The sequence below is a fragment of the Candoia aspera genome, chromosome 3, assembly GCF_035149785.1.
Source record: "Candoia aspera isolate rCanAsp1 chromosome 3, rCanAsp1.hap2, whole genome shotgun sequence".
In the NCBI taxonomy this organism is placed as follows: Eukaryota; Metazoa; Chordata; class Lepidosauria; order Squamata; family Boidae; genus Candoia; species Candoia aspera.
In genome coordinates, this window is record NC_086155.1 from 104881090 (window position 1) to 105022601 (window position 141512).

Consider the following 141512-nt stretch of genomic DNA (forward strand, 5'->3'; position numbering starts at 1 on the left):
ATCAGACAGATCTTCAGTTTGCTTTTCTGGTTTAATGTCCTCATCAGGCAAAAGATCACCATCAGCAAGTCCTTGCTGTTCTCTTGTGGTGGTCAGATCAACTGGAGAGCTAGAATTTAATCTCCCCCAGTTTTGTTCAGCAAAAGAAGCACTTTTGCTAATTATTAATTTCTCTCCCATTATGAACCTGTAGCTCCTCTGGCTTTGTTCATAGCCAACAAAGATGGCTTTCTTTGTTGTGGGGCCTCCTTTCCTTCTCTGCTGTTTTGGAATGTGAACCCATGCAGTGCTACCAAACACTCTAAGATGGCTTACCTTTGGTTTCACACCATAAAACAAATGGAATGGAGTGTCCTGAATCACAGAGTTATACAACCTGTTCTGTACATAAGTGGCAGTAGATATTGCCTCTCCCCAGTACTTAAAACATAATCGAGAATCTTTTAACATGCATTCCATTGCATTTTGCAAGGTTCTGCCCTTTCTTTCAGCAACACCATTTTGCAGAGGGGTGTACGGGTTAGAAAGAATTTGTTCTATCCCCTTTTCCACTAGGAACCTTCTGAATTTGTGAGAAAGGTATTCTCCTCCTCTATCACATTGGAGTGCAGATACAGGCCTAGGGAATTTTCCATTTGCCCATGTCACAAAACTTTTAAATTTCTCAAATGCCTCATCTTTATGTTTTAAGATGTAGATAAATGTGTATCTTGAGAAATCATCAGTGATGGTCATTGCATACCTTGCTTGTCCAAGACTTGGAGCAAAAGGACCAATAATGTCAGAGTGTACAATTTCCAAAGGTCTAGTTGTAACTCTGTCACTGTGCTTACTCACAGGAGCTTTTAGTGTTTTGCATTCTTTGCAAACTACACAGTCTAAGTATTTATCACAGGGTTTTATCTTTAGGTCAGCACACAGCTGTGGCATTTGTGCTATATACTTGAAATTAGCATGACCAAATCTCCTGTGCATCAGGTGTACACATTGGTCATGATATGGTGTGTTGCCAACTGCAGCCTTGCAGCTTGGCTTCCTGGCATTTTGCACAATGTACAAGGAGTCTTTTAACATACCAGTAGCACACAATTTCCCATTTTTTCGTATCTCACAACCATTTTTCTTAAATGTTATGATATACCCTGTTGCAGCCAATTGTGCCACAGATAAAAGGTTTGATTGTAAATTTGGCACATACAACACACCTTTTACAGTTTCTCCTAAGCAGGATAAATACAAGTCACCTTGTCCCATAATTTTGGTCACAGACCCATCAGCCAAAGATACACTTTGTCTTTCAGTTTTAGACAGTGACACAAAAGAGCTTTTACAATTACATAAATGACAACTGGCCCCAGAATCTAACACCCATACATCAGAATTACCCTTCTCAGCAACCTGTGCAATCTGGGTTGTCTGAAGAGCCTTCTTCTGTGTTGCCCTTGTGTTCTTCTGCTCTGTCTTTCTACTCTTGGGTCTCACGGCACAGTCTCTTTGCAAACGTCCAGCTGAACCACAAGTGAAGCATCACTGGCTGGCTAGCGCTGTGGCCTCAGGTTCCTTTCCCTTCTTTTCCCTCATTTTCTGGTCTTGCAGCTTTCCAGAAGAGATGGGGGGGGGATCTTTCCTCTCTCTTCTCCCATTCAGCGAGTAAGCGCTGTGTAACATACGATGGGGTGAGGTCTGCTTCAGGCATAGCCTCCAGGGTACAAATCAGCGTGTCCCACGTTTCACTTAGTGAGGACAGGAGGATATATGATTTTGTGAGAGGTGTAAATTCCATTCCTCTCTCCTGCAACTCAACAAACAGCTGCTGAATATAATGCAGGTGCTCAGGAAGGCTATCTCCTTCTGCAAGGTAGGCTCTGTACAGCTTTTTCATCAGAATAACTTTAATCCCTGCTGTTGCCTTTACATATAAGTCTCTCAAAGCGTCCCAAAGTTGCTTTGCAGACTGCATGCCTTGCACGTGGACTAGCTGATTGTCCTCAACTCCCAAGATAATGGTGGCTCTAGCCCGCTCATCCTGTCTCAGCCATTCAGCACTGGGATTTTGGGGGCTTTGCTCACCAATTTGCAGCCAAAGATTCTCTCTGCGAAGATACATCTCCATCTTCAGGGCCCAATTCAAATAGTTGGTCTCTGATAGGCGCTCCAGAGGCATCGCTGAGGGCTGGGAGGTAGCCATGGCTTCTTCCTTCTTTTGCAAGTCACCTCAGCTGGCTTCTTTGTCCTGTAGACCGGCAGTTGCTGGAAAATCTCCAGGTGGCTCCAAAGAAAATCTTCACAGGTCTTTGCTACCTGCCTTTAAATTGTGCATGAGGTGTGGAGTTGATCTCTCTTTTCTCTCTGGGTTTTACTGGGCTTATTGGGCCCATAACCTGTTGGCAGATGCTGGGAAAGCCTTTAGCCCAGGAGAGGTCAAAAAAGTCACACACCAGGCATTTCTATAAAAATAATTTATTTACAAAAAGCAAAACAAAAGACAAAACATATTTAAAGGACATAGCTCCCCGTTTGGAGCAAGCCTTGCTTGGCTACATTGCCGGCAGAGAAAAAAAAAAGGAAGTGAGAAACAAGTCCGGGCAGGTTTCCTCCCCTAGGTGATTTGCATGAAGCACGTGAGAGGAGACAATCAATTGCAACCTTTTCACCCGGCCAAAATGACTAGGTACAACAGCAGCTTAATCTGTTAGTAGGAAAACCTCAACAGTTTTGTTCTGTGGGAGGTTTTCTGCTGAGAACTCAGTTTTTAAAGAGGGCAGTTGGGTTGCTTGATTTCTGTATGAAAAATGCCTTGATGTAAAATGGAGATATGTAAATGTCTTGGTATATTTCGAAGTGGGGTAAACATTTTTTAAGAATATTTAATTGGATTGACAATGAGGTTTTTATGAATTCATTTCTTTTTAATGATTTGGATTAAGATTTACTGGTTTCTTTTTAAGGTTAGTTTGATTTTTAAGATTTATAAGGTATCTGTAAGGTATAATAATAAGTGTTTGGTTTTAGGTTTCATAAGGTTAAGATTTTTTATTAATTATAAAAGTAGACAATTTATATGTTTTTATAATTTGACTGTTATTATAGTGGGAAGAAGTATATAGAATAGAGTTAGGAAGGGAATAATTAAATAAATGTTTTGTGGGGAGGGAAGCTGGTACACACACACACACACAAACACACATATCATATAAGGGGACGGAGCAATTGTACTTAGTGATTTCCATGTGTACTTTGTTGTTGTTTATTCGTTTAGTCGCTTCCGACTCTTTGTGACTTCATGGACCAGCCCATGCCAGAGCTTCCTGTCGGTCGTCAACACCCCCAGCTCCCCCAGGGACAAATGGAATGATTTATAGAAATAATGTTATCTTGGTTTGATACAGAGTAAGGGATTGATTATGGAAAGTGCTGTATATTCTTGTTGAACGTTGGAAGTCACTTCTTTATGTAATCTTTAAAATTCTTTTTTTTGTATTTCTCACTCTTTTAGGTTTTTTTGTAGGTTTTTTTTTTTGTAGTTTTTATCTTTGCTTTAAACTCAATAAAATTCTTATAAAAAAATTAATTAGCTGCATGAAACAGTTTAAGTATGTACAGTATCCATAGTCCTATAGTGCATTTCTTAAACATTCCTACACTGTCTGTGGAATACTTAGCCATAATCTGAAGTCAAGGTTTGAGGGAGTTGGGAACTACAAGCCAGGCTGATGTAGTTATGCATAATGCTAAATGAACCATGAATGGCGCTTTCTGATTGTTTAGAGAAGCTGAACCAGGCTGGTCAAGCAACAGGCGCATGAACTGGGCCGTTGTCAGACAATGCTGACCGGGAGGGAAAGGTCACTGTTTGGTAACAGCAAAAATAGTTCTGCTAAATCACATAATTACAGGAATGAAATGAAGCCAGACTCAGCCTGCTACTAATTTCCTATTTACCTAAGCCATCGCTGGAGTATAAAGGAGAACAGAGTACTGTACTCAGGGAGCAAAGATGAAAAGAGACAAGGAAGCGGAAAAGCCAGCAAGACAGTTCTTGTATTGTTTTATTCTAATTATGATCTAACCTCTAGGAATTAGCTTTGAATCCTCATTATGCACAGGCAAACAATTTTATCACTGGGCTGTCAACTCTGTCTTGTTTATCTGCCAGCCTGATTCATCACTGATCTGTCAGTGAGGAAACTAAGAGGGTACAGTTGGTTGGCGGTGTAATGGAAGCATAGGTGTGCCATCTTAAACTTTGACATCTGGCCCGCAGCCTTGAAATTCTGTCAGGGATATGGAGGAAGCCTTTCAGTTCTTAAGAAGATGAGCAGATCAAGGATCAGTATTACATTGGAAGCCCCGCCATCTCTGCTAAGATTGCCCAAGGCCTTTTGTTGTCTAAACTGCAGCAAACTGATGATATCACCTCCCAAGACAAGGTCCACTTTCCAAAGCCATCCATTTTGGCTGTTATGGTATATACCAGTGTTTCTCAATCTCAGCAATTTTAAGATATGTGGACTTTTTGTGAAACAAAAACTAACAGGTCTCTTCCTCCTCTCTGGGCCACAAAAATGTCTCCTTTCTAATTTACTCAAATTCCACTGCCCGCAGTACCCACTTCATTCTGCCCAGTGGCAGGGACAGCCCTGCGTGACACTCCTAAGTACAAAGAGAGAGACAAAGAGAAGGAGAAAGGAGTATTTCCAAATGTTTGGGGCTGCTTAGCCTCTGGTGGGTAAGTTCCAAATCCAGAGCCTTATTACAGATGTGGTCATCCCTGTACCAATACCTTCCAAAAGGAAGGCCATTCTACCCATGTTATTCATTTGAAGGACCTTCAATCTTTCTTCACATATTGGGAATTGTTGAGAATATGTTTTGGACACTCTTACAAAATGGCTGCTTTTAGAGGCTTGTACATTCACAAAGCAGCTATCATCGTTGGCACAATCACTTGTAAAGTGTCCATTTATAGAAGGCATACTCATGAGGTTGCTTGGTACAACTTCTGGTCGCTGCCAACTTCCCTCCTTGGCCATTTGATTTGTACTGCTGGATGACATGACACCAGGGGAGGAACAGTAGCAGCAATACGGCTGGTGAAAAGAGTAAACCAGGGCCCCTTTAAATCAAGCTATCTGAGGGTCCTGGTCTGCCGCCTCCTCTACTAGTACTGGTACTTTGGGTGGTATCAGGTAAGCCAGGACCTCTCTGACAGGCTGCTTCAGGGCAGACTTGGTCTATCATCTACCTGTTATCCCTAAAGCACCACCAGGTTAGCTAGATTGGGTAAACCACCAGCCTCATCATCAGTCAAAGTTTGCCTCCTCCCCCAACCCACCTTAGATGGAGTGATTGGTGGATGTTTTTCCTACCAGCAGAGAAATTGAACAATCATTGGACTGTAACTGTTGGATAGTACCATTTCTGGCCTCATTACCAAGCCAGAGTATTGTAGAAACAGAGCAGATTTGTCATGAGTAAGGATGGTGAGCAGGGGGCTCCTTTCCAGACTGTTAAGCGCATGCGTAGCACTGAGGAATTGGTGAGCCATTCCAAGAGGCACAGATTGGGACCGCCTTAACCTGCGGGGTTTATATGGCTGGGTTTTTCCCACGCTTGTTCAGTTTGTTAGGATTACTGTTATGTATTAGCAATAAAACATTAGAGAACAGTTCCCTGTCTCAGAGTGTTTCCTGGGAGTCAGGACAAGATTAGGTCATCATATTTTTATATTATCTAATGGAGTGGAAGAAAAGCAGATTAAACCGGCTGTTTGGATGTGCCTGAGAGAGAGAAGACAAGCTGAAGTTTATCACATCTGGGCTGCAAGAATCCAGTTGACCACTAGACGGCAGCAAGGTGGTAAAGAAACCTTACACAAGCCGTGTAAAAGTTCCTAGTTGTAGTTCACTAGAACTAGGGGTGCAAATGGAAGGATGGCCAAGTTACATTTGGAGAACAGTTTGCTTTGTCAGAGTGTCCTTTTGCCTTTGCTGATACTTTGCATGTATATTTATAAAAAGGAAACATAACAAAGACTTCTAGCAACAAAAGTTTTTCTCTCCCACCAGAACTAAGTATTGCTGATATTGCTCCTAAAACCTTTCCCTGACTGAGCAAATGTGAGGTGCGCAACACTGTCAAGGAACGAACGTGAGGTTCTCAGATGGAACTGATCTGCCTGCTGATGGTGCTGCTTGAACGCAATCCATTTAGCTGCAGGGGCTGCTGTGCCTGGAAAAAACTGGATCTGCCACCCTAGCAGGGGTGGCTGCATGTCTAGGTAAGTCTGTTAAGATTCAGCAGAAGACACTGGAATCTTTCCCTCTGCACTCGTGGTATATAAATCAAGCAGCAGGGAAGTCTGGAATCATGACGAATCTTTTGGCTGGAGAATCTCCTAATTTTAAAGACCCAGGGAAGGAAAGGCTGTGTTTTGGCATGGGGATTGGGGGAAGGATAGTAAACTAAGCAGGCTTTGAGGGGAAAAGGCAGCTGGAATTTAATGTTCTTGGAAGCTAGCCCTGGATCAGGGACTCCCCAGTGAGGGCATTGCTCCCCTGCCTTGAAATAGCACTGAGAAAAATACTGGAATCAGTTGAGCACATTGTTAAACCATTTTCTGGACTATTCCAAGCAGAAACTCAACCGCAAGACAAAACAAATCATGCAGTTTTTTTTTTCTTGGCTTGGAACAAGAGGATAAAGAGTGATTTCATGCTGGATTGTAGCCTTTAGTGGATATGAAGTTGGGCCCAACAAGGGAACAGGGGCTTGGAACTGGTTCTAGCTTTGGGGAGGCTCCACACACTTTGGTCTTATGGGAACTATATACATAAGACCACAAAAGTTACTAACCTGCTAAGGGGAGTAGTAGTATTTATATATCTGTGCTTGCTACATAAGAAGAACAGACTTCTCCTCTATGGCCAGCAGGGAAATCAAGGCCAGTTTTGGCTGCTAGGGTAACTGTGAAATACAAGCCATCCTACTGGATGAGGCAAGTATATTAATACTCCATATCATGCAGACTTCAAAGATTGTCTCCATCCATCACACAAGAGTGGACAGGTTGTTAGGAAGATAAAATCAATGCAGGAGATTCTTTATACTGGGGGTGGGCAGCCTTTTGGTAGCTAAAGGTCACATTAATTGCTTCAAGAAAGCTTAGGATAAACCTGTTATATGGGCAACTTTAAAAATCTGTTAAGCCTATTTTAGGTTTATCGTATAGTTTTTGTATATATGTTTTATATCTTCAAAATAGTGAGAAAATGAAATTTGGCTGTGTAATTATAGTTGCAGCAAGCTTTGAGAGTGCCCCCACCCAGGGCCGCAACTAGGGTCTGTGTCACCCAGGGCAAACATGGATTCCGCGCCCATTTTGGTGCCCCCCAGAGCTCGTTTTGGCACCCCACCAGCGTGGCACCCGGGGCACATGCCCCGATTGTCCCCCCTAGTTGCGGCCCTGCCCCTACCAAAAAAAGGGGGTGGGGTGTCAGAGGCCACATAGGATTTGGGGACTGAACATTTGCTACCCTTGTTGCATTAATCAGCACCACTATTTTTATTTACTATAAACCTCTCTCTCACCTCTTCCAAAAGCACCATCTTATTTGTTCCTCTGGACCAACTACAGGATAACTGTAGATAAATCTCATCAGCCCATATAAGACTGAAGCTCCTTGCTGTAATAGTAAATGGGGGACCCCAGATCATCACCTTGATCTAATATGGCCTGACTGGACCTGATCCCAACTGGCTTAATGCACTTAAGAGAGTAGCAATAGCATGAAAATCTGTGTTGATTTCTTTGATGCCTTCATACATCATGTGTCCTTTTTAATTAAAACCGGAGGATTAAAATTCACAAGTGACATTAATACTGTTAAAGCAAAGTTATTTTCATAAAAAAACAAGGCATGACAGCTGAAGAGCTTTAGACATTAAAAAAAAAAATCAGCTGGCACTATTGATCTCTTCTAAGCCAGAGGAGAATTCTGGGATTAAGTTCAAAAGATCATCATGCTTCTGAATTAGGCTCACACTAAATTCAACCCAAAAAGTCTCCAGAATTAGTTCCAGCCTCCATCTGTATGTGATTTTAAAATGCTGAGCTCCAGAACTGCAATGATTAGCTGCAGGCAAACTGTAGAGTTTATTGAAGGCGATTTTGAAAAGTAATAGTTACCTCTAGGTTGCTCATTCTTTCTCTTTTTATCCTTCAGTGAAAAGGGAAAACCTGATAACTAACCTAGACTTCCAATCCAGAGTGCTCTTAAGCCCCAGTGACTTAAGTTTTGTGGGGCAATCATCTCAGAACTTGCACTAGGAATATGGTCAATGAAAAATATTGTGTATAAAAATAAAGATTAAAAAATGCACCTTGGGACAGAATAATATTAATCTATTACTGCAGGGTGATGGTGCTAAGCAGTGTTGAATCATTTTGGTCCTTATCAGTTCTTGTAGTCGAAGGTAATGTTTCCTTAGAAGTTGTTGTGGCTGATTAAAGAAGCAAGGCCTTGGCTGCACTGGCATCATGATACAGATTTAATATACACTGAATACCCTGAATGAAGTATTAATGGTATGCAAGGTTTGAGATATGAGGTCTTTTGTGAACTTCTGATTTGCCACAATGTCTATCCTGAATCTTTTTTTTCTCATGTCCAATCATTTGCTATCTATCACTGCTCACCTTGCTTTGTTCCTTGTATGTTGCCTCCTTGATTTTAATGCTGTGTGATCAAACATGTTATGTATACTTTTTTTTTTTTGAGTGATGATTATGTGCCATCAAGTTGGCATCAACTCTTATGGACCACATAGATAGACCGTAGACTTTTACAGCATGAAATATCCATTACACAACTCCTTTTCAGGGTAACCAATGTTATGTGAAACACGGAAAATGAGAAAGAGTGAGCTAAATAAAGACATGAAATGAGAAAAGGAAATACAGTTTTACCAACACTTTTACAATATCATTCTATACTTTTCTCTCTTGACAGGCCATCCTTGCTTCCACCATGTCCATATATAACTCTGTACATTAAAAGTTTGTTCTTTAAACTAACCTGGGGGACTTGGCAGGTCTTCAGTTCTTAGCAAAAGCTAACAGGGTTGGGGCCATCTGAATCTCTGGGGGGCTACTGTTCTGCTGCCACTCAGAAGGAATGACTCTGGGGTCCAACAAGTTGCTGTCATGCGCTGCCTACCTCTGAATAACGTTCAGACGCTGGTTTGCAAAGCAGGTTCTGGTTTATTTCAGGTTAGGTACAACGTTGGTAGAAAAAAGCTGAGAGTGACAGGAGCGCGCCGGTGCGGGGTTTAAATACCCCGCGCCGGTCAGCGCCCCCTCGCTCACGGTCACGTCACCCCCCTTTGTCCCATGCGTTGCCCTGCCATTGGTTGAGGGTTTCCGGGATCGCCCATCCTCAGGTTTCCATTCTTCTGCTGATTGCTTTCAGCTGGGCGATCCCCGTTGTATTGCCGCTGATGGCTTGGGTGGCTCCGTGATTCGTTTAGCTATTGTTTGTTAGCCGTTAGTCGTTGTGGGTTGATGGCTACTTAACTTGTGCCCCTTCACTTATTTCCTTGTCATTGTCATGAGTGCCATTGCGCTGATGACTTTAGCTCAACGGCACTCATGACATACTGCCCCCTTTTCGAATAGTGTTCTCCCCCGGTTTTCTTGGTTTTCCCCGTGGAGCTGTCAAAACGCCGCATTTTTTTTTTTTTTTTTTCAAAGTTCCCGCCGGAGTAGTTGTCGCCCCTCCCTTTGCTCCTCCCTCTACCACGTGCCTTCCCAGGGTGTGTCCATGGTGCGCATGCTCGGGTTCTGACCTGGCGTGCGCATGCTCCAACCACACCCTGTTTGTTTGGCTCAGTTCGGCGAGGCGAGAGGCGTGGCTGGTCGGGTGCTGCTCAGCTCCAGGTAGGGCCCTTCTTTTCTTATTTAGAGTGCGTCGCCTTTGTTGTGTCTCCTGGGCGTTGCCCCCAGGTTGCCCTGTTGACTTGCTTGCCACTCCCCCGCGGCCGGGGGGCGGGGGGAGGGTGCTGGCGATCGTTTGTCACCACCCCGTGGGCCCGGGGCGGGGGGAGTGAGTCCCGGGGGGGGGAAGGTCCACCCAAGTCGCGGGCTTGGGGGGGGCCCTTTCCCTTGGGGCACGGGAGGCGGGGGGGGCCTGCGGGGGGGGGTTGGTTTTGCTGACCTTGATTGCGGTTTGTCGGGGTATGCCCGGTGAAATGCTCTGGTCAGGTCAGGCGCGTTAACGTTGTGCGCCGCCACCCATTCCGGGTGGGGGAAGTGTTTCCACCTGACCAGATAGTGTAGAGTTCCTCGTTGCTTGCGGGAGTCGAGGATGTCCCTGATCTCGAAGTGGTGTTGCCCGTCGATCATTAGCGGTGCGGGCTGTGGCGTGCTTGGGTGCCATGGGGAGGTGGTTGCCGGTTTTAGGAGGCTGGTATGGAACACCGGGTGGAGTCTCCGGAGGTTGTGTGGCAGGTCCAGGCGTATTGCTACCGGGTTCACTATTTGCGTGACTCGGAACGGCCCGATGTACTTAGGCCCCAGTTTTTTCGAGGGTTGGGTTGACTTTAGGAACTTGGTGGAGAGATAGGCCATATCCCCCGCCTGGAACGGCGGTTGTTGGCGCCGGTGCTTGTCGGCCTGCTCTTTGTAAGCAGCCTGTGCCTCCTTCAGCGCCGCCGTGATTACTGGCCATGCTTCCGCGATCTTCCGTCCCCAGTCGCTGGCGTCCACCTGGGGTTCCGGGGGTTGAGGTAGCTCCGGTATGGGGACGAAGTCGCGCCCCGAGACTACTTCGAACGGGGTTTTCCCCGTGCTCGTGTGGACGGCGTTGTTGTATGCGACTTCGGCGAACGGGAGCAGTTCAGCCCAGTCGTCTTGGTGGTAGTTCGTATATGATCGTATAAATTGCTCTAAGGTGGCATTAAGAACCTCAGTGGCTCCGTCCGTCTGCGGATGCCAAGCCGTAGATAGGGCCTGTTGGGTCCCCGTCAGCTTCAGGAAGGCCCGCCAGAATTTGGAGGTGAACTGTGTGCCCCTGTCGGTCACCACACGTGCGGGACATCCGTGTAGCCTGTACACGTGGATGAGGAAGAGTTTGGCTAGTTGTTGTGAGGATGGGACCGACGTGCAGGGGATGAAGTGGGCCTGCTTTGAGAAGTAGTCCTTCACCACCCAAATGGCCGTTTTCTTCTGGCTGGGTGGGAGGTCCACTATAAAATCCATAGAGATTTCCTCCCATGGGCGGGAGGGTTCTGCCACCTGTTGCAATAGCCCCGCGGGTTTGCCTGGTGCCCGTTTGGCCCTAGCGCACGTTGGGCAGGACGCCACGTAGGTTTTTACGTCTCGCCTGAGCGCGGGCCACCAGAATTGGCGCCGTGTTAGGTGTAGGGTCTTGAGGAACCCAAAGTGTCCCGCTTGCTTGGCGTCGTGTGACCTATGCAAGATCGCCTGGCGTTGCGAGTCCGGGACGTAGATTCTGCCTTCCCCCCATGCCAGGTCTTGCGCCATCGTTACCTTGTCGGGGTTTGCCAGGAACCAGGGGTCGGTTTTGAGGGCGGCGGCGAGGTCCGTGCGCATTCCCCCTGGTAGTTGCGGTTGGCTTCTTTCCGTCGCCGGTTGTCCCGCCGTCGGCTGCGCCGTAGCGTCGAGCTGCCTCCGTGCGCCGCTTCGGGTGGTCACGGCCATTCCCAGTTGCGAGGCGGATAGGACCGTCCCAATGGTGTCTGGGGCGGGCTCTTCGTCTTGGGGCAGCCGGGAGAGGGCGTCGGCCAGGAAGTTCTTCTTGCCCGGCATGAACTTCAGCTGGAAATCAAAGCGGCTGAAGAATTGGGCCCATCGGACCTGTTTTGGGCTAAGGCGTCTAGGCGTTCGTAGGGCCTCGAGGTTCCGGTGGTCCGTCCAGACCTCGAATGGTTGGGTGGCTCCCTCGAGTAGGTGACGCCATGTCTCTAGTGCCGATTTCACCGCGAAGGCTTCTTTCTCCCAGACGTGCCATCGCCTCTCTGTCTCGGAGAACTTCCTTGACAGGTAGGCGCATGGTTTCAGGAGCCCCGTGGAGTCTTTTTGTAGCAGGATGGCTCCCAGGGAGAAGTCTGAGGCGTCGGCTTGGACCACGAACGGCCGTTCTGGGTCCGGGTGTGCGAGGATTGGCTCCGTCGTGAACAGCGCTTTCAGCTTGTCGAATGCGGTCTGGCACGCGGGAGTCCAATTCAGCACTGTGCCTGGGTTCTTGGCGCGTCGGGTGTCCCCCACCCCTTTGGTTTTGAGGAGGTCCGTTAAGGGGAGGGCTATCTCAGCGAACCCCCGGGCGAAGGACCTGTAGAAATTCGCGAATCCCAGGAAGCTCTGTAGTTGCCGTCTGTTGCGGGGCCGCTCCCAGTTTAGCACCGCTTCGACTTTTGCGGGGTCCATTTCGATGCCGTCCCCGGAGATTCGATACCCCAAATAGTCTAGGCGCTCTTTGTGAAACTCGCACTTTGTAGGCTTTGCATAGAGCTGCGCCCTTCTGAGCTTGTCGAGGACTTGCCTGACTAAGGTTACGTGCTCCTCGTGTGTTTTTGTGTAAATGAGGACGTCGTCGATGTAGACCAGGACCCCTTTAAACAGATGTTCATGCAGTACCTCATTGATGAGCTGCATGAACACCCCAGGGGCCCCCGCGAGTCCGAAGGGCAGTACCTTGTACTGGAAGGCGCCTAGGGGGCAGTTAAACGCCGTCTTCCATTCGTCCCCCTCCCTGATTCGGATGCGATAGTACGCCTTGCGAAGGTCCAATTTGGAAAAGACTTTGCCCGTGGAGAGGTGGGCGAGCATGTCCTTTACCAGGGGTAAGGGGTATTTGTTGGACAGGGAAGCCGCGTTTAGGCCCCGGTAGTCGGTGCAGAGCCGTAGGGTCCCGTCTTTCTTCTCCCGGAATAAGACGGGGGCTCCGACCGGTGAGCATGCTGGCTCTATGAATCCCCTGTCTAGGTTTTTATCGATGAACTCCCGGAGGGTTGCCATCTCCTTCGGGGTCATCGAATAGATCTTTGGTCTAGGTAGGGGGACGTCGGGCAGTAGGTCGATCCGGCAATCCGTCTTGCGGTGGGGGGGTAGTTGGTCTGCCTCTGCCTCTCCGAAGACCTCGGAGAAGTCGGCGTATTGTTCTGGTAGGTCTGCTGTGGTAGCGGCGTTGTCTTGTGTGGTCGCCTCCGCTCGTCCTACCGTGGGGTTGCTTTTGCCAGCTGGTGCTGGTGCTCGATACTCGCCGTCGCCGAATGTGAAGGTGCGGGTCGCCCAGTTGATCCGCGGGTTGTTTTTCGCGAGCCATGGCATCCCCAGGACTGCAATGGGCCGTCCGATGGGCGTGACTACGAACGATGTGCGCTCGGTGTGAGTGCCCATTTGCAGGGTGACCGGCTCGGTTTGTAGCGTGGCTGGTTTCCCTCCCGCTGTAGAGCCGTCCAGCTGGTGGAATGCCAGCGGCGTGGGGAGGGGGAAGCAGCGGAGGTCGAGTTTAGCGACTAGGTCGGGGTGGATGAGGTTTTTTGAGCACCCCGAGTCCACTAGTGCCGCGGCCGTGGTGGCTCCGTTGCCGGCAGAGAGTTGGATTGCTGCCAATATTACGGAGCTTTTGTCGTTTCGTTGAGGTGGTCCGCGTTGCTGTCCCACCGCCTGCCTCGCCACGCGTCTCAGAGCAGGCGGGGAGCATTTCCCGCCGGCTGGCCGGGGTCGGTATTGTCCTCTTCCCCCCAGTACGCGTCCCAGCCCTCTTCCGGTGTCGCTGTGGCCACGGTCATTCGGCGGTGAGGGGGCGGCCCCGGGTTGGGTGGTTTGGGGCTAATTTTCGGGGCGGGCTTGGGCGCGCTGGTCGGCGGTCGGTTGGCGAAGCAATCCGCCGTCTTGTGCCCTAATTTGCCACACCTCCCGCAGGGCTCCCGGTTGAACCTCTTTTTTGGGTATATGGGGCCGGCCATCCCCCCGTGTGGTGCGGGTACCTTTTTCCCGACATAGTTTGTGTCTTCCGTGGTTGTCATAAGGAAGGTGCGGTGCGCGTGTTCGGCTCTCCCCGCGAGGTGGATCCACCCGTGTAACGTTTCTGGGTCGTCGCGGTAGAGGGCCCATTGGAGAACGTCGCGGTTGAGCCCCCTTTTGAAGATTTCCAGCAGGGTGGTCTCAGACCAGTCGCAGACCTTTCCCGCGAGGGCTTTGAACTCCAGGGCGTAGTCAGGGACCGTGCGTGTGCCCTGTTTAAGTCTCTGGAGTGCGCTTTTCGCCCGTACTTTAGCTAGGGGGTCTTCGAAGTAGTTTTTCATCTCTTTGATGAAAGCAGGGAAGGTGGCGAGGGCGGGGGAGCTGGACTCGTACAGTTGGACGTACCAGTCCGCCGCCCTGTCTTGGAGTTTGATCGCCACGGCGGCGATCTTGTCGGCCTCGGAGTCATAGGAGTGTCCGTGCCTCCCCATGAACTCCCTAGCGTTGGTAATGAAAAACGAGAGTTTTGAGGGGGTCCCATCGAAGAAGATGGGGAAGTCCTTTGGGGCCCGGGCGTTTTGTGCGGCCCCGCCTCTCGCTTCCCGGGGTGTGGTGTCGGCCGCCTGTGCCGTCTGCTGGCTCTCCGCTGGCCCGTGTGGGTTCGGTGCTTCGCTCGGGGTGTGGGCTTGTGCGGGGACGTCGTTGGGTGGCGTGGGGGGCATAAGCGCCTGGAGCATGGTCCGGAGTTCCGTCAGCTGAGCCCGCATGGCCGCGAGTTCAGCTCGTGCCTCCTCGTCCACAGCCCGCGCCGCCGCTGGGGCCGGTTCCGTTGGCGCGTCCTCGGGGGTGGGTTGCCGGTGGGGTTCATCGTCCCTCCGCCGCGGGTCCGCTTCCTCCTCCGTCTGATGGGTGTCTCCGTCGTCCTCCTCCGTGTTGAGCACCGTGGGGCTGTCGCTCCACGCCCGTTGCTGGGGTGCGATGTGGGGCGCGGGGTCCTCCGCTGGTTTCGGAAGTCGTGCTGCTCCCTCCCGCGGTCGGGTTGCCTCCGTCGCCATCTCCCCTTGGGGTTGGAGCTGAGGCTCGGGTCGGGTGGGGTGGGCGTCCATGGCTCCGGGAGTCCGCGGTGCCTCTGGCCTCGGTCGGTCCTCCTCTGTCTCTTGCCGCGCGGCTCGCCCTCCTTGCCCGCGCCGTTCCGGCCTCATCTTGCTGGTCTTCTCGCCGTCTACTCCTCCCGCGGCTCGTTGTCGTCCGGTGGGGCTCGGCGAGGCTGAGTTTATGACTCTCAGCTTTATGTCATGCGCTGCCTACCTCTGAATAACGTTCAGACGCTGGTTTGCAAAGCAGGTTCTGGTTTATTTCAGGTTAGGTACAACGTTGGTAGAAAAAAGCTGAGAGTGACAGGAGCGCGCCGGTGCGGGGTTTAAATACCCCGCGCCGGTCAGCGCCCCCTCGCTCACGGTCACGTCACCCCCCTTTGTCCCATGCGTTGCCCTGCCATTGGTTGAGGGTTTCCGGGATCGCCCATCCTCAGGTTTCCATTCTTCTGCTGATTGCTTTCAGCTGGGCGATCCCCGTTGTATTGCCGCTGATGGCTTGGGTGGCTCCGTGATTCGTTTAGCTATTGTTTGTTAGCCGTTAGTCGTTGTGGGTTGATGGCTACTTAACTTGTGCCCCTTCACTTATTTCCTTGTCATTGTCATGAGTGCCATTGCGCTGATGACTTTAGCTCAACGGCACTCATGACAGTTGCATTGTTTAATAGAAGGGACCCAGAGCATACCATCTCTGCTAGATCTGGTGGGGCAGGCAGAAACAATAGGAAAAAGGCAGTCTCACAAGTAACTTGGCCCTAGGCCATAGAAGACTTAGGCGATGACCAGCATCTTGAACTGTACCCAGTGCTGGAATTATCAGGAGTCAACTCAGCATTGTCTCATAAGCGTAAGGGGGTCTTTCTAGTAACCGCATCTCTATTGTGCTTGTGGGATGTCACATGGGTCACCTGATTTCCACTTCCTCCCCCTTCTTGGGTTTGGGGATTAACAATCTCCATTTTTACCTTTTGGCACACCTGCAAGCAGGAGGTGCTGCAGAATGCAGCTCTTGTCCTTTCATCTCGCTTGCATGCAGACATTTCTATTTCCATAAGAATGTATACAAAGAACCAGTGATGAATAGGTGCTTTCTACTGTGAAGCTACTTGTATCTAGATCTACTGAATAAATGTAAACTACCTTTTTTTTCCTCTTCATCTAGCTACTGTGTGAAGACTGAATTCTTTTCTGAAAGTAATTAAGCTTAAAGTGCAAGTTTCTTTTTGGTTCATGTTTCTACTTTGCAAGATTGTTGTTAGCTGCTTTTATTAACCTTTAAAAACTCCATCACCCAGAAGCCTACTGGGAGCCAGTGCAGTTTGTGGAGCATTGGCGTTACATGGCTGTAATGAGAAACACCAAAATCTGACCAGCTGCAACTTCCAAGTGGTCTTCAAGGACAACTCTATCTGAAGCGCGTTACAGTAATCCAAATGGGAGGTGACTAAGGTATGAGTCACCATGAGCAAGGCCTTCCAGTCCAGAAATGCGTGCAATGGGTGCACAAGCCAAACCTGTGCAAAAGCCCCCATGGCCACAGCTGCCACCTGCTCTTTGAGCTGGAGCTGATAGTCTAGAAGGACCCCAAATTGTGCACCAACTCTGACTGGGGAAGTGCACCCCCATACAGAGTTAAAGATGGAAAATCCCTGGAATTGGGGAACCTTAAAACTCACAGCAGTTCTGTCTTGCCAGGGTTGGGCTGAAGCCTGTTCTCCTCTAAAATATTTCCTAAAGTTTATAGAGAGCCAGTTTGGTGTCATGGTAGGCTAGAAACTGGGAGACTAGTTCTAGTCCCGCCTTAGGCACAAAGCCAGCTGGGTGACCTTGGGCCAGTCACTTTATCTCAGTCCTAGGAAGGAGGCAAGGGCAAACCACTTCTGAAAAACCTTGCCAAGGAAACTGCAGGGATCTTTCCAGGCAGTCCCTGAGAATTGGACACGATTGGACAGGTAAAACTAAATAAACTTTATAAATAAATAAGGCCACTCTGCCCCTCTCAAATTTTGCTCATTCTCATGTCTCATACCTTTTCAGCCAGAATTCTGCCCAACACCTTCCCAGGAACACTTAGCCAACTAAACTCCATGTATCCATCTTTCTCATAGGGAACAACAGCAGCATTCTTCCAATTGTCAGATACAGATGCCATCTTTACGTATGTTAAGCAAATCACACAGCCACTCCATTAGCAAACCATATTTGTTTTATAATATTCTTCCAGTTATTCTATTAGCTACTATCTTACTATTTTGCAACATAAACACAATGTTTATGACTTCCTTTTCATTAATGCTTTTTCTTCGCTGCTCACATTTGTAGCATTCTTTTCAGTTTTACTCTTTGGCTTATCACTATTGGTTCCCTGTGGATCTCTGAAATGCGCCTTCCAGCATCCAGTTTCTTCAATTTCCTCCCCAATAATTTCATCAGTTTTATTCGTAATTCCACTCATGCTGCTGGAGGTGCCCATTTAGCCCTCTTTCAAAACTATTTTTTACTTCCATCAAAATTGCTCTGCATGTTTTCTGCCTCTTTTAATGTTAACCATGTTTTGCTCTTATTGGCTTCATTCTTTGCAACTATTTTTTCTATCCATACATGTCCTGTGATTGACCTGCATTTTTAAAATTAACATGGCGAAGAGAGGCTGCTTAGAAAGCTAGCTCTTCCTATTTATTCTTGCAAGTTGTGAGGTAACAAACTTCCCACTCTTGCTCTGAGCCCAATTAGATAATTATTTCCCTTTTTTGCCTTACCAGGTGCCCAATACCTGCTAGATACTTAATCCTCACTAACATGTAACCTTCCCTTCCTGATGCCTAACCTAAGCAACTCTGGGGGTGGGAGGGAAGAGAGAGGTTGAAGGGCTATAAAACTTGCCCAACGAAAGCAACCCCTTTGTGAGTTGAATTCTGGAGGCCGACCTTACTGCTTGGGCTCACTACAGCTGATTGAGGAAGGACCCCCTGGCACTGTGAGTATATTCAGGGATGTTTCTTTAATAAACTTTCTCAAAGTGTGTTGCCATCCTGGCATCTCCTTTGGTGTTCTCATTCTTTGGTGTTCGTCCTGCAAATTTGAAATTAAGCATTGACGGACAAATTAATGGAAGCAATACATATTATACAATATAGTAAAACCTTAATTCTACACCTAGACAATGTATTTGAAGCCAATCAATCCACGCTTCCCCAACAGGGTACCTCCCAGATGTGTGGTGTAGCTCCTAGAATTCCTAGACAATGTCACTGTATCGTCCGTCTGTTTCCTCAAAAGTAACTTTTGAGGCTGTGGGTATTAGATCTGATCTCTGGCAGCTACACCTGCCAGCATTCACACACAGATACAAATATACCTATGTGTCTTCCCTCACACACATAATGTCATGTTCTCATTCTAATGTTTGGTTAACATTGTAACGTTTCACATGTCATTCTCTGTTCCGTGTTCCTTCACCCGGAGTTTTTTTCATTCTTTCGCCCTCCATTGTTTTGAGGGCTTGGAATGCATGTTTGGGTTTGCGCTCCTGTTCAAGGTTACTTTCCCAGGCGCGTCTAACGGCTTTCAGCACCTGGGAGGGGGAGCGTCCTGACGAGCGACGGGGCGGGACCTGCTTACAAGCAATGCTTTTAAGTTTGTATTTGGCGCGCTTTTGCTCATTCTCAGCTTTCTCTGTATTTGCATACTATTCCTTTAATAAATCAGTTATCTTTAAGCCCGAGCTTGTGAGACTGAGTATTTGGGTTTAGGCAATCATTACATAAAGCTGAGAATCATTTTATCCATTTTCCGCTAGCCCCATCCAATCATTGGATAAGAGGGAACGCTAGCGATGACAGAACCTCAACTTCGCGCAAGTGAGGGAAGCGAAGAAGAGCGGGAGGCGGCCAAAAGCCGGCCAGTGCTAACTTCGAGAGCGCAAAGAGCAGCACGTCGGGAGTTGCGAGATATCCAATTGGACGAGCTGCTGATATCCATGCAGGAGAGTCTCAGGAGTGATCATAGAACCGTTATGGAAAGAACACAGGGGAGGGGGTCTCCACAATTGACCTGGGAGCACGAAGTCCCCTTGTCACCGAGGGTGGTGGTAACCAACCAACCCTCGGAGGAGCCAGTCACTCCGGCCCGAATGAGGGCATTAGAAGATAAAATGGAGTTAATAGTGACGATCCTCAAGGATCTACCCAAAGAGGATCTACCCAGAGAGGCAGAGCCCACCCTGGAGGATTGGGAGGAAGAGCCGTCACAGTACCCCAGGCAGAGTACCATGTCGACCCGGGGGAGAAGCAAGACTCGATCAGCCCGTCAAGGGGGGGAGCGAGAGGCAAGACCTCCTAGGGATCGACCACCCATGGGGGCTCGGCGCACGCTGACATTCGCGGCACCGCCACAGCCAGCTGAGCCGGCAAGAACCTTCCCACCATTTGGAGTGAAGTTCGATGGGGATCCCACAACGCTCTCCTTCTTTATTACTAATGCCAAGCACTATATAGAAGATTGGGGTCGAAATTTTCGGTCTGAACATGGCAAGGTCAATTTCATTGCCAACAAGCTGAGAGGAAAGGCAGCGGATTGGTATGTGCAACTATGCCAAGCTGAGGCAACTGAGTTAGAGGACTTCGATGAATTTTTGTGGGCACTTAAAGAGCATTTCGAAGACCCCCTAGCTCAAGAAACGGCCAAAAATGACCTGCGGAAACTCTACCAAGGGTCCCTCTCAGTTGCCAAATATGCGTTGGAGTTTAAAGCTTTGGCAGGAAAAGTGGAAGACTGGTCTGAGCCAACAATCATCGAATTGTTCAAGCAGGGGCTTGAACCCGAAATCCTTCGATGGGCTCTGGGCAGAGATGATCCTAAAACGCTATATGGGTGGATTCAGTTGGCGGGCAGCGCAGAAAATGCCCTACGAACCTATGCCCATACCAAAGAGCTTAGACAAACACGTCTCGCTAGAGGAGCGCGCACATCTGGACTTGCCAGCCGCCCCAAACCAAAAACCTGGGAAGAAGAGAGGGAGCAACGGTTCTCCAAGGGTCAGTGCCTCAGATGTGGGAAAGAAGGACATCGAGCCACGTCGTGCCCAAGACGCCGTCCAGAGGAACGACAGACGAAACCCACGGTAAAGACACCTGCTCCTGCTCCACCGCGAAAACTGAAGGCAGCCCTCGCGGAACTGGACCCCCCAGACCTTCCTTTCGGAGAAGAGGAGGAAGAGTTGCAATTCGACCAGCCGGCGGGAAATGCCTACCACCTGCCCTGAAGGGCGCCCTAGGGCAGGTGGAAGAAACCGGGCGTAACCATGATTCGCTTACTCAAACCCTGCCTGTCGTCAGACCGTTGGCATCCACAACCCATTCCTCCACCTCCCCTCATGATTGACAACCAGCAACACTTCGAGGTGGCATCTATCCTCGACTCCAGACGCCAGCGCTCCGCTTTACAATACCTCGTCCGCTGGAAACATTTCCCTCATCCTGAATGGGTTGCTGCTCCAGACGTGCATTCTCCTCGTCTCGTAGCCCACTTTCACTCTGCCTATCCTGACAAACCGGCTCCCTGATTTCTTTTGGGGGGGCAATATGTCATGTTCTCATTCTAATGTTTGGTTAACATTGTAACGTTTCACATGTCATTCTCTGTTCCGTGTTCCTTCACCCGGAGTTTTTTTCATTCTTTCGCCCTCCATTGTTTTGAGGGCTTGGAATGCATGTTTGGGTTTGCGCTCCTGTTCAAGGTTACTTTCCCAGGCGCGTCTAACGGCTTTCAGCACCTGGGAGGGGGAGCGTCCTGACGAGCGACGGGGCGGGACCTGCTTACAAGCAATGCTTTTAAGTTTGTATTTGGCGCGCTTTTGCTCATTCTCAGCTTTCTCTGTATTTGCATACTATTCCTTTAATAAATCAGTTATCTTTAAGCCCGAGCTTGTGAGACTGAGTATTTGGGTTTAGGCAATCATTACACATAATCCTTCTCTTCCACACAAATATACATACATACTGTATATAAACACAAAACTTTGCTCAAGAATATGGCATTCTTACTGCCATTAAGTGTAGGTATGCAGCTATTTTGAGCAACTTCCCTGGGAGGAAAGCTATGAAGCTCCTACTCATAGGAGGTCAGTATGGAGAGCAATGAGGAATACAGCAATACTTTGTTTCTTGGGGAGGAGAAGGGAAGGGTGTCAAGGAAAACTCTTTCCCTTCCCTTGTGTTCCCAGTGAATGCAGTCTTGCAGAGCTGATCAGTGGGCTACATGGAAATACGCAGGAGGGACATATTCCTTCTCCTGGCTGTCACCCCAGTCAAGTTGCCTGTCTGCCCCTCCACTCCACTCTGCCACCAATTACCATTTCTTACTTCCCATTGCTGCCATATCTCTTAATTCCTCTGACACCTCCCTCTCTTCACCTCTTCCCTGCTTTCCTTGTCTGTTCCTTATCTCTGCTGCCTCATCCTCACAGACTCCCCTCGTGTCTGCAACAAGGTAGCAAACTTCCTTCGAAAAAGCCAGAGCGTCTCCAAATGTAATTCTCAGCAAGGAGCTACAGAGAGATCTCTATTCTCTGTTGGGTGCCCTTGACCAACACATTTTCAGAGGTTTATCCATCACTTTCTAAATCAACACCTAAACAAGCTTGTGTATGACGAAGCCTGGAGAAATTGCTACCTGTAGCATATACACTCATGCAGTTCAGTCTTGGTTAAGATGTTGGACTGATTCAAAAGCTTTGTTTGACTGGAGAGACAAAAGAGTCAATGGGTATAAGATAGAAAACAAAGCCAATTTTAATACCACCTTCAACTTTCCTAATAGTTATTTTCTGGCAACCAGCTGAATGCAGGTCCCACAAACTAATGGAAATTCATGGGCACTGAAGACTGACAAGGGGAACTCCCTCAGATACTGGAGGCCAGGAAATTGTTGGGTTCTGTCAGTTTTTATGCACCTTTGGCAGATAGAGGAATAGGAGCACAAGGAGCCTGATTTAAGCAAAGCATTGTTTAGGAAATGTTTACTGGCTACCATAGCAGCAAACTTGCTTTAATTTAATGGGTACCAGATTTCCATGGCTCACCCAGTGATTAATGCGTTTCTTCACAAAGAATTGTGCTGATTCCTAACCCAAGACCTAAAGCTTCAGTTATGACTATTAATCTTCCTCATGCTGTGTGGCATCCAAAAGGTACACTGATTGAGCCAAGCAAACTGCTTTAATTTTAAGCCCTTAATTTTAATGGCATGTCATTGTCTCTGATTGGCAGCATAATAAGATGACTAAGTCTTTGGAACTGGCATAGGGTTTTGTCTTAATCAGTAGCCCGTGAGTGATCTTGGGCAAACTACTGTTCTTTTAGCCTTTGCCTCTGTCGTATGTCATATGTATACGATGCAATAAACAGTGCTAGCCAGTCTTGTTCAGGCAGCGCTCCTTCAGTTGAGACGAAGGGTGTGTCTTTTTCCCCCCTTTCTGTGAAATATTTCAGGACATGCTATCCCTAGGAGGAGGACCAAATGGCTTAATCTACTAACAGCTCTTCTCTTGTGTCAGTTTCAGCCTGTGTAACACTCAGTTTATTCTCTGTGAAATTGGTCAGGGATTGCAGCTGAAGAAGGGATAGTGTGAAATGGAACGATGGGCAGTCTGTAGAGGAGGTGCCATCAGTACTATTTTCACAGGATGTTTGTACTACTTTTTATCAAGAGCCATTGCTTTGTTCCAAGAGCACTGAAAAAAGTTGAGAAAGACACATTTCTCAGTGTCAGGATAAAAGGCCTATAGTTAAAACATAAGTAGTACATTCAAAGTAGTCACAAAAAGTTATTTGTATTGAGAAAGTGGAGAGAGGGTTATTTCTTCTTTCTCCTAACAGATGGACTCAGGATCATCCAGGGAATTTATTGGCAGCAATGCAGTAAAGACAGACAGTAAAGACTACTTTTTTGGAGAAGACACAATACTAGAGTTCAGTGCCCCTAGAGATTTTGGTAATGACCATGGCCTGCGGTAGATGACTTCAGAGAGTGTTTAAGTTGATTCATGGAAGAGAGATTGAATGTGCTGATGGCTTTATGGAGCATCTCTGTTCGGAGACAATATATCACTAAGCACCCGCTGGTTTCTGAAGAAAAGAAGATGGGAACACTGTTGCCAACCCCAAATGACTAATGGAACTGCCTTTTCAGGACTTGCATAGCTTCCTTGGATACCACCCTTTGAGGATTTTAATCAAAGTAAAGATATATTGCCCCATTTGAAGGTCTACCATTTAAAACAAGGATACAAATTTCTCAAGGTCAAGGTCTGTTTCGAGAGATCTGCTCTTCAATCACAGATACACTAAGTACTTGGAATTCTGTGGTTTCAGTCAGTGCATATATATGTACGTGTATATGTATGAAATCAGTGTGTGGCTAAAAACACATTAGAAACAAACAAAAACAGTATCAATGACCATCTACAGTGGTCACCAAGAACAAACACAATAAACACTCAATAATAACTCAAGCTATCTAACCTCCTGACCCCCTCATGCTCTGGAGCACATCCAGGTCAAAAAGCTGGCAGAGTCAGGACCAATCTAGTCTCAGAGGTATGATGTTCCAGAGGATAGACGCTGTGACAGAAAAGGCACGCTTCCTAGGTCCCATTAGATGACATTCTTTAATTGAGAGGATGTCCCTTCTGTTGGACCTGGTGGGACAGGTAGAAACAAATGGGGAGAGGTGGTCCTGCAATAATCTGGCCCCATGCCATGAAGGGTTTTATAGGTGACCAGCACCTTGAATTCTACCCAGAAGCCCACTGGAAGCCAATACAGCTTGTGGAGCAGATGTACTGTATAGCATGGGAGTACTGAGGTGTGCTCATCACTGCTACATTCTGGGTTCTATTTAGTAAGTCTTATTTAGTTTGGATCGCTGACCTGTAATAAAGAATTTGATTTTAATGTAAATAAAAACCCTGTACACACACATGTCAACCCCAATTGTGAAGTGAATTGACTTTGTGTCAGTACTTCAAAACTGCAAGAAGTGAACAGAGGGAAACAAGAAATTTATAACTGTAAGATAATACAAAGCAGCACATTTCTTCTGGAACAGTTATCATAGCAATGAAACAGAAATTATTTAATATATAAGCACATTTTAGAATAAAGGTTTTGAATTAGGACTTTCAAATTTATGCTATTGTTCAACAATGCAAAGACCAGATTATGTACTTCGAGTGGGTATCTGTGCCTTCACACATGCTTCACACATTGCCCCTGTGCAGAATGTCTCAAAGGATGCTTTGATAGATGAGATCTGCGATGGAAAGCCCACTCCAGCTGCACACATCTAGAAGCATAAATCCTATTTATTCCTCAGTCCCCTAAGGCAGTAGTCCTGGAGCCCCAAAGCAAGCAAATGAAAAAGGGTACATTGTGTAAATGTACAGATACTGTAACTTCTTGAAGAATCCATAATCATCTTTATTGTAGTTGGTTAACATCACACATAATGAGGGAGTAGCAAGCTTACCTTAGGAAGAGGACAAGTGCATTGTTAGTTGAGCATGGGGGTGTAATGCAACTCTGACAAAAGAAGCATGTGCTTGAGCTGATACATTGAATCAAGAGTGCTGTATATGTCTGTTGACTAAACCAAGCAGTTGCTTGCAGAGGTATGGAGGAACCTCTTGGCAGAGAGCTATTAATATAGATACTGCTCTTCTGGAATAACTCTTGAGACAGTTTCCAAAACTTTATATAGAAACAGGATTATTTTTTTTAAATCCTGCACACCCAATACAGTACATGGTTTTGGGGAACAAAGGAAAGACTTTGGTCAGGGCCTCATGCAATTTTGAAGATGCAGGTTGTACCCTGTGCCACATTGTTTACAGTAGCTATATATCTGATAACTGCAGCACCCAGATGCAGAGATTGGAGGCGCACTCCCTACCCAAACATAGATAGCTGGTAGTGAGGACTTGGGGTATGGAGGAAGGCACAAAGGGCATTGATTTGATAAAATTGTCTATAACCAGCCACCAGCTGGGAGACTCCTTGAGATGAGACCAATAGATGGAGCCATTTAATATCTGAACCCGTAGGAATGATACAGTATCACACTTGTAAATGGCACTTTGCAGATAGCAAATGAACGACAGAAGTTCCTGCTGTCATGTGGTCCAATAGTTGAAAGATGATGGAGATCATACTCTCACTGTGGAGAAAATCTTGGTGTACAAGAGCCTCTAGCATATGTAAACATGACAATAGAAGGAAGGTGGCTCATTAGTAGACGCAACCTATATCCCTTGCTGCAGGAGAGGAAGAATGGTAGTGATGGAGATCATCCTGTACTGGAGAACTTCAAGATATCATTAAGATGATGAAAATTTGGTAGACCCAACTCCATCTTTTGAGGGGATGGTGAAATACCTTGAAAAGAAAATGCAGACATAGTCCATTGCCCCTTTTTGTAGGAGACTTCCTTGCAAAATTCCAAAAGTGCTTAGAACCCACAGGTCAATTTGGCATAAAGTTACCATAGAATTCAATATGGGTAAAACTCACAAGACATTAAAGAGAACTACATACCTTGAAAATAAGCTCGGTGGAACATAAAGGGAGGATATAAGTGAACATTGTGGACAAAAGCACCACAGGAAGACAAGTCTGATGCTTATGGCTCTGTTGGGCAGGGTGAAAGGATGGCATCACTATTGGGTAAGAAACTCTCAGCAGCATGGTTGCTCTGTCTGAAAAGCTGGCAATGTTTGATTAAGGCAGAAGTGGGACAATACCCAGCTTTTAATCCCTGTCTGGTGTATTGTCAATCTTAATACATGATAAGCCACTTAGTGGAATCCTAGCCTTGATCTCTGGCATAAATCAGGAAGAGCAGAAAGGAGGATGTCATACAATAACTTTGGATGTCAAAACAGCTATGTGACAAACCATATTCAGCTCTTGTTTAGCAAATTGTGCTGCTTCCAGACCATCTGATGCTAGCCATCTCACACAAAATATAGCAGTTGGGATACTCTTTCCCACAATAGCTGTGTAGTTGACAATATGTAAAAAAGGGATGTAACTTACACCCAAAACTATCTTCTTGCCCTCCTTACCTATGGTCACAGATGTTGCTGACAATGGAAACTTGATTGAGACAGCTCCTGAACAGAATTGGGAGGTATATTTTGAAGTAAACTAAGTATCAGCATTCCTCTTCTCTCACTCTATAAAGATTCTCCACCCAGTGAGAGGTTGATGGCATAATAGCTGACTTAGTCCAATATAATCTTCAACAAGACCGGCAGCACGGGTTTTAGGACTGGAGAAGCAGTAATATCTTGCACCAACTGGTAAAATGGATAATCTGCAGTTTGAGATAGTTATTGAACTTCATTGCCAAGAGATTGTTAGAAAAGTGCAATCCGTTCATTTGTTAGCTCTTGGAGGTTGTCCAAATCATGAAACAGACTCCACAGAAGACTAGAACAAAACTTTATTGAGATGAGCTATGTTAACAGAAATATAGAAAGTCTGCTTGTGTTTTTTCTCTCCTCCCTCTGATATGCCAGTGAGTCAGGGAGGAGCTAGCTTGACTCTCTTCCTAATACCATTTCCTTTCCCAGGGCTTCAGGAATGCTTCTGTGCTTTTTGTTTTTTTAAAAGTTTCTGAGTATTTCCTCACGGTCATCTCCATGGCTCTCTACACAACTATAGGAACAGAGAACTTCAGAAGAAGGTGTGTGCGCGTTGTCTCCAACCTGAGCATACAGATGCAGAAGCTGAATAGATTGAGAATCATTGTCTTTAGGTATACTGTCTTGAACCTTCTGGAGCTGAATATGGCTAAATAGCAATAGCAAAACTCTGAGGGCAAAGGCCTCTGAATATGCAGTCTCACTTTTGACTGAGATGACAATAATCTTCAGATAAGGGAACATAGCATGCAGGGCTAGAGTTTAGATACAAGATCTACTTATGAGGGATGTCCTGAAAGGTGGGGAATGAAAATGACATCACTGAGAGTTGCAGATTATTCTGATAAACAATGACAATTAAATAGAGGAAGATGAGGTGGAGTGGAAGGCCAGTATGTGCAGTGATCTGAACTGTGATAAAGTTGTTGATATGAGGCCGATGGCCATTCGTGGAAGAGGATGAAGGCTGGTCAAAAGATACAGACTGACAAGAATTGAGAGAGAATCCCCAAATCTATTGTGACCCCAAGGAGAAGTAAGTTCTCAGCAATCTCAAGGTGGGAGTGGGAGAAAATCTTTGTTCCAACCATCTAGAGTAAAGTAGCCTAATGGCAGATGTTTCAAAGAAGATATATCATGAACTTTTCCTTTCAGAATCCTGAGGTACAGTCCAGATCTCCACAAAGAGCAGAACAGGCAGAAAAATTGCTGGTTCAAGTATTGGGAAGCCACAGTTTCCCCACCCACTTTTTGCCTTGATCATGTTAAGGCAAGCATCTAAGTTGTCTTGAAGCATACACTGAGTTAATTTTCCCTGGTAGTGTGGCAGAGGTCTGGGGATCTCTTAAGAGGTGAGGCATTTGAGTGATTCAAAGAGAGCTGAGCAAGTCTGGGACACAGTAACAGCATTCTGAATACACTAACATAGTCTGGGATACAGAGGGTTGCTATGATCACTGAAACTACTTTTTGGAAGAATGCTTTGTTGAAAGACTTTGTAGCTGCCCTCAATTTTATCCCTTTGGAAATACAACTCTGACATTCTTCAAATATTCAAAAATCATGCTCTTAAAATATTGCTTCCAGAGTTTTCAGATTTTATGCTTGTAATACTTTCGTAAAAATGGTAGGATTTTATACACACTTTCAACTTCACTACTACACATGCCAAGCCTCAAAATGCATTAAGTTATAAATAAGAATACTTTTTTTCCCAATGATTGGCAATATTATATTTCCACGTTACTTTCCACTCTGCTGAAAACAACCTCATGACAGCCAAATTCCAGTTGATCCAAGGTGTCATGCCATTTGAAGAAACATGACTCCATCTCTAAGATCTGCTGCAACACAGTATGATTATGCAAAAGACAATGCACAGAATCCAAATTTTAAGTAATTTATTTCAGTAAGAAAAATCTATTTTAAGTTCAATAGTTATCTTGAAACAGCTTATGCAAACACAGTTCAAACATACAGGCATGGTAAAGTATTAAAAAAAACTAAGAAAAAAGGACAAAGAACAGCTAAACTGCACATCACTCACAGAGGTCATAGTGCATTTAACCCCCATCAAAATAGTGCTTGAGGTCAACTGGAGGAAAATATACTAAAATGGCTTGTGTGTAGCATAATGTAGACTTTGCATGTTTTCACATATGTGAAGTTCATAATGATGTGAATAACTATAAGTTCTGTTATTATTAAGGGATACAAAAAGACAAGATTTCACTGAAATCCCCCTTTTCCATTTATCTTCCAATAGGTTTATGGTAAAGTAAGCAAATTAATTAGTAATAAAAATATTTTTTTTCAGGGGAAAAAAGATGCCAATTTGTCCACTGCAGAGAGGAAACTCTGGACACATTTTCATCTTGGATAGTCAATGACACCCAGCTGAAGAAACATGCTGACATGCCTGTAGCTTTCTTTCAAGAAAGCTGTAAAAAACCTTAGACTATATTGTACTTTCACAATCTTCACTATGAACAGTCCATTATCCTCGCAAAAGACTTAACTCTTGCTATTTAAGTTGCATTCAATTATAAATCCTCTTGTGCAGTTTTCCTCTACCATACATGTGGAAAATTTAACTCAGAGATCTAATAGTCATGGCCTTCAGAATTTATGTTTTCTTATTCTAGCTGAAAATTTATTTCTCAAAATTCAGGTATTATAAAGCTTAGAAAAAAATATATTAACTCCTCATGAATAACTGGTTTTTAAACAACTGGTTTCCACCTTGTAGTTATAATTTCAAAATGGATTTTAAAAAAAATTAATTCAATGCTTCAGTGAAACTTGCATTTCTAGGGCAAGATCTTACACTGGTGATTATGGTGAGAGAGGAGGGTCTGAAGGAATACTTGAGGCATCCAATGCCTAGTCCTGATGCCTAGCACATACATATTGACACAGACATAAAGGAATTTATCCAAAAATCTGAACCGGCTTCCAAATGTACTGAAATTCCTTGTATAAAATCAATGAACTGAAATTTGTTCAAATTAAGAGTGTTGTTATTGGGTCTACTACAACAGAAAGCTTGACTTTCAAAGCAGAAATGAGCTAAGATTAACTGAGCTTTTCTACTGGCTGAACAATTCCAGTTATTTAATTGGAGTTTCTGCAAAGCCCAATTTACATGAATAGTGGAATGCATAGAAATAATACTTGGTGGACTGCCACCTTGGTCTTTCAAACTGGTAGTTAAGGCACTGGCAAAAATCTTATACAGATATAAAATGCCCATCTCATGATGAGCAGGAAATGTTACAGTCCTCTGAATGAATATTCATTGTTTTTGTCTTGTTTTTAAATGTAAATTTTAAAGTTGGATACAGGCCATTTTTAAATGGGAAAAGAGAGTGACTTGAAATCCCCCAAATTTTGGCAGATATACTTTTAGGGAAAATAAAAATGATTCTTTAGTTCTAATTTTAGTGTCTTCAAGTTTTTGTAGTAGATAATATACCAAATTAGAAAACTAGAACAGATGTAAGAATGCTTAGAACTAAAAAAGAAAAACGTACAAAAATATGAGGAGGAAAGATGCAACTTGAAGAGCCAAACAAGCTTATATTACAAGGAAACCTAATCTGCAACAGATTTGACTGCTCTGACACAAAGGTACAGGAATATGCCACAAAATTAGGAAGAAATCCAAAAAGTTCACTTAACCCTATTTGAAAATAGTGTATGTCTATAGCAATATCTACAGTAAATGTTTTATGATTCAAATATAATTTACATGAACTAGAACAAAGTCATTCATTTTACCGAATGTGTACTGTAAAGCTGCTTCACCCATGTCTTTGTGTGTTGATCATTTGTGTGTGAAGCAGTGCTAAACTGCAATTTCATTACAAAGAAAACCTTCTTGGCTGAGATTTGAGAAGAAAGTAGTCTGATGGTATTATTCAACCAACTTCATGTGAGCTAACTGGCATATTAATATCAAGTTTCCAGAATAACAAGTACTGAAGCCCTCAGAACAAATGACCCCTGCAATTCATTTTATAAAATTATGGGAAATTAATTATTTGTTTTTAGATGAAATATTAAAAATATATTTTAGTTAAATACGTATTTATATACCAAGGATTCAGTGTTTTTGGATATAGTAAAAAATGGAACTCATCTTATTTTAATTATTGTAAAAAAAAAACCCTGATAGTGTTAATATCTATACATCTAGCTCAACTAGTTAGAAGAAACTTGTACTACCAACCAAAATGCTTCATTCACACTCAAAGAGCATTTAGATTTTCTGATACATATCTTTTCTGAATGTTATCTTTTTAAAAAAAAATCTAGTGCAATTAATAGCATGAGCTGTAAAATTTTATATTACTAAGATTTAACTGATGAATGAAGCAAACTGTTAGAAATTAATAGATCTTTTACAAGTGCAAGCTTTAAAACCACCACCATAAAATCTGGAATGGTTCAAGGCTTGTATGATTTTGTCAAATAAACTAAATCCACACAAATAATATACAAAAAGTGCAAAATGTATATGAGTAAGCTGTAAAAGTATAATATCCTTGTTTGCTATTTAAAGAAAAGAGGCCAAGTAAAGCTTTTAAACAGATGTATTTATATTTGAATTAAGCTGACATTTTTACTACTTTTTGCTGCTTATGGTATTTAGTCTATTGGGCAAAACAAGTTTTCAACATGGCTTTGAGCCCATTCATGTGCCCATGTTTGTGTCTGCTCCCTTCCCAGAGCCATTCATTTCTCTTTGAGAAACATTTTGATGTAATGAATTAGCCTTGTAAGTGTTACATAAGTTTCAAAACCTATGTATCTGAGGAAAAATATTTGGTGTGCTATGGCCTGAATCAAATATTGTAAATGTTCAAAAGAACTAATTTAACATGCCAAAACCAACTATAGACACCATGTGAAAAACTGTGGCATGAACTGACCTTGTATCTTTCAAAACTCTATACCTAATTAAGCTATGGCTTGCTGTTGCATCTTTCTACTCAAAACAATAGCGATCAATTGGATAAGCCTATCTACAGAATTCTACAGAATTCTTTTTTCTTCCCCACTTTTTTTTTAAGCAAGTAAGTTCCACAGGATTACATTCCACAAAATTTTCAAAAAGGGGACACTTTTTTTTTTTAACTCTGAAAAGTGGAAAATAAACTGTGCAAACTCTACATAGTAATACTGCTGGCTATGAAGATGTTCCTATGAAACATCCTGTGTCATTTACTGGCAGATGTGTAAACTAAGAGAGTCAAGAACATGCAAGTCTCCTTTTACAACATATACTACTACAAGGTCAGAACTGAACATTAATTCCCCAAATATCCAGAATCGGACAATTTAAATATATTGTGAACTTTTTTGCAGGGAGAAAAAGGACTTTAAAAGTTTATAATTTTAAAATACGTTCCTAAATTTTTCACTGTAGTTTGCTTTTATGTCCACCTTATTATTTCCTTCTGTGGACAGCTGCCATTCTCTGCCTATCCTACTAGCAGGAAAAAGTCTTTTAGAAAACCTATCCTTTAGAAAGTTGAAACAATGACATTCTACCCATTCATGAATTTGAGTTATTCTTTATAACCTCAGTCTACATGTTTTCTTATTAACTGGATTATAGCACTGATGAAGTCTATTTCAACTGAACTTCTTTTCTTTGGATAAAAATTATTACCATCTGAAGGCTCTGAAATTGTCTAATTCAAAGTAAGTATCACACTACCATAATAACACAGACAAATTTTCAGAACATGAGTTTCTTTACAAAAATGTCTCAGATGCTGGTAGGGTTTTTTGTTTTTTTTTGGAAAGTATGTGAAATAGCAACCTTTGTTTTCTTATAGTAAATCAACCCTACTTGTATTTAATCCCATCAATGGCTTATCTTTTTACTGGCAGATTTTTCTGATTATCTAGGAGGTGGACTTTGCGAACTCTACACAAACAAGTTTATGCTACAGAGAGATGGCTTCTGTCTCTTACATAGAAGAAATGAAAAACTCCTAATCCTTGTGCTTCTTAATCTGTAAGAAGGAAACGTAAGATTTTCACCTGCAAAACAATATCTAATAGGCAGTGATAAAGAAATTTTTCAGTGGTAAATGTTCTTGTGGAAAAGTTTACAATGCGTACCTATACTGCTTCTTGGAGAAATGAGGGTGACCTGTCTGAAAATATATTGAGACTAAATTCTCAGTTCTGACCCCTTGATGTATCCCAGAGCTTCCTTGAAAGCAACAACCAAGATCTCTCTCTCTCTCATTCTCTCTCTCTCTCAAAAAAAAGAATATGATATTGGCTGTTGTGCCACTTGCAGAAAAGAAAATCCTCATGTAGTATCAAATTCTGCAGTCAGTGCTTTGTAAAAAGAAAATAAATTTGCATATATTACAGTTGTTACATTCTAAGCTACACTAATTATACCGTGTCCCCAATTAGCTGAGCACAAGAGCTAGTATACAGGGACGCAGATATAAGCTGCATATTTTTCAGGAACACACAGGCTATCCCCTTGCACAAACACCCTTGAAACACTCTTAAGTTTCAGATTTACTCCTTTTTACAACAAGAAAAACTGCAAAAAGCTGGGCTTTTAAATTAAAATGTAACAAAGTAAACACAAACACAAACTACCTACAACCTACTTAACCTAAGCACAGCACCGCCAGAGGTTTCACACATACGCACACACACAAATTTGGTGTTTTTTGTTAGATAACCTTTCATTCTTTAAGGCAGTGGTTTCCACAAGTCAGTTCAGAGAATATTAAGTAGCAGCAAGTCTCATGGTAGTTCATGTCACATTCCATTCCCTGAAATCTTAGTGCTTTTATTCAGAACTTCAGAGGTTCACCATCTTTGTCCTAGCACAGATGTACAGCTGGCATGCCTTCAACCGGACTTCTCAAACTGTGAAAGAGTATTCAAAAATAGTATCTTGGATCAAATTCTGTAGCAACTTGTCACTCAAAAGTCATCAAATTGGCAGGAACCTATAGACAGAATAAATGATTTTGTAAAGAAAATTAGATGTATAACTTATGTTCAAGTTCAGAAATCAAGTCCTAGTTTCCTGTTAGGTAATCCAACAGTGACAAGACTGAGACTTATACGCTACTTCCTATGGCACTAAAACTTGCAGAAATACAACTTCTTTCACAATGGTTTGAGAATTAGGCAGGATCAGTAACTAACCTGCTAGGCTGGGGATAGAGCAATACAGCAAGACACAAGTGTTTTGTGTTTTGTAAGGGATCACTCTATATTCAGCTCTCACTGGTAACTGAAGCATGAGTTCATAATTTTTGCTCTCTCACCTGTTGTCTGTTGCTTTGGCAGGCAGCACTCAAATGCTTGAACCACAGCATTGCATTCATTCTGTTACCAGCTTGAAACTTGTATGAATTCCCTGAATGACAAAATGAGGAAGGAGCTTACTATTACAAATAATTAAAATCACCTCGAACTTTAAATTAAGCAACATTTTTTAAAAAGCTGGTGGATGGAATTCACTCATATGTTTCCACTGACTGAATTTATTGATTATCCTCATTTGAACACTCAAAATCCACTTGACAGAGTCCCCTAACCCTCTGGAGCAGACCTTGTAGGCATATCTTTGTCTTACCATGCAAAGAAAATCCAGCAATAGATACTACCAATATTTTTTAATATACAGATAAAATATGTAACGATATGGCCAATCAAGAACACTCTCTGAGAGAAAGGTGTAGAGTTGTAAACATATGTCTAATATTTCTTCCATGGAATAAGTCAAGAAGACTTATTTTATATAAAATTTTACATGCAGTATAAAGTCATCTCCATCACAAATCATTCACTCATAAGGTAACTTCTCAGTTATCTGCTAAGAAGGCAAAATCCACCTGAGATTCATCTTCCTGGCATATGGAGTTTTTGAGCTGCTGTAATAACGTTCCAGGCCAAAAACTCTAGCACTTCTCCATTTTGACAGTTTGGGTCGGGTGACTTCTAAAAACTAAACACTAAACCTCAACACTGCTTGCATTCCAAATTCCTCTCACTAGTCTCCAGTTCTATGGGGAATGTGGGACAGATTTTTGTTTTCCGAGAAGGTAGTTTGATTAAAATATTCAAATGACTTTCTAGCAACAGATAAACATCTATTAATAGTCAATGCAATTCTTTTTAGTGCTATCTGCAAGAATTAGAGTTAGGGCCCCATTCAAACTATAATTTAAGAAATAGCGAGTTCAACAGTCTATGGAAAATGGACTGAAAAAGTTATGTAGGTATTTGGGATTTATTTTTATTATTTATTTTATTCCATTTGGATACTGCCCAACTTGAACTGACTCTGGATGAATAGTTGAAAATTAATTTGTTCCATGTGGCTATTTTGGTTTTTCTTTGTAGGTGTGTATTTCAACTATTTATAAGACATTTTAAGGGAAAAGGAATTTCCTCTCAAAAGGTTTTCAAGTGTTCAGTCAAGAAAAAGCATTCAATAAATGTAAACACTTGATTAACCTGAATTAGACCAAGTACTCATAATTCTTCTACAAAGATATCTATGGTCTTCAGATCAATTGTTTCTATTAACATTTGCTACATCATAGCTCACTACTACAATTAAAGCCAAAAGGAAGTTAATTTTCTGTTACAGTAATTTAACAACTAATTGATTTAAGAACTAGTCACAGGGAAGAGGTATCCACTAAATGTAACAACTTGATTGTCAAATTTAATTTTGTTTTAGCAACTAATAACAGCCACTGATGTACAATAACAGGGAAGGGGTATCCATTAAATACCAAATGATTTTTCAAGCCACAAATGTATAAAAGTCTGCTCAGCAAATCAGTCCAGACAATATTCACTGTTCCCCTTCAAAATTGGATTCAGTATTATCAGTAAAATAGGTTAATATTGAATTTCATTTTGAAAGGGAGCAGTGAATACCGTCTAGACTGAATTGCTGAACAGACTTCGACCATTTTGAGGGGGTGAAATCTGTTAATGTCTAATTTGGACAAAAGTGAATATTGTAGAGTTTGTTATGTCTAAAGACCATTAAACCAAGAGTTTATTACTATTAATTAATGCTACCGGTAGTGCAACACAGACTAGCCTCCTCGTGGTGCACCCCAGGCAACGTGACTTGTCACGGCTAAATAGTCTACACATCTGGCTGCTGGACCTTACAAGGATTTCCCAGCAAGAAAAAGTAGCATGAACATCGAAAATAAAAACAACAGCTCTTTTCAGAACCAGCTGACAAAGGACATAGGAGATGTCCTGCAAATTGTACAACTCAGCATGGAAGGTATGAGCAGGTCTAAAGCTGACTACTTACTCAGGCTTATGAATGACCGCTCAGTGGATGTAGTCTTACTACAAGAAACTCACTGTGCTGATGAAACTCAACTTAAAAACAGATGTAAACTCCCAGGATATTCTCTGGCTGCAGCTACCTACCATGCAACATACCGCACTGCCACTTATGTAAAAGACAACATAGACCAAGTACAAGATGTGAAAAGTCATACTGAAGCGAATATATTTGTCACACGAATAAAAATCGCCAACACTGAAATCGCCAACTTGTATAAACCACCCGCACAACCATGGGATGATAGAGCACTGTCTAATATACTGCACCCCTCAGTAATCATGGGCGATTTTCATAGCCGAAATACAATGTGGGGATATAGCAACACTAATGAGGATGATGAAATGATAGTGCAGTGGGCAGACACTGCAAATACCTTCTTGGTCCATGACACAAAGGACAAGGGTATGTTCCACTCAGCCAGATGTAGTAGGGATTATGACCCCGATTTATGTTTTGTCTCCAGGGATGCGCACAGTAGACCACTACATTGCAACAAAGGAGTACTCCCAGATTTTCCCCGAAGTCAGCACAGACTTGTGCTGTTAAATGTTGGAATACAGATTCGAATTGTAAGATTGGCCCCTAAGCCTCAATGGAACTTTCAAAAAGCCAAATGGGAAGCATTTACTGCTGAACTCGACCACAACATCCAGTGGACTCCCCCTAAGACAGAAAACTATAACCGATTTGTGGGATTGCTACTCGCTGTAGCTAAGAAGCATATCCCAAGGGACCACAGCAAAATATACATGCCAGGCTGGAGCCAAGAATGCACAGAGTTATAGAATCAATACACAAAAAATCATGAGCGTGAAGTTGCTGAACTCCTCCAGTGTTTAGACTCCGCTAGGAGAGAAAAGTGGCATGCTCTCATGGAGCAAATGAGTTTTCAACATGCCAGCAAAAAGGCTTGGTCCTTGCTTACAAAATTGGGAAATAGCTCCATGAAACAAACCTGAAACACTGGCAATATTGGCCCTAATGATGTAGCAATTAGAATTTTCTTACAAGGAAAACACTTGGAACAAATAAAGAGGGAATTAGCAAAATCAAAAGGGAGAAAAAAGCCAGAGCCAATGAACTAACATCTGAAAGTAATATCTCAGAAGAATTTTCTACAACAGAAATCGCTGAAGCACTGAAAGCGATAAAATTAGGGAAAGTGGCTGGCCTAGATGGAGTATATCCTGAGTTCTTGAAGCACTGCGGGCCACACAATTTTACAATGATATCCAGCGAACAAGGAGACTGCCAACAATCTTTAAAAGAACAAAAATAGTTGCCACCTTGCAACCTGGCAAAGAAGGGAAATCTGCGGAGGATTTCAGACCTATAGTGCTCTTGAGCATCTCTTACAAACAGCTAGAGAGACTTATTTTAAACAGAATTAAACCTCTGGCCGAGGAACACATACCTATAGAACAGGCTGGATTTAGATCAAAAAGCTGCTGCTGTGACCAGGTACTATCACTAACCTCCCACATAGAAAATGGATTCCAATGGAGAAAAAAATCTGTTGCCGTGTTTATTGATCTATCATTGACTTATGACACAGTGTAGAGGGAAGGGATGATCTTAAAATTCTTACATATCGTGCCCTGTAAGAAAACAGCTACCCTACTCAACAACATGCTCTCAAACAGATACACTGAAGTGCATCTGGATGGCCAAACCAGCTGGAAGTATAGGTTAAATGATGGTTTGCCACAAGGTTCTGTGCTGGCCCCACTACTCTTTAATATTTACACATCAGATTTACCAAGTACTGTTGCAAAAAAGTTTATATACGATGACGATATCGCACTGGTTAAACAATCTGAAGACTACAATACCTCTGAAAAAGCCCTTGAAAATGATTTAAAGAAAATTGGTAAGTTTTTTGAAACTTGGAGATTAAAACCCAACATCAACAAAACCGAGGTCGCTTGTTTTCACTTGAACAACGGACAAGCCAATTACACCAAAAGTGGAATTTAGGAATCAGCTGCTGAAGTTCAATCACAACCCTAAGTATTTAGGAGTGACTCCTGATCGGTTCTTAACCTATAGGGAACACCTAAGAAAAACTACAGATAAAATAAAAACCAGGAATAACATTCTAGACAAACTCTCTGGGACTAGCTGGGGATCAAGTGCTACAGTTCTTAGGACATCAGCTCTTGCTTTGGCATATTAGGTGGTTGAGTATTGTAGCCCTGTATGGCTAAACAGTGCTCACACAAAAGCAGTGGACACCCAGCTTAACCACAGGATGAGGCTAATATCAGGAACCATTAAATTGACGCCTTCCGAATGGCTACCAGTATTACCTAACATACCACCTCCACACCTTAGAAGACAACTAGCCTTAAAAATGGAGCGGCAGAAATGCGAGGCAAACCAACTACTACCTATACATGAAGACTGCCATGATCAAATACTTGGACTTAAATCTCGGAACCCGCCATGGAAACTTGGACAGAAATTAGTCAGAGAAGACTTTGACATTGAGACAGCATGGCGCCAGGAGTGGGCAACTTCTAATTCTTTCTTTCTTTCTTTCTTTCTTTCTTTCTTTCTTTCTTTCTTTCTATCTATCTATCTATCTATCTATCTATCTATCTATCTATCTATCTATCTATCTATCTATCTATCTATCTATCTAATTTGTCACCACCCATCTCCTCCAAACGGAGGGACTCTGGGCAGTTTACAGCATAAAACAATAACTATACAATAAAATTCCAATATAAAAATAGACTAAAACAATTTTAAAAACTACCTAATATAATAAAATCCCGATGGCTATGATCTCATTCACTCCTTGCGTAGGAGGGGCACTTCAAGGCACTAGCCAACCACAAGTATGATTATTCTCCTCCCTGCCCCAAGCCTGATGGCAGAGCCAGGTCTTCAATTCCCTCCGGAAGGCTAGGAGCAATGGGGCTAATCTCACCTCCGGAGGCAAGATGTTCCAGAGGGCATGTGCTACTGCAGAGAAGGCCCACCTCCTGGGCCCCACCAGATGGAATTCTCTTGCAGACGGTGTCCGCAGCATGCCCTCTCTGCATGACCGGGTGGGACAGGCTGATGAAGTGGGGATGAGGCGGTCCCTCAGGTAACCCGGTCCCATGCAATGTAGGGCTTTAAAGGTGACACCTTGAATTGGACCCGGAAGCAAACTGGTATCCAGTGCAGCTCACGTAGCGAAGGTGTTATATGCGCCCTTCTAGGGGCGCCAAAAATAGCCCACGCGGCCGCATTCTGGACCAGCTGAAGCTTCCGGATACTCTTCAAGGGTAGCCCCATGTAGACCGCATTACAATAGTCTATATGGGAGATAACAAGGGCATGAGTGACTGTCCAAAGGGCCTCCCGATCCAGGAAAGGGCGTAACTGGTGCACAACATGCAGCTGTGCAAAGGCCCTTCTGGCCATGGCTGCCACCTGCTCTTCGAGCAGGAGCCATGAGTCCACGAGGACCCCCAAGTTATGCACCGGGTCTGTCTGGGGCAGTGCAACCCCATCCAGAACCAAAGATGACAAAGTCCTGGAAACGGCAGAGCCCTTAACCCACAGCCACTCCGTCTTACCAGGGTTCAGCCGAAGCCTGTTGTTCCCCATCCAGACCCCCACAGCCCCCAGACACTCAGAGAGGGTGGTCACAGCATCACTTACTTCACCCGGGATGGAGATATACAATTGAGTATCGACAGCATACTGATGATACCTCATCCCATGGCGCCGGATGATCTCACCCAGCGGTTTCATGTAGATGTTAAATAGGAGAGAGAACTGAACCCTGAGGCACCCCACAAAGGACGGGTCGAGGGTCAGATCTCTCACCCCCTATCACAACCGACTGGGACCGGCCCTGGAGGAAGGAGGTGAACCAGCGCAGCACCATGCTGCCCATCCCCAACTCCCTGAGCCGACCCAAAAGGATACCATGGTCGATAGTATCGAAAGCCGCTGAGAGGTCAAGAAGAGCGAGGATGGATGCACTACCCCCATCCTGCTCCCGCCAAAGATCATCCATAAGTGCGACCAATGCCGTTTCCGTCCCATATCCGGGCCTGGACCCAACCACACGTCACCTCCCGAGCTGCCTTCACCATCCAGGAGGGACATGGGTCTAGATGACAAGTGGTGGCATTTACTCTCCTGAGGATCCTGTCCACTTCCTCGGGTCCAACAGGATCAAACTGTTCCCAGATAACATGGTAAGTACTCTCCAGATCAGTTTAACTTAGTGTCTGATCCAGCACAATGCCCCTATGGCTTTGATCTCCCAAGGAAAAACTGGACAGTGCTTAACTGGATTCATACTGATCATGGCAGGTGCCAATATTAGAAACAAAAATGGGGGCTGGTCGATAATTCTAACTGTGACTGCAGGAATGTCCCGCAAACTTTACACCACATTGCAATGGAATGCCCCCTCAAGAACTACATCATCTTAAGGGCACTGCTGTCCAATGGCTAAACGATCTAGATATTTGGCCATAGGCTTAGCCATTCTAGTAACTGCTCATACGTAACTTAATTCTATTTATAATTTTACTCATTATTCGTATTGCATGTTTTTAAAATAATCTACTGTCCCAATGTTTTATCTTTTATACACATTTTATAGATTGTTCTGTGAACTTTTATGCAATAATGCTGTATTCTGCTATGCCATACGAAATAAATAAATAAAATGCTACTGACCTTTTTCAGAATCTGTGAGTAGGAAAAGATCCGGATGATCTGGATCATCAGCCATCATAACCATCCAACCCACTACTGACACATTTTTACTTGGTGTAGATTTGAACTAGGGGTGGGGGAACATCAATGAAAGGAAAATATGAATGAAAAGGGTACAGCAATTATCTGCATTAAAAACAGTAACTGCAACTAGAAGAGCAGAATTGACCTGCTTTCTTTTGTAATGCAACACAGATTAAGAAAACTCAAAAGGGATATGCTATTTTATATACCCCAGAGTTAATCTGGGACAATTATGGGATTGGAGCTTGATCACCTAAGCAAGTCTTATCAAGGGATATTTCTGTCCATTGTGGAAAAACTTTTTCTTTGAATCTCGTGTGTCCTAAAAGTTGCCATTTTTCTATATACAGAAAGATTGAATTGAATTTATAAGGCTGCTTGTACAGATTCCAGATTTGAAGATTTCAGCAGGGATTACAGCAGGAATTTGGAATTAGTTTTAAAAATTGCTACAAGTTGCTTGCTGCAAAACTCAAGATGAGATTAAAATAGGGGAAACAAATGAACAGCATGTTTAGACAATATGAAGTTTATAGAATGATAGCAGTTCAATGCTGCAGAACATGCAGCATTCACAGCGAAAGGCTGAAAAAAAAACCCTTCTCCTACCACGAACTATCCCTCTCGGCTAAAAGCAAGAATACAGTACATACGTGTTTTCTCTCTGTTGCCTTCAAAGACTTTGCAGCATAGTAGAAAAGCTGTGTTCCACACAAAGCCACCCAGTATTTTGTCCAAGAAGCTACCTATAAGATTAGACAATCGTAAGGTTAATAAATCCAAAACGTATCTGCCATTCAATCTTAATTTTGCCTATACTGTGTATTTAAGTCCTATGCATTTTACACATTAATTGAGCAGTGAGAGACTTTCCGGACATTGTTAGCTATACTCCACAATATATATTGTAATATAAATTGGAACAAGATTCTGTGCTTTAGCCTAGTTTAGTAAAAACAAATACTTAGCATTGATTCAGGATTCTCAAACTGCAGTGTGCGAAGTCACCCCAAGAGCAAATCAGTACAACAAGTAACATTTCTTCCCAATCTAGGATTTGAGGAATGACCAAGAAAACAGAATATGCTGTGGGCCACCAAACCAATGTAGAATTGAAAAACCCTTTCTAAACTGGGTAGCTTCTCATGCTAGTTGCAGCAGTGATACCACTATTTACAGAGACACATATAAGCCTTTATTGCTGAAGAATTTTCATTACAGTCCGTATCATTGACTTATATGTAAGAGGGGCCTGAAGGAAAAAAAATCCTTAATGCATATCCTTGGAATGCCTTTTACCCCATAGAGAAACTTGTCTTCCTATCTGATAAACAGAGGAACAACCAATTATCCCTGGTTGTCATCACTGGATATCTACATCTATTTACTATTCAAAGTTCATCAAACGAAAAGGGGAAATAGCAAGATAATCTTGACCCAAATTTAGATTAAATATAAAAATACATGTTTTGATAACTTCTAAGTGTCTGTATGCAAATAGGCAGTGGTGTTCATCTTCTTATATATGACCTCCTTAGATCTGGCTGGATTAGACAACTTCAAATGTCTAATCTTGCCTTTCAAGGAAATGGTGGTGCGGTAGAGGAAGTGGGTTATCTGTATTGTTTTCAGACAGGTTTCAGGCCCGGGCATGGGACAGAAATACTTGAGTTGTACTATGCTGGTCTTGTTGTTGTTGTTTATTCGTTTAGTCGCTTCCGACTCTTCGTGACTTCATGGACCAGCCCACGCCAGAGCTTCCTGTCGGTCGTCAACACCCCCAGCTCCCCCAGGGACGAGTCCATCACCTCTAGAATATCATCCATCCACCTTGCCCTTGGTCGGCCCCTCTTCCTTTTGCCTTCCACTCTCCCTAGCATCAGCATCTTCTCCAGGGTGTCCTGTCTTCTCATTATGTGGCCAAAGTATTTCAGTTTTGCCTTTAATACCATTCCCTCATGTGGGACCTACAGTAGATGGGTGCACCACACCCTCCCTGGTCTGTTTAGATCTTCTAGCAACATTTGATACCATATCAACCACAGTATTTTCTAAGCTGCCTGCAAGGGTTAGAAGTTGGAGGCTCTGTTTTAGTGTGGTTCCACACCTTCCTGATGGGTGGTACCAGACAGTGTGGTGGGCTAGGACAGATCTACTTCTCCATTGCTCCAATGTGGAGTACCATATGTATCTCTTTTCTCTCCCTCAGGTGTTTAACATTTGCATCAAGCTTCTGGGGGAGGTCATGTCAGTTTGGGGTGAGTTATTACAGTACTGAGCCAGCAATATGGTTGAAGCCCTGACCTAGTGTCTGGAGGCTGTAAGAAGGGGAAAAACAAATTGAAAACCAGCAAGAATGCATTACTTTTCATACAGCAATCATCTGGCTCTTTTTCCACTCTGGATGTGGTAGCACTATCTCCGAAGGAGCAAGTCCATGACTTGGGGCTCCTTCTAAACTTGGGACTACTGCTGGATAGGCAGGTGGAAGCTGTAACTAGGGAGGCCTTTGAAAACTTTGGCTGTTGCTCCAGTTCAGTTCTTCCTGGAGAAGGAAGCCTTGGCAACAGAGTCATACACCTTTGTCTCCACCCGCTTAGATTACTGCAATGTGCTGTAAATGGGGCTGCTTTTGAAGGCTACTTGGAACTGGCAACAGGTTCAAAATGCAGCAGCCTGTTTGTTTGGCAAGGGACAGCTGCTACTTGCATTTAACACCAGTGCTTCAGGCCCTGCACTGGTTTTCAAGACTTCTGGTACAATTCAAAGTGACCTATAATGCCCTATATGGCTTGGCAAGATTGTCTATGTCAAGTGAATCCTATCTGGTCAGTGTGCATATCCTGAGAGGGATGCTGATGGTTCCTCACCACCTGAGACCCAAGAGAGAGCAAGACCTTATACAGTCAGGACCAGAAATATTGGAACAAGGATAACTGTTTTGGCATTTGGCCTTCGTATACCACCACATTGAAGTTGAAAGGAAACACACCCAGATGGGAGCAAAGCCAGGACTTTCAGCTGTAATTCAAGGGGTTTGACAAAAGTGGGGCACTAACCATTCAGGAAGTACAACCAGTGGCATACACCCCCCCATTGTTGTGACTCATAAGTAATGGAACAAACCAACATCATTACAAACATAAGGATCACCTTTAATACCTGGATGAAAATCCTTTGCAGTCAGTGACTGCCTGAAGACTGGAACCCATGGACATGACCAAATGCTGAATTTCCTCCATTGAGATGCTTTGCCAGGCCTTTACTGCAGCTGCCTTCAGCTGCTGCTTGTTTGTGGGTCTTTCTGCCTTCAGTCTTGTCTTCAGTAAGTGAAAAGCATACTCTGTGGGGTTGAGATCACATGACTGACTTGGCCATTGAAGAACATCCCATTTCTTTGCCTTGAGAAACTCTTGGGTAGCCTTTGCTGTATGTTTTGGGTCATTATCCATCTGCAATATGAAGCAGCGTCCTATCAGTTTGGCAGCATTTGGCTGAATCTGAGCAGAAAGTATAGCCCTATACGCTTCAGAATTTATCCTGCTGAATTTATCAGCAGTCAGGTCATCAATAAACACCAGTGACCTGGTTCCACTGGCAGCCATACATGCCCATGCCCTAACACTGCCTCCACCATGTTTGACAGATGATGTGGTATGCTTTGGATCATGAGCTGTTCCTTTCCTTCTCCATACTTTTCTCTTCCCATCATTCTGGTGCACGTTAATCTTGGTTTCATTAGTCCAAAGAATCTTATTCCAGAACTGTGCAGGCTTTTTTAGGTGTTTGCTGGCAAAGTCTAATCTGGCCTTTCTGTTCTTGAGCGTTACCAGTGGTTGGCACCTTGTTGTGAAGCCTCTGTATTTACATTCATAAAGCCGTCTCTTGACTGTTGATGTTGAAAATGACATGCCTACCTCCTCAAGAGCGTTCTTGACCTGGCTAGATGTTGTGAAAGGGTTCCTCTTCACCATGAGCAGAATTCCACTTTAGCTGTCTTCCGTGGTCTTCCAGGCCTTTTGCTGTTGCTGAGCTTGCAAGTTAATGCCTTCTTTTTCAGGATGTTCCAAACTGTTGTATTAGCCACTCCCAATGTTTTTATTATCTCTCTGATAGGTTTATTTTTTTTTCTCAGCCTAATGATGGCCTCCTTCACTCGCATGGACACCTCTTTGGACCTCATGTTGAGAGTTCCACTGAACAGCTACCAAATGCAAATGTAACACTCAGAACCACCTCCAGGTCTTTTATCTGCTTGACTGGTCATGGGGTACCCAGGAAACAGGCCATACCTGGCCATGCAGCTGCTTGTCAGCCATTCATTCCATTACTTATGAGCCACCAACGATGGGTGTGTGTGTATGCCACTGGCTGTACTTCCTGAATGGTTAGTGCCCCGCTTTTGTCAAACCCCTTGAATTACAGCTAAAAGTCCTGACTCTGCTCCCATCTGGGTGTGTTTCCTTTCAACTTCAATGTGGTGGTGTACGGAGGCCAAATGCCAAAACAGTTATCCTTGTTCCAATATTTCTGGTCCTGACTGTATTTCTCTGTAGTAGCACTACCCTATGGAACAACCTCCCCCTGGCAATCTGGGTAGCACCATCTTTCCTGTCTTTCAGAAAAGCTGTCAAAATGAAACCATTCAGAAGGGCCTCCAATTAAGATTTCTGATATGCCTATTACTTTATGGTAAAGTATTAAATGGTTTGATATATTAGTATTGTCTTTGAGATTACTGTTAGGCCTATTTTTGGTTTTTAATTGTACACCACCATGAGTCCATGTGGACTGTGACTGTCTGTCTATCACAATTGTGCACAGCCTTCTTTAAATTTACACCAACTCTGGGCAGAGTAACATTAATAAATAATAATATTAATATATTAATAATGTTAGAATTTTGCCTGCTGTATCTGCTATCAGCTCAGAGTTTCTGCAGACGAGTGCTAATTCACTGATGACTGCTAAACATTATTTTACAGGACAGTGGCTTTTCACAGTGCAAAAACTGTTTATCACATGACTGATCTGATGATGTGGAAGGTCCCCAAACCAATGTAAATCTAACATCCAGGTCCCAAAGGTATAAGCTATTACCTGGGCACTGAACTACTGTCAGTCCAAGGTATTTTTCAGCACCATCTACAGAATGTGGTTTGGCGGGGTAGCTGCAGGGATTATTTGAATCAGTCCCAAGATATCCTGCCACAGTTTGCATTTTACATATATCCCACTTTTCTATCAACTGACCTCTAAATACTTTATGACCTACTGAGTTGTGAGTAACTCAAACGCTTGAGCAATCACTGCTGATCTAATTAAAATGAATAAATTAAAATATTTTTGAAACAGGAAAAGCCAATTTGGGAAGCATTTAAAATAATTTATTTAATATCTTACTGTAGGTTTTTTCCCCTCTTTCAACAGAGTTTTTCTTCTGAGAACACCTTGAATAGTAACGGCTCCTGGATACAAATGAACAGCTAAATCCTCAGACTCTGCAGAACTAAAAAAGAAGCAAGTGTAAAGTATGGGAAGGTACTATGTATTTCAACAGCAATTCTTGAAGCATCACTAATATTATCTATGTTTCCTTATCTAAAATACTTCCATTTCAATTATTGGATTTCATTATGGAAAGATACCAACTTTTAGAAGGATTATTATATAGTCTTATATAGTACTTAGCACAAGTTAACATGCTAAGAAAGACTTTCATTTTAACAACTGACTTAACAATAACTTTAAATTTTATATATTACGATAAAGAACTACAAATAATTCTAACTAGCAAGAAGTTTGGAGTCAATTTTGCTTTAACAACTTATTGCAAACCCTTTATTTTTAAATGGCTCTTTCTAGACTTTTCCAGACCTGTTAAAAAATATTGAGTTTACAGTAGTCATTTGAGTTAATGAATAAAAAGTATAAAAAGAAAAACAAAGAAAAACAGTAAGAGCTTAATACATGCACAATACCATACCAAGATATTTGAAAGCAATAACAGAAGCAGCAGGAAAGCAGAAAGCCTGGCCCAGAGCAGTTAAATAAAGCTGTTGTAACATAGGTTGTGTTCTAACAAGTGAGCAGCTGACCAGCTTTTCATGACAGGAAATATTTGACTGCACCAGTGTTTGTGTAAGTGCATACCAAGCAACTTTTGTGGCACAGCCATCAACTCTCCAGAGACAGACTAAGAAAGTAAAAATTTCTGAAACATTTTGGAAAATTTCTTCCATACATCCTTCAACTATTTAGCCTATAAACTGAGAGAGCTGACAAGCTGAGCCTTCCAGATCTCCAAAAATTAACATATGCTTGTCCACATTACACCAGATTTTAACAGTTATTTGAGCTGGTTCTCAGATAGGTGCAGTAGAACCTAATGTTTACTGAGGAATGTAAAAAGGCTTTGATGTGAATGGAAGTGGTTTTTCATAAAATATTATTCAAAACAACTTTAAGCCAAGGACTGCTCTGTTCTTTGCATAGCATAGCCAAGGGCTGTGCTCCAAACGTGAGAGAGATCAAAGTGAATGGGGGCCCTTTTATTTTTTATTTTATTATATTATTACTGCAAAAAATTTAAAAACACAGCTGGTTTTTTTTTTTTGGTAAAAGGCACTATGGCACTGAGACTCTTCTTCAGTGACATGGTTTTCTCTTCTAATAAAAACTGCCATAGGTATTTTGGAGAGGTGGACAGCATGGGGAGGGGAGGGGAACAGGCAGGGATGGGGAATGGGAACTGAAATTGGGGGACCTGGGCCATACCAGTTACCCTGCTTCTTTTTGCATTTCTGGAAATAACAGGCAACTGATTTACAATTTATGTGGCTGAGAATGAAAGAAAAAGACAACATCTTAACTCTCACCCAAATCTTCAAGTTCCAACATCATTCTTGCCACCCAATTACTTCCAGTACCACCTAGTATCATAAATGATTCTTTAGAGGGTTATTTAGGCATAGGGAAAAGTAAAACACTTTGGGGATTTTCTGAGTAATATTATGAAATTAGATATGCAGATTAAACTGAGCCAGTCATAGTCTGTGAAGACATGATTAAGTTGTAAGACAGAAGTCCTGTTTGGATAGAGAATGTTCACTGATATATGTCAAGATAGTTAGAAAGAACAGGAATGTCAGATTACATCCACTTCACTATCAAATCAGTCACCAACACCAGAGGAAAGTGTCTGGCCCTTGAACACAAGGGATTAGTACCTGCTGCCCTTCATGTGGCTCCAATAGCCATTTCGAGCTATTCTTGTCACCGGACCAAGAGAATGGTATAATCTGTTCCTGTTGGATTCCATTATAAATGGTACGCATTACATGTTTTGAATTCATAGTCATCATTTGTTAGAACACTATAATAAGCTTTCCTTTCTGCTACATTGCTACTTCCTCTTGTTTTGTGATCACCAGTGTATTTCAGTTTTTAAAAGATCTGTTCTTATTTGGACACATGTTCTTGGCGTGAACACATACAACAGTAGAATATTCTTACTGGCATCCCAAGGAATGATCAACATCTTAACATCTTAAAACAATAACATCAGCAACTAAAACAGGACAAGACATTGGTAAAAGCCAGTCATTGGAAAGCAATGTAGTCACTAGAATATGAAAACATTCCCTCTTATATTGGTTCAGCAGTGAACCTTCGCTTTTTCTTCTGAAGAAGCTTTAAGGATTATATGAAAAAGGAAGTGATACTGGGGGGAGGGGAGGATAATCTTAAGGTTTCTACTTGTGAAAACTGTTTATGGTAAAACAAGAGACCAAAAGCCTGATGGGCATATAGCATGCTATCTCTGCCAAATCAGAATTCCCACTTATTTACTATATATATTATTTTGTAAGTGTATGTTATACCCAGTGCAGCTTGCAGTCAAACCTACATTGACATAATTTTAGTATTTATTTAGAATGTATAAATACTGGTTTTCAACAAATGTATTCTTAAAAGCAGAGTGCGTGGAGATGCGAGGGAGTGCGCAGGAGCTGCTGTGCAGGTTGGACAGGGCGCGCAAGGGTTTGAGGGTGTGCATGAGAGGTGGCATGTGGATAAAGGGCTGCGTGAGGGTACACAAGAGGTATGGCGTGGATCGGGTGTGTGTGAGTGGCTGGTGCGGCATGAGTGCAGAGGGGCTGGGGGAGAGTGGGTGTGTGGGGGAGACTTAGTCCAGCGACTTGGAATCTTCCCTGCCAGTTTCCCCACTGACTTCCTGGGGAAGCAAGCAGGGAAGGATGCAAATGGCAATCACATGATTGCAGGGTGCTTGGCAACCAGTCGTAAGTGCGAACAACTCTGAGGACCAGTTGTAACCACCAAGGAAAAATGCATCAAGGTAGTGGCCTGAAGACAGGTGATTTAAGCAAGGGAAGAGAAAATATCTGAACAGCTCACCCTGGAGAGGAAGAACCTGCAGTTTTATAGGGTCAACTGTGATTCTACTAGCTTGTTATGTCACTTGGTTTGTACTGAGCTGGGAGCTGCACAAGAATCTCAGATCACCTCCACTAGTGGTGCTTACATTTTTATCAGATGATCAATGTCTTTCACTTGAAAGCTGCTACAATGATATACAAAATAAAAGTAATTCTCTAAAAAGACACCCATCTAGCTGTTCTAAACTGGTAAAGCCTTGCTGTCCTAGGGAACATCTCAGGACAACTATTACTTGTGTTTTACTCCAAGCCCAGACTGTAAATGGGAACTTCTGCTTTGGAAGCTTCTTTCAAGAGCCTCCCAGCCAGCTGTAGTTAGACGATGAACCATTCATATAGGGTACATATGTTTCCTTTGAGCAAACTCTGTTAGACATCAGGATTCTGGGACTACTGCTAATATGACAACAGACCCTCTAGACAACTTACATGATCGGACTGTTTTACCCATTATTCTTTTCCTTACATATACAATCCCTGTGTAGGAAAAGCAAAACCTTGACTGAAAAGCAACCATACCAGAAACATTTAATAAACTTAATACACTTTCCTATGTGGAAATGTAAAACTGTCAAATGTTAAATACACATTTGAACAAATATAAACTATAGTGATTTCTCTTACCTTTCAAATGCTGGCCATGAAGTCTCTTCACTGAGCTCTGAACCATCACTGCTACCTAAAATCAGAATAAGTGAGTCAACTAAAAACAAACAAAACACCACTCATTCTGATTTGCCAGGCATGAAAAATGTTTCAAGAAACACTTGTGAAAATTACCCATAATAAAATGGACTCAACTGCAATGAAAGTTTGTTCAAATAGAAAACACTTCATTTCTGGGAGTTCTGTTTGTGAGATTATTTTACTTGCATATACTAGTCTTTATGTTTCTCTCTCCCCACTTGACTTAACTGTTAGAACTCACTTAAATTCTAATAGTTTAATTGCATAATAGTAAATGAATAAGTATGTAGTACTAGTTCTTTGTTTAGTACATAAGTAAGTTTTTGCGCATCTTTTTTCTTCTTTCATATGTTTGTGTGTCTGTATGAAAGAAATGGAATAGAACAATAATAACTTAGCACCATCTTCTGGAATCAGCCAACTAAACACAGGAAAAACCTCTAAAAAACAGTGCCACCACCTCCCATCTCAGAACAGATGGTTCTGAAAGATACCATGGATGGTTGTATCAAAAGCTACTTAAAGGTCCAAGAGAATCAACATGGCTTCAATTTTCCTGTTTTTCTTGGGAAAGTATGCACACAGGGCAACAAAAGCAGTTTCTGCCCCCACCCAGTCCTAAAACCAGTTGAAATGGATAAAGTCAATGAATGTCATCAAAATGCTTGCTCAGTAAATACGTGCTCAAACACTTCATTTAAGAAAAAAGTCAGCAACCAGCCCATATTTATCCACTAGGTCTAGCTAGGTTTCTTCAGGAACAGCCTTAATGTCAGTTTCAAATAGAACTGAAGGCTACTGTTTTCAAAAGGAGCTAATCTCTTGGATCATTTCCCTCATTAGATACAACAAACCCACACAAGCAATGGTGGAACATGAAAGTAATGGCTGAATGGTTGACAGGCTGATAAGGAATTTTTTATCCAGTGGCCATCAAGGTTATATACTGTATATCAAAGCAAGTAACAATTCAACAATTTCTCTCACTCTCTCTCTCTCTATAACAGAGTGGAAGAAGGAAATCTGATCTCACTTTTTTGCAATTTTATTCTACATTTGTTATTCTATTTCTTGAATTTCTACATCAAGACTATTATGTGGGCAGCGAGGACATTCAATATCATTAGTTTAATTGATCAAAACAGTAAGCAAAATATTATTGTGCTCTAAACTCAAGTATTTTCTTTTGCTTTGTCAATTACTCCATCAGTTATTGCAGCATTCTGTGGGTGACACCCTGCTGGAATACCTGTGAGTTAATTTTCAAGAATATATGTTTTAACCTCTATAGTATAATTTTAAAATATTCTGAACATTAAAGCCCATAGACAGAAAGGTTCTTGCAGAAATGATTAAAATAGACCTGTGTCAAATACAAATATTCCATGAATTACTAATCTCTTCACATCATCCTCTAGGAGAAATCCATGTGCACATGATGTTACAAGCATCTGATATTTCAGTAGCATAAATGTAGCTGAGATGTATAGCTGGTATCATCAGCATATTCATGATACCTGCATGGGATCTGGTATCATGAATGACCTTCCCAGTGGTTTCATGTAGATGTTGAAAAGAAGAGGGGAAAAGAGGGATCTCTGAGGGACACCAAAACATAGAGGTCTCTGGGTAGATCTTTTTTCTCCCACCACCAGCTAGAACTACCTCTTCAGGAAGGAGAAGAACCATTGTAAAACAGTGCCCACCACTCTGATCCAGAAGGATACAATGTTCAATGGTACTGGAAGCCAACAAGAGATCAAGAGGAGGAGGATGGTTGCACTCCCCCAATCCCAGTCTCTCCAAAGATCATTAACATGTGTGACCAATGCAGTTATGTCCTGGCCTGAACCCTGATTGCCAAGAGTCCAAAATAATCCACTTCCTCTAGAGCTCTCTGTAGCTATAGGCCAACCACTTTCTCTACAATATTTCCTAAAAACAAAGTTGGAGAAAGGTCTATAATTGTCTAGGACTGACAGTTTGAATGAAGGCTTCTTGTGCAGAGGTGCACCACAGCCTCCTTTAAATATCCCTTCCTCATAGAAGCGTTGACAATTATCCAAATCCAATCTCTTGTCACCTCACAGGAGGTCTTGGCTAGTCATAAGGCACAGGGATCCAACTAAGACCTAAAATTAACCCTGCAGAGGGCCCTATTTACTTCCTTAGTACTCAAAATTATCCCAGATTACATCATAAAATGAAGCCCCAATCATTTCCATGGACACTATTCAACTGGACTCCAACTCTTCCAAAATCTGAATGGTTTGTCTGCTAAATGCCATGAAAATTCCTGACAGTGGCCCTTAAGATGATGTTGGTGAACATCATTTTCTGAAAGGGAGCAGATTGTCTTAAAAAGTGCTGCTGGGTGGCATTCAGCAAACAGAGAAAGGGAGACAAAATATTTTATTTTTGCTATCTGTACTTGAATTTAGGCTCGTACTAGGATTCAGTCACTCAAGATTGTTCTTTCTCCAACTGTGCCTTAGGCATCTCCTCTGCTGCTTCATCACACTAAGTTCCTCAGTAAATTAAAAAGCAGCAGGTCTGCATGCAAGGACAGACTGCTCTGTTGCAATCCAGTCTATGGCCCTGAATGCCCTATTATTCAAATGGGTAACCAGCGACTTGGCTGAACTGCCTGAGATCCCTGGGAAATTCCCCAGGAGCCACTGGATCCATTAGGTGCCTGGGATGGGCCAAATTAATAATTCCATCCCCAGTGCAGGGAGAGGTTGCTACACATAACTCCATAGTAATCAGAGAGTGATCTGTCCTTGACAACAGAAGAATTCCATATCCCCCACTTTCAGATCACATTGCATCTGTGTTGAAACAAAAACCAGATCTAATATGTGACCTTTCATGTGCATTGGGTCCTTGAAAATGTGGCTTCATTCTAGTTTGTAATAACGATTGTTACAAGTGTCTGAAAGACTTCAGCCAAATCAAAGCTAGCAGCCTAGCTAAGCCACACTAAGTCAGTGGACCGAGATTTATGTCAAGTTCTGATCCAGTGAGCCTGACAGTTGATGGCTATATTTTTAGTTATCTTTCACTGCAAAAGAGGCTGGGAAGCTGGCACTTTCTTTCCCACTTACCTACCTTTTTCTTTCCCTCCCTCCCTGCATTTTTCTAACATTTTTATTCCCCCTTGCCATTCCTATGTGGACAGGGGAAATGAAGACCAAACCCAGACAATGTTTTTGCATGAGGCTTCTATAGGACTATCTTAGACATTGAAAAGGATAGTAATCCTGAGTAATTTGTACAATATGAGAGAACTTACTTTAATCCCAAAATGACCAGGTAATTAACTCAGTTTGCACGAGATTATCTTTTCCCATTACCCTACGTATGCTGTGTGGATAGGGCCTATGCATGATGCTTTAAGCAATCTGGGGAAGAGGTAGTAGCATATAAATATAATGAAAAAAAATGCAGGTTTGAATTTCAAAAGACATCTTTTTTACTGACTGAGATAACATCTCACCTATTGAAATTCCACTGGAAAGAGTGGAGCTCTCTGCCTGGCCCCGCAATGGGGCATGTGGTTCCATGACACTATCATCTAAAAGATGCCGTGGTCCTGCATTTGGGAATGTTGCACTTTTAAATTCTGCTGTGTTCATTTTATGAATGAAACTAGAAAAATATTAAAATACATTAACACTGATTACATTACTTTAAAGTATTAAATATAATGTAGTATCAAAAGTATATTTACAGTCATAGAACAGCTGTCAATACACAATCCAAAGGAAAAGACTGAATAAAGACAAGTAAAAAAATAATTAAAGAGTTTAAACAGCTAAAAGTTCACAAGAATTAAAGAAAATTTAATCTTATGAATGATGTGAAAGAATCTGGCATAGGTAGATGAATTATATTTAATATATATAAAGATTCTACAATGTTTGCTGCTTTCTTCTTTCCATGTATACGTATACATATACCTTTATGAATAATTGGCAAATACATATGAACATGGACTGTTAAAGAATGGATTCCAATGTTACACTTAGAACTGGGCATGGAAGAATTAAAATATTATTAGGAAATTAAGTATGCTATCAATGTTTAAGTATTGATTTTTCTCTACCACAAAGACTAAAAGAGAAGCTGCCAATCACATTCACAATCATGAAGTGATTCAGTCATGCAGTTGTATGTACTCTGCAATCTAATCCGCACAATTTTTGAAACTAAAGTTTAAATATGAGAATTAGCTGTATTTCATTTTTTTTTTTGCTTTTGCTTAGGGCAAGAGGATGATCAGCAGCAAGGTGGAGGGACTTAGTTACAGTGGAGATTGGTGCACCATTGGAAGACCTGAAGGACCAGGTTCGAGATAGATCATCATGGAGAAAATCTAAGCAATTTGTGGTTGCTAAGAGTTGACACTGACTTGATGACACATAATTAATCAATGTGTGAACAATCCAGGTTCAGTAAAAAATCAGTTTGAAACCATGGCTTGTTACTTTAATAACTGTAACTATGGTTTAACAAAACATTGTGAACAGGAACATACGGTTTCTTTGTAGTTTCCTGCCTTATTCCTAATTTGTTTTTAGTTTCTTGAATAACAGAAAGGAGCCATTTAGATTACTGAGTTCATCTACTAATCCAAATCTCCTACTCAAAGTTCTAACAATACAGAGGTATAAGGCAAGGGAAATTAAAACAGAAAAAAAATTCTGGAATCAGTTGAACAAATAGTGATTACTTTGTGATGGTAGCAAATATGTATAGCTCAAGGTTAGCATATTGTATTGTTAGACTTCTCTCTGTTTTGAGGTTCCAACAATGCAATGATTACCTTGCCTATCTGCAAGTCTGAGTTTGGCTTGTTTAATGAATTATTTAATAACCCTGAGTTATCATGATGTACAAATTCAGTCACTACTTTATCTATAAGATACATAAATTTACTTGTAACAAAAAGGTATACATGTGCAGAGATATTCAAACAACTTAATACATGCACTGTCCAAAAAAATAAATGGCAAAGAAGATACTAATTTCACATATATGGCTTTTTAAATAAGAATAATTCAGGGTATCATGAGTTTAAGTAACAGAAGGAATTTAATCTCAAATTAAATGCTAACTTGTATCCCAAACTGTGACATTTTCTATGCCCATGAGGCATCACGTTTCTAGGAGATGGAGGAGTAGGTGGTAGCAATGACCCTTCAGCCGTAGCATTCTTTCGCACAGTTTGGGGAGAAACTCCCACTTCAGGGCCTGGAAAAAAAATAAATAAAAGAGCAAAGAACAAGTTCTTTATTATAATTCTTCAACTGGATAAAAAAGTAGATCTGATAATTTCAGAAGTGCCTATACAGATTCTTATCTACTCCCTCTCTTTTTAGTTTATTTAAAAGGTTTGCTTAAATTAGGTTTTCTATTTAACAGGTTTTATGGATCAAGAAAATAAGAACGGGGGCAGGGGTGGTGGTGGTAGAGTCAGAGCACTGAATCGATGAATATTTACCAAGTAAATCTTCACGAGATGCAGTGGAACGTGGGGTACTGGTCCCAGGTTCTATTTTTAATGAAAGTCTGCATTAAGAAAAAGAAAAAGGTTTTGCTAATAGCAAATTCAGACATCTATATTTACTATTCATTTTCTGCCTAGGAGTTAGTTCTACTAGGAATTCATAGATAAATCACTTGAGCCAGTTTGGTGTAGTGGTTAAGGCGCTGGCCTAGAAACCAGGAGACTGTGAGTTCTAGGCCTCCCTTAGGCATGAAAGCCAGCTGGGTGACTTCGGGCCAATCCCTTTCTCTCACCCCAATGCATCTCACAGGATTGTTGTTGTTGGGAAAATAGGAGGAGTAAGGAGTATTAGGCATGTTCCCCGCCTTGAGTTATTTATACACACACACACACACACACACACACACTTATATATAAAAGAAAAGGTGGGATAAAAATATCATAATCATAACTTGATAGACTTAGATATTTGAAGAAATACATACATATATACATATACAAATTGTTTAGATAATTGATAAAAAATAAGTAATACTGATTAATTTTTCAAATGTTACTATCATTATAAAACATAATATTTATATAACAAGGTTTCTGCAATATGGGCTCCCAAACTTACAAAATAAAATTTGTGTCAAAATTCAAGATGAAAACCCCCAATTCTTTTAATAAGCAAGATACAAAACATTTATTTTTCTTTTGAGAGAAAAATGCACATGAGATTTTGAAGTGCTATTTAATAATACTGTCACTTCCTGGAAACTTTTCCCACTCTGTATATTAACTTAAAGAGAAGAACAAAAGAGTTGCACATGTAACTGCTATAGTGACAACTAGTCTGTTTTTAAAAAGCCAGTATTGATCTATACTGATGAATACTGCAGTTAATAAGAGAGTAAGAAATGGGGAGGGAAGATGATTAAGAATAAGGGAATATAACACATAACTCATAATAGATTAAGATTGCCCTAGATCCTGAACAATCACTGATTCTTTTTTATCTGTTAGATTTATATCCCACCTTTCCTCTAGGAGCACAAAGACACTTATATTGGGGGAATCTCCCCAATAACCACAACCCTGTGATGTAGGTTGGGTGGAGAGAGTAACTGCTCACCCAGTGAATTTCAATGGCTGAGTCTCCTTGGTCCTAGTTCAACACCTTAACCACTAGAGGGGCTCTGTTTGTCATTCATTCATTCATTCTCAAGATTTACAGCTGAGGGTTATGTTCACTAAGAAATAAGGAGAAATGCAAGGAAGAATTCATGAAAAAGAAAGCCTATAAACAAAAATGTCCTAAAAATTTCAAACACTTATGAAACAAAACTGCAAGTACTCTTTTGTTCTTTATGAAATATTGCTTTAAAACACAACAATTAAATAATGAATATATTGTAATTGGCTAGATTTTATACTTACTTATAATTATCATCTTCCACAAACTTCTGAAGTTCCTCTATATACTGAACAGAATTCAGGTACTTTTGAACGTGAGGCAACACAGGAATATCTAAATAGCAATTAGTATATATATATAGAGAGAGAGCAGTTATTTTATTGGCAACCACCAGGATCTGTGTATTTTTATATGGCACAGTTTCATATCAGTGTTAACTATTATAATATCATCTTCCTTTCTCTCTCACAAAAGCAGGCATTTGGCTAACCACTATTCCCACAAATATTTATGACAGAACTGAGATTGCCTTGCTTTTAAGGCTACAATCGTAATAGCAGTAATTGGGTGGGGAAGGAAAAGCAGGAAGCAAGGCTGTGCACACAAAAGCTATAGGGGTATGTAGTCTTGCTGTCTCCTTGATCGCTGTTGCTACTGTGAAATCTGGCGACCTCATCCCCAGCTAAAATATATTAAAAAGTGCTACATATCAGTCAAGCCATGTTAAAAACTGTTAATGGGTACTATTCTTCTGTATATAGAATTTTGATCATAATTCTAAATATCAAAATATTGAAACTGGCATATTTATATTTTGCTTTATAGATGTTACATATTTTGTGATTTCCTAAATATTCTCACCCAATAACAGTTGTGTGCTCAGTCACAACCCAAGACTTTTGCCCAATAACATGCCTTACATCTCCCTCCAATACAATAAATGAAGTATTTTTCAGACAAGAACTGGAAAAAAAACCCCAGAAGCTTTCTTATTACAATTTTCCACTCTCAGAGCCTACAGAGATGGCATTTTTGACCTCAGGGAATAGCACATATAACCAGTTTCCTTTACATGATGAGGAGTTGCCTAAGCTTTGCAGACAAGTAGCATCCTATAAACCTAGAGATTATAACTTAACTCTGCCAATAACATGTAACCTGCTGTTAAAGAAAATAAAGCACAAACAGAAAAAAATCAAATCATCAGCTTGGTAAATTGGGTAGAGACAGGATAAAAAGAAATCCCAGCCCACATGTATGTAAAAGCTCTATAATTCTGAAGAAAGTAACTGTTCCTAAGTGGCAAGGTAAGAAGATACTTTCTGAGAACAGAAATACACAGTAAGAGTGTGTGTTTTCACCAGATATTCATGGAGAACATTCTTTGACCTTAGGGCATACTGAAGCAATAATTAAGGCAACAAAAGCTTAAAGCCTCAAAGCAATCTGCAAAGGATTCCTACCAAAAACTTCATCAGCTGAGGATGCAATATAATATTTAGTGAAACAGAAACTCAGGGAGTGCCTTACAGAATGTGAAAGTTATCCTTGAAAATTCTAGAGGTAAACAGTGATTCCTTTCTGGGCAGTGGTTTATCAATAGTGGTTTGGTATAAAAAGACAATGCATATATTGAACCATCTGGAAATGGTGAATTTAAGGATCTTTCTACCCATTATTTTCCCATGAGATGAAACAGGAACTCTGACTTCAGCTATCTTGTCTAAATAAAAATGTAAGGTTTATTTGGAAATCTTAATTAACCTTTAGTAAAAAGGAAGGTTCTTACTGAGGGACCACTTTATTTGAAATAGTTTCAGTCAAAGTTAAGGGGGGTGGCTTCCAAGATATGTATTTGAATAACAGAAAGCTTATCAACATCTGTTAATTATTTTTTAAAAGTCCATGCTAAGTTGAGAAAAGTCCTTTTGTTACTTTGAAAGAATTTAGTAAACAAATATTACCTTTTACATTTGTATCTTCAATTACAGTGATGATCCAAAGAGATACTTTAAAGTATGTTCAAAGGTTTGGGGGTGTTTGATTAGATTTCTGGAATTCTACTGGAAAAATGTTTACCTCATCTTCATATCCTGAATTATTTTTTAAATATCCCATCATCACCTTTAATCAAAGGTGAGAACTATATTTGAGCAAGTCTCAATTAATATTCAAACAACTTTATTAACTGGTTACATATAATGCTGTAATATAAACGCATAGTGTAACTTACCATATTCACAAGATTGCTGTAAGTCTGAAATTATTCTAAGGATATTATTCATTAAGTTTGATCTCTGCTCATTTTCTAGAATACTTCCTGTTGATGGATATGCTGAATCAATATATGTCAAGTCTGAGAGATAAATACCTGAAGATAAAGGGATTTTTATCATATAGAGCACTGAAATAAAGTTACAGGTACATCTCGCTTACTGACTGCCTCATTTAGCAACCTTTTGAAGTAACAATGGTGAAAAAAACCCAGCTCTGTGACCAATCCTCACATTTACAACTGTTGCAGTGTCCCGCAGTCACATGATCACCATCTGGTGCTGTGCAACTGGCTTGTGACAAGCAGTATTGTTGGAGAATGTGGAAGTAAAATCGTAAATCACATTCACGTGATGTTTCACAACAACTGCGGTGATTTGCTTAACAACTGAAACTGAAGAGGGGCTGTAAGTCCGTCAAATTTTCTGTTTAGTGTTGTGGCACTTAGTGATGGAGTTACTGGTCCCAGTTATGGTTGCTAAGCAAGGACTACCTGTAGTTCAAATCAAATAATGACATACCCTTCCAGTCCTGTTTCAGCCTGGAAACTAGTATTTGGGCTTTGAAAATGTGTCAGGAAAGTGAAACATTCAATTCTGCCCTTCCATGTAAATGTTTTATATTTCAATTATATATCTAAAAATGTATTTGCATTTGACGGAGATAAAGTATTTAATTAATGCACCAATTACAGTATATTTTAAAACTGAGCTGCTACATCTCTAAATGATTATAATTTGTTATTTGTATTCAACTATATGAACTTTATATTTGTAGTAACATCATGCAAGATTGACAAGGAGATAGTGGGGCGATAGAAACAATGGTTTTCTTAAAAATATTCTTAGCAAAGGTTGGTCTATCTGTGTTCCCAAGTTATTGACAAGATATGCTATCAAACCAATCCCAGGTGTTGTCTGCTAGAGACAATGTCTTATTTAAAAGCTCACTGGCAGAGGGTTAAATTATTGAAGTTGTGAATAAGCGATAGCTAGGTGTTATTATTTATACTCCCTGTCCCAGGAATAAAAAGTGCTGTGCAATGGGCAACTCCAGTGGGTCTGTTTGCTGCCATTTCTGGAGTTTCTGGCCAGCTTAGGAGACATGGGTTGGTACCTTTCTTTATCTGTAACTGTCTTAATATTTATTCAGCACACATACAGTATGCAAAACAGCTGTTGTCCCAAGCACACCTGATGCAACTAATCAAGGGCTTCATTAGTTGCACCAGGTGTGCTTGAGCTGGAACACATGAAATACCTGAAGTGGCTAGGGGTTTGTTGAGTGTCACGTTTGACTGCATGTTAGAAATACAGTATGGCTAAGTCAAAAGAATGGTCCAGAAAGGTAAGAGAAGAGATCATCACCCTTCACAAATAAGGAGCAGGATACAAAAAGATAGCAAAGGCACTGAATATTCCTAGAGACATCGTCGGAAGCATAGTTTGCAAGTTCGAAGTTGAAGGAACAGTGATTACATTACCTGGATGGGGCAGAAAAAGGAAGCTGTCAATGGCTGCAACCAGATTTCTGAGAAGGCAGGTTGAGAGAAACCCTCGAGTGACTGCAAAAGACCTGCAGCTAGACTTGGTGGCAACAGGCACTGAGGTTTCAGTGAGCACAGTAAGGTGCGTACTAAACACAGGTTTCCATGCCAGAACTCCAAGACGTACACCACTACTGACCCAAAAGCACAAGAAAAGTCGGCTCCAATATGCTCAAAATCATATAAATAAGCCACAGAAGTTTTGAGATTCTGTTCTGTGGAGCGATGAAACAAAACTGGAACTTTTGGGCCCGATGGATCAGTGCTATGTCTGGAGGAAGAAGAATGAAGCATACGCTGAAAAGAACACTCTGCCTACAGTTAAGCACGGTGGTGGCTTGGTGATGCTCTGGGGCTGCTTTGCATCCTCTGGCACTGGAAACCTGCAGCATGTGGACAGCAAGATGGATTCATTGAAGTATCAGGAAATCCTAGGAGAAAATGTCATGCCGTCTGTAAGGAAGCTGAAGCTTGGGCATCATTGGACCTTCCAACAGGACAATGATCCCAAGCATACCTCAAATTCCACTAAGGCTTGGATGCAGAAGAAGTCCTGGAAGATTCTACAGTGGCCATCACAGTCACCTGACTTGAACCCCATAGAAAATCTGTGGTGGGATTTGAAGAAGGTGGTTGCAGCACGCAAACCCAAGAAGATTACTGAACTGGAGGCCATTGCTCATGAGGAATGGGCTAAGATTCCTCAGGAACGCTGTCAGAAGCTGGTGTCTGGCTATGCATCTCATTTGCAGCAGGTCATAACAGCAAAAGGGTGCTCTACTAAGTACTGAAGATGCTTGCCATGAAGGGGTTGAATAATTTTGAGACTGGCGAAGTCATTATAAGTTGCATTTTCAGTTGACTTTGGGGACACCACTAGAAGCATTTGTTGTGTTGAGCTATTTCAATTGCTTTTGTTTGATTTGTTCATTGCAAACAGCTGAGAGTCTGTACATTTTGACAACTGACCTGATTTGCAATGGGGGTTGAATAATTTCAATTACAACAATATGGTACATTTGTATGCATATAATGCCTGAATTTTTACTTATTTTTTAGATTTTTTTTTGTATTTCCTATATCCTATTTCTCTATAGATCATGGATTTATATTTTTTATTTACTTGATAATGTTTATGAATCATAATTCAATTGAAAAGGTTGTTGGCATTAGCAGTATCTAAATACAGTGAGTAGATTAATTTAAATATGCTCTATGAACATTTAGAAAGCATTCACCCAAACTGCCAAAATACTGCTGTAGTATAAAATTAATTTGCTGTAATAGGTAGTTAAACTATATCCTTATTTTTATAATTATATTTCAGTTTTTCTAAACAAAAAAGTCATATGAGAAAGAGTAGTCTTTAGCATCTTGCAAATAATATTTTGAATTTTAGAGGTAAAAAACCAAATGGACTTCAGCTCCCTTGAAGTCCTTTTATCAGATATTTTGTTCTCCAACATCTTTCTAAAGCTCTAATATTATAAATGAGGTCCTGTTTTATTTTCAAATTTTTAAAAATCACATATTGAAGTTTTGAAGTTCTTTTAAAAGAGCTTCTTTCCCCTAACTATGCTGATTAGATAAAGAAAGCCACTAATCCTCATTGTCTGATTAACCTTAATGTTCCAATTGCATATTAGCAGTCTGACATGGAACTTTTCTCCTAATGAATGTTATTGTTTGCCTAAATTTTAGAATGATCTTAAAAGTTAAACAACTTCCATTGACACTCCAAGTCCCGTCAATTAAGCAGTGTCATTTTGTAGGACCTAGGAAGCATGCTGTCTTGGTGATAGTTCTTGCTGTGTGGAACGATATCCCCCTGGAGTTTTGTACTGCTCCCACACATATTTGACTTTCTGCAAACTGCTAAAGGTCTGGTTGTTATCACAGGTTTTGGGTTAGGATGTTGGTTGAGCCTGCTTATTTTGGGGTTTTTTGGTTCTGTCTTTTGGTTCTTGATATATTCTCTTTTCTTTTCTGGTTTTCTTTTAATTTTTTTTAGGTAAGCCTTCCAGGGTCACTGTGGATTCAGGTGGCCTCAAAATTGAAATAAAAAATAAACAAATAAATCCAGGTTAGGGTAATACAAATGTTTTAAAAAGGAGGTAAGTATATATTATCTTTAGAAGAGGACTTAAGTGTTTGTTATTGGTAATTAAAATTTATTCTGAACTACATCAATTATAAACAGGGTTGTACAGCACTCTGGATTTTATTTTCAAAAGACATTTTGGAGCATGTGGAAGCCTCCCACCCAAGATCTGAGGGATCCCTACCCTTTTAGCCTTCTGAAGGGCCGTAAAGACCTTGTTCTTCTCCCAAGCATTGGGCTGGGATGGGGGTTGAGTGGGGAGGCTGTTTGGTCTGATGCCTAACGGGGAAGCGTACTTTTGTTTTTCTCCTTGTTTTTATGGATTGTTGTGAGCCACCTAGAATCATTGTATGAGATAGGCCATATATGTCCTGTATATAAACAAACATAGCACCTGCCTGCTCAAAGCAGCTATGTCTTTTCCCATGATACAGCTACTTTAAGATATTGAAAAGAGGTGCTATGTTTGTACTTCCACATAATCTGAACCACCTTTTAGACACTGAATCTACAGTGTCGCATAACTTAATTTTATTTGTTTGTTTATTCATTCATTCATATAGCCGCCAATCTCAGACCAATGACTCTGGGTGGCTAACAATAATAAAAGCAATCAAACAATTAAAACAATACAGAAAATTAAATATAAATATAAATACAGCCAAGAGATCCTAAAAACCATTGGTGTCAGCACAACCATGACACAGGGCACAAAGCCAGGTCTTCAAAGCCTTCCAAAAAGCCAAAAGGGTCAGGGCCATCCTAATCTCAGGAGGGAAGATCTTCCAAAGGGCAGGCGCCACAGCAGAAAAGGCCCGTCTCCTGGTCCCCGCCAGCCAACATTCCTTGGCTGACAGGACCCAGAGCATGTCCATCCTGCAGGACCGGATTGGACGGGTAGAAACAACTGGGAGAAGATGGTCCCTAAGGTAACCCGGTCCCAAGCCATGAAGAGCTTTAAAGGTGACAACCAGCACCTTGAACTGCACCCGGAAACACACCAGCAACCAATGGAACTCCTGAAGCAGTGATGTTACGTGTGGTGAGTAGCCAACGCTATTTACAACCAGGGCAGCTGCATTCTGTACCAGCTGAAGCTTCTGAACGCTCTTCAAGGGCACCCCCATGTAGAGTGCGCTGCAATAGTCCAAACGGGAGGTCATGAGGGCATGAGTGACAGTGAGTAGAGCCTCCCAGTCCAGGAATGGAAGCAACTGGTGCACAACCAGAAGATGTGCAAAGGCCCTCTTAGCCACGACTGCCACCTGCTCTTCCAGCAGGAGCCATGAGTCCAAGAGGACCCCCAAATTGCACACCAGGTCTGTCTGGGGCAGTGCCACCCCATCCAGAACCAATGATGGAAAAACCTTGTTACTGGGAAGCACAAACACCCAAAGCCACTCAGTCTTGCTAGGGTTGAGCTGGAACCCACTGCACCCCATCCAGGCCCCTACAGCCTCCAGGCACTGAGATAGGACATCCACGGCATCACTCAGGCAGCCCGGGGTGGAGATATAAAGCTGTGAGTGAGTGACATCTACACGAGGCCGCTGGGTGAGATGAAACTGTCGGATCACCTCATCCAGCGGCCTCATGTAGATGTTAAATAAGAGGGGAGAGAACTGAGCCCGGTGGCACCCCACGCAGTAGGGGCTGTGGATTGGACCTCTCCCTTCCTACCAAGACTGACTGGAACCGACTCTGGAGGAAGGAGGAGAACCAGCGCAACACAGTGCCGCCCACCCTCAACTCCTCTGTTAAGTGCGAGGACCAGGTGTCCAAACCTTAAAAATTCCAAAGTTTTGACAGAGACCCTAAAAGTCTTTCTAGTACTTGCCACTAAATTGTAATTTAGGGAATTTTTTCAATGCAAGGAAAATAATCATATTAACTATTTTTATTTCATGTAATTTAAAATAAAAATAGATTAAAGCAAAATTAAGTTCTTCATTGACCATATCCACTTTTTGGACTATAGATCCCAGTATAATATTTAAAGTACCCCTAAAGTATACCCCTGCCACAGACTTACTCTATAATTTTGGTTGAGCTACTGATCCAATTGAATACCAGTTAAAAAAATGAAAACAATGAGCCAGGAAAGAATCCAGTTTTGACTTATGCTTGAGTATATTAAACTATTCATTGCTTATCATCAGTCATCTCAGCCTGGTGCTTCAGCTGAAATATTTGCCATATTGTTCGTAACCGGTGTTACTGAACTGGGATGGAAATTATAAAATAAAATGAACAATTTCTCACTCTAATATTATTAAAAACACCTGGGGTTCTACCTAAATAAATATCTAAGAAACTGGGTTAGAAACCAATTACTTTTATATTCTGCTGAAATATAATTCGCACTCCTGCATATAAAGTTTACTATCAAATGACTGATAGATTCTTCAGTTACTTAAAACACTGATTTGATTGTTTCTTTTCCTTGGACCAATCACCAAAAGTCTTTTCTCCTCCCTTCTCATTTTGTATGCCGTGTAACCTAAGAGTTAATGCGTTGACATCTTATTTATTCAAAGTTTTTAAAACACTATTGCTGTAACAACTGCTTCACATTAAATAAACTTAGAAGAATTGATTATGACATTCTGGTTTGTTCTGTCTTCAGAACAATAAATGAACACAAACACATACATGCAAAAACCTCCTGTTCCTTTCATTTGTGGAAACAGAGAACTGGGTTTATCAGCATGAAAGAATCTCTCCTCCAAAGTAAGGTCACTATGGTAACAACTTAAAGGGCAACTTTGAGCAACCAAGTAACAATGCTTTGCAATTACCTAAACTCTTCATAGCTTCCCCATCTGTTGCTTGCTTTCCCTTCAACTAGCAAACAGTATCTCCTTGTTCATACTGTGGTTCCCACTCTTCTTCCTTCTCCAATTTCAATTCTATTCCAAAGGCCATGGATAGGAAATCCTTTGGTGTTTTTTCTTGGGGGTGTGTGTGTTCTTCAATTACCTCATACATGGGCAGGCAGTTATTAAGACTAGGCATGCATTTGTTTAAGACACACACCCAAGTGTGCTGTGCTGTATATGGAATCAAGGTCAGCTGTTGCTGGTTAGTGCAGTTCGGAACACAAATGAAAGGAAAAGGCACAGCAGCTAGAAAACTTCTCCATCTTTTCTGCTGCAGAAGGAAATTATTTTGATAGATAGTTCTTTTATTAAGCTAAAAGTGGGGGATATGTACTTGGATGTAAATATAACAAAACTTTATTGGCAACAGGAGGAGGAAATATACAGAAAAAAACTCTGAATTTTTACCTCATTTCAGAAGAACGAATCATCAGAAGGTTAGTATCTGTATATTTTCTTTGCTGTCAATCTGTATGCAATTTTTTCTTTATATTGCATAAGGATGAGACTGCTGTCACTGCTATACACATAGTTTAGAATTTATTGTACTCCATTGATTTTTATGATACTCCATTACAGAAAGTCATCAAAATACTATTACTATTAGTAATAACTGAGTTGCATGCTGATACAAGGGGGTGAACCCTCTCTCTTATACATACAGTTCCCAAACATAGTTAGAAAAACAGTATCTACTGCTATAAACTTCCACGGTGAAAATGTTTTTAATGTTTTATAATACTAAAACTACTTTTTTCCTAAGAAAGGAAAATAAAACTAGCAAGTCACTAATGCTCAAACTCTGTCAGGCATTTCAACTGTAGTATGAACATCTGTAATTAAAATCTTCATTTGACTTTTTTTCCTATGCATGTATTAATATAGCACCCAAAACTTTTGATCAAAGTCATTCCATTTATATCTGGAATAAATATCTATTCACTTTGCAGAGTAGATTTAACTATTTTTAAGATACAGTTACCTTAAGGAATGCTATTGCTGCCATAGGAATTCAAAAATTGCTGGATTAGCTTGCAAAAGAAAAAAAGTCAATCCAATATAATTTATTAATTCTCTTGCCTTAAAGTTTTCCTTATAGCTCATGATTGCTGAATATGTATAATTCTCCCTGTACCTAATGAAAAACAATACCTAACTACAAATACTGGAGTTTTCTTTGGCACAAACCAGTTACCAATTACCTTCTATGTTACACTGGGATAGATATACAAAACTGTTCATGCATGCTTAGTTCTAAAAGACATTATTTGCTCTCTCTTTCAGAGAGTACGTGATTTTAGACTAATTTATGCAGTGAACAATAATTCTCAAGTTCTAATTAAAATAGTTTGTTAACCAAAATGCAACAAAATTCATGATATTATTAGAACACTTAGCTGAGGAAACAAGATTGCTGTAATATATGACAATCTTCTGCAACCTGGTGCTCTCCAGATTTTGTAAACTGCACCTTCCATCAGAGCCAGCCAACATGGAAAACAGTCAAGTTGGAAGGTAGCAAAGTAACTAGTAGACACCAGTTGAGGAAGCTGGTCTAGAATCACTGATATTCATGTAGTTACCACTGCAGGTAAGAACTGAGGGAACAATATTTCATTTTAATATTGAATGTATCAAAAATAATTTCAGAGCTTTAACCAGCTGTGAAAGACTGCTTAATTTTATCAGTTTTTAATTGACTAAATACAGTATTAGACTGGATTTTATATTCTACAGAGGAACAAACTTTTAATTATTTTGCTAATTATGTAATTTAAAAAAAATGACTTTTATAAATAAATTGGATATAATACTAGAACAAGTATTTTAGCTACTGTAAATATCAGCTTCTTCAAACTATTAGTATTTAGTTGTAATAGATGTTTCCCCCACTCATGCTTCAGAGACTGTTTCTACTATTCTGAGAGATAAGACAATGTAAGTATTGTGCGCTTCAGAATGGAAAATAGAAGACTTATGTTTATACTTATGTTCTTATTGATGAACAGCTACTATTAAGCAGAAAATAATTCCATTTATTTCAGTAAATTCATGTAATGGCAAAAATTATCATTTAAGCAGTCTGGATTTTCCACATATTTTCTGAACATAACTCGATATACCTGGTAATGAAGAAATATGCTTGTGCAAATGTAGATGTCTACAGAGTTAGGATCAAAGTATTTTAGAATGTTCTTTTGCCTGAGTTAGCTTAAAAACATGTAAATACAGTGTACCAGTGAAAAGTAACTGAATGCTGCAACATAAATTCTTCATGCAGCAAGACTGGTATTCAGTTAAAAAATACAGTACTCAAGAAAAATAAATTTCAGTAGTAAGCTAAGATGTATCTTTAGCTTTCTTCTAAGCCAAGTATACAATATCTCCTTTTCTGACTGATTTTCAGAAAGTAAATTGTAGAAGATAAATTAAAATTAAATCAAAGTTCTGATATTAAAAGAAAAATATTCACCATTCAATGAATCAGGTTTTCAGATATAATGAAAAAGCTCCCAATGACTAAAATAATGGAATTTGATTGTAGAAAGTATAATAAGTTAATTCAGCAAAATTAATGCAATATAAGACATTAATATCACTGGATACTACTGTTGGTTCATAGAAATTCTGTAGTTACATGTTTTCAATCTGCAGTTTAGTCAGTTCTGTATTATAAGCGATGTGACTGTTTTTAAGATATTCAAGATGTGCACCAGTTTTAATGTTGTATAAAGTAATGAGAAATATGCATATGAAATCAAATTGAGTGTGTTCATCCTTTAGTTTGGCATCTCATCCATACCTAAGGTTCTTGTATTTCAAAACAGAATCAAGTAACAAATAGCTTTTTGTGCTGGAGTTGAAATATGCTAATACATCTTTCCTATTTTTCAATTACCTTCCCAACTAAGTTCAACTTAAACAGGACAATATTGCACTACATTAATAAATTTTGAGGAAATGCCTTTTTGCCTATTATGTTAATTCAGTAAGGCTGGCTTGTTGCTTGTTACTAACTCAATATCAGCAATGAAATTGTTAAAAACTTCAGAAAAAAATAGTAAAATTGATTCAATAAAGTAACTAAAGATACAAAATAGTTATGGTATTTTACTCAGAGGTGCTGAAAATACCAATGCATCTGCTTGTATTTAGAAAACAGAATGTAAATACACATGTAAGTAATTGCTTGTTTGCTTTGTTTTCACGTTATGTGCTTTCATTCAATTCATTAAGTGTCTCAGGACATAAAGGATGGAAACCTGAAAAACTATTACCAATTTCCTCAGACAAAAAGAATTTCAAAATATCTGCAAAGGGGAGATGAAAACAAATTTTAAAAAGATTCTAGAAATTTTTACTCACAAATTGAGAAAATGTCCATGTTTCTCTTAAGACAGAGTGTTTAAGAAAGCCTTTGCTTATGGAGGGCAAAGACACTGATGTTTAAGGCCATGTGAAAAGGGAGAGCACAATGCCTTCCTTGGGGAAAACTTACAACATTGTACCTGGTATGTGGGACAAAACAATGCCTGACAAAAACAGCACTGGTCTGATAGCTTCTACTTGCAGAAAGATATGGGTTGAAGCCAATGCTGTTTTATGCTAAGACAAAGGAATAAAATAAGCAAAGAAAATCTCTTGTAGATACCATTAAGAGAACAGCTTAAATCTGTGGTATCTATGATAGCTGAATCTCAGAAATACATTCAATCTTCAAGATATTTCTTATCTGAAAACAAACTATAAGCATACACTATTTTCTATAACTTGTCTGGAAGCTACACATGAATTTAAAATGTTGCATGCTTGGAAGGTAGCTTGGATTTTTTATTTCCCAAGAGATGAAAACACCTAAACTAAGCTTGGAGCAAACTCAAGAAAGCCCATTCTCAAATGACACACAATTATTCTTTTTTTACTTCTTACTAATCCTCCCTCCGATTACACCTATAGAGTAACTAACAAACTAAATTCATTTCAAAGATTTCACCTTGTTACCACTTTAAAAATAAGGGAGACCCAATGGACCCCAGTAAGATATAGACACAAATAGATTACCAGTGCTGTGGAACATTATGTTAAGGTTCTCTTGCAAAAAGTTAAATGTGTATCATTGTTCTCTATACCCAACTATTTTTACCATACAAAACTTGAAGGCTAAGACAGACTTTGTGCATTAACTCACTGCTTTTAACAGCTGACCTTTTGAATGTACAGAAGAACATATTTGCATAATGTTAAACATATGAATTAAGTATTTGGAAAAGCAGACTATATCATTAACGTAATACTATCTTACAGACTGATAGTCTGCTTTTCCAAATGTTTAATATGAACATTTCCTCTGCATTTGCAGAAAAATGTGCTGTTTTTATTGCTTTTAGCGTATTGCTCCATGCAAAACCAAACTGTCATGCACAGATACACTTCAGCTGTAATAATATGTTTCTTATTTATCCATTTATCTCCTCCCACCCCACCAAACAATGCAGCCCAGATGCTTAAACCAGGCTCTTCTAAACAGATATATTAATTACAGTAAGGAGGCGGCAAAGTAGATCTCTCTGGGGAGAAAGTTCAAAGGTCATTCTATGGCAACAGAAAAGGCTTTTCCCCTTGGTTTTATATTCAGGATCCTAAAAAGACTCACATGAAATGAGGCAGTCTCTGAAATAACCATTTCTCAAACAAATAGCTTTAAAAAAATAAAAACCAACGAACAATACACCACAAACCATAGGACTTGAATTGGGTCAGTGCAGCTTTTTCAGTAGTCTAATGATGAGTTCTCATACCTGGCTCCAGGAAGCTGCACTGTTGATTAGAAATGAACAGAATTTTCTAAACAGATTTTATTAGCATTCTCACACGAACATCTGTAACTAAAATTACAGTACTGTAGTTCATTTGTAGTAAACCTATGGCACACGTAATTATGCCAAAATCTGCTAAAAAGAGAAATACATCAAGCTTAAGTGGGCAGAGCCTTAAAACGGGATACTAAAGACAAGGGTTCAAATAATCGTCATTAGTGGGCCATTGTTGTTTTACTAGTGTAAGGAGAGAGCTGCACCTTAGGACAGACATGGAGGTTTACCTAATGTAAATGAATTCAATGCTCCAGGGCAGGTGAATTATATTCTAAGGTACTAAAAAACCCAGTAAAGCTATTTGCCTAACTGCAATACTTGGGAATGCCTGGAGAATTGGTGAGAAAAGGAGGAATTGCTAACACTTTAGATGAGAAAAAGAAGATTTAAAAAGCTCTACACATAGGCTTGAATGCTGGGCCAAATGAACAAGATGAAATTTAATTAAAAAAAAAAAAAAAGCAAATTCCTGCATTTTGGGAGAAAGACACAACTAGACCAAGGGAGAAACCTGGCTTGGCAATACTAGGTGTGAAAAGGTTGCAAACTGAACATGAGCCAACAGGGTGAGGCAGCTGCTGAAAAGGCAAATGCTCTTTTGGGATGTAATAAGAGGTGCATAGAGTTTGGATCACAGGAAGGAATTGTCCCACTCTATTCTGCCTAGGTCAGGCCCCACCTGGAATACTGCGTCCAATTATGGGCACCACAGTCTAAAAAAGACACCAGCAAACTAAAGCTCAGCATTCAGAAGAGGGTTACCAAGATGGTGAGGAGAACTGAAACCAATTCTATGAGGAATCATTAAAGGAACTAAATGTGTTTAGTTTGCAGAAGAGAAGGCTGATATGATAGTATCTTCAGATATCTATAAATTGTCATACAGGGGAGGAAAGTGACATACTTTTGTTACCCTATTTCCCTGGAGGGCAGGCCCAATGGATTGAACTTGCAGAGAAGTAGATACATGTTAATATTAAGAGTAATGTTCTGACAGTGGTCAACAAGTGAAATACATTTACCCCGTTAAGTAGTATATTCCCCTACGATGAAGAATTTCAAACAGCAACTGCCCCAATATGCTTTAGTAGATTCTCCTCAAGGAAGTTGGATTAATGACCTCTGAGACCTCTTCCAACTCATCCTCATTAACCAGCCAATCCATTTGTCACTCACTAAGGAGAGTCAATAACAGTACATCTATGCTGTTTAGTTGCAGTATGATTCCAGTGGACTGAATACTGCTACCTGCCTTTCACACTACAATTAATATCACTTCCTCTGCTGTGGCTAGCACTGTCAGTATTATCAGTACAGGAAAATATACTGTGATTGTGCATCTTCCCTTCTCCAGTACTGTCAAAGCTTGGGGGTACCTAAAGCATCCATGTGTAGACACAGTACAGCTGCTCCACAAGACCTGATTTCTCTCTTGGGCTAGAAACAACAAGGGTAACAATAAATACATGAGGAAAGACAAGAGTTAAATGATAGCAAGAGGAATAGGTGAGAGCTCTGGCACTGAAAAAAGGCCAACTGTATCAATGGCACAAAGGAGGGATGAAATAGAGTAAGAGAGAAAAGAATTAGATATGGCAAGAGGTTTTCTTTTCCTGTTTTCTTGCTAAAATACTAGCTTTATGCATCAAGATAGGATGATGCTGGAGTTTGGGTGATGTGTATTCCCTTATCACTAGGTAATCAGTTAAAATACAACTGAATACTAGGGGAGCATTTTAATTGTGGTGATAGAGATGGAACATTTCACATAATGCTATTTGAAGAACAGCACTTTCACAGGAAGGCAAATCCCCATTATATAATAAAAGGGTGCTAAATTATATATTAGAGCCAGTTTGGTGTAGTGGTTAAGGCATCAGGATAGAAACCGGAGACCGTGAGTTCTAGGTCCCACCTTAGGCACAAAGCCAGCTGGGTGACCTCGGGCCAATCACTTTCTCTCAGCCCTAGCAAGGAGGCAGTGGTAAACTACTTCTAAAAAACCTTGCCAAGGAAACTGCAGGGACTTGTCCAGACAGTCTCTGAGAATCGGACACAACTAAATGGATTTAAACACACACACACGCACACATACATACACACACACAAATATTGGATATCTTAGGTAAATTGAAAAGCAAACAAGCAATTTTCATTTAGTACTACTTCTGTATACAGTTACAGAAAAAACATGTAAGAACCAACAAGAACATGTGTATTCACAGTGAAATGTTACCATTTCAAATGTCCATTTTATTTATTATTATTTATTTTATATCCCGCCTTTATTATTTTTATAAATAACTCAAGGTGGCGAACATACCAAATACTCCTTCCTCCTTCTATTTTAAAATAAAAGTAGGCAAAATAATATTTAATACTGTTTGAAACAGTTTATTTTTTTACAGTCAAAAACAAAAACCATTGCCAGGTAAAAATAAATATGAGGAATTTGAATAATTAAGATGTAGAATAATTTATAGAATATATGACAGAACCTAATCTAATAGCAATATAAATTCCAGGTTAACAATTCCAGCTATGATAAAAATATAAATTTTTACCAGATATTTGGCATTCATTTTTTAAATATATTGTCCATTAAATACATAATGTAAAATATAAAATATCAGTTCTTTGAATTCAAATGGGTACCTGGATGAAAAAAAATTCAGAAAATTTACTATACAAATGTCTGTCCATCTACATATTCCTAAGCTCTTCAAATATGCAGCCTGTAGTACAGCTGCCAGTTTAATATGGTGATATCCTATTATCTAGAACAGCGGTAAAGTTCCTATACTGCTGAACCAAATTAGGCAGGACCTACAGTGCAAGGTTTTCCCACTGAATTACCTATTGTGTTTGGTCATGTCACTCAGGTTTCACACTATAATACTGGATTAACCCATGTTGATGAGACACAAGCAGGGGTATGGATGGAGGAGGGGGCTTATTTATAGCCTGAAAACATTCATGCATGGTCTTCAATACAGGAACTAAACTTATTGTTTACAAGGTTAAATTTTGTCATTAAAGATGAGCTTTGCAAAATGTAATAGATGATAAAGGAACACAGAGTTGGTAGTTCAACCTCTATGTTACCCAGTACCAGTAACTGTATGCATTATATTATGGCATCATATTATAGTATTTGAGCTATCCAACTTCTGTTACTTGAATTGATTTCTGATATTAAAATATGAAGTGTTACCCCTTCCCATACTTTTTCTTATAATTGTAAGTGGGTATACAGTGAATACAGGGAGAACTGAAGCTGAAGGACTGACAAAACCCTCAGTCCTTCTATCACTGATGACATGGATTTTTATACTGATGTGAAATTAAAATGTTTATACTGATGTGAAATGTTAAAATGTATTTTTCTCCATTTAGTTCAGTTGAAAATGAAGACAGTCCTATGGATTTTGAGTTTGCTATTAATGCTATTATCAAATGGATATTATACAGTAGAGTCTAAGCTCAAAAAAACCTTTCCTAAACGACATCCACGTTCTACAGAAGAGGGTGAGGAAGGGAAAAAGTGTGGCTACACATTTATTGTCCCTGAACAAAAAATAACTGGACCAATTTGTGTCAACACTAAGGGCCCAGGTCCAGGAAACAAAAAAGATGAAATTACTAGGATGGATATTGAGAATCTGAAGGAAGTATTATTCAAGCAAAAGCGAGAGATTGACCTCTTGCAGTTAGTGGTGGATGTGGATGGGAATATAGTAAATGAAGTAAAATTGCTGAGAAAAGAGAGCCGTAACATGAATTCCCGTGTTACTCAGCTCTATATGCAGCTCTTGCATGAGATAATTCGCAAACGAGACAATTCACTGGAGCTTTCCCAGCTGGAAAACAAAATACTCAATGTTACAACTGAAATGTTGAAGATGGCATCAAGGTATAGAGAGCTTGAAATAAAGTATGCAGCACTAACTGACCTTGTAAATAATCAATCAGTCATCATTACACTTTTGGAAGAACAATGTCTGCGAATATTCTCACGGCAGGATGCACATGGTTCTCCTCCACTAGTTCCAGTGGTGCCTCATCACATACCTAACAATCAACACTACAATCCCACACTGCTAGGAAGTAATGAAATTCAGAGAGATCCAGGCTATCCTAGAGACAGAGATGTAAGGCCACCCCCTGATCCAGCTACTTCTCCTACAAAAAGCCCTTTCAAGATCCCACCATTAACTTTAATAAATGAAGGTAAGCCATTTCTTTTCTCTTTTTAATTTGGACATTTCTCACAGGAAAGCTTTTGTGGGTTTCAGCTAGGGTTAATCAACCAAAACTTTAAAACACCAACTACACGAAACTATATAAATAGCATTCCAGCCAATGACTCTGGCATTTTGTCATGATAAGGGAGACTAAAGAAGGCTCTCTTGTCTCTCTTATTCCTTGTCAAGCAGTTATTTTTTTTGCTGCTCTTTAGGCAACATTAGTAGCAGAACTGGGCTGCAAAAATCTGAGGACCAATGGATGGCAGCAAGTTTATATATAACACTTTACTGCCATCTAATGGTCCTCTGGATTTTTACAGCCCAGATCTGGCAGCCTTATCCCAGTCCAGTATTTAAGAGCATTTCCTCAAAATAGAAGGTATGTGTTTGAAATATTTGTTTGTACAGGGAATGCCCCCTTGTGGCTACAAGATTTTGTTAAAAATTGAATCTACTATGTCTTTATTTTTGTATCAGACTGACACAAAGTAATAACATAGAGACTGTGAAAACTATTACAACATAAAAACATATGTCTAATACCTATAAGGATGATAATATAAAGTTAAAAGATGTAGTGGTAAAAGCTATTAGACAGGTATAAATCAAAGCTTGTACTATGCCTTCTAGAAAATTAAATGATAGACTGTGGCAACAAAAATTGAATAACTGTATTAATAACAGAAGTATAATAGTTACGCAGAAGCTGTGTTGAGCCTCAGTGGCTCCAGCTGACAATCAAAACATAGATTTTTTATGCTGCAGCAGAGAACTTTGCAACTTTATATGCTATGAGGGAGTTGGAGGGAAGTGTAAAATTGCTGTGTGTAGCTATTAACCTGGTGAGTAGTAGGAGAATAAGGATATTGAGGATGTCTCTGTAAAACGAACAGGAGAGGAGGGCATGGTGACATCAAATTGATACAAATGTTCCGGGAAGGGGATCTTCCTATAATGTTTGAATCTTGGAAGTATTGTTGGGAGCATGCTATGGAATCATGTTTTCAATCTACTTTTTTCTACAATAACAAGAGCTAAATTTTAAAGATTAAAAACCACAAATACTATAGAGCAGCTATTGAAAAAACTGAAATAATAGTCTCTTATCTAAGTCCTCTATTGCACTATTTACAATTTTGCTCTCAATGAAATTATTTTGTTCTTGCATGTTACATCCTTCCAGAGTGGATGTGTCATTTGTTACAGCTAGCCACTTCAACAAGCATTCAAAGAAGAATGAACAACAAACTATTCAAAATAAACAGCTGATATAAAGAATCTTTTAGTAGAAGCCAAAAGAAATAGTAAAATGATAAAACAAACAAACAAATGAAATGCTAGATCTAAAAAACAAGGGAACACAACTAGTGGTCATTTAAGACCCTGATGTTCAGATTTACCACAGCAAATATTAATGAATGGGGCAACATATACAGTGTAAACTGTGCAGGCATAGCTGCCCCTTCTATGGACATAAACCCTACAGAATTTCAGCCTTCACAACTTGAGGGGGCAGGATGATATACCAATCCACAAAAAAGGATCATGTTAATGAAATCACCATTTAATGGGTCATGTTAATGAAAAGGGCACACAATATAGATGTGCTCTCTGAAAAAACAAGCGCAGTTGTTTTGGAGTGGGTAGAGACATGAAAGGATATACTGGGAGATAGCAAAGGCTGCAGCAATTATCAGCAATCTATTGGTTGCTGACATGGATCAGAGGCAGGGGCATGACACAATTAAGGCTGCCCCTTTCTTTGGCCATCCTCCAAACAGGGATGGCAGGGATTCTTAAACTTTCAGCTGTGACCTCCACAAAGAATCATTTTTTTAAGCCTATCACATTTGTGCATGCTGTCCAAACTAACTTCTACTTTGCCTGGGCAAGCCCACAGTAAGCTTGACCACACAAAGCAGGAAGCAAAACTTGGAATAAATTTTGAGAAATGGGTAAATCCAGAAGTATATGCCTGAAATATAAAGTGGGCAGAATCCCTCCCATCTGTTTGAAACAGATGCACAATCCTAATGTAAAGCAGTTTTTTGTGATATCTAAGATAATACACAGTGTTTTAATGTTGGATGTCAAACAATAAAATGAATTTGGGATTAGCTTAAAAAGGGAAAGGATAAAAAATAGCAGCATACAGATATAATTACATGAGTTTATTAAGCTTGAAATATTGCATGCAAATTATCTGATTATTTGCTCATTTTAAAAACACATTTAAGAGGATTATAATTAAGATAATCAGTTATTTCACTTCAATTTCTATTGAACATCTTAGTAGCAATCATGTCAACATCAGTAATCTTGGAAGTCTGAAAATGCTAATCATACAACTAAAAGTTCTCAAGGTACAGTGTGAAAAAAGGAAACTGTTACAAAAGAAAACATAATGGTATTTAATAATGTCTCTTTTATACATATCAGTGTATCAGTGCAAAACTATGGATATTTTTTAAATGTTAAATTGTTTTCAAAAGGCCCATTCAAAGACTGTCATCAAGCCAAACAAACTGGCTATTCCAGCAGTGGGATTTATATGATCAAGACTGAAAACAGTCACGGACCAGTGCAGTTATGGTGTGAGAACAGCCTTGATCCTGGGGGCTGGACAGTTATTCAAAAAAGAACAGATGGTTCTGTGAACTTCTTCACAAACTGGGACAATTATAAGGTAACCATTAAAAAATCTAGGGGGCAATTTATAGTGCACTGTTAATATAAATCTTCCCCAACTTATTACCCTCCCAATTTGCTGGACTACAACTTTCCTGTCAATCACCACAGTTGGTGAGATTCCAAACATCTGCAAAGCAACAGGAATTGGACAGCTAGCATATATGCAAAGAAAAAAAAATCCATGTGGAATTATTTAAAGGTATGCCCACATAAGAGAATTTTCTGTGCCTTGTTCAGCATTTGTGTGGCAAGCGTCTCAGATACAGTGTTTCATATAATTTACACATCACTGCTGTATAATCTATTCTCACTTCCCCTTCCTGCCAGCTTTATGGAAATCAGTACTGTGATTCTTTGAGTAGTGTCTTACCTTTTGATTCTGTTAGGCAGTTTATTGTAAATTTCACACAAATAAGAGCACCACAAAGTTGAAATTAGTTTCAGAGTACAATCCTGAACATAGCTTATCATGAACAAATTATGTTTTTATTTCATAACTCTTCTTTGCCTACAAGTAATTGTTTAAACAGTATTTGTGCAAAGTTTCAAAGATTGTAAAGAGGTATTGCGCCCTCTCTCCAGAATGGAAAACATTCTTCTAAGATGGACTTTGCAATCTACCATCAAACAATGATGTACGAAGTGTTGAGAGCCTATATATATGTGAATCATGACAGGACATGGGGCAAGTTGTGGAGATGCTACAGCAGAGATGAACAACTTATTTGGAGCACAGCAGTATACAGCATGCTAAGATATGCCCTTAGGAAGTGGGTTGGCTGTAAGGAAAAAAGCACAGAGCAAAAATACTGGTTGGATCATTTTTCATATTCAAATTACTCTTCATTAAGTAATCAATTATTTTCTCACTATTAACTAATTCCCCATTCATGAATCCAACACAGTGAATTTCTTTCATGCATGACTCCCCAATACTTAATTACGAAAATCATATATCCTAAATATAGCAAGCATTAATTTCCCACCCATTACCTGATTTTAATCCATTTTAATCAAATCATTTTTCCAGGACTGAGTATTGTACAAACATTTTTACTAGTACAAATTCTAACAATACTAAGAATTCTCCCTCAACCAATATTGACAGGCTACAGTTTCTCACTACCAGTGATTACTGAGTGGATACATAACAGCAGATTAGCTTGCTTTTAGAATTTAGGGTTAGTAAACTGTGATTTCCAGTGTTGAATGTTGGAAACCAGAAAAGCTGAACAGCACATAGAGAAATGAAGCCATGAAAAATAAAGGCAGCAAAAGCATGTGCAGAAAAAAAGTATTTTCTGTTCAATTGTATCTGATTCTTGGCGACTGCCTGGACTAGTCCCTGCAGTGCTTTATAAGATTTCAGAAGTGGTTTGCCACTGCCTCCTTTCTAGGGCTGAGAGAGAGTGACTTGCCCAGAGTCACTCAGCCAGCTTTCATGCCTAAGGTGGGACTAGAACTCACAATCTCCTGGTTTCTAGCCTGTTTCCTTAACCACCAGATCAAACTGGCTTTCTTTACATGTGCAAAATAGTGTATACAAATTGGGAGCAAGCTCCTTCATTGCCAGAATCAAGCAGCAAATCCAAACAAAATTCTGGAAACCACACTTAAGTCTCGGAGAGACTGCACGTGGCCTGAATGCTTCATGCCTCCTCTACCAAAGAGTGATGGAAAGATGATGATCAAAGGGTCTATCTGTGAACTTTCCACAAATCTGTAATTATGCTGAAAAGTGAATTAATGTTTGGATTTTTTTTCTATATTTTTAGAGCATCAAAGATCTCTTGTATATTGATTGTATATGAAAACTTTCTGTATGAGAAATGGAAGACAATTTAATCAGAATTCTGCTTTGTTTACAGAAAGGGTTTGGAAATGTTGCTGGGGAATACTGGCTGGGACTGGAAAACATTTACTTGCTCTCCAATCAGGATAATTACAGACTTCTGATTGAATTAGAAGATTGGAGTAATAAGAAGGTCTATGCAGAATACAGCAGTTTCCGACTGGAGCCAGAAAGTGAATACTATCGACTGCGTTTAGGCACTTATCAAGGGAATGCTGGTGATTCCATGATATGGCACAATGGAAAACAATTTACAACACTGGACAGAGATAGAGACATGCACACAGGTAGGAAATAATACTGTTTACATCCATGTATTTCTTATTCTGGCTAAACTCAGGAAACAATTCTGATGAGACAACTCTGCAAAAGTTTAATACTGTATCTAACATAAAAATATCTTCAAGCAGGATGATCCAAAGATATGTGCAACTTGTATGTTACTTTTGGCAATGAAAAAAACATATGCTCAGAGCTAGCATTTACTTTCAAGAGAGTAAATATTGGGCTTCCAGGCCTTTTCTCATGGGAAAGTATCTGTTCTAACTATGTGAAAAAGGCAAAAGATTTATACAATCTGAAGAGAAACCAGAGTATTGGAACTTGAAGAAATTTCTGGGTAGGGAGTATGATTGCTACTTAATGTTCCTTCTTTCAGAAAAGGACTCAAAAATATCTTCCCAAGTCTCCCAGTTTTGTGCTACCATCTATACAATATGCCACACCATTAATTAAGTTTGGAACTTCTTAAAATACTATTTTATTCTGTTTTATTGTGTTATACCTGTTCTTAAGTATGATTTTTTAGATCCTATTATACTTATTGTTTTTCTGATATACGGTATTATATACACATAAATACAATAAAATAGCTAATAGTAAAAGTGTGTGTGTGTGTATCTGGCCTTAGGGCTGTAATAAACTGATTGCTTATGTGAAAGTATACTACACTCAAACATTACAATATATAAAATAAGCTATATACAGTGCATTCGCAAAGTATTCAGACCCCCTTCACATTTTTCAATTTTGTTACGTTGCAGCCTGATACTACAATTGTTCAAATTCATTTTTTTTCTCATTAATCTACACTCAGTACCCCATAATGACAAAGTGAAAACAGAATTTTAGAAATGTCTGTAAATTTATTAAAAAGGAAAAGCTGAAATATCACATGTACGTAAGTATTCAGACTCTTTGCAACACCACCTGAAATTTAGCTCAGGTGCCTCCCATTACTCTTGATAGTTGCTGAGCTGCTTCTACACCTTGATTGGAGTCCACCTGTGGTAAATTAAATTGATTGGACATGATTTGGAAAGGCACACACCTCTCTATAGAAGGCCTGACAGCTGACAATGCATACTGTATCAGAGCAAAAGCCATGAGCTCAGAGGAACTGCCTGCAGAGCTCAGAGACAGGATTATTGCAAGGCACAGATCTGGGGAAGGCTACAAAAAAATTTCTGGTGCACTGAAGGTTCCCAAGAGCACAGTGGCCTCCATAATTCTCAAATGGAAGAAGTTTGGCACAATCAGGACTCTTCCAAGAGCTGGTCGCCCAGCTAAACTGAGCAATCGGGGGAGAAGAGCCTTAGTAAGAGAGGTGACCAAGAACCTGATGGTCACTCTGACTGAGCTCCAGAGATCCTGTGTGGAGATGAGACAAAGTTCCAGAAGGACAATAATCATTGCAGCCCTCCACCAATCTGGGCTTCATGGCAGTGGCTAGACGGAGGCCACTCCTCAGTGCAAAACACATGAAAGCCTGCTTGGAGTTTGCAAATAAGCACCTGAAGGACTTTCAGACTGTGAGGAACAAGATTCTCTGGTCTGATGAAACCAAGATTGAACTGTTTGGCCTCAATTCTAAATGTTATGTCTGGAGGACACCGGGCACTGCTCAACACCTGCTCAATACCATCCCAACAGTGAAGCATGGTGGTGGCAGCATCATGCTGTGGGGGTGTTTTTCAGCAGCAGGGACTGGGAGACTGGTCAGGGTTGAAGGAAAGCTGAATGGAGCAACATACAGAGATATCCTCAATGAAAACCTGTTCCACAGTGCTCAGGACCTCAGACTGGGCTGAAGGTTCACCTTCCAACATGACAACGATCCTAAGCACACAGCCAAGACAACACAGGAATGGCTAAGGGACAACTCTGTGAATATCCTAGAGTGGTCCAGCCAGAGCCCTGACTTGAACCCTATTGAACATCTCTGGAGAGACCTGAAAATGGCTGTCCACTGACAGTTCCCATCCAACCTGATTGAGCTTGAGAGAATTTGCAAAGAAGAATGGCAGAAAATCCCCCAATCCAGGTGTGCAAAGCTTGTCGTGTCATACCGAAAAAGACTCAAGCCTGTAATTGCTGCCAAAGGTGCTTCAACAAAGTACTGAGTAAAGGGTCTGAGTACTTATATACATGTGATATTTCAGTTTTTCCTTTTTAATAAATTTACATTTCTAAAATTCGGTTTTCACTTTGTCATTATGGGGTACTGAGTGTAGATTAATGAGAAAAAAAATGAATTTGAACGACTATAGTATCAGGCTGCAACATAACAAAATTGAAAAAAGTGAAGGGGGTCTGAATACTTTCCAAATGCACTGTAGATAATAAGCTTTACAGCAATCTGATTTTCCCCAGATTTAACTTAATTCTTTGGACTTTAAAAAGAGCTGCAAATGTTTATACAGAATTGTGCTTTGTAATGTTCACTTTAATTCAACTATCAAAAGAAACTTTGGAATGATTAACAGCCAAAGACATAAATTTTATGTTTTTAAGCGCTGAAGATACTTTACAGATCAATTAGTTGATTACCTAAAACTTGCTTTCTTGTCAGGCAGCTGGCCTGCAAGTACCTCTTTTTCCATGTATAAAATAAAATTAAAGCATTGACGTACACAGACCTCCATTAAAATGAGGATGTACTCAGTTGGATGTATAACTTACTCAGTAATAGCACCCTTCTCTATAATAGTAGCCATAACAGTGTCCATGGCCAAACATAGGAGATAAATCCGTTAACAAGCTGACTTTTGTATTGGGTAAATTACAAAGAATACTAATGTACATTGTTCTGTGATGTGAAATTTATCCTAATGTTTTGCTTCTCTCTGCAGGAAATTGTGCCCACTTTCATAAAGGAGGTTGGTGGTACAATGCTTGTGCTCATTCTAATCTCAATGGAGTATGGTATAGAGGAGGACACTACAGAAGCAAACATCAGGATGGGATTTTTTGGGCCGAATACAGAGGAGGTTCATATTCACTGAAAGCAGTTCAGATGATGATTAGACCTATTGACTGAGACTTCTCAAAAGTTTTTAAAAAAATAATCCTTGAATTTGAAGCAGATGTCATTTTTCAAGAAGATTTCTTTGGAGAGCTCTACAAAGTATTATTTTAAACAACTCTTACTACAATATTATATATATTAATTATATACATTTTAATTACTCAGAAGGCTGCATTTAAAATAATTCTGTCTTCATATAAGATATGAGTTTTAACTGCAGCTATTAACTTACCAGTTTTTCAAGATCAGGAAGAGAAATTAATGGATGTAAAATGGCTGAACTTTAAAGCTCAAGTATGAAATATTTTTCTTATGGGTTAAAGTGGGTAAATTAGTTCATTCTCATCCTATTAAAACTATTTCAATTTTTATTTCAGAGACCTGAATGTTAAAAAAAAACTCTGTTTAGAGATGCATATACACAATGAGTCACAAAACAGATGAAAGAACTGGAGAGAAACTCTAGTTTTGCAAGCGTTTTTTGCATCAAATAAAGTGCTATCATTTCAATATGGCAATGGTTACTACAGGTAGTCCTCAAGTTATGATGGCAATTGGAACTGGAATTTCCATCATGATGTGATGGTAAAGCGCAACGTTGTGTGACTACATTGCCTAGCGACAGCAATCCCTGCAATCCCTGTTGCCGTCGTTAAGCTAGGATCGTGAGTCGTTAAGCAAGCACCTCCTTGCAACTTCCTCCAGGCTTCAAAAAAACCAAAGTCAGTGGGGAAGCCAGCAGGAAGTTGCAAGTTCCAGGTAGGCTGCAAGCAGGCCGGCAGGCAGGCAAGTGGCTGCTGCCGGGTGGAAGAGGGTGTGCAAGTGGTGGGGGAGGTGTGGCGTGAGCACGGCAGGACTTGGGGTGCCTGCTGCCAGATGGGAGAGGATGCACAAGTGGTAGGGGAGGTGTGGCATGTGCGTGGAGGGACTTGGGGTGGCTGCTGTCGGATGTGAGGGTGCGTAAGTTGTGTGGGAGGCATGGTCCAAGTGTGGCAGGGCTTGAGGTGGCTGCTGCCAGGTGGGAGAAAGTGTGCAAGTGGTGGGGGAGGCATGGCACGAGCACAGCAAGGCTTGGGGAGGGTGCACAAGGGTGTGCAGGTGGCCAGCGAGACGCAGTGCAAGTGCAGAGGGACTCGGGGAGGGTGTGCGGGTGAAGACTTACCCAAACAACTTGCGACTTTCCCTGTCAGCTTCCCAACTGACTTTGCTTGTGGGAAGTCAGAAGGGAAGGCTGCAAATCGCAGTCATGTGACCACAGGTTGCTGCAACTGTCATAACTTCGAACGGTTGCAGAACTAGTGGTCATTAACCAAGGACTACTTGTATTTTAGAACACAACTTTCTTAGGCCAAGGGAATCCTGCTGCCTCTGTATCAGAAATCGCACATTATTTTGAAATTCAAATCCCAAATTAGTAGCATTTCTACACTGTACTGTAGATCAATGTCATCAATCCTATGTTACAAATTGGAATTAAGAAATAAGGTTATATACTCATTAAGGAACAGTTCAGGAGTTACGGACTACTTAATTTATGTTTATAAAGTACAGTGTACTACACATGTTCTATGAAATAAATCAGATTGATTTCAGCAGTATTAAATGACTGAGTAATGTATTTAGAAAATGTGCTATAGGTAGAATTAAAGTATATACAGATATTATCTGTCATTAAAAAATATTCAGAATATTCCAGTTCTATGCTCCAGGATATGGGGGAATACCTGCAAAAGAGTACTACCAATACCTTAAATGTTGCTATTTAATCTAACACATTAGACTATGTATTGATAGCCATGACTACACTCCATCTCTTACTGCCAAATACACTTTTTGGAAAATATTTCACATGATTTTTGGACTACGAAAAAAAAAAGAAAAGAAAACCCAAATAATTAAATACCATTTCATAGTTATTTCTCAAAGTTCTGATTACATTGATCTATAGCCACAGAGCCTAAGTGTAACATTTGTTTTTTATTTTTCTAAGTTAAATGCATGGGTGGGAGGTGGGATAGCAGTTATATAAAAATGGGTTAATCCTTTTTTATCAGTCATTTTATTTTGGTCATTGACCAGAACAAAACGAAACAGCCATAATTGGAGTAAAATAAGCTATAAAATCATATAACAGTGCAAATAAAATTATAGGTTAAAGCTTTTTCTGTCCATTTATGGTACCCTGAAAAACTCACTTATACAGATATCAAGCTTAGAACTACGGGTATTCAAGTTGTTTCATTCTGAAAGGATTCAAGTACAAATTTCATGAAATGTTCCATTTTGACTTTCAAGTAGGTTCTTGAGCATTTTGGGAGCATTTTGAGCTCAAACTTCAATTCCATCAAAATATTCAGAGCAGCCAATTTTACACTTAAGGTGTGACTTTTCATGAAATTTTGTGCTCAAAATAATTTGCAGAATTCTAGAAAACCCTATTAAGGATAATGGAAAAATTATTTCTAAGTTTAACTATCATTAATGGGAGATTTTCGGGTAATGCACTCCTCCCTCTATATTGTGTCATTCTCCAAATTACACCCATACAGGAATTCAGTTTCTTCCACTGATATCAATAGATTTTAAAATATCAATTGCTTAAACCCAAAGGCAGTAGAAGTCCCCTCCCTGCCCAAGAGAAAGAGACATAAGGCTGTAGAGAAATGAGGAAGAAGTTTATTACACTCCTAAGACCTCCTGGGCCAGTGGTTCTTCTCCACTTACCTTAATACAATTGGTTTTCAATTTTTTATAATGGTTACCACATGTATCAAAAATTTACAAGCCTATTCAAACTTTTAAAATATAGTCTGTACTGAACATGTATATCAAGGAGCATTAAAAGTATGTCTGTTTCCATTACAATATTATGCTAATTCACAGATATATTTCACTTGTCACATATTTATCTGCAGTATATTGCCCTCCCCACCATAAACTACATAAGATCATAGCTGGGAACCTGCAATTTTGGTCCTGTAGGCATAATATGTGCATCTTCTTGAACTCTGTACCCCGTTTTGTCCCACACTGCACTATAGATCATGTGAGATGGCAGTAAATATAAGGCTTTTGAGCTTTCTAGAATACTCCACTTTGTTATTCTGTACATTTCTATATATTTGTGCCACAGAATGAAGGAAAGTCAGAAGTTTTCAGCTAGTTCAAGAAAGTATAGAATACAGGTGGCAGTGGCTAGGAGGGCCTTTGCACAACTTAGGGTTGTTAGTTGCACCCATTCCTGGACCAGGAGGCCCTATGCTCAGTCACTCATGCCTTGGTCACCTCCCGCATGGATTACTGTAATGTGCTTTACATGGCGCTACCCCTGAAGAGCATATGGAAGCTTCAGCTGCTACAAAATGTGGTGGTGCAGGCAGTTATGTGCACACCTTGATCAACGCATGCTACACCTCTGCTCCACGGGCTACGTTGGTTGCCAGTTTCCTTCTGGGTTCAATTCAAGGTGCTGGTAATGACCTATGGAACCCTACATGGCATGGGGCCAGGTTATCTTCTTAATCATATCTACTTGTCCCACCAGGTCCGGCAGGAAGGGCATGTTGTGGGTCCCATCCATGAAGGAATATATTATTATCTGGCAGGACCCAGAAGAAAAGCCTTTTTCTGCCATGGCACCTGCCCTTTGGAAAATTATTCCCCCTGAGGTCAGACTGGCCCTGACCTTGCTGGCCTTCTGGAAGGGCCTGAAAACATGGCTTTGCCATCTGGCCTGGGGATCGGGTAATGCGGGTATGGAACCTGCAAAGTGGCTGTCCTGCTTGGAAACTGAGTGTGCTCCCTTGCAGGTTGTGTTTTTTTTTTAAATGGTTTTTAATGGTTTTAATGTTATGTTTTGATTATTTTGTATTGTTTTTGTGCTTTTCGTATGTTGCTCACAGTCATGTATGTGAGATGAGCGGCTATATAAATTAAATAAATAAATACTCCTCCCACTATGCTCTTCTTCCCTTCCTTCTCTCCTCTTTTTTTCTATCAGTTCCCATTTAACTTGCTTTAGAAATACCATAAAGGAAAATGTTACTTATTTAGGGATTTGTGTGTAGATAGCTTTCATTCTACAGTCATCTCTGGCAGTCTGCAGACTCCTTGGCTTACCAAGTCTCATTTAAATCTTAAAGGCATAAATGAGGGAAATTCTCACTTGGCTTTTTCAATAGCAATCTTACTATCACTGCTAAAGGAGAACCTTTCCCCTGGAAAATGTCTCCCCCTCATAAAGAAATTCAGAGAATTCATCCATCCAATACACAAATTTGATGGTGTAGTTTTGAATGTCATTTAAACTTAGCTTTAATCTTTTCTGCTCTGTCTAGCCCAGGTTCATGTCCTCTTTATCTCTTCTTTTCTATTCTTGTTCCTAGCCATTATTTCCTCTGCCTCATATTTCAACACTTAGTCCTACTTTTACTCAAATATTCAGAACTCTGCTACAGTAGAATCATGCACCACTTTATTTTAAATTACTCTATTGAAGTAATTATTGTTTGTGAACAAAAAGGGGGGTTGATTATTCTTACAGCAAGTTCTAGAAATGAGAAAATTAATTAGGAATGGCCCCCTTAGAGTTAGGGTTAGATTAACTTGCTTTTGGAGTAGTATTCAGTCAAATTTCTAAAAATTCATTTAGGCCCTAAAGACACAATTTTTAAGGATACTTTTTGGTGTTTTTCATAACTGCTCACAGCCAATACAAATTAATTCCAATTGAATATGAAGTATTGATTTCAGATGGTCTGAAGATGGGAGATTATTTGGCCTTCCCTTTTTTGAAATGTTTACATTTGCATGTATCAATAGAATTAAGTGTTTAACTTCTATTTGGAAACTACTGTACTACATCAATTACAGGAAGCTTTGCAAGAACAATTAAAAGAACTTAATTTAAATATATGTCTAATTCACGTAATAATAGCCATCGAGCTTACAGGACAGAGTGTTCCTGGAAATGAAAGTTTGCTTGCTAAAGGTAGTATAATGAATGAACCATATGCTTGAAGTGCCAGTAAAGATTTTCACCAATAATAAAGATATGAGTAACAATGTTCCCAAGAACTGTAACTGTTTTGTTTGCCATGTTACCTAAAAGCCATGCATTTGCACAATTAAAACTTGTCAGTCTGGACAGCTACAATTCTATTTTCTTCAAATGCTATACCTACATAATCTCTCAATAATTATTTCATCTGGTATGAAAATAATTAGGTTATACCATTGCCAATATATGAATCAGAAGAGCTTTTTACAGTTACACATTTTAACATTTTCATGTTAGAATGCATGAATGTGCGCACACAGGCTCCTGACATGACTGCCTTTCCCCTTTGTAGCAGTATAGCAGACAACCAGGTGCTAAGTCAAAAGAGGTCTAGAAATCACAGCCTGTTAGTCTCCCATCTTGAAGCTGAGCGGTTACAGTTCACCAAAGGAGCCACAATGTATCTTAGCTATATTTTTTACCATGGATGTTCTCTTTGTTAAATCTTATTTCCTGCTGCCCAAGAACCAGGAAATTATTTCAAACAGCCAGAGGTACTGTGTGATGATACTCTTTTTGTATTATTTTACAGCATTCTACAGCATTTGCAGCAGTTTAATGATTTAAAAATAACTAGCTTATAAGTGACCACTATCTCTTACACTGAAGTTCTGTTGAAGACAGGAGAACTTGAATTCTTTACTAAAATCCTTTTTTTGGTATCTATCACTATTGAACAGTTTTTCCAGATCATGTTTAGAGTAAACTATCCACAGATTGAGTAAAGCAATGTACTTAGGCTCTCAATGTGGATTGAATGGTCTTTATACTCTATAAAAAATCTATAGAATAATTACCATATGGTATGCAACTACAGAGAACCACTTTTAAGAGCACGTACATATATAGCATTTCATTATAGTTTTACTATAAAAGGCACAAGAATAACTAAGAAAGTTAGGATCCACAAGAGTAATATAGTAAAACTTTTCTACTTTTATCTTCAGGTTTGGCAAATCCACTCCACTTTTTCATCAGTAGCATGAATGTCACTCACTTGTTCATCAATGGTGTGAACATTGTGTGCTCAGCATAGTAGAAATGCATTGCTTTCTAGGTAATTTGTTGGAAGCAAGAAGTGCAGCTTCAATGTGCATCCAAAATGTTTCAAGCTCAAAATATTTTGAATTTGAAATACCTTGCACATCCCGAGTACATTTTGCACTTTCCATTTTTACTGAAAGATTTTTCAAATTGTGCCAGGAATATTCTTCATTTCTAGCGCCCTGCAAAAGTCCAATTGCAGCAAAAGGAAACTCTCAAAGGCAGGGATCAGTAAATGTCATGGTTATTACTCCAAGCTAATTTGTAGGTATTCTTCTTACTGGAAGGGAAGAACTATTACAAAAACGTAAGTCTATATGCACAGAATTTTGCATATAGGACAAAAATAGTATTTTTGTGGAGAGTTGTTAGATAGAAAATGGGAAAACTAGGACTGGATTTTGTATTCTGTGAGTGACTGTTGCTTAGCTCTATGTCCGTGCATGTGTGTGTGTGTATGTTGGCAAGGTATATGGAAGCAGTGTGAAATCTCTAAAATGAGGTAGTGAGCTAGGCTGTGTTTTAAAAAAAAACAAAACTAAAAACAAAATTTGCCCCAAGGATGATAGCTGCAATGATGTCACAAGAGGGATGTGGTAAAAAAATTAGCCTCCTGTTTTTTTCTTTTTAGAGTGCTGAAATTTAGTTAAAATTCAAATGTTAACCTATTGAACTCTTAACGTGCCTATTTGTCATGTCAAGTTCTTCAACGTAAAGTATTCTGCATATGCTTAAAGACATTTAAATATATTATATGCAAAATCCTGATTGTTATGAAATCCAGATATTATCTGTGAACACCACATAACAATACAAATTCAAAGCATCATGTCCAAATACACAGGTTTAGTAAACAACCAAGAAAACCTCAGCTGGTAAAACTGCCTTAGCCCTCAAGCAGATAGCAGAGCCTGATCATCAGTGGCCTCTGTAGGCAGGTCAGGGGGTCAAACTGATTAAAGCAGCTCTACGACACAAACTTTATTATGTTACTTATGTTGAACAGAGAATGAATTTTAAATTTAAGTCACAAGATACTCTCTTTAAACAGAAACAAGCAATGATAAAACTTTAAGTTTTAAGTTCACAGACTGTAGCCAATATCAATATTTTAACTGATAAAATAATTAAAGTATTTATCTTACCTAAATAAGGAATACAAGGAGTCATCTTCAAGCTACTAATATAGTCTCTAAGTCTTTTATAATTATCTTCTTTGCTCATTACGTATTCCAGTTTGTCAAAAGAAGCTTTGTCTTTTCGGCTCAGTAACTTTTGGGGAAATAAAGAACAGAAAATTGTTACTATAAAAGGTATCCTTTTCTATTCAAATATTTAATAGTTATTTTATATGACAAAATGAGATGCTGAAAAATCAACAACTGATCAACAAGAAAACTTGACATTTAACCTATTAGAAGACAAACATACCTCAAGGCCACATTACATTTCATATTTAAATCCCTAGTATTCTGGTGGTGATTTAAAATAAGTTTAAAAAGTAGCAATGGATATAAAATTTGTCCCCCATGTTTTATTTCAAAAAGTATGTATCCATTCTCTCTCAATAAGGTATTTACAACACAGTCAAAATATAATGCAAACTTCAAAATCAAAAATCAAGCTGCCAATAGATAATATGTCAAACACCCCAAAGCAAGGAAGATCAGGGGGAAAAAAATAGTGGCCTAGATACTGAATGCATCAGAATCTAATGGGCACTTCTAATTGAAAAGGTGGTAAGGAGGCCATATAAATTATCTGATAGATAATTATCTAACAATTCTCTCTTCCATTATAGTGCTGTGCATTTCATGTCCTCCAATCTTTCAAAGCATTATTTTCAGAAGAACAGCTTTGCTTTCCCCTGGATATTGGCATTATCAGGTCCTAGAGGCCTCTGAAGGAATGGAGTATTCATCCAAAGCTGAAATCATGCCTCACAGAAGCAGCAGCACCGTTCGCTAAGCACCACTACCTTTCAAGCCCTGTGTTCCTGACAAACTCAGGAAAAAAGCACCACTTGGATTTCTGGAGAGATCTTTATCACTAGTAGAGTAAGGTATCAGAATCTTGAAAGCCTACCAAAGTTATTTTCCTACAGGACTTCTAGGGAAGAAGAAAGGGCAGACTGAAGAAGGCTCCACAAAAAACGGAGCCGACAACTGCAGCGGAATGAAGAGCCGGTGAGTAGATATTTCCTCTCCACACAAGGAGAGGATTTGAGATTGCCCACAAGTTGCTCCTCACAAGGAGACCACAGTCAGCAGTAATGACAGACAGCTGTCTCCGATGGGTTTAGAGCTCTGGGAGACAAGGGAATAGCTATTTTGCTCAAACTGTGGTCGACACCTCTGAAAGGACACTGGGTTCACATACTTCCTTTTCTAATCATTTCCAGAAATAGCTTGTTAACTGCTTTTCAGCTATTAGGAACCTTTGGATCGACAAGTTTTACAGCACTGTGTGAGTTTCTTTCCATCCTTAGTGAAAGAAGTTTTAAATGCAAGTTTAAGGACTTAAAGAGAGCCAGTTTGGTGTCGTGGTCAAGGCATCAAGCTAGAAACCAAGAGACTGTGAATTCCAGTCCTGCCTTTGGCACAAAGCCAGCTGGGTGACCTTGGGCCAGCCACACACACTCTCAGCCCTAGGAAGGAAGCAATGGCAAACCACCTCGGAAATCTTGACAATAAAACTGCAGGGACATGTCCAGGCAGTCTCAGAGAATTGGACATGATTGAACAGATTGGGAAAAAAAATGACTTAAATTTTTCTGAACAAACAGCAAAAGGGTGATTAAAACTTTGATTTTAGAAAGTTACAAGTGGACTAAGGGTCCTGATAAATTTGAAATAAGATTTTGGAATTAATTATAAAGAATCCTTCTTGTGGGAAAATGCTTTTGTTTTGAATTCTTTTAAAAAAAACATAAGATAAGACTAAAAATTGGACACCAGAGAGAACTAGAAGGATGTGGTCATGAAATTCAGAAGCCAATAGTGGTGGACCATGCAAAGAGAGCCATGTTTCTTCTTGACCCACTAGTGAAGAGGAATTGTAGATAAATTGCTCCTTCAAAATGTCAAGAAGAAATTCTTTTAGGCAGGCTAATTCACTCTTCAGTAAGGGAGAGTATTATTTAGCTGGAATTTGCACTCCAGAAATAAGATTTAATCCTTACTGATTCAGGGACAAAGTTCATCTCTGCTCCTTCCCCAAAATATCAACATAAGCATCATATTGGCTAAACTGTCCCTCGTTCAGTTTCAGGTATCTGCAGCACTCCTCTTGGTGGCCATTTTGCAAGCTTCAGCAGACTAATGAATTAATCTGGACAACAGAATATTCAGATACATAAAACCACTAAAGGCACAAACAAGTTCTTATAACATACTTTAGGTCTGGACAAATGAAAAAGGTAGTTCACAACATGGAGAAGTGCATATAAAGATTTATCTTTAAAACAATAAAGCAGCCATATCTTTTTCCAGATTCTCATAGCTACACAGTAAGCTGACTTATTCATTTGGTGCTTTGCTTCTATACAGTACATTGTAAGGCACCTCTTTTGAAGAATTGGCACAGCCCTTATATATGGTCATCCAAACCACTACTGCTACATATGGCTCTATTCTCAAGGTTTATTGGTAACTAAGAAAGAAAAAACAATTGTTTTTTTGTAAAGCATTTGATTAGTTTTATTACTGCATAAACACTGTATAAAAGTACAGTGATGCAAGAAGATTAAGAGTGTTGTGAAAAAATACATCGCAAAAAGAAGCGTTCAATAGTACACTTACCCCTTCTTTTCATTTTTTCCCCTCAATCACTGATTACTACTCAGATATTTATATTTTGCTTAAAATTTTATAGTTGTTGTTCATATGTATTTCAATCATTTTTTCAGCAGCTTTTAAAATCAACTTCTTTCTACAAAAGCCATATTCTACAAGCTTGCCTTGCTGTAATATGTTGTATATAAGGGAGCCATTCCTGCTTAAATTTGGTTAGACATCTGTTCTGAATATATATAGTCAGTTTCTCCATTGCCATGTATTATCACAATCGTGTATCATTGGCAAGATTTCTTTTTTCCAATATAATGCCAAAATGATTCTTGTAGCTGTCAGCCTATATTTTAATAAATTATGATACTTTTCATTTACACTCTAAGGAATCGTTCCTAATAAAAGTATCTGGGGTTTCAATTCAAATTTTATTTTCAAAATTCCCTAAATATTTTCATGTATATCTTCCCAGTACTTTTGAATTTTATTTTTTGCATTAACCACCATATATGATAGATTGTTCCTTCTTTGTTAGGATTACCATTTCCAGCATTTATTGTTATATGATTTGTCCATCTTGAAAATCATCAACTGAGTTATATACTATCTATAAAACATTTTATATCAATTAAATTATAGCTTGGAGTCAATTTTACTGATTTTTCCATAGCTCTTCCCCTGATCCACTGTAATTACTTCTTTGAAATTTTGAATCTATGTTATCATGCAATTTTCAATTTGTTGTCTCTGTATCATTTTTCAGTAACAATTTACAGATACAACCTAATAAGTGATATTGGTTTTGTATAAGTGTTTCAAATTCTGTCATCTTTCTCCTCCACAGTTCTTTTTTAAGATTGCTTTTTATCTTTCCAGTTATTTGCAAATACATTAATCATTGTAGTTCCTTCCTTCATGGAGCAGTTCTTGTTGTGTCTTTAAACTGTTTTCTGAATCTGAATATATCATATTGGCTTATTTGATCAAATCTTTCTTACTGTAGTTGTCCTTAGAGTAAAAAGCACTTGACAGTGATGCTAATGGTGAGACCAAAAGACTTTTCCTTACTTTCAAAAGATGCCAGATTTTTAACAAGCTTTGTCTTATAATATATTCCTTCACTTTCATTTCTTTTGTTTCTTTATACCACAGTTGCCTATAGAGTCCATTAGGTAGGTCTGCTCCTTCTATAATTGATGTTCTATTAATCATTAATAAAAAAGCAATTATTTAGTGTAATTCACTCACCGCCCATGTTTTAGTCAACCTGAAGATGGGGGCACTTTGCAATCCAGACACCACAGCCATAAGAGCATGTAAATTATTTAGTTCATAAAGTTTCTGAGGACAAAAACAGAAAAGGAAGCTCAATATCAGATAATTGTTTACTACAGTTAAATCATAAACCTCTGAACAATGTTCTAAGAGGAATGCACAATAACGAATGGACACAACCAAATGATAACTGATAATTCAGCCAAAATAAAACTGCCAAAGAACTATAAAACTGAATTATAAAGCTTCAGAGCCATTCTGTTCCATACAATCTAGGTTTGGCTGGATCCAAGCAGAAACATTCAAACCCTTTCTCTCTTTGCCTGCCCTTGGTTTCTCAAAATAATGTTCTTTTGAGGATTGAGAAATTCTGCTGACATGAATATTTGCTGATCAGGGGAGAAGAGAGAGAGTGGGACAAAGCACTGATTGAGAGTGGAACAGAAAGCATCTCTACTAATTCTTCCACAATCATTTCCTCTCCCCTCAGCCCCTTGCCACAACCCACTCTATCACCAGGATCCCCCAAAATATTTGAGGGAATATATTTGGGAGTGTTAGGGTCTGGGCAGGAGAGGGGCATGGGGAAATGTAGATCCTGTTTATGCCCCTCTGCAAACAGATACCTAGATGTAATATTTGTGCGTAACCTAGCTTGGCCTAGGGCAGAATGAACAACAATCACTTCTTTAGGTTAAGAAATCAGCAGCACACTCCTTCCTTATACCTCTTTTAATTAAGGTTAGTATTACTTAAAGTAGAGAAACAAAGTTGGGGAAAAAAATAATACAGAAATGTAGAGTAGAAGCATGAGTCTGCCATAGTCTACCTGCTCACTTAGCTATGGTTCAGATTTTAACATCCTCACCAAATTTATTATTATTATTTATTTATAAACTATCCATGATACCACTAGAAGTTACACATTTCTATTTGGAGAGCTTTGATAACAAAAATACATTGACATAAGAAATGAAATCTAAAAAAAAACCTTCTGCAAATAGAAAATAATTTTAAAATTCCAGCAGAGCAGACAAAATATTATTTTGGTGACTGATCATATATAAAAAGCCCACAAGACATCAATATCAATACATTTTATGAGCAAATTTCAATACTGTTAATGACTTCATCAACAAATACTTGTTGAATGCATTATGTGATCAAGAGAAACTTGCAACCAACAAATTAAGATTTCCATTATTCAAAAGGTAGAAGCCAGAAAGAATTGTGCACTTTTTAACACATACTTATTTACAAATGCGATTAATTTGGGGTTGGTTCAACATATGCACTGTCAGTTTCAGAGGAACAGGTTCAACCTCATTAGCAATATCATAACTTACTACTTCTCTTTCGTACAATAATCAGGAATCACTATCATAAATTGTAATTTCTATAACTGATAACAATAATAATCTTCTCATGTCATAAATAATGGAACCAAAGTTGTAATAGATTTTTGAAATGAAGTTTTAAAGTTCAAAACTGCTCTCAAAAAAGATTTTCTTACCTTAGCAGTTTTAATATAGTGGCTTAGGACTTCAGCTCTTATTTTTAATGTCTGTGCATGAAGAATCTCTCTAACAACCCAAAAACTTACCTGAAAACAAAAGATCTGTATTAAAATATATACAAAAAGGAAGTGGTGGTAGTGCTACTAAAATGTGTAGTATATTTTACCTTATCTTATTGCATCTTACCTGTTTTTGGTACTATATTTTATTGTGGCTGATGCCCAACTTTTTGATATGGTCAACTGACCAATCCATAAAGTTATATTACTATACTAAAATGTGGAATTACTTTAATAATCAGTCAATAATTTTCACATTATAAAATCACTTGAAATATTCTATTTAGCAACAGGGTCACTTAAAAAGATGCGAATTAATCCCTTACTATGAATATTTCAGTCATGTTTCAGTTCAGTTAGCATAGATTCATTCTGTTCATTCAGATGGATAGAGATATATGTTCACTCTGCTTTTTGATATGCAACCTCATCCAGGATGGGGATGTGGGTGGGAGAGAAGAGTACAGAGATACCCGTCTTTAACAAAAAGAAATTTGTTAAAGGCTGCTAAGATTTAGACAAAAGAAATAGATCACATGGTTTTATTAATTGCACATTATTATGACGTATATAGTTAGTCTGGAAACTTACATGGTTGAATCTTCTTGTAAAAGCGACTGCATTTGGTGCTGAACTGTATTTTTCCTTTTTATTCCAACCACAGCTTGACAGTTCCTAGATTAACAATGAAGGAAATAATATAAGTGTATGGATTTCGAAACAAAATGTGATGTTTTTCTTTTATTAATGAAAAAAATGTTATTTACATTTTTCCTAATATTATCAGTAAGGCTGATTTGCTAGATATACAGGTTAATTCTGAGCATGCTTTTTGTTAAAGTACTATGAGTTCTAACATAATTTGAACAATGCCATGTCTTTAGCAATGTGGGAATCTTTGAGTCTGCAGAAGCATAATAACATTTACTTTGCTTCATTTACAATTTTCCATTAAATAGTATTTTTTAAATGGAGATAATTCATTAAGTGTGCAATAGAGAACATGAAATCTGAACTAACTTGTACATCCTTGTTTTTAATATTTAAATATGTCTAACTGTGTAATTTTCCACTATTATTCTCAAGTTATGAAAACCAGAAATAATTGCTATTCTCTAATGTATTCAGCCAATGCATGTTAGTAAATAAGCATTATCATTAGCCTGATTCCTATATAACAGCAAGCCATAACTTGCTGCCTTCTGTATAAACCTTGTCTTCATCTGATCCTCATGAATTTGTTTTTAAAAAAATGGACTTTTCAGTAACAAACTAACTGTGTAAAGGTAGCCCCATTCAGACATTATGTAAACTGGAGTATTTACCCGTAAGAGTTCAGCTCAGTATCATCCCCTATCAATGTCACTGAAATGATGTTGGCTTTCCTGCAGCATTCATGTATTTAGCACAGATGACTGGACAGAAGTGTCTGCACCCCAGCTCATGTGGAACACAATGAAAATTCTCTCCTGTAGACATTTGAGCTGAACACATGAATACCTTCATAGGACTCAACATCACTGGAGCAACACTGAGGCAGGAGTTATCCAGTGTGCTCACCTGATCAGTGCTCCAGATTCATAATGCCTGAATGGTCTAGAGTTTGTCTGCAATCCAGAACTGGAAACACTCTTCAAACTAGGAAGGACAAGATAAAATAAGGAGAGAATGGAGGGGAAATCATGAAGAACTGCAAGAGGAGAGTAAGATCACTGAAAGAAGACAGGAGCTTGTTGAAGAATTATTTATTTTCCAATAGTTAAACATTAAAGTACCATTACTCTTTTAAATAGCCTCTTATTTTTATTACCTACTGTAGGGTAGAGCATGTAACAAAACTTACCTAATGTGAGAAAGTTATCAGGTAAGAGATAACTCTGAAAATCTTGAACTGTCAAAATAAAATTGTTCTGGTATAGTACCTAAATGCTTACAGTACCATTAAGCAAAATAATCTGTTTTTATTCTGGTAAAAGGCAATCATGTACTAGATTTGAGAATCGAAGACTGGATCCCAAAATCAGCAGGAATTCAAAATATGCTAATGTTTTTAGCAATTTTTTTTACTATTTGTCTATGTCTAGAAATCTCCATATTTGATTTTGCAATAACATTTAAGTATCTGTAAATCTGAAAAGAAAATTCTGCCCCTTTTGTCCTCAGAAGATTGAGAGGGAGTTTCTATATGAGAGATTTTGCATTAGATGGACACAGGAGATAAATTCACACAGATTTTTTTTAATGTACTAATATGTCAAGATGGGTAGCTATATAAATCAACTGAATAAATAAACAAATAAATATTCTAAAGAAATAATTTTCATCACTTGCATTGTTTTTCAATAGCTTTCAACAGGGGACTACATTACTTCCTGATTATCTGGATTATTTTGGAAAATAGCTCAATTCAGTATCTCAAACTTCTTAAAAATCAGCAAAATTGCAGAAAGCAAGTTACAAAGTTATATTCACTCATATCAAATAAGGGCATTGCCATAGAGCATTATTTAAAATCCCCAACACAAATATTTTGAAACAATAATCTTTACTTCAGCAGATCTTGCAATGCAGAAAAGAAGCAGGGAACATATGAGCCAATTAGTGTTCTCTCTTCAACTGATCAACAGGATAGTGCAAAACAGCAATTAACAGGGGCTCCTCCACAAGCTGGTCCTAAAGCAAGCAAAAATCCCTTCATCCCCACTGCAGGCAAAAAGGAAATAAAGTTTCTAGCACTTCCCTTCCCAATACACATTCCTAGAATATACTACATGAATTTTGGAGTCTGTAAAAAATGTGAACAGTTGTTATAAACAGACAGCTGCAATATGCCAAGCCGCCATTCCTTGGCTGGTTTTAAAAAAATTAATGCTAATTGTGATTGTGAAAAGACAGCATGCTTGCAATTTTATAATCAGGCATTTCTTCCAGTAGCTGAAACCACTGCTATATGTTGCTGTAGTGGTTTAAGTTGAGGACATGGCAAAATATATTCTAAACAATGCCTACAGGTAGGTACCAGGAACATGAGGCTGAAGACTGTGCCTCTGTGTGTGCAGGTATGTCTGTGTGTGTGTGTGAGAGAGAGACAGAAGCAGACCTGAAGCAATAAAAATCACCTAATGCTCCAGTCCACAGAAAAAGAAAAGAAACTGCTTGCAGCTCCCCCCCAACCCCAATCTACAAGGCAGTGACTCAAAAGAAAGCCAAGTAATGTCTGACACTTTGAAGAGATGGGAGGATTAAAGCTTTCTTCAAGTTCACCCCAAGTTCCCTGCTCTCTTCACTTGGGTTACTATGGGAAACATGACAAAAATCTGTAAGTAGCCAGAACAGCCCAGATCAACCCTGGGTGTCTTGCAAAGTGGAATCAGCATCATTAAGATGGTGTATGTTTTCTTGCCATATGTAGAAAGCAAATAAGCGATTACAGCTTCAAAGGACCTTCTTCGCAGCAAAGTCACCTTTTCAACTTAAGCAGCTATGAACAAAATGCTGCATTGGTAAGCAATTTGTCATCCTTTGTTTTTATAGTATCTATTAAGATGCTCAGTGTTTCTCACCCTACATTAAAAAAATAAACCTCCTGTCAATGTTAACTTCTCTAGTTTGACTTGTTCTTACTTTTCTTAAAAGTATTAATAAAGGTAAACAACCTAGACTGCAAACTTTGTTGCACATGTATCCAAAGAGAATTATGATGTTCTTCAGTTTGCATCACATCCTTTTATATGAAAAGATTGTGAGAAAGTTTGGATTGAAATGTAATTTTTGGGCAAATTCTTATGAGATTTGCCTTCTTCATAAAATGCCCTTACGATCTAAAATTACTTCCTTAGGTCAACACTCAGAAAACTGGCATAAAAGCCTTATATCAGTGATCTTGCCTTCTTTACATCACTAGAGAAATGGGGATAATAAAACATTGGAAAGAAAGTGATTTTACTAATAGATGTTTTTGCATGAATCAGGGTACGGATGTGGTGAAACAAAAATGGTTTGCAAGGATACAAAGGTATGGAGAGGTACATTGAGTGGTGCTGGTTTAAATTAAATTTAGTTAGATTCCCTTTTCCTTTCTCTTATCTCTTGCCTTTTATTTCTTTTTCGTACTACATCTTATTTTTGTGGGGCTCCGCATGATGTTCTTTGCACTGCAAGAGAATAGCATTATGGGTGTGCATGTATTTATATTGTAAAGAATAGCAAATATGATTTACTTGGAAAGGTTCTTTACTATGCTGTCACCCACAATTATTTGTCAATTTTTTTACACTGCCTGACTCTCAACAACTCTCAGCAGTTCGCAGAACAATAAAATAATATAATGATAAAAGCAGAGAACAAAGGATAGCACAAACTGGACAACAATTATTTCTGATCTGAGGACAGCAATCTTCAGAATATTTATTTATTTAGTTAATACATTTATATAACTACCCATCTTGTACCAAACTCTGGGCTGCTCACGACCAAAAAATAAAATAACATCTATCCACAATAAAAAAAATATTAAAACCAAAAGACTGGTACTGTCCTAACAGCCAGGAACCACGCTGAGACAAGGAATAGGTCTCTAGTGTTTATTTACTGCTACATAAGAGAGAATCCTAACAAACTGAAGAAGCATGGGAAAACCCAGACATATAAACCCCAAAGACTAAGGCGGGCCCGATCTGTGTCTCTTTGAATGGCCACCTAATTCCTCAGTACTATGCATGCGCTTTACAGCCTGGATGGGAGCCCCCTGCTCGCCATCCTCACTCATGACAGGTACCTCAGCTAAACTTTCCCATGCAGCCCAAAAGTTCATCTCACCAGGCTCACCCTATCCCAGCCCTTGGGGGAAAAGCCAGGTCTCGAGTGCTTTTCGGAAGGTTAAAAGGGTGGGGGCCTGCCAAACTTCATGGGGAAGGGTATTCCAAAGGGCAGGGGCTGCCACAGAAAAGGCACACTTCCTAGGTCCCGTAAGATGGCAAAATTTGAGGGAAGGGACTAGGAGCATGCCCACCCTATCTAATCTGTTGGACGGGCAAACTTCCTTAGGGAGAGGCAGTCCTGCAAATAACCTGGTCCCTTGCCATATAGGGCTTTAAAGGTAGTAAGCAGCACCTTGAAATGCACCCAGAAGAAAACTGGGAGCCAATGAAACCCGTGCAATAGGTGTGTAATGTGGGTGAACCTAGGGGCACTCATCACTGCACACACCACTGCATTCTGGACCAGTTGTAATTTCCAGGTGGTCTTCAAAGGCAGCCCTATGTAGAGCACATTGCAGTAATCCAAGTGGGAAGTGACCAAGGCATGAGTGACCATGACCTCTCCTCCCAGTCCAGGAAAGGGCGCAATCGGCACACAAGATGAATCCGTGCAAAAACCCCCTTAGCCACAGCTGCCACCTGCTCCTCCAGCAGGAGTTGTGAGTCTAGGAGGCCCCCCAAATTGCACACCAGCTCAGTTTGGAGGAGTGCTGCCCCATCCAGAGTCAAAGATGACATGTCACCCAGGCCTGGGGGGCCAAAGACTCAAAGCAACTCTGTCTTGCCGGGGTTGAGTTGAAGTCAGCTAAAATGATACCTACATGGTATCATGTTAGCTGACTAGCATAATAACTAACCTGGTAGAGCAAATCCCCCTCAGCTTCTGCCCCAAAAGACCTTTCATTCTACATGAAATATATCAAACCTTACAACAAAGAGTACCTACATTGTCATCTAATCACACCCTGCCCCCTTGATCTATTATACATCATGACATGTTGGAAATCATTTCTAATTACGCTGAATTTGGAGCAAGCTCATTGCTCTTAACATTTCTTACTATGTTTAATTTTGAAGTAAACAAAAGGAACTCATGTTTCATTGTGGCAAACTCTTGCACCAATACTTCTGGCCATGTACAAAGGATATTAATGACGTTGCCAAATTAACGCTATAATCATTGCCTATTTAAAATGAATTTCAGGACTGTGTCATCCTAATATTCTCTATGCTTCAGGCCCACCTCCATACAAGCTGTAAGAATATTTGAACAGCAAAAATACATCTAATTATTCCATTACATGTTTTATTTATCTAGCCATTCATATGTCAGTCCTATTAAAGCAAAAGGAAAGCACAACATCCTACACCCATCTATTTAAAAGTTATGAAATATGGAAAACACCATAATAAAACTGGAACCTGTTTTCTGTCAAATTATATAAAGGTTTTTATTTGTATGGAACACTCACCTCTGGTTGAATAGCTTTAAATACAGGAATATCCATGAGTGTTATCTGGCCCTTAAACAAAAGTTATAAGAAAATTAATAATTAAGTTCCTTCAAAGTGCATGTTTCACAACTGGGTTCCTTTTGATTATTCAATGTTAGAACAATTCCTAGCAAAATGACAGCATGCCACCTCTATGCTCCCCTACCTACAGTGAGTCATTATAACTATCACTCTAGGGTAAAGAAGAAATGAGAACAATCCTGAAAAAAAATCAGGAAAGCACTCCTTAATGGAAGAAGCTTAAATGCTTACAACTCAAAAGAGAAAGTATAACTCAATTTCACAATTTGCACAGAGTGATCAGGCAGAATTACTAAGAATTCTAGCTGACCGCAAACAAATGTTCTTGTGGGTTCCTTTAATTTCCACTCACTTTTGCTACCACCTGCTAATAGGACTATTTATAAAGAAATGCAACATGTCACTATACAGTAGTTAGGAATCTTTGCTTGTCATTCCTAATGCAAACTAGACACATAGAGAGGATTTTGTTCTTGCTTTACAAGCTTTGGCTTATGTTATTCCCATTTAAATAGCTGGTGGCAGGATAGAAAGATTTCTCCAAGAGTCAATTCCACCGGGACTGGTTTGTAGAGGAGGAGGTCCTTTAGGAAGACCTAACTGCCAGAGCTTTTATAAGCAATCTGTATATGCCATCTGTTTGTGGCACATTTGTAAGTCAAGGCAGAATCAGGAGTTACCAACAACAGAGTTGCAGTCAAAAGTGGCATATCTGTTTCATTCCCTCATCACTGGTAATTTCAGTAGATACTTAAGTATGTGTTATAAAACAGTATAAATCGTTCTGATTACAAGGAAAATGTGACTGTAGTTTTGCTTTGCCTCATAATACAGTAAAAATGTAATCTACCAAAAAGCAAAATTGACTTTTTTCTACTTGTGAGCTCAACTCCTTTTACAGACATAGAGATGTTCAGACAATTTTTTTGGCAACAGAAAGGAAATGCTTTGCCACTGCCCCTCTTCCAGGATGTTCTTTTTGACTCTAGCATACAAATATAATATTCCTTGCTACTAACTATGCTGAGTTTTTCATTTCAATCAGTTTCCTTTGCCTGTTTTTCAGAACACATGTTTTGTACACATTCTTTATCACATTCAGAATCTTCTAAACATGCCTCGGGTAAGAGTCAACATAAGGATAACAATGGCAATGTAAGGATAACAGAAAACAAATTCCCAAGGTTAATTTAAAAATATGAATACCTAGGCATTGTTTTTAATCAGAGGAGCTCATAAATGAGTTAAATGTTCCCATCAGCTTCCAGCTTTAGCATATTAAAACTAATAAAAAAGAGTTTCAGTAGCATGTTCAGTAGCCTATTATTCCTTGCGAAGCTGAACCACACAGTATTGTGTTGCCTGACTATAACTCCCATTGATCTCTCTTGAAGATGGTAAAACAGGCTTGATATATAAAATAAAGTCATTGCAGTAATGCCTGCAAAGTTTCCAACCATTTTCTTCACAGCCCCTGCATGTGAAAGAACAATAATTCTGTTTTGCATTATTGGAAATTCAAACATACTCTGATCTCCAGTTTTACATATACAAGAGTTACATGCCTAGGCAACAAGACAAGGATTGGTGGAATAGACAGGGTATAGTGCTGCAGGACTTGGAGGGAGGTGGCACATATCTCCTCATCCTTTTCAGTTTCTCTGGTCTTTCTGACCATGGTATCCTTTTGGACCATCTGTGAGGACTGAGAATTGGAGGTACTGTTAAACTTCTTCCTGAATGGGTGACTCCAGTCAATGTTCTTGGGGAAGGAATGGTTGAGCCCTTGTATACCCCAGGGCTTAGCCCTTTCCCCCACTCTGTTCAACAGCTACATGGAATCACGGTGTGTGTGTGTGTCATCTGTCAGTTTGGGGGGTCTGATATCTTCAATCTTGTCATCTTTAGCGCTGGATGGGGTCGCACTGCCCCAGACAGATCCGATGAGTAACTTGGGGGTCCTCTTGGATTCACGACTCCTGCTTGAAGAGCAGGTGGCAGTCGTGGCCAGGAGGGCCTTTGCGCAACTTCGTGTTGTGCGCCAGTTACGCCCTTGCCTGGACCGAGAGGCCCTCCGAACAGTCACTCATGCCCTGGTCATCTCCCATATAGATTACTGTAATGCACTCTACATGGGGCTACCCTTGAAAAATATCCGGAAGCTACAGCTGGTCCAGAATGCGGCCGCGCGGACAATCTTGGGTGCTCCAAGAATTGCACACATAACACCTTTGTTGCGTGAGCTCCACCGGGTCCCCGTTTGCTTCCGGGTCCAATTCAAGGTGTTGGTTATCACCTTTAAAGCCCTGCATGGCATGGGACCAGGATATGAGGGACCGTCTCATCCCTATTACTTCGACCCGCCCCATCAGGTCATGCAGGGAGGGCATGTTATGGGCCCCATCTATAAAAGAATTCCATCTAGCGGGGTCTCGGAAGCGCGCCTTCTCTGCTGTAGCTCCCGCCCTTTGGAACATCCTTCCCCCAGAGGTGAGACAAGCCCCCTCGCTCCCGGACTTCCGCAAAAGTTTAAAGACCTGGTTTTGTGGGCAGGCTTGGAATGGGAGGGTAAATAATTACACCTGGGGATGGCTAGCGCCATGAAGTGATCCGGAGGGACCTACCACACTGAAGGTCTGATTAAGATCTCTTCGCCATGTAGATTTTATTATATTTATATTTTTATTGTATTTTTAATTGTAATGGTTTTATGTTTTAATCTTGTTTTATTGTAAGCCGCCCAGAGTCCCCCCGTTGGGGAGAGATCGGCAGTGAATAAATTTATTAAATAAATAAATAAGCAAGCAAGCTGATCATGCCCAGCTTTACATCTTTATCTCATGTGTGGAAGGGATGCAACAGAAGTCCTGATCTGATGTGTGGAGGCTTTGAGGGACTGGACAGCAGGGAAAAGACAGACTGAATCCCAACAAGATGGGGCTATTGCTGGTACAGAAACACTGTTTTTGTGGAGGTTCCATTTATTTTCTAGATGAGGCTGCACTTATCCTGAAAGGGGTGGTGCACACTCTTTTTTTTTTCCCCTGAACTCATGGCTTCTGCCAGAACAGCAGGTGGAACGTGTAGCTAGGAGAACTTTCAGGCAACATCAACAGGTCTACCAGTTGTGCCTGTACCTAGGCCAGGAGGCACTTAACATAATGATTCATGCCCTTGTCAGTTAGATCACTGCAATGTGGTCTATATGGTGCTGCCCCAGGGGGGACCCAGAAACTGGCAGGGAATGCAACTGCCTGCGTGCTGATCGGTGCTAACCAATTCAGCAGAGTAACACTTCAGAAGCTTCATTGGTTGCCAGTGAGCTTTTGGGCCCAATTCAAACAGTTTGTTATTATCTATAAAGCTGCTTATGCCTTGGGCCTTGTTATCTTAGGGACCACCTTCTCCAAGTAAAATTTGCTGCACAATGCGGTTTATCTGAGATAGGATATTGCAGGTGCCCACCTCTAGAGAGATTTGGGGGTGGAACCCAGAAAATGGCTTTCTCACTGTCAGCTTCCTCATTTTGAAACAGCTTGTCCTGTGAAGTTAGCCATCACCTTTTTATCTTTTAGGAAGTTGATAATAACAGTCCTCTTTTGTAGATACCATGTTAGTTTAGGGAGATTTTACACGGGGAAAAATAGGTATTATTTTCTAAGGATTAATACTGGATTGTTTTAATGAATGTTTTAATGTGTACATGTTATGGACTGCCTAGAATTGTATAGAAATAGAAAAAGTATTTTTAAAATCTCTAAAATTTTAGAGTTGAAATAAATTACAGAATCCCTACTATAAAATGCATCCTTTATATAATTAATTACTGGTTTTGCAACTGACATTCATTTTTATTTTCACTTATTAGATTTACATCCTGCCTTTATACTGAACAGCTCAAGGTGGTGTACATAATGCTCCTGCCTCCCATTTTCCCCACAGTAACCACCCTGTGTTGTGGCTTGGGCTGAGAAAAGGTGACTGGCCCAGAATTACCAATCTGGCTTTTGTGCATAATGGAGGACTGGAACTCAGGGTCTCCTGGTTTCTAATCCAGCCCTTAATTACTACACCAAACAGACTCTCCATTCATATGTTAATATATTTCAAAATAATGTTTATATTTTCACTTGGTGTTTTCAATTTTACAAGATACTCACTGTGTGTCCAAAACCTCATCAGGAATTAGCTTTGCTGAATATCCATTTTAAGAATGGAGTTGTGAAGGGCTTCACCTCACATAACCAAATCTGATCAAGAACAGTTCCTTTTGGCACATACTCCTTTTATTTCTAGGTAACTAATGCAGAAGGCCAGGCTAAGCTCCTGTTGATGACGCTTAACCTATGCTCTGAATGCTTTAGACATTGTTCTGAGAAGAAATCACTACATAGTGTTCATAAATGAATGGAGACAACTATTAACATATTTAATATGTTGAGGTATACCCAATTTAAGGTGCAAAATTCTGTAATTAGGAAATTAAATTCTCACATGCATTTGCTATACCTTATTAGACAACTTTGTCCAAAGTCTTTTTCTTACCTGTCTTATTTATATAATGGGATAAGAGATAATTCTCACTGCCATCTTCCTGAAATCTTCTAAAGCATAGAGCCACTTTGCAAAGCACAGTATGAAAATATCATAAACCTTAATTTGTTGCAATTATATCCATTTTTTAGCATGGGGAGAAGGCTAGGACTATTCCCACAATATACATTGAGTCAAAGTAAGGGATATGGCTTTCACACTTCAGCTACTTGGGAAAAATTATGAAATGTTTTTCTGTCATAACTGTGCTTGATTAAATATTGGTGATCACTTTTCCAATAAGCCCTTAAAAGCAAGAATTTTCTGTAGTAAAAGACTAAAAAAAGGAAGCTTGACATACTGTACTTCAAAAAACAATCTCTAAAGGCCACAAGATCTTTATTTCCCTTTTCACACAGGTAAAAGCATAATATTATTTAAATACAAATATAGTTGCAACAAATAATGAACAAGACCAGTCATAGTGGCAGAACACTAGGATTAATATATATTTTGCCCAATTCTTAACATAGCAAAAACTAGACAAGAATTGCTAGCATCCAGGCTAACACAAAAGGATTTCCCACTCCATTCAGAATGCTCTTTGAATCTCAAAAGTACTTTTGGAGAAGGATGGTGATGGGAAATCCTACTCTACAAGGAACATTCTGCTCATGTAAGTCTGGATACAAGACATTTTCCTGTATATACTGTTGGTATCCTCATAGTAGATAACAAGAAAACCTCTTTTTAGATTTGACTTGAAAGTCTACATTAAATTTAACCCTAACCCTAACAAATATTAATAGTCAATCCTGATAGAGGACAGAACTGATAAAGACAGAAAATGTTTGTTCCATATACAGTACTCCCAACAGATTCTCCTAACACACTGTATAGGAGACTTCTATAGGATTCTGTATTCCTCTTATACAGAGTATCCCCCAAGTCCTCTCCTAACTCTCTTGAAGAAAAACAGAAACACAAACACTACAATTTACCAAAAGTAGGACGAAAAGACTATTAGATTAGGAATATTAAATACTTACAGCATATTCCTCAGGTGTAACTTTCAGAACATCAAAAACTACTGCATCAAAGCTTTTCTTCAATTCAGTAGAACCTTTGTCACTTAATGACTCCGAGCTGCTACTCTTCTGTCCAAGCAGAAATAAGTTATCTCAGTACAAAGACGTTTTTTAAAGAACTTCCTAAGTGGTTTTTAAGAAAGATTGCTTGCATATCATTGTATCAATTAAGTGGCAAATGAAAATTTGTCTAGAAAAAAATTAACTTTTGGTCCCTGAAAGAGATACCAAGAACCAGCATATGTATAGACTAAGATACTAGACAATGATCAGAAACCTAGATTTAAGTTCACATTAAGCTAGAGAAGCTAATCTGACAATTTTGGGTCAGTCATTATTTTTCAAATCATTCTACTTCACACCATTGTTGGTATGAACATAACACTGAAAAAAGAAATGCTGATGATACCCAATTAAAATTTTCAACCTCAGGCTAGCCAAGTGAGGCTGTCAAGGTTGTCCCAGTGCCTGGAGGCTGTGTGAGTTTGGATGGGGAGGAACCATCTTCAACTCAATCTTACCAAGACAGAGTGACTGTGGGTATTTGGGCCACCCAGATCTGGGGATATTCCATCTCTGACCTTGGATGGGGTTGTAGTTCTCCTTTCAAGGTTGGTGTGCTATCTGGGGGGTGTTCCTGGACTTGCAACTCCTGCTTATAGAGCAGAGCAGGAGTCAGCTCTGGAAGGCCAGGAAGGCCTTTGTACATCACTATCTGGTGCACCAGTTGTACCCTTTCCTAAATCCGGGGGCCCTTCAGACAGTCACTCATGCCCTAGTCACCTCATGGCTTCACCACTGCAATGCACTGTATATGGGACAGCCCTTGAAGACTACCTGGAACCTTCAAATGGTCCAGACTGTGTTGGTGTGAGCAGTAATGGGCATGCCTTTGTATGCCCATGTAACACTTCTGCGTCACAAACTGGTAGCCAGTTTGCTTCCAGATGTGATTCAAGGTGTCGGACATTACCTATAAAGTCCTACATGGCATAGGACCTAGTCACTTGAGGGACTGCCTGTCTCCCATAGTATCTGCCCAGCTGATTTTATCTTGCAGGGTTGGTGCATTCTGGGTTCCTTTGATTAAACAATGTAATCTATCGGGACCCTGGAAGTGCATCTTCTCTGTAGCAGCATCTGTCTTCTGACGTGAGATTCCCTCCAAGATCAGGATGGTCCCCACTCTGTTGTTTAGAAGAGCTGTGAAGACCTGGCTCTTCACCCAGGCCTTTGTCAAGGGAAAGTGTGACCCCTTGCTTCATTCCATCTGGTCTGTCATTCTTGCCATCTTTTATCAGTATAATTATAATTTCTTTGTTTGAGTGTTGTGAGCTGCCCAGAGTCATTGGGAATAGGGCAGCATATAAGTTTAATAAATTACTTATTAAATTTAAAAAATACTAAAGATGTCACCTTGAAAGGTAGAATTGAATTCCAGTTGTACAGAAATGTAAAATGCATTTTTAAAAATGAAGTCAGATACCAGTGGAAATAAACCATGGAAACCTTTTGAAGTCTCTATTTCTTGTGTCAACCTAATCAAAATATATTATATAAGCCTTATACAAGAGTCATGTTCTCTTCTCCCTTTCCCCCCACTCACACACATATATTGCATATTCAACTTGCATAAAGAATCAATTAATAACAGTACTCCATTTTGATAGATGCTATTAACATGCAGACACAGTATTGATGGAATCACTATCCCCTGATTGTTGAGACAGCTTTCCTATTACTGATCACTCCTTTACATTTTTTGCTACTCTTGATCAGCAATGGTCACATTATTTCACCCAAATACTATCTGATAACTTATAAGTAACTTGGAATTTGTCAAATAAAAATGTTTCAAATGGGATCAAACTACATTTTTAGTCATGTAATTTTCATTTTATTATGTACACACCTACCCCCCCAAAACAGCAAAAGGTACATTCAGAAGACATGAGTCTCCTAGTTACAAAAAATAATATAGTCATCATTTTAAATACAATAAAATGACCATATTGTCCTGGTCCTGTTTGTTTACACACTTTATACTGTAAATGGTATATGAAAATTCTCCAGCACAGAGGAATTATCTGCATACTATAATATTTAAACTTTCCCCCCTTCTGTAGCGCATTATATGTGACCATTATGCACTTACTCTGTTGTTATTTAAGTTAACACAAGACATTCTTTATTTTCTCCTTACCTCTGAAGCAGTAGCAACAATATTAACATTACTGGTCTGTCCGTTCATTAGCTCCATACTGTTCGCACCATTGGTCTTCTGCCCTACATTTGCAGAAGTGGCCTTATTCATTCACATTCATCCAAGTTATCATTCCTTAAAAAAAGAAAACTAAAGTTAGGAATGCATAAACCATGAAAGTCTCAAAGTCTCACAATACAGCTCAACATACTCTTGTTAACTGCAAAATTACAAAAGAATCTAATTTAAGGCAAAATACAGTGAAATTAAAATTTTATATTATGCAAAATTACTGTGATACCAATTACAATTCAGTTAATTCTTTGGAAACTTTAATATCACAACAAGCAACAGCAAATTCAAACTAACAGTACATTACTTTGATGACCATCTGAGTCCAGTATACAAGAAAAATACTGGGCATTTAGTTGGTGCTATTCGTATAAATGCTAATCTATTTGATTCTTCTATATTTGATTTTTATACTATTTCAGAGAGATTTATATGCTTGTTGTATTGATGTTTCTGAGTATTTATTTTAAAATAGTTACTGTTTTTGGGCTAGAAGCCATCTAGAATTAGAATCACTGCAGAAGTATAAAAGATCACATGGGATATACATCTTGGGACACAGACAGTGCTCTGATAAATTTAGCTTGCATCACTTCCATTGACCTATAGCATGGGTAGGGACTGAACCAGGAACCATAAAGTAGTTGAGCCAGAGATTTAGCTGTGAATACTTTAAAAGCTGCAGACATACATTCTCCATCTTTAGGATGAAAAAAAAAATTAAAATGGCCAAAACTCTTCTTTGAGCTTGGGCACTCGATGACCCAGTGTCTAGAAGATTACACCTAGGTGATCAAAACTGACAGGCCCATCTTGAAACCTATGTTCCCTAGATCACCAAGCTTCAGATCAATCTATTAAACTATTAAGCATAGAATCTATTCTTGCCTCATCCATTTTCTGGGTATAACAGCAGAATGTAATTAATCCATAACAAATAATTCAGGGACTAAATATAGGAAGGTTAACAAAACATATTGCACATCAAGTTGTTTCCCTTCATTCTACTTTATTTTAAATATCCTGCTGCTTTGTACTTTAGCTTTATAAATGTTTTAAATTGCAATCTATTTTTTATTTTAAGCTGTGAAAAAAAGGTACAGACATAAGGTATTCACTTAGCTAAAGGAGAATGACTTGGCTCAAAAAATGCATCTCAAATGTGTTTTGAAAAAGCTTTACCTAAAGAAAGCCTGCCACACTGATCAAACTTTGGAGACAGAAAGCATGTGTTTAAGTATTCCCTAAAAGCAAGGTATGTAAGTTTCTTGTTTCTGACATTCATACAGTGATGGGAAAAAAATGTACTGCAAATACTAAGGCTGACCAATATTGCAATGATACTTTAAACTGAAGTTCTGTGTAGAAGATCTGGACCCCTAAAGACTACTACTTTATATTAACGCATTGCAATTCTGCTTTTCACACTTTGATTCTAGTACATAAATTTGATTCAGAAGAAAATCTATTAGGTCCTTTTCAGTAAGATTCTTATCTTTCTGTTCTTTTCAGCTCTCCACAATTGTTGATCCGTTCTCTGAATTTAACAACTTGAATGCCAAAATGAAACTGGTTTCCAATGTCTGCTTTTTGATATTTTTGAAATGGTTTCACTGAGCTTCTACAGTATATGATGCTGGGCAAGTTCTAGAACTTGAACTGAACTCTTATTTTATGCTATAATTCTAGGTTACTTGTTTTGCAATAACAAGTTTTTATTAAAATAATGTATGCATTCCACTCATGCTTTCAAATGTTATTTGGTTATTAATTTTGAGAATACCAGTTGTGCTTTCAAGAGGTGAAAACAAGTTTCAGTATTAAATAAAAACACTAAACCTAGTGTGAAGTGATGTACAGCTAATCTTGAGAATAGGGAAGGAATGAGTGGGACTTTGTGAAAAGATTATTCAATCCTGAGAAAAGAGAAGTGTGTGAGAAAACTCTAAAATAACCCTGCCTTGATTTTGTTTAGTATAAGATAGGACAGAGAAAAACTCTTGACAAGCTTTTAAGATTCTGTTATCCCTGTTGTGCTTGTGTCTTGATCTTGCCTACCACAAATGGCTAACATCTTCTAGTAAATGCTATACCTTTTATATGCTCATTGATAATTTTGCTGATTCTTCAGGTTAACAATGTCCAACTTTCATCAGCATTTAATGGGAGCATTCAATGGGAACTGCCTATTTAAAAATGTAACCTCTCTCACACTTACATGGTGGTTTGCAACCAGGAAATTCAAGTAACGAATTAGGAGTATCTTGAGAAGTAAAATAAAAAATGAAGTGAGAGGAAGTTACTGAGAGATAAATTATATACAGTTCTACCTCAGAATTCTTTTTCTGCCTTTGAATCAGGCAGTGCCCTGTAGCCAAAGAAGAAAGTAGTTTGTTGGCAGAATAGGTATGGCACACATACTGTACTTTTCACAAAGCCAACAATCATTTCAACTTTCAATATAGTTTGTCTATAAAAGCAAACACTTCTTCCCAGCTGGACAGAAGCTCTAGGATTTATGTATGTACTTCTATGACTTAGATGTATTTCTTTTCTATGAATGCTAAATCAGAGTTTAAAATTTATTTATTTATTTAAAAGATTTATATGGCCACCCATCTTAAGCAACTCTGGGTGGCTCACAACAACAATAAAACCAATAATTATAAAGCAGTCATAAAACAATAAAACAAAAACCCTGTGCCTTAACTGTCCCTTTGGGATGCCCCGCAGCAAGCTCTAGTTGCCTCATTCCATACTTTTTATCTATGCAATCCTATCCCACCACCTTGGTAAAAAGCCAGGTCTTGATGGCCTTCCAAAAACCTAAAAGAGTGGGTACCCGCTGAGCCGTGGGGGGGGGGGGGATTCCACAAGGTAGGAGCAGCCATGGAAAAGGCACCTTTCCAAGGTCCCACTAGGTGGCAGGATTTCAGGGAAGGGACCTGGAATGTGCCTATCCTATTTGATCTAGTGGGATGGGCAGATATTCTTAGGGAGAGGCGGTCCTGCAAATAACCGGGTCCTGTGCCATGTAGGGCTTTAAAGGTGATAACCAGCACCTTGAATTGCACATGGAAGGAGCCAGTGTAGCTCACACAATAAAGGTATAACATGGGCAATCCTATGAGCATCCAATACTATGCATGCCGCTGCATTCTGGACCAGCTGTAACTTCCAAGTGGTCTTCAAGGGCAGCCCCATGTAAAGCACATTGCAATAATCCAACCAGGAAGTGACTAAGGCATGGGTGACCGTGAGCAAAGCCTCCCGGTCTAGGAAAGGGCACAATTGGAGCACAAGACAGATCTGTGCAAAGGCCCCCTAGCCATGACTGCCAACTGCTCATCAAGCAGGAGCTGTGAGTCCAAGAGAACCCCCAAAGTGCACACCAACTTGGTCTGGCGGAGTGCAACTCCATCCAAAGTCAAAGATGACAAGTCACCAGAGCCTGGGGGACCAAAAACCCAAAGCCACTCCATCTTGCCAGGGTTGAACTGGAGTTGGTTCATCCCTATCCAGACCCTTACAGCCTCCAGGCACTTGGATAGCACTTCAACAGCATCACCTGCCCGGCCAGGGGTGGAGATGTATAACTGGATATCATCAGTGTACTGATGATACTATACCCCATGCCGTTGGATGACCTCACCCAGTGGTTTCATGTAGATGTTAAATAGGAGAGGGAACAGACCCGAGCCCTTAGACACCACAGGGGCCTAGGGCTCAACTTCTCCTCACCCACCAACGCCAAATGAAACTGGCCACAGAGGAGGAGAACCATCATGAAATGGTGCCTCCTACTCCCAACCCTGAAAGCCAATCCAGAAGGATACCATGGTCGATGGTATTGAAAACTGCTGAGAGATCCAGGAGAGCCATGAGAGTTGCACCACCACCATCCCGAGCCCTGCAAATGTCATCAGCAAGTGCAACCAATGCTGTCTCAGTGCTATACCCTGGCCTGAACCCAGACTGAAAAGGGTCCAGATAATCCACTTCATCCAGGGGCCTCTGAAGCTGCATGCCAACTACCCTCTCAAAAATCTTCCCCAAAAAAAGAAGGTTGGAGACTGGACGAAAGTTGTCTAACATGGCTGGGCCCAAGAATGACCTCTTGAGAAGGGTGCGCACCACTGTCTCCTTCAAGGCAGGCAGTACCACCTCCTTCCACAAAGAGGCATTAACCACCACTTGGACCCAACCACATACCACCTCCAGGTGGGGCATGAGTCCAGAACACAGGTGGCTGAGCTCACAGCCACAAGGACCCTGTCCACTTCCTTGAGAACTGCCTCAAACTCCTCCTAGATAACAGAGCTCAGATGTGTCTGTCACTTCCAAAGTATCTGCCCAGCCAGAGTCCAACTCTGAGTGAAGTTGAGTAACTTTATCTGACAGATGCCTAGAATATTCCTCACAGCAGCCCTGCAGGAGCTCCCCAGCTTCTCCTTACTCAAGAGGGACCTAGTCACCTGAAACAGGGCCAAAGGGTGGCTATCTGCAGATGCAAAAAGGGTGGAGAAATAAGTATGCTTTGCCACCCTTACTGCCACAAAGTAAGTCCTAATATAGGCTGTTACCTGGGCTCAGTCACTTTCACTCTTTGTCTTCCTCCAGTGGTGTTCTAGGCGTCTCTTGTGTTGCTTCATCTCTTGGAGCTGTTTGGTAAATCAAGGCACTCTACGAGATCCGCATACACAGAGAATCCTCACAGGTGCAATTTGGTCCAGTGCCCCCGTTGCCTTCTCATTCCAAGCAGCAACAAGGGCATCTGCTGAACTGTGTACCAGAGCTCCAGGAAACCCCCCCAAGTTCCCTCAGAAACTGCACTGGGTCCATCAGGCACCTGGGACAGGCTGATTTAATAGACCCCACCTCCCTGTGGTGAGGGGAAGCTGAGAACTCTAGGGCCAACAGGGAGTGGTCTGTCCACGGCAGGGGACTGATGTTAATGCCCTCAAAACCAGATCCTGGCACCACTGCCCCGAGGCAAACACCAGATCCAGTGTGTGGCCTCCAGTGTGAGTTGGGCCATGAATAAGTTGAACCAGGTCTGTGACTGCCATGATGGCCATGAACTCCTGTGCTACCTCAGACCCTGGGCCCAGAGAAGGCAAGTTGAAATCTCCCAGAATCATAAGCCTGGGGAACTCCACTGCCAACTCAGACACAGAGTCCAGGAACACAGGCAGGGATGCAGCTACCCTGCAGGGAGGAAAGTAAATGAGCAGCAATCCCTACTGATCCCTATGGTCCAGCCTCACATCTGGTAATTCTGGGCCAGGGCCACCAGAGACTCACAAATAACAATTGCCACACTCGAAACCCAGGAGGGCACATTTCAGAGAGGGGAACCTCCCTTCAGTGCCCAACCAGGTCCTGATAATATAAGCAAGGCTGGCTCTCCCATCCACAATCAAATTGTAGATGAGGTGGACTTTATTGCAAGTTGACCTGGCATTAAGCAGCAGCAGCCAGGGACCAGAGCCACCGAAGCTCCGGAAACCAGGTCCTGGGGCCGAGCACAGGGGGCCAGAATGCGGTACTGGTATTAAACCCTGGGGCTGCCTTCCCCAAGAGCAGACTGCCCTCTGTCTCCCTTTGTACCTCCCCATGCCCATTACTACCACAATGCCTTCCCCTACCATCTCCCCTCTCTCTGCCCCCTTGTCTCCCATTCCCAAGGCACTGGGAACCATCCACATCCAACCTTAACAATCTAGATAAACAGGCTCTGGTGCTTCTGACACTCAGCACCTCCACCGGAGCAGGCCCTCTATCCATACACCTCATCCAAACCTTCCTTCCTTCCAAAGCCTCCAGCCCACAAAAACCAAACCTTTCTTTTACCCCCCACCTCCCTGCCCCCCGCTCTCACCTAAGCAGCAGAGAACTCACTCCCCCAAAGAAATATTGTTAGACAACAATAATGTGCTATTAAAACACACAGATGAAAAGAAACTCTTATCACAAGTTGTCACTAAAAATATGCACTGCTATACAGGTTGTCCTCGGTTAAGGAACACTCATTCAGCGACCATTTGAACTTATGACAACATTGAACGAGTGGTACTTATGAGCAGTCCTTGAAGTTCCAGCCATTGCAGCACCCCCGTGGTCACGTAATCGTGATCTGGGTGCTTGGCAACCGGCCCGGATTTCCAACCATTGCAGCATCCTGTGGTCATGTGATCGCAATTTGCAACCTTCCATGCTGGCTTCCCATAAGCAAAGTCAATGGGGAAGCCAGCAGGAAGTTGGAAGTCGCAGTCACGTGAGGTCCTCGCTTAACAACCCATGGTGATTTAACAGTGGTAACCAGGGATTGTTAAAACTGCTGTTGCTAAGCAGCGCAGTCACGTGATGTCACATTTTACGGCTGTATTGCTTAGCCACAGAAATTCTTGTCCCAATTACCATTGTTAAGTGAGAACTACCTGAACTCATATCTACATGCAGTATGACCTAACATATGAAAGCAATTTAGGTATGCTCAATATATACATGTATTCTATTAAAACTTAAAAAAAAATACTAGGTTTGGGCTTTACTCACTGAGGCTTATGATGTCTAATACCAGAGTTGGGGTAAAATGGGAAACCTCTTTTCCTCTTCATATACAGTACATGCACACTGCTCCCTCTGTCTATAGATCAGCAAGGTTAAAAAGTGCTGTGCAATTTCTTTTTTTTTAATGAGTAGTCACCAATACTTACTAAAGATCTGCCTTGTTTTAAAAATATTACTTCTGTGAAATCTGGGGAAATAAACCTCTCTGAGAAGGTGAAGGTCTAATACAGCTAAGGTTCCACAGGAATAAAGATTGCAGAATTCATATTGGACTGTGCTAATAAGGTAACTAAGACAGAACAAGAGGAAAAGAAAGCTATCCAAGGAGGAAAAACTAGACCATTAAATAGTTCTCTTTAGATTTCAAGCAAGCCTAAGAACTCTGTAAATAAGTTCTAATGCATCTCACTTTCAACTAGCAATGAATGAAGTGACTTATCAAAATTCATGATTTGCTTGTTATACTAAGGATCCAAAGTTTCAAAGTAGATTACAGTTTTTGCAATTTGCGTATCACATGCATCTTGTTAATACAGGAGGCATAATACAATTTTCTTTCCAATTCTATGAAATTATGGCAGTAAAAAGCACATATAATTCTTTCGTCACTTGCTGTTATCATAAGTGTTTTTATTATTACCTATAACCAGCATTAAAAGGGGATAAAGGATAATTTTCCCATATTACAGAAAACTAAAGCAGTTCTTCTAGCCTGTATTGATATATGACCAAAATCCAACCTAGATAGCTATCCTCTTAAGTTTGCTTATTTATTTTGCAAAACTTATATACTGGCTACATGCCAAACTCTAGGCAGTGTATAATACAAATATATTTATACTGTGAGCAGTTCCTTGTTAAAATATTAATACTATATCAAACACAGGACTCAAAATAAAATAGTTAAGCAATGAAAAACAATCTTACCCCTACAGAATGATTATACGGCTCAAAAATCTGTTGGAATAACCATGCTTTTACTCTTTCTAAATGTCATTGACAAATGGGCCATCACATCTCAGTGAGAAGCTTGTTCCTGATAACCAACCTGCAATGAAGATCTGATTCAAAGCTCCCACCCTCCGCTGACTTGAGGTGAAACCAGTAAAATTGTCACCCAGGCTGTATGAACAGGATGGTCAGATTCTACTTGGGGAAGGTCCCAAAAGCATCCTGAGCTCAAACCCTATAGGACTTTATACATCAATACCAATTCCTTAAATTGCACTCAGAAGCCTACAGGCAACTAATGCAGTGCCCACAATATAAGTTCATGCATTTTAATAAAATTGGTTAAGTGCTACCAAACTATTTTTTTTACTACTGTAGACTAGCATTGGTTTTCTCTTACATAGAATGTACATTCTTACAATACATTTCTTACAGCCAGAATCCTGAACTGTAAACAAGAGTACAAAACAAAAATTCACTTCCCAAGTTACCTAAGACCTTAAAGATCATAGAGTGCAAATAAGAAATATGCCACAGAAATGCTAATATAAGGCTAATAAGAAACATTTGCAATTCATTTATGGTTTGTACATACCATATTTCAAAAAGATCCTGAGCAGTTTACAATACAGCCAATAAGATCAATGAAAGGGTCACAGAACACTAAAAACCATAAAACTATTAACCCACTCTCTTGTATATCATGGAAAAGGATGCCTATAAATGCATATAGGAAAGATGCTACAAAAAATGAGAACAAGAGAAAAATACTGCATAACATGTATGTAGAGAAAAATATAGCTGCTATGAATGTAGTCAAAGAGAACAAGAAAAGATTAAGCTTCAAAGAGACAGAGAAAATGTTAAGTGATTTTGATGAAAAGTAAAAAGTATATATCTTGGTAATGGGTTACTAAATAAGGAACCTACAACAGAACGAATGGAATTAAAAGTATTAAGTGATGAAAGGATCTGGGATGAAAGTGAATTGATGGAATACTGGAAAAAATTCCAGGGCTTTCTATGATAATGATTGTATTATCTTTGATACTTGTGTCGAAGAAAAAAAAATGAAAAGGAAGTCATAAATGCTGTGAAAACGTTGTTTTTGTTAAATTATCAAACACCAAAGAGCAGCAAAACTGCAATATAAACCAATAAATCTATTAAAAAATGAACACATTAGGAAAAATGGAATTGACAAATAAACCCTAGCAACATTATACATAGTGATAATCTTAAAAATGGAAAGGCAGCAAATCTAGATAATGAACTTGGAGATATGCTAATATATGAACATGGTTTGTTCAGGGAGTAGCTGTGCAATTTGTTTAATATGCGCATGAAGACCGCATTTCTGCCTGAAAATCTGAAGAATGTTACTTTTCTCCTCTACAAAGGGAAAGTTAGTACAAGTGAATGCAAAAAAACCTACATGTATGTTTGTTAAGTGTGCCTTGACAAAATATTTAGAAGGGCTTTGAAAGAGGATAAAAGATAATAAGGGGCAAAATTTGGGAAGAACATAATTAGAATGTTTTATCCAAGACAGGATGCTTTCCAAACATGTGGTTTAGAATTCTTATCTCTTATTATTGACCAGTATGGGTGGAACTTACAGGAAATAGAATTCAAAATGTCTAGAAAAGTCGGAGTTATTTAGCTCACTAAGTCCAACTCCCTGTTGAGTGAAGGAATCCAAATTAAAGAGCTGGCAATCCAGTACCTGCTTGTACACATCTAGTGAAGAGGAGCTCACCATTATTTTGCATTAATATAATATAAATGTGGGGTTCTTTGTGCTCTCCAAGCTTGGTTGCTTGCTTGCAGACTTTTCATTACCCAACTAGGTAACATCATCAGTACAAGCAAAGAACCAAGCTCAAAGTGTACCAAGAACATTACAGTTCAACCTTAAGATACACATATTCTCATCCATTATAATATAAATGCTTTCTAATTATAACTAATATAAATGTGCACTAAAAACTGAAGATATTTAGTATTTTATCACTCCAATGCACTAGCAGCACATCCTTAAAAAAAACAACCCTCAGCTATCATGAAGTTTATCTACCATCTTATCTTACCAAAGACAAATACAGCCTGCATAGTAAATATCCCTGTTAAGTTATCCAGAGCTATTATTTTCACTACTCATACTTTCTAACTGCTCACATCCATTCCAATTATGGGATGGAATGAACATAAAATGCCATTGGTATACAAATCTTTTAAGGCTGGAGTGTTGTTTCCTGTTAATTTTCATGTTGTCTCTATCATCAGATAATCCATACCACAGAACAGAGCTGGATACCAAAATTGTTATGGAGATTGCTGGTAAAGAAGAAGGGGGGCCCTCTCCCAGAGGGAAAAGTGCACACGCAGTACTGAATCTCTTCTGGTCCTCTTGACTGGAAACTGAAAAGATCAGTGAAGAGATTCACTACTGGGTGTGTGCTTTTCCCCCTGGAGAGGGCCCCCCTCTTCTTTACCAGCAATCTCCATAACAAAAATGTTCATCTAACTAAGGCAAATAGAGAACAATTCCAGTGATATTTTATTGCATGAGAATATTTTGTTGACAAACAGCATTACATCTACATCTATACCTACAGTATTTGAACAGTAATCTTACCTGTATCAGTTCAGGGCAACTGATATCAAATTTATATATTAACATTGACAAAACCTTCCTTCCCAAATCCTACCTAATTTATTCAGCAAATTGCAGGAATCAACAGATTCAAATTATCCCCTTCAAGGGAACACCGTGGCAAATTACAAGTAAAAGAGTCATTTTCCTTAGGGTTTCTTCCTGCACACTGCAATAAACCAAAGCATCAACTCAAAATCATGGGAAACTACTGTATACAATACCCTGGAATTAAACCTAATAGAAAGCAACTCAAAAATTACAGTAAATTTTATCTAATTCTTTAGGATCATCAAGATAGTTAAAAAAGATAAAACTTTCCTTCAAGTTGAGCACAATTCCTGGTGATGTTATGGACACATCTATGCAGATTTTTTTTTTAGCAACAGAACAAAAGGGGTCTGCCACTGCCTCCTTCCACAATGTTTTTTAACTTCCCAATCTTGCCTCCATATTCTCTGGCAATCTATCTTCTCCATTTGCTAAGGTATCAATGTAGTTACAGCTGATTACAAAACATCAGCAACTACACATACTTTACAACTCAGTAAACTCTCAGACTGGGAGAACTTTCAACTCTTACTTAAAAGGCAAAAGAAGCACTTGGAAGTACTGGCAGTTTCCATGAAACCTGACAGAAAGGCAGTTTGGTTAAAAACATTTAAAAAAAACTAAAACTGACCATGATTTGGCCTAAACAATCTTCTAATAACATTAACCACTGGGTAGCACAAGTACTTTACAATAATCAAATGGATGATAAACACCAATAGTCAGGGCTGCAACTGGGGGGGGGACTGGGGCATGTGCCCCGGGCGCCGTGCTGGTGGGGCGCCAAAATGAGCGCTGGGGGGGGGCGCCAAAATGGGCGTGGAATCCATGTTTGCCCCGGATGACACAGACCCTAGTTGCGGCCCTGCCAATAGGTACTCTGTAACTGGGTTCACATTGCATGCTAGGCCAGGAATAAATATCTGGCTGTATCCAGCCTAACCCTATAGGGACGTGGTGGCGCTGCGGGTTAAACCGCTGAGCTGTCGATCGGAAGTTCGGCGGTTTGAAACCGCGCGGCGGGGTGAGCTCCCGTTGCTAGTCCCAGCTCCTGCTCACCTAGCAGTTCGAAAACATGCAAATGTGAGTAGATCAATAGGTACCGCTTCTGCGGGAAGGTAACGGCGTTCCGTGTCGTCATGCCGGCCACATGACCACGGACGGGTCCTTATGGACAACGCCGGCTCCAAGGCTTAGAAACGGAGATGAGCACCGCCCCCTAGAGTCAGACACGACTGGACTTTACATCAAGGGAAACCTTTACCTTTACTATCCAGCCTGCAACACCTCCATGTTTCCCCAATAACCTACCTCTGAACACAGACCTCTTCTCTGCTTTATTTTCCACTTGCTTTTCAGAGCTTCTTCCTTCTAGATTCCTCTTTTTCCCTCCCATCTGCATCCATAATTCCTTTCATTGCCTACTTAGTGCTTTGATTTCTCTTGTGGAATCTTGTATCTCTGTGTATTTCTCCCTCTTCCTGACTTTTCATATTTCTTCTTCTTTCTGATTTTCAAATTGGTTCCTACTTTTTTCATTATATCCCAAATGATACCTTTTCTCCTTCCTATCCATTCTTGGCTTCCTCTCCCTATGGATTCAATCTGCTTTACCCTTCCCCAACCTTTTTTCTTTCTTCTGTTGTATCTTGGCATTGAAGAACCCTATCTTCCCTCAATGTGGAATCTCAGTCCCATAACACCATCTATTGGAGCCCAAACAAACTGCAGCACTTCAAATTTTTTTTACTTCTGCAAAAGGAGTAAATATGGAGAGAAATTTAACAGTATTTATGTATTATAAACAAAACAATTATATACAGACACATTTAAAAAATGCAAATGTCCTTTTCCACTTTCAAAGTGCAATCCTCAATAAGTCTTGGAGCAGCTAATGTGCTATTGAACCAAGAGAAATTGCATACTCTTGAATTAGGATTATGGTTAAGTAGTTTGCTCTGTTTATTGCATTAAGGCAACAAGTATGGTTAGTTTATGGTTCAGTAAATTGTGTATACCTATGGAATTAGAGTATCTCAATAATACCAAACTCAAGTTAAATATTCATTGGTGTGTGGCACAAAACCAGTGTAAGTAAAATTAGAGGCTTCCCTTCTCAGGACAACAGATGAGGTCCCTAGCCCTAAAAAAAGAAATTTTGGCACATAATATCATGGAACTCGAGGATGGTGGAAAATACATCTGCAGAACCACCTGAAATACAGGGTGATTTAGGACCCATACTAATCAGAAGGTTGCAAGTTATCTCAAGCTTACAAAAACAGGATCCAGTGTCAAGAAAAGGAAAAAGGGGAGCATATTGCAAACCCATCAAGGCATGCACTATGCAAAGGGTTCTAAACATGTGCATGTATATTTACATTCTTTACATACAGATAAACGATGGAACACTCCACTTCTGCTGCAGAACAGAGCATCTAAAGGGCCAGTTCTTCAAGTAGCAATAGCAGCAAAAAAGAAAAAAAAATCCTGTGAGGTATGTCGTGTCCCTAAAGAGTATAAGTATGTGTATAAGAAAACCATGAAACAGAAATTGTGCCTTAAATATAAAATACATCCCAGTAAGTCACAAATGAGACAGGAATAGGTGTGTCACAAACACGACAGCACAAATTAGGAATAGACTGCATTGCTGGTAACCTTAAATGAAAGTATATCAGAGAAACATCTGGCTTTTAAAAAATGTAATCATCAGTTGTTAATTTATGCCTTCAAAGGCTTGTTGCATGCATACAGGTAAAATAAAGGCTTTCCGTTGCGGTCGAGACCTGAGGTCGCATCTATTCAACCGCGCAGTTTTGCAACTCAACACAGTTCATCATGTCAAGCATAGAAACTCAAGTTTTAATAGGGCCCTAAGCGTTTTTGAAGCCTCCCCCTGCCCTTTTTCCCCAGCGACGGCGTGAAAGCAGGCGCTTCTTGGGCGAAGGTCTGAAAGGAGTTAAATGGAGGAGCCGCGTCCGCGTTGACAGGAACGGCGTTGGGGCGGCTGAGAGAAGCGCCCTCTTTCCCACCGACCCCCGCCTCGCCCAGGAGGCGAGCTGAAACATGCCGGGTGAACAAGTACCCCGGGGCGAGCGGGGAATAAAGAGGAGCGCAAAGAGCACCGAGCGGCACCTGAGCCCTCCTCGGGAGCCTGGCTAGCGCCGAGGGCCTTGCGGAGGCGCCCGCGGAGCCGGCAAAAGCAGACGCTCGCCCACCCGCCAAACCCCCGCGTCGCCCACCACTTGCCCGCGGCTGGTTCGCTCACCTGCTAACGAGGGACGAACTAGCAGGCGCCGGGGGAAGAGGCAGCAAAAGGCAGCAGCGACCAGGCGAACCGCCGTCCGGCTCCGGACTTTCCTCCGCCGCTTCGGCTGTTCTCATTCAGTACCGGGAGCCGCTTATCCGAGGGAGGGGAGGAATCTCCCTCCACACACACGCGCCGCGCAAGACGGGAGGGGAGGAAAAGCAAAAAGTACGCATGCGCACACATTCCCTTCTCCTGGAATTCGGCTTGCTGGGAAAAAAAGCGCGCAGGCGCCGTCTGCCTGAGCTCCAACCCGAGTCTATATAGGCCTGAAAGCAAACACGAGGACGCGTGAGCGAGTTGACCGCATTGCGGGGAGAGGGTTCTATTGGCCATGGCTGAGTCCTCCCTTTTCCCTCCGCGCTGCTTTCCCTGCCCTTCCTCCGAATTATTTGAACGGCAAAAGCAAACGGCTCTGCTGGAGTTGGTCCCGCTCAATGGGAAAACGCCCCCCCCTCCAATTCGGAGGGGAGTAGCCACGTGAAAGCGGCCGTTGTCTCCCTGGCCCGCTCTGGCTCGCGGCGTTATCTTCGAATTACAGAAGGGTTTTTCACGCGGCACCGTTTGTCTGGGAGTGAGCTTCGTTGAATTCCGTTGGAATTGGGTTGGGCAGCTTGTCGCTTGGTTGCACTGGGTGCGAGAAGCTCGGAAACCAGGGTGCACGTGCTTTATGTAAAAACCTAAAAGATACTGCGGCGAGTACATAGCCTTTTCAATGAGATCCGTTTTAAAGAAGGCGGATTTCCCAAATAAATTATTACGGAGAGGCACGCTTTTTTTAACCTGAAAAGCGCTTGCCCATATAAAATATGCTTGCAACGCAGCTGAAGATAAAAAATTCTAAAGGCATTGTGCATAACAATACTTTTAAGACCTTGCAATATCTGAAATAGTGCTTTTAAAAGCAAATATAAGGGACATATATTATGGAGCAATGCACTACAGTCATCTGAAATTACAAAACTTCAGCAAATTTTAAAATCAGTTTGAAAGGCAATCGTGTGTTTAATGTGCAGTAGAGATGATAAACTGCATCGTGTACAACAATAACACGTTTGTTTTTTAAAAAACCACTGCAATATTTAAATTTGTTTAAAATATAACAATGGTCAACTTGCTAATTAACCAAAGCTAGATTTGCTGGATGTTCTTAACCACAATTAAGAATATTTTACTAAAGTAATCCAATTTTCTGAGCTTCCATGATACACACCAAAATACTGAGAGCCAGTTGCTAAAGTGTTGGCCTGGCACTGAAGAAACCGAGGTTCTAATCTAACATTCGGCTTGGAAGCTCACTGGGTGACTTTGAGACAATTTTTTTCTCAGCCTTATCTACCTTGCAGGGCAGGTGGGGTGGGGGAAACAGAATGGGGGAAGAATATGCATTCCTGAATGAAAGGTGGGATATAAATCTCATAAACGAAATAACTGTCTAAAATATTTGACTTAGGATGCAATTAATTTTTTCTAGGAAATGTGACATCCAAATTGTTCCTGTCTTGTAAAGAAAAATAGTTGAGTTGCCAAATGTGGTGAAAAGTATATTAGATTTATTTTGTAATGACAGCTGCAGTTAAGGGACAAATATTGCATATAATAATTTCCAGAGACTGAAAGTTCTAGTCCCGCCTTCGGCAGGAAAGCCGGCTGGGTGACTTCGGGCCAGTCACTCTCTCTCAGCCCAACTCACCTCACTGGGTTGCTGTTGTGGGGAAAACAGGAGGAGGAAGGAGTATTATAAAATATTAAATAAAATAGTGCATAGCACTGGATCACCATTCAAATAAAGTAATTATTGGGCCTGTCCTCTAAATTCTAGAGATTTATCTGCTAAGTTCATGATACATCTGTCCTCTTATTTAAATCCTTACCATCTGTTTTCGACACTTTAATCCTGGACAATAATTAATCAGCTACAGGGAAAGACACCTGTTCTTTTTAATTTCTTTTTAACTATGGTTGGTTATTAAAAGGCCTGCTTTAAGTTCAAAAGCAACTGAAAAACTAATCAATACAATAAATCTTATATCTAACTCATGAATGTTTGCTCTACAATAGCCATATAAAGATTAATTTTAGATGCTTATGCAAATGATAGTATTGGGGATATATTTATTGGATAGCTAAAGGACATAATTAATTAGAACCAGAGAATGTCTGATTATCCTCAGCTTTTGAGTGTTTTGTGTCATCTTTTTCTTCTATATATTGTCCCATGCTGTTCTTTAACCCTTTTCCTTCCAACTTTTTTTGTTTTGTTTTTATCTCTCCTCCCCCCTTCCCCCCCACTGAAACAGCTGAATTAATTCAACTTTAAGAGAAAATTAAGACTTAACTATCTGGCTGCGTTTGCTTGATACCTCATAACTTTCTAATTTAGCTTTCAGGGTTTACAAAATACTAAACATAAACTCACATGAAATACAGCTACTTGGTTTGTAATTTAATTTGTTGTGTGAACCTCAGCCTTTATCGTGGATTTGATCACAGTTAAGTTTGTATAGTATACTCAGTAGTAGGAAGCACCAGTAGGAAAATACACTTTAAATTTTACATGACTTTAAGAGGATGGTTATAGCTGATGTATTATCATTTTTCATGCAATTTAAAATCTTTCTTGGTATAAAGTTATAAATGATTGAGCTACTCTAAACACTAAGATCTTAGTCAATGTGATTAATAAAGCTAACCTTACTGATTGGGTTAATTCATAAGCATATTAAAATATGTAATGATGAAGAGAATGATTCACTCAGCAAACCTGTACACAGTAGATCCTTTGGTTTAAACAGTAGGCCTAAGATTTTATAGCTAAACTGATACCTAAAAACCTTGAATTCCTAGGGCTACTGTTAACAGCTCCCAGATGCTCAGTGTTAATCCTCTGCAGCTAGCTTGCATTGTTGCAGTTAACACTTAATTCTTAGCACCTTATTACTCTTGGCATGGCTGAGAATTCCAGGCACCTCATAGTTTGTAGCTGAGTTTGCAGTGCGGCTTATTTTAAAAAAAACAAAACAGGAATTAGGGTCTAAAATTGAACCCCTAAAATTTTTCCTACAAATTTCCCCCTCTGAGCTTAAAATAATTGTATTATTATTTAAAGTTCTATATTGATTTAAAATAGTTTTAATTTTGCCTTATTGCCTCATTTGGTTCTTTCCTCATGCTATTAATTGTTAGCTGCTAATTGCTTTAGGATTTTCTTGCAACTTTAAAATTTCTTTTTATAATTATGTATCGTATGCTAGTCTTTACTGTATTTGGTCTTGGACTGTAAATTTTTGGTTTGATTTCATAGTTATATAAAACCAAAAAAACTCTCCTGGAAAATCTCTTGTTTTACAATTGAGACAAAGCAAATGAAATATTTCTCACTGGTAAATCCAATAATGATTAAAATTAAAGGGAAAAGAAAAATTATGACCCATTTTAAAACCATTTTTCCCCAAGGACCAAATTTTGGAAAAATTGATGTTAAACATGGAAAACTCAAAAACAGCTTTGGTGGTGCTAGAGGCTACATGAAAAAACTTCACTGCATTTTTAAAAACTTGGGTATTTTGTTTAATTTTCCCACCTTTATTGGGAAACAGCATTTCTCCTGCAATTAGATACACACTCCCCCTTGAGCTATAGTTAATAAATCTAAGAGTCTTCTGTTTGCTTCTGCAAAGATACTTTTGATAGGGAAGTTGTTTTCATCCTGCAGGGTTTTGAGCCTAAGGTTATTTATTTATTTAATTTTTATTCTGCCTTTATTGTTTTTATAAATAACTTAAGGCGGCAAACGTATCTAATACTCCTTCCTCCTCCTATTTTCCCCACAACAGCAACCCTGTGAGGTGAGTTGGTCTGAGAGAGTGCCCAAGGTCACCCAGCCAGATTTCATGTCTAAGGCGGGACTAGAACTCACAGACTCCTGGTTTCTAGCCCAGCACCTTAACCACTAGACCAAACTAGCTCTTATGTTACATTATGTTAAAAACAAATTCCAACTTTGCTGATATCCCACGTAAAAGCCTTTTCAATTTCTGCCGTGTCCAGCCTGGGGATTAAGAGTCTTAAAAAATTATGGAAACCCAATTTTCTGATTTCTAAAATAAAAAGCCTTCCAGAAATAGTTCTCCAAGTCCTACAGGTCTTAGGCTGTAGAAGCATTTGGAATACAATCATCCAAGTACACACATTCCTATCCATCCTGGGGACAAGGCTTTATAAACTTGATTTCCACAAATATAAAATAAACCACGTGTTTTTGTTCATAGTGTCAAAGAATCTATGAGTGTTTTGTGCCTTAACATTACATTTCAAAGCAGGAATATAAGATGGAAAAAGAAAATTAGATGGAGAATTCTCACTGCATTGCAAGACATTTTGGAAGCAAAAAGAATAACTATTAGGACAACCACTGAGGTTTTTCTTTATATGAAAGACTAACTGCCCAGGACTTAAAGATCTTTTTGGCATACGAGAGTTGAAGAAGAAGGGGAAACTTGATATAGCTGCAGCTTTAAATTGAAATCAAAATGGATAATCATCAATCTCATTAAATGTAAATGGACTCAATTTACCTAACAATTTTTTTTAACAAGCTACAAATACATAAAGCTGATATTGTTTGCTTACAAGAAATGCATATAAAACAAGACTATGTTGATTTGTTAAAACAGAAAAAAGTCAAGAATATTTAGCATCAGGAAAAACAAAAGAAAAATGGAATAATAATTTTATGTTAAATGATTTTCCTAGGAACTATTGGAACAATTAAAGGATAAAGAAAGAAGAATTTTATTCCTGAAACTAAGAAATGAGGGTTAAGTTTTAACACTGGCATCCTTTTGTTCTTCAAATAAAGATAAGGAATAATTTTATGAAATATTTTTCTACATGCTAATAGAAATTGCAGAGGGAGAAAGAATCATTGTAGGAGTCATGAATGATGTGCTAGATCTGAATTTAGATGAATAATATCAAGGGTTAAAAGGTGGAAAGCTCCCCCAAAAGGCTTTTCAGCATATGGACACGTTGGCTTTGATCGATGCTCAGAGACTTAAAAAATCCAGAAGCAAGAGAGTACACGTTTTTCTCAGCTAGACATCAAATGTATTCAAGAATTGATATGTGTTGGGTCTCCAAGGCTCTCACAATATTGATTAAGGAAGTGCAGATATGCTCAATAACACACAGATCATAATCCATTTTTTCTATTTATTTAAAACAAAGGTATAACTTCAGAAGATATAAGTGGACAAAGAAAATTACTAAACTTACACAATTAATGCTTAGTATAACATTAATAAAGGTTGACCATACCAGTACAGAATTATTTTTATGACATGAAAAAGAGTATAAATCTTTGAGCTTAGTGCCCAGATCTTCACTGTATTGTCATTTATAGATTCTAAAAAGAAAGAGAGGAAAAAAAATACTACAAATAGTATAGATAAGTATTTGATTTCTGACTTTCCCTTTAGTACTCCAACTGATTTTCAGTATTTATAAACATACAGTTTCAAAACCATACTCTAAGTGTTTGTATTTGCCTTGCTGTGTGATATATAGTATATGTGGAAGCCATCAGAAAAGAATGAGAGAAGGATGATAACAGTGATAAAGGGAATAAACTGTAATATACAAGATTAGAAATAATAGAAAAATATAATTTTTCAAGGAATTATATTCTAAGCATAAAATGAACAAGAAAGTTTGAAAATATACATTAAAGATTCAGAACCTTAATTCACAGGAGAACAGAGACAAACACTAAACCTTATTGCAATTCAGGAGGTCAAAGAAGCAGTAAAGAAACTTAAAACTGTAAAGGTGCGAGGCCCAGATGGACTGGCAGCCCAATATTATAAAAATTGAGAGGAGGAATTGGCAGAATAATTATTGAAGATGATGAATGAAATTCAAACAACAAAATACTTCAACAATACTGAAGACATTGGAAGAGGCATATATAACTATGTGTTAAAGAAGGGAATGACCTGAAGAAACCTCAGTCATACAGACTGGTTCTTTGTTGCTTTTAAGATACCACTATATTAGCTGTACGTGTAAAGAAACGCATTCCCAAAATTCTACATAGAGAGCAAACAAGTTACATTCCAGAATGGAAGATGATGGATAACAGCAGATTTGTTATAAATGCATTAGAATATGTTAATAAGAAAAATAAGGCAGTAAATAAGGCTGCAGTAATATTTTTAGATGTGGAAAAAGCCTTTGATAAATTGGAATAGACTTTTCTACTGGAAGTTCAGGACAAATCCCAGAGAAGAATTCAAAACTTGAGTGGAGAGCATGTATCAATGGCAAATTGCAAAGATCACAGAGAATGGAAGATCCTCTGCAAGCTTATCAATATGTAAAGGAATAAGACAAGGATATTTTTATTTATCATATTTTTATCACCGCCCATCTCCCTTATTCAGGGGACTCTGGGCAGTTCACAATAAAACTGTGAGTGAAAGTGAAATACTCACTTTCTCCTTTATTGTAATTGCTTAGGAAGTACTGGCAGACAAGATCAGAAAAGATAAACAGATAATTGGGACAAAATAATCAGACAAAAGTTTGCAGGACTGGCAAAGAACAGATTTATATGGAGTGACGAAAAAAACGAGTAAGATTCAAAATCTTGTAAGATTCAACAGAAGGAGGTGGATTAGCATTTCCTAATCTTAGACTGTATTAGAGAGAAAGTTGTCTATTACGGATAACAGAATGGATAACCTTTCCGAATAGTAGAATATCAGTTACTGAAGGAAGAGGCCTAGCTAATGAACTCCGTAGGTATCTGTGGTATTAAGAAACAAAAGAATCTGAAGAGGCACAGTATAAGAAAAAAAATTGTTAAAAATCTAGAATCTTTTAAGGCAAGGATAAGCCTAGTGGTCTCACCATTAGCATCTTCATCAAATGCTTTTTACTCTGAGGACAACTACAGTAAGAAAGATTTAATCAAATATGCCAATATGGTATATTCAGATTCAGAAAACAAATTAATGATGCAACAAGAATTGCTCCATGAAGGAAGGAACCTACCATGGTTAATGTATTTGGAAATAACTGGAGAGATAAAAGGTGATCTTAAAAAAGATAGGATGTTGAGAAAGAGGACATAATTTGAAACACTTATACAAACCAAAATCACTTATTAGATCTGTTTCTGGTAATTTGTACATCAACAATTTAGAATTTGCAGGATGGATAGCGAAGGAGAGCACTAACGGACATGCTAGGATGAAACAAACTTTGAGGAAGTTTATTAAAAATAAACGTCCCAGAATATACTCACAGCGTCAGAGGATCCTTCCTCAATCAGCTGCGGTGAGCTGGAGCGGTGAGGATGGTTTCCAGAATTTGACTCACGAGAAGGTTCCATGGGGCAGTTCTTTTTGCCCATTTCCCCACGCCCCTGTCTCTGGGAATGTTTACCCTGGTGCTGGGAAATTAGTGTTTGAGTGTACATACAGTGAAGAGGGAAAGAATACAAAAGACTACAAAAGTATACAATGGGGAATTCACATAGAAAGAAACGCGATAGCGCTGGCTGTTTGCCTAGCGTGCTTATGGCAGTAATCCACAAGCTGCTCTGGAGGCAAAAGCTATCAGGTATTAAGATCAAGGCAGGGATTTTGTTAATTGTTGGTGGTGCAAGATAACTAGTAAGGTCACAGTGGAGCTTACTAGTTTGCAGTTAGCCCTTATTAAGGAGGTGCCACACACAGGAAGAGATGGCTTGTTCAAGCAATCTCTCCGCTTAGCAAGAGAAGAAAAAAGTGTCAAACAAAGGACAATCCACCTCTACAAGCTACCTCTTACATTCTACATGCCTCCTCTTCTGCAGGGGTTCCCTGAGCTTCACCAGAGGGGTGGTTATGGCTTTACCTGCCGGTTGTATGTATTGGAGGCATAAAGCACACCAGTGATAAAAGCATGCTAATAATTACAAGTCTGAGAATCAATACCCATTGCTTCCACCATCCTCCTGTGCCATTGAACCAGTCTGCTAGGGGTTCCAACAGGAAGTGATGTTCCAAGTGATGGACTATGGAAGTTTGCTTGTATAGAGCATGGACACTTTTATTTAATGAGACAGCCTGGTCAGGGATGTAGACATAACATTCTGGTTTCAGTAGGGCACACGTACCCTTGAGCAGCTGTTATATCCAGGGCCAGCACATTTTGGAGAACTACTTTCCTCATGGCTGCCTGCTCTTGGTTTATAGTCCCTATGGCAGCATCTGTTTCATTAGCACTCCACTCAAAAGAGAAGGCAAAGGTGTTCACTTTTTGCATGATCTCAAATCCAACAGCAAAAATTTATAAATACAATTTGCATATGACACAGTAGCTGCAAAGTCAGCAATGCAGATTGAAAACCAGTACGCTAATCTCCTGAAAAGAGAAGTCCAAAGTTGTCATACCACAACCGAGGAAAACCTATAGCAATAAGGCCTGGAGAATAGTTCCTGAAAAAGATCTTATTCAATCTTAATCCATGGGCAAGATCACGAGAAGAGGTGACTCACGAAACAGGCATACTTAAGCTTTAAAAATCAAAGAATAATCTCACCAGCTGTTCTTAAAGCATGGTTAATTGCCAAGATTTTTGGTTCTGGAGGGTACAGAGCTGGTATATCACTCATAACTGGTTTCATGCCATGGAAACCACCAGAAATTTCAAGGAAAATAATCTCAACGTTCACACAGACTGCAAAAGTGAACCCTTATGGGGAATGCAACCATTCCCAGAGCAAGTGAACTCCGTCTCAGTCCAACACCAACTTTTCTGGAGTGAATTGTAGTTTTTTTGCCTTCTTCCACTGCCATTCCATGGCTTTGTCAGATTTGAGCTTCACATACCATTCTTGATAAGGCAAACAAACCTAAGGATAGGTTTACCACAGGGTAATAAAAATATCTGAGACTCCTTTTAGTTTTTCATAAAATGCTGCTGTGTAATGTGTAGCCTATGGAATATTGCAAGGAAAACCACGGTTTCAGGGACCAGACAGGGAAGAACAAGGGGGCTGGTGGGGCCATTTCCTCCCCCCCTCCCCCCTCCCTTTATCCAGATGAATTCAAGAGCAGGAAAGAGAGCATTTGAACCAGAGTTTAGAGCTTATTCTGGTTGAAGAAACCAGGAAAGCCGACCCCCAAAACTGCTTTAAAGTTGGCTGACAGTCCTGGGTTCTGTGGCCACACCCACAGATGCTGGGTCAAATACTCTTTTCTTCCTTTCTGCTCACATAACTGGAGGGGCAAGGGGAGAGAAAGAAGCTATGAGCAACTGCAACTATTCTTTTATTTTGTTTTATCCTGGCAACATTTGTGATTGAAACTGATGTATGTATGTGCACAGCCATTGGCCAGGAACTGTGGCTTGAAAGCCCACGGGGCTGCTCCACCACGGATTGACCTAAGGGCGCACGCCCAATCCGGAGAGCCCCTTTTTGTCCACCAAGAACCCGCCAACCAACCACATCTGCAAAATGTCACAACAGGCAGCCCTGAGATGGAACCTGTAGGACTAAGTCCAAGATACAAAGCGTAATTCATTAAAGCAGTAAAACAATCCATGTCTTGCCAAGACAGCATCTTCCCTGTTTCCTCATAAATACACAAAATAGACAGCCGGCAGCCACATTTCCAGTTTCTTCAATCATTTTTTTCTGATTCTAAAAAAGAGAAGAGTTCGTACGCAGTCAAACCCTTAGCTAATTCTAACCGAAGGTGTAGGTACTTGGGTCGCTGGGATGTTGCATAGATGCCGAGTGCCTAATGGGCGATGCAGCTCAGTTCTGGTGGCGCTTCATGTGCAGGGCCAGGTGTTCAGAGCAGGGGAAGCTGCAGCTGCAAACAGCGCACTGGAAGGGGTTGGTGCCAGTGTGATTCCAGTAGTGGCAGGTCAACTCGTCCAAGTGAGCAAATCTCCAATTGCATCCTTCCCAAGTGCATTTGTATGGCTTCTCTCCAGTGTGAGTTCGCAGATGTGCTTTTAAGTGGGAAGATTTCATATAGACTTCAGTGTAACCAAGGTACTCACAGTAATGAATCCGTCCTGAAGTACTTCAAAATAATAAATGTTAAGTGACTTTCTTCTATCATTTTTTTTCTTGACTCCGCCCCCTCTGCCTGCCTCTCATCATCTTTTGCTCGTTAAGTTCACCCTCCACTTCAGACTTGGAGCATGGAGGGCCTGGCTCTGATTCAGCACGCGAACGCGAAGCTTTGTCCCTGACACTGCCTCTTCTCCAAACGTGGGTTACTCCTCCAATTATATCTGACCATTGGTAAACTCATGGGGATGTTCAGGGTCAACGTTGGATTATGGATGGCCAACTTGGAAGCTATCGTGGTAGCGTAAGACAGAGGAGGGGTTAAATTCTGCATCATTTCCGCCTGCTGGTTGGGGCTGCCAGGCTCCAAATGTAGGGGGGAAGGGGGGAAGTAAGTGGTTTATTGCTGCAGAAATTGACCAGGCATCATGTACGTGTAGGGAGGCACCCTGTGGAACTGTTTCATGGGGGTCTGCGGCATGGCAGAAGATAGGGTGTTCAGGCCCGCCATGGGAGAAGACAGGGAGATGGCGTTCAGGGAGCCCATGTTGATGCTATAAGGCACCCTGTCACTGTTGGTGAAGAACTGATCTACCACCAAAGCACTGTCCTGTCAGTACTTCTTGTGTTCTGCAAGAGGGGACATGGGCGGAAGCTGGAGGGCCAGGTATTTCTCCACCTCACTTCAGGTCTGCACCATTTCCTTGCCAGGGATCTGGGCAGCTCTGCTGGGTGGTGGCTGCAGATTGGGCTCCTCAGGAACTGGCCTGGCGAAGAGTGGCCCTTCCCGGCTGCCCAGCACTGGTTTGAGCTGCGCTATGATGGGGTCCTTCGGTCCTAGGCGAGCACTCACACTCAGCACCCAGGTGGCCTTTTGGCAGTGGCATCAGCTCTGCAGGAAGAAAGGTGCTTGCCCGCCTGCCCTCTGTGGCTTACTCCCTCTGCCTCTGCTTCCTCCTGCCACTGCTGCTGCCATAGTGCATTGGGCTCCTCTACCTGGCTGAGACCTCCCTCCCTTAGGACAGCTGCAGGGAAAACCAAGTTTATACTCTTTGTGGCTATTTTACGTGTTGGGGCTTATTTTGCTAAACTGCCTGTTCTCACAATTGCACCACTTTGAAGTTATTATAGGCTTCATTGTTACAGAGGACATGTTCGGGCACAACTGTAATGTATTCAGATGCAAAATCTAAAATGACCACAGTTGAAAAGTTGAGTATCTTCCAACTTGATTTATCTGTCCTCTAGCAGTGAAAATGCAGGCAAGTCTTATCTGATTAAAAATGTATATTTTGGTTATTTGAGGATTAGAAAAATTGTTTCAATAATGGTCTAGGCTATAGGGTTCGAAATGGCCATTTCACTCCAATTGATTTGGTGATATCTCCCTGCATACTATTATAACATTTTCATCAGTAGATCCAGAATGATCACTCTTGTGATCTAGCCAGCAAGAGATCACTGCAAGGGAGGAGGGATCCTGCTCAAGATTTTGCAGTATGACACAAAATTTTAACAATCGATTTTATTTATCACATCTTTTATAATACCAGTAAGTGTACAAAATAATTTCACCTCATTACCCTGTTGATTCTCAAGCTGTTACTGAAACAAATACTATATATTTTTAGTGTATTTAGGTGTTTTGTCTTTGTTTTTGTAATTGGTATTTTGAAAAAGAAATACACACACACATATAAATAGATACATTTAAAAATGGGATAGAAGGAAGATATGAGTCCCTGTCTGGCTGGCACTCCTTTTGGGCCTTTGGACAGTCAGAGGCTGAAGAACATCTGGTGATTCTCATCCTACCTGTTTGACACTGGAGGCCTCTGGAGGACTGGCAGAGTCAGCAGAGCTAATGTCAAGGCCTTGATCCTTTGCCCAATGAATCAATGCTTCTGACCAGTTAGGAGTAGACAGGGATCTTTATTGAGCAGTGATCCAAGAGCTTGTTAAAGATCTGAGTGGCTACAGTTTCTAATTGACAGTATAAATACATTCGTTCTCCTCCCAAGAGTTCCTTTGCCGGTGTCGCCTCTCGTCTCACTTAGCCAGCACACCTCTGGTCCAAGGTGCTGAATCAACATTGGCTCTTCTCCGTCTGCATGTCTGCTGGTTGTTGCTGTTTATGGTTTAGCTAATGATTGTTCTCCACTGGTGCCATGTCAAGAAAGCCCCTGGGTAGGGGCTATTCATGACATCCTGGCCCCCGAAGATCAGTCCCCCCTCTTATTTCGGTTTTGCAGGACCTTTTTGTGAAATTCTTTTACTAGCTGAGGTGCTCAAACGTCACGGCTGTACACCCACTCACTTTGCGATTTAGGGAGGTGGCTCCATTGAACCAGATACTGTAGCTTCCCTCTATGCTGTCTGGAGTCTAGTATTTCCTGTACCGCAAAGTGACTTTCCCCAACTATCATTATTGGTGCCGGTACCTTCTGCTCTGGGTGCCAGTGTTCTGATTCCTTAACTGGCTTCAATAGACTGCAGTGAAAGACTGGGTGGATTTTACCAATGGTTTTTGGTAGTTGCAGCCGCACAGCTACATCGTTGATTACCTTAGTGATTTGGAAGGGCCCTATAAACTTTGGTCCTAGCTTTTTGGAGGGTTGTGAGGACTTTAAAATTTTAGTGGATTAATGCACCTTGTCTCCCATGTTCACTTTCCATTTGGGGGCTCTCTTGTGATCAGCGTCCATCTAGTGGAAGGAGAGAAAAAATTAAGTTACAGCTTTTTGCTGAATGATGCCTGAGGAGAAAAAAAAAACAGCTTTCCTTCTAAAGGACAAATGAATTTAATTGAAGCTTAGTGCAAATGTCAAGGCGCTAAGACAGGCCACCAATTCATTTACAACTTGAGGACCTATCAGTGAGAGTCTCTTGAATTCTAGGGATTCTGAGCTAATACCTCCAAAGGTACACACAGTGCCATTAAAACCAGCATGCTTTGAAGGGTACTGCTTGTTCTTCTGATAATGTCAACAACAAATTACCATGATTTTGCAGTGCTTCCACCGATGAACTATAATATCATCTTGACTTTTATCTCACAAATTCCTGGGTGCAGAGAAAGCTGATTGAATACAGAGGAATGTGTATGGGGACACCTCTCAGGGTCTTGGAGGTGCCCACATACACATGAAACAATTAAGTGTTGTTAACTGCATATATTCTTGCTATCTCTATTGTACCAAGAACCCATTTCTTTTTGGAATACCAATACCTTTAAAATTTCTTTATCTTTTTTAGTACATTGATGACAGATTAATAGAATGCATGGAATTCTCTTTGCTATTCCCTCCCTAAGAAGTCTTCAGGTTGCTTATGTTCCTGAAAAAGTATAGGTTGTTGTTAACATATATAACCTGCCTTTCCTCTGTGAGTCCAGATCTTCACAACAACTCTGAAAGATAGTTTGGGCTGAAAGACTGTTCTGACTCAGCTTGCGCATACACACACACAGACGCAGTTGCTAAGGAGTTGAGTTATTTACTTTAGCTAGGCAGATAACAGTAGACAAGATTGTAAATCAGGGTCTTTGCAAAGAGTGCTTTCCTGAATAATTAGGTTTGAAGTTCAAGTAGCAAGAGAATGGTCCAAATTCATTCCAGGAGTCAGCTGAGTCGGGTAGTCAGCTGGTCCAATAGTCAAGGATTCAAGAGCAAGGAAACACAGGAACAAGAGTCACAAGCTGGAATTCTGAACAGTTGATTCTAACAAAGGTTGAAGGCAAAGCAGCTACATTAATCTATCTGCAGGCAGCTGGCTGCAATTACTCAGACCTTGTCCTTTGCCTAGTGAGGAGTCCCATTGAGTAGCATTGCTCTGCCCGCCACTGCATGCATCGAGACCTGGGGCTTGGGGGTTGTGCCTCATCATCTGATTGTTCCAGTGATCAGGAGATAACTGTGGCTGATCAGCCTCAGAAGAATCATGGTTTGGTGATTCCCTAGGCTGACAATCCACGGTTGGAACAATGTCGGAGTCAGATTCTGAATCTGAATCGTGGCCCATGACATTATCCTTACTCCTGGGCACCCTCCACTCTTTCAACAAAGCGAGGTTTCTAAGGATAGTTGATGAAAATATTGATGGAAATATTGAACTAAATGTGAAACATGCACTTGGGATGCATCCTCCCAAGACTGTTCTTCATGTCCATAGCCTTTCTAGTTGATAAAGTGCTGGAGGCGACCTTAACGCAACCGAGAGTCCAGAATGCAAGCAACTTCATATTCAGGCTTGCTGTCAACTGAAATGGGAGGCGGAGATGGAATGGAAGGATGAAGAGAACTTGCTGGAGCATCAGGAACCAGGAGGAAACGATGGAATACGAGGTGCACCTTGATAGAGGCAGGCAGCTTGACATCGTACATGACTGAATGTCCTGTCCCAACTGATGCACTTTAATCAGGAATAAGCTTCAGTGAATTTTATTTAGCAACCATAAAACTGAAACACTTTACCTCATAAAACTTCTCAAATTCACCAACACAAGAAATTGAATGTTCTGAAATGGTTTGGCTAAAGTAATATCAACTCTTTTGTTTCCCTTTTTAAACCTTTTCACTACTCAAGGACGGTTTAAGGTAGTTAGTGTTTTCTTCAGTTTCAAAGCCAGGTGGCGTTGCATCAACGGATCGGTTGTCCCTGGCAACCTCTTCACAGGGCTCTCCTTATATAGACTCTCCCCCTTATGTGCGCATGCATGTTCTTTTTGATGTTTCTCCTGGTGCATGAGGATTTCCCTCTTTCTCCTTTGCTCCATGTGTCTTTCCGCTCATCTTTCATGTGCACTGGGAGGTGGAGGCAATTCGTGACTTTCCTCTTCTTCCTTCAGCTGCAATTTGGGACTTTCCTCTTCTCCCTTTGGCTGCTTCTGTCCCTGCCTTCCTTCCAACCGACTCTCAACATATTCAGCGTTTGGAGGCGAAGCTGATTCAGCACTTGGAGGCAAAGCCGGTAAAGCTGATTCAGCGTTTGGATACGAAGCTTTGGAAGCTTCGTTCCTGACACTGAATTGATTATGGCTTTGATGGAGAAGGGGCCAATAAATTTATGATCTAATTTTTTGCAGGGGCGAGGCATGGTTAAATCTTGAGTAGATATCCAAACTTGATCTCCCACTCTTAAAATGGGTCCAGACTGATGATGTAGAGTATGTCCGAAAATTCTTGGTATGTATCTTTAGGTTTCTTGAAGATACTGCAAGACTTGATGAATTGCTACCAATGCTTCCAAACTACTTGTTGGAAGCGCTCTGATGCTGGAATTAAAGAAGAGGTTTGTGGGAATGGAAGGAACCAAGGATGGATACCGTAGTTGGCAAAGAAGGGAGACATCTGAATTGCTGTCTGATATGCATTGTTGTATGCAAATTCTGCAACTGGCAAAAGCCCCACCCAATTATCTTGCTGAAAATTTATTAAACAATGTTGTTCTAAAATACCATTCAGACGTTCTGTCTGTCCATCAAACTGGGGTGGTGCGCAGAAGACACTCAAACCTTGAAAATCCTCCCACCAGAACTTGGCAGTAAAGTGAGAGCCTCGATCTGAAACTATGTGATCAGGTAATCCATGTAACTGGAAGATAGTTTGTATAGACCAGGATTTCTCAACCAGGGTTCTGTGGAACGCTTGAGTTCTGTGAGAGGTCACTAGAGGTTCCCTGGGAGATCATGATTTATTTAAAAAATTATTTCAGATTCAGGCAACTTCACATTGAAGAGGTAATTTAAATTAATGCATATATAAGGCCTATACCTGAAACGAATATAATAATTTTGTGACTTGTGGCCTATATTTGAGCCTGAATGTTCAGGCGTTCCCCGAGGCCTGAAAAATATTTCAAAGGTTCCTCCAGGGTCAAAAAGTTAAGAAAGGTTGGTATAGACAGTTGTGCTGTGTCTTTGGCAAACCCCAGTACAAGGGATGAAATGTGCCATTTTAGTAAATGTATCAACAGTAACCAAAATAGTGTTGGCACCCTCTGGTCCTGATAAATCTTTGATGAAATCCAAAGGTACTATTCCCCATGGTTGATTTGGCACAGGCAGGGGTAATAATATGCCTGAGGGCTTGCCAGGAACATGCTTGAACAGGAAGAACTTCCTAGAACAGGAAGCCGTGTAACAGTTGACATAATCACGACCTGTGGCCATCAAAAGTCTATCAAAACGACTTGCAGAGTTTTATATTGTCCAAAATGGCCAACAGCCACAGCATTGTGATGTAAAAGAAACTTTCCCTGAAGGGTCGAACAGAAACATAGTAGCGCCCCTGAAAACAGCTGGCCCTGATCAAATGACCAGTTGTTGAGTTGATTCTGGGGCAAATTCTGAACTTCCTGAATGTGGTCTTGAGCATAAGGATCCTTACGCTATTGTCCTTGCAAGTCATTTAACCAGTCATCTGATACTATAATGGCTACAAACTTCTCCAACAGGGTAACACTTTTAAGGGGAACGGTCTAATCAAAATGCCACTGTGGGGCTAACTTGGAAAGTTATTGTATTTACCCATTTAAATCTTGGCAGTTGTTAGGTATGAAGTTTATTAGGACTAATTTAGTGTTTCCATCTTTGCTAGAGGTAAGATGTATTTGGGACCTGTTAGGTGATAAATTTTGTTTTGATATGGAATCTCATGAACAGTTTAATTCTGGCATAACTCTACCGTTAAAATCACTGGTAAAACTTTTTACTGGAAATAATGGGTGCAAACAGGCATAATTACACTAGATCTATTATAAGTAATGCATACTTTAAATCTTTTCAGCAACTACAAACAGAATTTTCTTTACCATCAACACAAAAATGGAGCTATATCCAGTTAGAACATGTCTTGACAGCTCAATATGGACCTGATGCTTTAGCAGCTTCCAAAGTACCTGATTATGTTGTTAATGCTGAAGAATTCAATCTCAGAACCCAACCTTTTTTTTTTTGTCAAAAGCTAAATGAACAGTTTAAAATAGATATTAACAAATGTACAGGAAGCTTAGAATCAAGAATTGGAAACTCCAGTTATTTTCAACCAATGGGCTTAAGCTTTGAAAGATACTAATTTTATGTCCTGTGACTTAAAGTTGAAATTAATCCATCAAAAGGTTGTTTTTCATATCTACTGGACACAATCTAGAACGTTTCATAGAAGGTGGACAAATGTTTGTTTATGTTGGTGTTGCAAGAAATTTGAGGGCACTTTAACTTATACGTTATGGTCGTGCTGTTCCTTACATCCCTTTTGGAGTAAAGTTCTTTCTTCTTTCTTTCTTTGGATTTTCCTTTATTTATTAAAATACATTTATAGTTATAGTACAGTCTATATACAAAAGTCATGGTACAACAAATATAGTAAGACAAAATAACAAAAAATATTTTCTATTAAGAGAGAAAAAGGGAAAAATTTTCTGACTATCCTAGCTATAGATATACTTATATTTGCCTTTTGTAATCTCTTATCTCTATTTACCTTTATATTACCATTATTTCTATTTAACTAATTCATTAATATAAAAAACCCATAGTCATAGCTTCATTTTGTTTGGTTATAAGCAGGTAATCAAGAAGTGGTTGCCATAATTCCTTAAATCTCAAAGTATTATCTTTCATCAGAAATGTCAATTTTGCCATTTGTGCTAAATCTAATAATATAATCATCCATTCTTCTATTGTTGGTATATAATCTCTTCCAATGTTGAGCATAAAAAATTCTTGCCACAGTAATCATATATAACAACAGATCTCCATATTTTTTTCTTAGTTCTTCATTATTCCTAATAAAAATAATTCTTTTTTTTACTATATTTACCTTCAAAATTTTTTGAATCATCATATATATCTGTTCCCAATATTTCTTTGCTTTATTACAAGTCCACCATGAATGGTAAAACATTCCCTCCTTTTGTGCACATTTCCAACATTTATTTGATATGTTTTAAAACATTTTTGATAATTTATCTGGTGTTAAATACCATTGATACATCATTTGGTAGATGTTTTCTTTTAGATTGTAACACAGTGTAAATTTTAATCTTGTGTCATATTCTTACTTAACATTTTTGTTTTTTGTTTATTTACTTGAAACCTGCTAATATTCCAAAATCTTTCAGTTTCTTCATTAAATAATCCACTGAACCTAAAGGGTTTTGTAGAATTAAAACTGAATCGTCTGCTAATGCTCGTGACTTAAAAACTTGTTTAATTTTTAGTCCCTTTATTTGCTTGTTTTTTCTTATATCCCTATTAAGAACTTCTAGAACTAAAATAAATAACAGAGGTGATAAAGGACATCCATGTCTTGTTCCTTTTTCTATTTCACTATATTCTGTTAATTCCTCATTTATTATGATTTTGGCCCTTTGAGTTTTATAAATTGATTTAATTCCTTTTACAAATGCTTCTCCAAATTCCATTTTTTCCAAAACTTTAAACATGAAAATCCAATGTAAATTGTCAAAAGCTTTTTCCGCATCTAAAAAAATAAGTGCTATCTGGTGTTCGTTATGATACTGTGTATATTCCAAAATATCCAATATTATTCTTACATTATCCTTCAATTGTTGCTTAGGGAGGAAACCACTTTGATCCTGATCTATAATTTCTTGTAAACTTACTTTTAACCTTTCTGCCAATACTGATGTAAATATTTTATAATCATTATTTAAATTGATATTGGTCTATAGTTTTTAATCAAAGATATATCTTGTCCTTTTGGAATAAGTGTAATGTTAGCTTCTTTCCATGTATCAGGCATTTCTGATCCCATCATAATCTAATTTAACAAATGTGTAAATGGTATAATAATCTGATCCATAAAACATTTGTAATATCCTACTGATATTCCATCTGGACCTGGTGCTTTTCCTAATTTAAGTTTCTTTATAGCTTCTACTACTTCTTGGGTTGTTATTGTACTATTAATTA

At 39.9% G+C, this 141512-nt stretch overlaps 2 protein-coding genes and 1 pseudogene across 4 annotated transcripts; 1 reads left to right on the plus strand and 2 right to left on the minus strand.

The window, feature by feature from the left end:
• Positions 1-32577: 32577 nt before the first annotated feature.
• RALGPS2 (Ral GEF with PH domain and SH3 binding motif 2) lies at positions 32578-109019 on the minus strand. Of its 3 annotated transcripts, XM_063298477.1 has the most exons (19): positions 108889-109019; positions 106647-106754; positions 101002-101052; positions 95361-95444; positions 94707-94796; positions 93167-93259; positions 89276-89402; positions 58490-58627; positions 56499-56589; positions 55071-55138; positions 54685-54820; positions 53064-53215; positions 49502-49556; positions 47648-47725; positions 45822-45927; positions 41072-41164; positions 40356-40461; positions 33604-33695; positions 32578-33279 (listed from the first exon to the last, which is right to left on the minus strand). In XM_063298477.1, exons 1-19 carry the CDS (start codon positions 108997-108999, stop codon positions 33250-33252), a joined length of 1809 nt encoding a protein of 602 aa, XP_063154547.1. In that variant the 5' UTR covers positions 109000-109019; the 3' UTR covers positions 32578-33249. The 3 variants fall into 3 exon arrangements, 2 of the variants coding, with proteins under 2 accessions (XP_063154547.1, XP_063154548.1); XM_063298478.1 differs by lacking the exon at positions 47648-47725; XR_010067599.1 differs by lacking the exons at positions 32578-33279; positions 33604-33695; positions 40356-40461; ... (1 more) ...; positions 45822-45927; positions 53064-53215.
• ANGPTL1 (angiopoietin like 1) lies at positions 73331-82185 on the plus strand. Its single transcript, XM_063300171.1, has 4 exons — positions 73331-74160; positions 76670-76863; positions 78737-79007; positions 81852-82185. The coding sequence occupies exons 1-4, from the start codon at positions 73338-73340 to the stop codon at positions 82037-82039; spliced, it is 1476 nt and encodes a 491-aa protein (XP_063156241.1). The 5' UTR covers positions 73331-73337; the 3' UTR covers positions 82040-82185.
• Positions 109020-132189: 23170 nt separating the features above from the next.
• LOC134494641 (Krueppel-like factor 5) lies at positions 132190-133124 on the minus strand (annotated as a pseudogene).
• Between the last annotated feature and the right edge of the window lie 8388 nt (positions 133125-141512).

Bases quoted from the DNA above. Each gene is read 5' to 3' on its own strand.
- ANGPTL1 (XM_063300171.1), top strand. From the start codon at position 73,338: ATGAAGACAGTCCTATGGATTTTGAGTTTGCTATTAATGCTATTATCA. The intron at 74,161-76,669 runs GTAAGCCATTTC...TGTTTTCAAAAG, and splicing joins ATTAACTTTAATAAATGAAG to GCCCATTCAAAGACTGTCAT. The intron at 79,008-81,851 runs GTAGGAAATAAT...TTCTCTCTGCAG, and splicing joins AGATAGAGACATGCACACAG to GAAATTGTGCCCACTTTCAT.
- RALGPS2 (XM_063298477.1), bottom strand. From the start codon at position 108,999: ATGAATAAGGCCACTTCTGCAAATGTAGGGCAGAAGACCAATGGTGCG. The intron at 58,628-89,275 runs GTAAGATAAATA...CTTTATCTTCAG, and splicing joins TCCTTGTATTCCTTATTTAG to GTATTTATCTCTCAGACTTG. The intron at 54,821-55,070 runs GTAAATATTCAT...TTTTTTTTCCAG, and splicing joins ATCTCGTGAAGATTTACTTG to GCCCTGAAGTGGGAGTTTCT.